Raw genomic sequence first — 144,179 nt, 5'->3', positions numbered from 1 at the left:
TCAGGTGCTATACTGTCTCCCTAAGATTCATAAGAGTCTCACTTGCCCCCCTGGACGTCCCATAGTCAGTGGGATTGATTAGATTACGTCCAGGGTCGGCAAGTATATAGACCATTTCCTCCAACCTCTGGTTCACCAAATGCCATCTTACTTGAAGGACACAAAACAGGTCATCAATATGTTATCACAAATCCAGCCAGATGAAAACATGTGGATGGTGACAGCATATGTTAATTCACTTTACACCATTATCCCACATCACCTGGGTATTTCTGCTGTTAAACATTACCTTGATGCCCTTTCTGATCTATCCCAAATACAGAAGGAATATCTGATAGAGCTCCTGGAGTACACGGCAGGTCACAACTATTTTTGGTTTAACCACAATTACTATCGGCAAGTACGTGGAGTAGCCATGGGTGCTAAATACACACCAAGCTTGGCCAATTTGTTCATGGCCAAGTGGGAGGAGGATGTCGTCTATAACGACCTGAGCCCGCATATCAAAATGTGGGCCAGGTATATTGACGATGTCCTCCTCCTATGGACTGGCAATAAATCACAATTGGATGAATTTATCTCTCTCCTAAATAGGAATGACAGAGGCATTTGTCTTACACACAAAGCCAGCCAGGAAACAATCAATTTCCTTGACCTCACTATCAGGAAAGAGGAGGGCTGTTTCAAAACAAAAACATACTTTAAAAAGACAGACCGAAACTCTTATATACCAGTAGGAAGTTGCCATCATGACAACTGGCTAACATCTGTCCCTAGAAGTCAATTTATAAGGATGAGGAGAAGCTGCACAACTTTGGATGACTATGAAACACAAGCTGGTATTCTTGCAAATAGATTGCTCGAAAAAGGATATGATTCAGAAATGCTTGAAACCACCCTAACAGAAGTAGCAGGAATAGACAGATCACAACTGTTGGATAGTGCTCCTAAGACCAGTCATGTGGGACCAGTAGTCCCGTTTATTACAATGTACTACCCAGCATTATATGATTAAAAAAATCATTAAGAAACATTGGCATTTATTGGGGAATGATAGGGTTATTAAAACTTTTCTACCCATAAATCCACAGGTGATATTCAGAGGTGTACCTTCTTTAAGGGATAAAATAGCACCAAACGTGGTGGATCCTCCGACCAAAAAAGTTTCCTTTTTTTCAAAGAGGCATTACAGGCTACCATCAATGCCGTAGATGCCAGGTTTGTACGTTAAATACAATCAAATCTAAAAAAACGCTAAATTTTTTTTCAACCAGCACTGCTAGGGAACATAAAATTTAGCCTGTTATTACCTGTAGTTCAACTGGAATTGTATATTTACTACAATGTCCTTGTGGAAAACAATATATAGGCAGGACTAAACGATCCATGCTGGTCAGATTGGGCGAACATATCGCCAACATAAAATCAGGCTTTGCCCAACACTCAGTGTCTTATCATTATGATCAACACCACAATCGAAATCCAGAGGGTACAATCTTCTTGGGGATCGATAAATTCGACCCTCATTGGAGAGGTAGTTCTCTGGTAAGAGAGCTCTCTAGGCTTGAAATGTCCTGTATATACCGGGTTTGCACATATCTACCTTATAGGTTAAATGTTGACACTGATGTCAATGCATTTATTGACAATGGCTAATTCATTTAGAGGTCATGTGTTTTCCATATATGTTTTTGACATCAATCATATTGTGAACTGGCTCTGAGGTCCGGGTAGATCTGGATTTACCGGTTTTGGATGTTAGGTTATTTGGTTTTTAACATTAAAATTGTATTTCCCTATAGAGCAGTGGTTCTCAATCTGGGGGCCGGGACCCCCTTGGGGGTCGAATGATAATTTGCCAGGGGTCACCGAATCCTGGGCTGTTCCTCAATCCCGCAGCGCTCTCCCAGCCTTTTCATGGCTACTCAGCAGGGCTGTCCCTGGAGCCCGCGGTGGCCCACTCAGCCTCTTTGCAGCCACCCATTCAGTTCAAAGCATGGCTGGGGGGCAGAAACTAGATGTCAGCTGGCTGGTAAGGAATGTGAAGTGGGAGGGGCTGGAGGAGACCCTATCTCCTGATTTTGGCATAGGTGTCACTGCTGCAGGACACCACAAAGTCGGAGATACAGTGAGTAACTCTACCTGTGATTATAGTTGCCATTAAAAGTCCCCTTTGCAGTTCTCAGATCAGCAGATGACCTTGATCAAGAGCACCTAAGTTGGCTAATCAGAACTCCCCCCAGCACTGCCACTCATCCCATACCCCGTACCCCCACCAAGGAGTAAGAGAAGGAGTAGAAGTAGAGAATACATCCTTCTGTTAAAAAAAAATAGAGAATACATTGAAGATGAAGAAAGGGAAATAAACAAAGAAAAAGGGAGGCTAAGAATAGGAGAAAGAACAAGAAAGACGGCTAGAGAGAGGGAAGGGGAAAAAAACAAGAAATTAAGATAGAGAGAGATGAAAAGGGAAAGAAAGGAGAACAAAGAGTGGTACATCCTAAAATGTACCATAAGGGGTTTTAATACTGTACGAGTAGAAGGGACCCAGGGAGCGCTAAATATCCATGATTTAGGTGCGCAAATTACTTGTCTTGCCTTGGGTGCTGACAACCCACGCTACGAAAATTATTTTACTGTTAGGGGTCCCCACAACCTGGAAAATTTTATCAAGGGGTCATGGCACTAGAAGGTTGAGAACCACTGCTATAGAGATATATTTTATTTATTCAATTGTGCACCATCATGGTTCATATTTTTAAATGTATATGTCCCTATACCATTTACAGTTTACACACCAGATGTTTGATCTCTGTCCTCGCAGTTAGTTTAAACATGGTGTGTTTAATTGTTAATTAATTGGCTCGCATTTTTGATTTTTTTTTCCCTATTCCATTTAGTGTATATACACCTGATGTTTGGACTTTTGTCCCCGCAGTTAGTCCAAACATGGTGTGTTTCTTTCTACTATATGGTGAATTTTTTCCTAACTTATATATATGACATGTGCGTTAGTCATGTAGCAATTTCAGTAACGCACATCAATTATGTAGATAATATTTTTATTTTATATTATTAATTTATTTTAAAAATGTTATCCATTATGTGCAATTATGGTAATTTACTTGGAAGCTATATCCTTATAAGTTTTCCATATTGCTGTATTTTATATATTCGTTATTAGTGGTGGGGGCTCTGTAGACCGAATGTGAGTTGTATTACCCCCGTCCGCTATAGTCTCTTCATCTACAATCTCGATTTATATATTCTCACATTGAGAGTCTATTATGTCACCATATAACTCGTGTAGTGGATAGATACTGATTTCCTATTATGGACTTCAGTATAGTATTGGCAAGTGATCCCATTTTAAAGATGGAGGATCTGAGTCTATGATCCCTGGACGTCAGAGCTGGGCAGTCTTAGAACGCTGTTGACGAATAAAAAGTGGCGAGTCAGCACGCCGCTCGTGCCCCTGGAAGAAGTCTGCTATTGGACGAAACGTCGTAGGGAGGAACGGCGTGCTGACGTCACTATTGTTTATCCTCACGACCATCCGGAAGGACGGGCGGATTGTGAGAGCCGGCCGGCTATCTTATATATTTACACGCTCATTTTATTCCACTTAACTGTAAGTGCAACCGGTATTTTATTACATTTTGTTTTAAAACGGTACTACTCTATGTCGGCATCCTTTTCTCTTTTTGGGCTATCTATTGCGGGGTGACTTGCTTGAGACCCACTAGTGGAGATATAAGAGGAGACTACATACAGGAATTCCCAGTAATCAGCTAGGCTATTGAGCCAAACACGCATGTGATCTCATCAGAGGACAAATTAATCTGGTAAGCAGATTTGAAATAAGAGGTGGAGGCTTTCTTCTGTCCTGCTGATAAACACGGTTTCCTGTGATATTCTTGGCACTTACCTTCAATTGTGATTCACTTTGGAAGTACTTGGGAAATCAACACCTTATGAACTTTTAAAATATCATCACTTAGTTTAGTGGTTTGCACAGGTGTTTTCTTGTGTATATTACATCTTGTTTCTAATTTAATCTGAATTTAATTATTTTTGAATTTTTTTGTGGTTTCACATACATCAATTGGCACATGGTTAATTTGTCATTAACAATCATTGTATTTGATTTATCAGTTCGGCAGGGCAGCACATCTTTCCACTACTTTGACTATGCAAATGCCCTCTATCTCAGACTCCCTAAATACCAAATCACTCGTCTGCAAGTCGTTCAAAATACGGCCACTCGACTCGTGACTGGGAAAAAAACATGGGAATCAATCTCACCTTCACTGAGATCCGTTCATTGGTTGCCAGTAAAAGACGGAATCACTTTCAAGGCACTCTGTCTAACGCATAAGTGTGTTCAAGGAAATGTCCCGAATATCTGTGAGAAAAACTAAAAGCTCACAACCCCAATCGCGTTCTGCGATCCACCAACCAAAATCTACTCCAGATACCAAAAGCCAGATACAAGTCCAAAGGAGATCGAAGATTTGCAGTCCAAGGACCTAGACTATGGAACGCTCTACCAACCAGCATCCGACTGGAGGTGAACTACTTGGCCTTCAGAAGAAAAATCAAAACCCATCTCTTCTGAGGGCAAAAAGTTTACTCAGGGAATGGATACTAAGCGCCCAGAGGCGATTCAGTTCGCATGTTTTTGCGCTATATAAGTTTCTCACTCACTCACTCAGTTGATGGAATGTGGCACAGGTTTGCCCAGCCGTGACGAATGTTGTCCATATTTTATATAACTCAGTGATTTTCCAGTATGTCCGATCAGCCCGTACCCTGTCCGCCTTTAGGAGATCCCTGAAAATTCATTTATTCAGGGAAGCCACACCCACCTAACAACTGTCCCCGAGCCAACCCCATCACATTCTTTGCAGCTGTTACCTTTTGTATCACCACCCCATCCCTTAGAATGTTAGCTCTACGGCCGGGCCCTCATGTACCTTCTGTATTGAACTGTACTGTAATTGTGTTGTCCCCCTATACATTGTAAAGTGCTGCGTAAACTGTTGGTGCTATATAAATCGTGTATAATAATAATAATATATTTTGCCATAAATAATTTCTGCTTGAATCCTTGTCCTGTAGACCAATGAAAAACTCTCCATTTTCTGCAGGGTTCACCGGAGAGAATACAGACATCTCCTGGCTTTTATATTTGCTATTGATGAGATAAACCGCAGTCCAGATATTCTTCCCAACATAACTCTGGGATATCATGTGTATGATTCTTGTGGACATGTGAATAAAGCTATAAAAGACGTTCTACAGATATTGTCTGGACATACAAAGGAAGCTCCAAATTATTCCTGTATGGAGCGGGGTGCCCTGGCTGGTTTCATTGGAGATCTCCATTCTGACACCACTCTCCAAATGGCCCAGCTGCTGAGTCTATATGGTTACACCCAGGTAAGAAAAGCAGAATTTCCTATATTATGTAACGTCAGGACAGCGAGTCGTCTTATGGTGAGGTGGGTCAAAAGGATACAAATAATCCTTGTGGCAAAGTATCATAAAGTATAACATTTTTCTAAATAAAGAAGGCAGTGCTGTGTAGGGATGGGGCAATGGTTCAGTCCAATCTTTGGCTTGTATGGCATTTGGACAAATGCCTGAACTTTTGCCCATTCAGTCCCCTGCAGATCATACCCTATATTACCAAAAGTATTGGGACACCTGCCTTTACAAGCACATGAACTTTAATGGCATCCCAGTAATATTTTGTAGGGATCAATATTGAGTTGGCTCACCCTTTGCAGCTATAACAGCTTCAACTCTTCTGGGAAGGCTGTCCACGAGGTTTAGGACTGTATCTATGGGAATATTTGACCATTCTTCTAGAAAAGCATTTGTGAGATCAGGCACTGATGTTGGACGAGAAGGCCTGGCTCACAGTTTCTGCTCTAATTCATCCCAAAGGTGTTCTATCAGGTTGAGGACAGGACTGACAGTTCCTCCACAGAAAAATCGATTATCCATGTCTTTATGGATCTTGCTTTGTGCACTGGTGTGCAGTCATGTTGGAACAGGAAGAGGTCATCCCCAAATTGTTCCCTCAAAGTTGGGAGCATGAAATTGTCCAAAATGTCTTGGTATGCGGATGCCTTAAGAGTTCCCTTCACCAGAACTAAGGGGCCAAGCCTAATCCCTGAAAAAACAACCCCACACCATAATCCCCCATTCACCAAATGATTTGGATCAGTGCACAAAGCAAGGTCCATAAAGACATGGATGAGTGTGACCTCAACCCAAAAGAACACCTTTGGGGAGAAATAGAGCCGATACTGTGAGCCAGGCCTTCTCATCCAACGTCAGTGCCTGACCTCACAAATGTGCTTCTGGAAGAATGGTCAAACATTCCCATAGACACACTCTTAAACCTTGTGTACGGCCTTCCCAGAAGAGGTGAAGCTATAATAGCTGCAAAGGGTGGGGCCAACTCAATATTGAATACTACAGACTAAGACTGGGATGCTATTAAAGTTCATGGACCGGATCCACAAAGCACTTACGCCGGCGTATCTCGAGATGCACGGCGTAAGTGTATATATGCGCGGGCGTAACTATGCGCCGTATCCACAGAACTAGATACACCTGAAAATAGGCTTCTTCTGACCGACGTAACTTTCCTACGCCGGCGCAGCGTGAGCACATATATACGCTGGACGCATCTGGCGCTCCCATTGATTTCCTATTCAAATATGCAAATGAGGGAGATACGGCGATCCACGAATGTACGTGTGCCCAACACGGGCTATGCACGCCGTGCGTAAGTTGTACGTCCGGCCTAAAGTTACCCCTCATAAAGCAGGGGTAAGTCAGCAGCAGACATGCACAGGTCAGCCGAAGAGCAGCTTCAGCAGCACCGTTACGGACGAGCTGAGCATCCACACTTGCAGGACAACAATCTGTATACCAACATGCCAGGGGCATCCATGGTCATAGCTATACTACTGGCTTCACAGGCGCGTAGGAGGATGGCACTGGAGAGGATATACCGAGCGCGCCTAAACGTCTTTAGCATGGGGGAATCGGAGGTGTATCACATCTTCAGATTCAGCCCTGATCCCATCCTGGAAATAGCCACAACCCTGCAAGATGACATCACCAAGAAAAAGAAAGATCGCTCACAAGCAGTGGAGCCACTGGTCAAGGTACTGGCAACACTGCATTTCCTTGCCAGTGGCTCGTTCCAGCGTACAAGTGGAGTTGTGGCTGGGATGGCACAATCCTCCATTAGCAGATGTGTGCACCAGGTTGTCCCCCCAATCCTCAGACGCATGTCCCACCACATCATCAGACCCATCCAGGAGCATCTACGACAGAAGGCAATGCATGATTTCTACAGTATTGCAAGATTCCCACGCACTGTGGGGGCCATTGATTGCACACATGTGGCACTACGGCCCCCCAAGCCACAGAGCACATATACTGCAATCGTAAGCATTGGCATTCCATCAACGTACAGGTGATAGCCGATGCCCAATGCCTCATATGGCACGTCCGTGCCAAACACCCAGGATCCAGCCACGACAGCTACATATACCGTCAAAGCAACATCCCAACAGAATTTGAACAGAACGTGTACGGGAACAGCTGGCTGGTTGGTGAGTGCAATGGGAGTCAGGCATGACTGTCCGACCCCATGATGCACACATCACAAGGGGCACATGCACGACTAACATCCTCATGTCTTTTCCCTTCCAGGTGACTCTGCATATGCACTTGGGCCCCATCTCATGACTCCATTCCAGAATTCCCAAACCAGAGGAGAGAGAAAATACAATGCTGCACACATACGTACCCGTGCAGTGGTGGAACGCACCTTTGGCCTTCTGAAGTCCCGATTCCGATGCCTGGATAAGTCTGGGGGGATCCTGTTGTATTCCCCAAACTTTGTGTGCCAGATCATCGGTGCATGTTGCATGCTGCACAACTTCGCCGTGAGAAAGGGCCTGGAGATTGACATACGTGATGACCTGACCCCCGAACCAGACATTTCCCCCCTGACCGAGGCTACCCCGTCTGCTGAGGGAAGAGCAGTCAGGAGATGCCTCACAGTAGGCATCTTTGCACGTTAAACACACACATTCATCATGGCACAAGGAGAATGCACGCATGCACACCACTGTGGTCCCTAGCTCACACACACCACATCCACATCACATTGGATTAGCCCAAGTCCACCATGCAGGACTTGGGAGCAGCAACGCCACGCCAAGGCTCCAATTATGTCGCTGTTCATTCATACCACATTCACACAGGTCGTGGGGATCACTTCTCCCCAACGACCGAGGGTGCCACTCCTTTGCCGGCAGGAATGTCACCCCCACATTCACACATCAGTCATACTGTAGCCTGCACTACTGACCGTGTGCTGGGTCTACCAAAAAAAAAAAAACTCATAACCTGAGTATTAAAAAAAAAACACGCAATCATCTGCGCTGTTGTGGCCCACGCTTGGTGCCACGGCCACGGCCCCGGCTCCTCATGGGAGCCTCATGGGGGGGAAATAAGGAGGAGGAGGAGCATCCCCTGGTCTCTCCATGGCTGGCTGCCTGCCCTCCAATGCCAGGGCGATGCGGGTGAGGACCGCATTGGTCTTGGCCTGGATGGCAGCAGTATTTTCACGCACGGCCTCTGCCAGGGTGTGGACCTCTTCCACGAGGCCTGCTGTGGTGGCCTGCAGATCCCCCAGTCAGGTGACCACAGCAGCACAGTTGCCACTGACCTCCTGGACACTGTCAATGATCTGTGCAGAGGAGGCCATGCTGTCTGCCACTCTTTCCATCTGGACGGCAACCTCATCCAGATGGCGGGTCTGGTGGGCCTGTTCCCTCTTGAGGTGTTCCGGGAGTAACTCAGACACCCCCCTAGTCTTCCTGGTAGCCTTCCTGGGGCCAGGAGAGGCTTGGGGCCGTCTTGAAGGGGAGACCCTTGAGGGGGTGACCTGTTGGGGGAGGACCCTGAGGGGCTTCCCCATATGGAGGTAGAGGTCTGAGAGGGCCCAGCCAAAGGGGGAGACTCCTCCAAGTAGAGGCAAACCTCATTATCACTGGTCACCGTCTCCTCAACCACCTCCTGAGTAGAGGTGTGGCCACTCCCCTCCACGGATGACTCATGGCTTCCCAGGGGGTCAGACTCAGACTGATGTTTGGGGGATGGTGTGGAATGGCCACCGGCATCAGATGGTCCCGCTCCCTCCTGCACATCTGAGGATGACACAAAACATTCACATGTTGGTGGACCCAGACACTTGTCACATGTTCCCTTCCACCCCCACACATGCTACACACCAGATAGGAGATAAAACACACTTACCTGTCCTCAAGGCATCTTCAATGGAGTCAAAGCCCTCCACTCCCTCCACTTGATGCCTGTGGAGACACTGGGCAACCACCTGCTCATCAGGAGTGAGCGTGAGAGTAGTTGCTGGTCCCCCTCCAGTGCCCCTGGCATGAGTCCTGATCTTGGCCAGCTTACCTCGGACCAGGCGACGCAGGTCGTTTATTTTTTTTTGGATGTCATAGGAGGTCCTGACCTCGTATCCCAGGGCATTGACATCTGCCGCAATCTGCATCAGGATCTCCGTCTTCCTGGCCTTAGTGGTGTTGCCACTCTCTGCACCATGGAGGTACACATCATACCTCGACATGGCCCTGATGATCACTTCTCCTGGTCAGAAAAGTTTAGCTTCCTCCTCTTCTCAGAATCTGGAGCAGACATGGCTCAAAAAACCAACCAGCAAAAAGTACCTTGCTTCAGGGGGGAAACAAGCGGATGTACTTTTGCGCTCGACGGGCGCATGTCTGGGCATATTTCAGCCCTGGGCATATCTCAGGGGCTACACCGGGCCGAGTTGTGAGCATGCGCAGAGGAGAGCGGGACAGATGTCCTCGTCTCGTCGCATGCGCCGTTCGCTCGGCCCTTCATTTGCATGGGGTCACGGTTCATTTAAATGGAACACGCCCACTTCCTTCCTACTTTGAATTACGCCGGCTTACGCCTGTGAATTTACGTTGCGCCAGCACAAGGTTGGAAGCAAATGCTCTGAGGATACGGTGCTTGCCTCTCTGAGTTGAGCCGGTGTAGCGGAAATGAGATGCGCTACGCCGGCCTATATATGCGCCGATGTATGTGGATGTGGCCCAGTGTGTGTAAAGGCAGGTGTCTTTACACACACTGGGCCAAAGTTACCAATGTCATTGGCTTACATGGCCATTAATCCCTAGCCATGGCCATATTTGGTCAATGATGTCATTGCTATCCCCGTCCCTTCCCTGTCATGTGCACGGCGTCTGTTGGGTTTTTAGTGTTGATAGGTTGGCACTGGCAGGTGGCAGACATAATAAATAATGATGGATTTGCTATGAGGGTCTTTGCTTGTGTTCTTTTAAAAGACTTGTAAAATGTGGGCGCCATTTATCTATAGGTTACTATTTTTGTGAATGAGTAGGAGTACTATGTCCCTCTTACTCATTCACATAGGGGGGCAGTATCTGGAGGCCCCCTTATGTTTAATCACTTCAGCCCCGGAGGATTTGGCTGCCAAATGACCGGGCCACTTTTCGCGATTCGGCACTGCGTTGCTTTAACTAAAGATTGCGCGGTCGTGCGATGTGGCTCCCAAACAAAATTGACATCCTTTTTTCCCACAAATAGAGCTTTCTTTTGGTGGTATTTGATCACCTCTGCGTTTTTTTTTTTTTTGCGCTATAAACAAAAATAGAGCGCCAATTTTTAAAAAAATTCAATATATTTTACTGTTTGCTATAATAAATATCCCCCAAAAATATATAAAAATACATTTTTTCCTCAGTTTAGGCCGATACGTATTCTTCTACATATTTTGGTAATTTTTTACATATTTCTTACAAAGATGTTTCAGAATTTCGGGTTTCATTTTCATTTATTTTGTTTCGTTAAGAAATGCATTTGGACGAAAATCCAAATTAATTAAGGTTGAATCTGTCAATTGAAGGCTTATGGTGTCTGTCGGATGTTTTAAGAAAATTTGATGAAGCAGCTAAACTACTGTATACAATGCCGCAAACGTACATTTCCGGTCGAATGCTCCGCCCTTAAATGTCCGATCGCGGTGATCATATGTTTTTAGCTGCTTCGTCGAATCTTCATGTGGAACGATATTATATATATTTTTGATTGTTTTGAATGATATGATATTTGTTTGTTTCTGTTCATGTTGAACGGTCTACCCCAACAGCTCCTCCTCTTTGGTTACTGTAACGGTATGGCCCGTGGGACCCAGAGGCTCTTGAAGGATTTGGGGTACTCCTGTTTCAGCTTCACCAATGACTCTTGGAGAGGTGGTTAATTCTGAACCCAACAGGTCAATAATAGTGTGATTCATTCAGGGCTTTTTTTCAGGGGGAACTTGGGGGAACTCAGTTCCACCACATTTGGCTCAGACCCTTTGGTGCCTGCTCACCACAATCACTTATAAACACAAAAGTCTGGTTTCTGTGTTTACAAGTGACAGCTCTGCACTCTGTGTGTAACCCCCCTGAACTCTGCACTCTGTGTGTAATGCAATCCTGGTATTAAATGCCCCTTTAAGACCCTTCTACTATTTGTGAAATCTGAACAGGGTCGTGGTTGAGTTCCTGCACCTATTTTCTGAGACAAAAAGCTCTGGATTCATTCAATGTGGGGACACATACTGTTAAGATGTTAATTGATGTTAATCACCTCCAGCTACCTGTGATTGCATTCTATTGTCTATTGTGTTAATTAAGTCTGGCTCCTAAGATATTTCATTGTGCTATGCTAATTGACACGGTCTTGTGTGAAAGTCTATTGATGATAATATGTGATGTGAATTAGCACAATCTAAAGGTCAGATGTCCGACTTGTGTTTACTAAAGGAATGTGGATTGTATAGAAGGTGAGAAAAGCTTATCGCAGTCACAATGTCTGGATAAATGATAGTAATTAACTCATGTAGATTTGGTGCCAGAAAGTCTGACTAAACATGTGTATTGAGTTCCTTGTGTCAAGTTGTGGGTGGAGTTAAGCCATTGTTATTTTATTACTGCAGCATGCTTTCAATTGTATAAAAAGATCCTACGTTTACCATTAAAGTGTCATTTGTTTGAACCAGAGAACAATATAATGGATACGAAAATATATATTTATTTTTATTTTGGATCTTTCGGATTTCGGATTCTGCGCACAAGCATAGAGCTTTCCGATGCCGTGTTTCTGCCAATTCATATGACCCTCAGTCATTATGCAATCTCTACCCTCACAGGTCCAGTGAGGCCATAGATCCTGCAGGCAGTACCTGTAATTATGATTGTATTCAATTCTGTCCTTGGTTAACTACGGAACTTTATTTCAGTCTTATTATGAGACATTATTGTTATTATTATGTCTATGTTTATGTTTATCATTCTGCTAATCAATGTACCATTGTTATCCGTGGCTATACCATGAGACACTTTTTGTTATCATCATGCTTATTGTCATCATCATGCTCATCATTCATTTTGATATCAGCAATTGTATGTTTACACTTTATAACATCAATTAAAGCTATGTTGTTCACCTCAATATTTTCTTGCTGCCATATACTTCATTTAAAGTCCCACCCTCTTCACTCTCCTTCTCTAGACATATACATTCAAAATAAAATGATGTGATAATCACTTATGTACAATCCCAAAAACAAAAAGAAAATGCACAAAAAATCTTACAAAATATTCCACAAAGATGCTGTGAAAAATTCCAATGATTAATACCAGTGTTCTGTCAGTGATAACTTAGGGCATGTACATATCAAAAAATGAAAAGTGCTGTAAAAATATGCAAACTGAAGTCCTTATTCATCTGTGACCATTTCCAAGTCCTTGCACTTTAATGAAATGACTCCAATCCACCGTGTATCTTTATATGATTCCAAGAAAAACGTGCTCCCCCTAATGACCAGGCCATTTTTGCGATACGCCACTGCATGGCTTTAACTGACAATTGTGCGGTTGTGTAATCTTGTACCTAAACAAAATGTTTGCACTATAAACAAAAAAAGACCGCCAATTTTGATTTTTTTTTTTTTTTTTACATTTTGCTATAATAAAAATCCCCATAAAAAATATAAAAATCTTCAGCAGTTTAGGACAATATGTACTCTTCTACATATTTCTGGTAAAAATTGCAATATGTGTATATTGATTGGTTTGCACAAAAGTTGTAGCGTCTACAAAATAGGGGATAGATTTATAGCATTTTTGTGGCATTTTTATTTTTTTACTAGTAATGGCAGTGATCTGTGATTTTTAGCGGGACTGCAACATTGGGGCGGACAGATCAGACACTTTTGACACTTCAAGGGGTTAAATGTGTTCCCTTGTGAGTGTTTCTAATTGTAGGGGGATGGGACTGACTGGAGGAGGAGACATATCGCTGTTCGTAATTACTATGAACAGCAGATCTGTCTCTTCTTTCCTGTCAGAATGAGGATTTGTGTGTTTACATAAACAAATCCCCATTCTGGCTCTCGTGCCCACAATCGTGGATGGCCGGCAGTGATCATTGGCACACGTATGCCTGCTATGGCTCTTAAAAGAGCCAACGTACGAGTATGTCGATTTGCGGGCAAAAATCACATTGCACGTGTATACGTGCGTGAGGTGGTCGGCAAGTGGTTAATTAGCGCATATTTTATTAGCCAGATTCAAGAAGAGTTACGCTGGTGTATCAGTAGATACGCCGTCATAACTCCGAATCTGCGCCGTCCTATATTTAAGTGTATTCTGAAATTGAGATACACTTAAATCTAGCTAAGATACGACCGCCGGCGACGTTGTATCTTAGCTGTCTATTTACCTTGGCCGCTAGGGGTGTGTACGCTGATTTACGCCTAGAATGCGTAAATCAGCGAGATATGCCTATTCACGAACGTACGCTTGCCCGTCACAGTAAAGATACGCCATTTACATAAGGCGTTTTCAGGCTTAAAGATATTCCACCAAAAAGATGGCGCAGCCAATGTTAAGTATGGACGTCGGAACCGCGTCAAATTTTAAAATTTTTACGTCGTTTGCGTAAGTCGTCCGTGAAAGGGGCTGGGCGTAATTTACTTTCACGTCGAAACCAATAAGTCTTTGCGGCGGGATTTGGAGCATGCGCACTGGGATACGTCCACGGACGGCGCATGCGCCGTTCGCTCAAAACGTCAATCACGTCGGGTCACGAATCATTAGCATAAAACACGCCCACCTCTTCACAATTTGAATTAGGCGCGCTTACGCCGACACATTTACGCTACGCTGCCGTAACTTAGGACGCAAGTGCTTTGTGAATACAGCACTTGCCTCTCTAACTTACGGTGGCGTAGCGTATATGAGATACGCTACGCCTGCCTAACGTTAGGCACGGCTACTTGAATCCAGCTATATATTTTTTGTTTGATTTATTAGAGTCATTCACACTTAAAGGGGGATCTGTCACACATATCCACATAGGGTTGGCACCTTTTTATATTTTGAGAACATTTTACAGTATATACAGAATGTCACAGATTTGTTATCTGAAGAAATGAGAGTTCTGGTTGAATAGACGGACCCATAGTGGAAATGTAAACATTGATCTGGTCCATAAAGGATATACAGGTTCAGGAGCTGAGATGGTAATTGTGTTTATACTCGGTTGTCCACCTCCAGCTAAAGCCAAAATCAGTCTTGCGGTGGGAGTGTCTGTCCAGAAAACTGATGATCAGGAGACCCCTAGGTGGGATTACAGGAGGAAGAACTCTTATGCCGCGTACACACGACCGTTATTCATGTCATGCAAAAAAAAAAAACGTTTTTCTCGACGTGATTTTTTTGTGATTCCTCTCAAGCCTGCCTTGCATACACAGGTTCAGGAAAAAAACGCTTGAGCAAAGCGTGGTGACGTAAAACACGTACGACGGCACTATAAAGGGGAAGTTCCATTCGAATGGCACCACCCTTTGGTGAGAGACGATTCGCACTTTTCAGCCTCGTGCTTTTCAGTCCATTACAGCGTGATGAATGTGCTATCTCCATTACAAACGCTAGTTTTAGCAAAACAAGCGCTCCCGTCTCATACTTGATTCTGAGCATGCGTGTTTTTTTAAAACCTGGGTAAAAGCCCACACACGACCGTTTTTCACAACGTTAAATAGAACAACGTGAAAAACGATAAGAAAAAATAGGTTCTATTTTTTTTCTGCCATTTTTCTCGTCGAGCCTACACACGGCCGTTTTTCATGACCCATTTAAAAAGTGGTATTTTTCTCGTCATGAAAAACGGTCGTACGCGGCATTAGAGGGGAATTTATCAAAACTGGAGCAGCCAGAATCTGGGACAGTTGTGTATGACAACCAATCAGCTTCTATCTTTCATCTTCAACATTTAACTAAACAAACTGAAGATAGAGGCTGATTGGTTGCTCCAGATTCTGGCAGATCCAGTTTTGATAAATTCCCCCCTAAATATCATATTATCAGCTTTCACTGATGGCTGTAATCATTTATGAAATAATAAATGTACTCTTGTATCTTTATCTGATTGGTCCGGTGAAAAAAAAAAAGCACCACTAAAATCTGGTTATACATCTATTATAGACAGATGATAGGACATGTGTGATGCTCTTAAAAAAAAAAAAAAAAAAAAATTTAAATAATTTGTAAGGTTTTCTTCTGTAAATTTGGATAGTAAGAGTTCCACATTATTTATACAGACAGTTTTCTTTCTTTCTAGATTAGTTATGGAGCCAGAGATACTTTGCTGAGTGATAGAAAGACGTATCCAAACTTTTTCCGGACAGTTCCGGATGATGAGATGCAATATGTGGCCATAGCAAAGTTACTGGAAAGGTTGAAGTGGAACTGGGTCGGGATCCTTACATCTGATGATGAATACCGAGAGAGGGAGATCCGCCAACTCAGCAAACATTTATCTGATCATGGAATTTGTATTGAATTCAAGATTCTGGTGTCTGTAAATAATCATAATAAAATTCCTCCAGAGCTGCGGAGCTCAACCACGGAAGTTCTTATTATTTGTGGCTCCGTTAGACTGATTTATTACATTTTTTTGTATAAAAATGCCCCTTATTACACAGAGAAAACTTTTATTCTACCAGAATCTTGGTCAATGCCTGAAAGGTGTTTTCTTCTCAGTTACTGCAGCTTGGCGTTTACATTCCCCCTTCTCTACATAATGCATATGCTGAGATATTTTTATAGTATTTATCCATCCAGCCGCCCAAATGACCCCCTGATGGAGGATATTCTCATATCTGAAAGTGGATGCTTTTCAAAAAACAAAATGAAAAATGTACTTTATTCACTCATACATAGAAAAACTCTTAGGAACTGCAGTGTGGAGACACAACGACTTGGTTTACATTATATTGATGAGAAAACATCCTATAGAGTGTATATCTCAGTCTACATTTTGGCTCAAGCATTACATGACATGGATTTCTCATTTAAAATAAATAACAAAAAATCTGAAATAAATCCACACACACTAAAGTATAAGGTGAGAGCGTCCAATGAAAGTTTACTCGTATCTTTTTATACTCAGTGGGGCTGATTTACTATATAAAATGCCCTACACCGGTCCTACACCGGTCCATGGCTCAATTGGTGCGCCGGATAAATCATTAACCACTTAACCCCCGGACCATATTGCTGCCCAAAGACCAGAGCACTTTTTGCGATTCGGGACTGCATCGCTTTAACTGACAATTGCGCGGTCGTGCGACGTGACTTCCAAACAAAATTGGCGTCCTTTTTTCCCCACAAATAGAGCTTTCTTCTACATTTTTGAAAAAAAAATTATATTTTTTACTTTTTGCTGTAATAAATATCCCCCAAAAATATATAAAAACATTTTTTTTCCTCAGTTTAGGCCAATATGTATTCTTCTACATATTTTTCGTAAAAAAAATCACAATAAGCGTTTATTGATTGGTTTGCGCAAAAGTTATATCGTTTACAAAATAGGGGGTATTTTTATGGCATTTGTATTAATATATTTTTTTTTACTAGTAATGGCGGCGATCAGCGATTTTTTTTCAGTACTACGACATTATGGCGGACACTTCGGACACTTTTGACACATTTTTGGGACCATTGACATTTTTATAGCGATCAGTGCTATAAAAATGCATTGGATTACTATAAAAATGCCACTGGCAGGGAAGGGGTTAACACTAGGGGGCAGGGAAGGGGTTAAGTATGTTCCCTGGGTGTGTTCTTACTGTGGGGGGGTGGCCTCACTAGGGGAAATCACTGATCTTCTGTTCATACTTTGTATGAAAAGAGGATCAGCATTTCCCCCCCTGACAGGACCGGGAGCTGTGTGTTTACACACACAGCTCCCGGTCCCCGCTCTGTAACGAGCAATCGTGGGTGCCCGGCGGCGATCGCGCCCGGGATTCGGGGGCGAGCGGCCCTAGTGGCCTGCGAGAGAGCCGACGTAGAGCTATGGGCTCTTGCGCAGGGGAGCCAACCTGCCGTCGTAAAACGACGGCAGCAGGTCAGCAAGTAGTTAATTGAGCGTATGAACCGGCGCAGCACAGGGCGCAATGCAATAAATATGTAAAGCCGCCAAACTCTCTTTATAGGTCTATGGGAGAAATCAAAAGTGTTAATTTTAATGGTTAATATGCTAGTTTTTGTCCTAAAAGTGTTTGGGGACCTGGGTCCTGCCCCAGGGGACATGTATCAATTCATTTTTTTAAAACACTTCAATACAGGGCTTTTATACACCCTTCCTTCCCAGACCAATTTTTAGCTTTCAGTGCTCTCACACTTCGAATGACAATTACTCAGTCATGCTACACTATACCCAAACCAAATTTTTATCATTTTTTTCTCACAAATAGATCTTTATTTTGGTGGTATTTAATCACTGCTATTTTTTTTTTTTTTTTGCAATATAAGCGAAAAAATTTAGAATTTTTTGAAAAAAACAACATTTTTTTTTTAGTTTCTAGTGTAAAAATTTGCGAATAAGTAATTTTTCTTCATACATTTGGGCCAAAATGTATACTGCTACATATCTATAGTAAAAATAACCCAAGAAAAATGTATATTATTTGGTCTCTGTGAAAATTATAGAGTCTACAAGCTATGGTGCAAATCATTGAAAAATTATCACATCTGATCACACCTGATGTACTGAAGGCCTATCTCATTTCGTGAGACCCTAACAAGCCAGGAAAGAACAAATGCCCCCCAAACTACCCCTTTTTTGGAAAGGATACATTCCAAGGTATTTAGTAAGAGGCATGGTGAGTTTTTTGAAGTTGTAATTTTTTCCCACAATTCTTGGGAATTTATTTTTTATTTTTATTGTTTTCATAGCATTGTCAAAATAACAATTTTTTTTCTCTTACACAGCACATGCATACTTGCAATGACACCCCAAAATACATTCTGCTACTCCTCCCGAGTATAGTGATACCACATGTGTGAGACTTTTACACAACCTGGCCACATGCAGAGGTCTAACATCCAAGTAGCACCGTCAGGCATTCTAGGAGCACATCTCTTGTCAAATGTTTTTATTAGGATTTGAATTTCATAAGGGAAACAGAAAGTAAAAAGAAGGGGCGATATACAGAAGTACATAGAACAATAATCATGGGTTACCTTCAAAGCATGCCATACTATGTACCAATACTATATTCATTACAATTCAAATCTTACAGTAGTTGATGTGTACCCTCTGTAAATAATGAGAAAAAGAGTAAGAATAAATAATAATAATAATAATAATAATAATAATAATAATAATAGGGAAAAAAAAAAAGAAAAAATTCCCGGGGTGGTGGTCTGGCCCATAACTAACCATTATATACACTTTGAGTGATATATTATGTATCCTAGTTTGGAGACAATAAAGACTGGTCAAAGTCAGTGGGGAGATAGTGTTTCACCCAGGGCTGCCAAATCTTATGGTACTTATTGATTTTATTGTCCTCAATAGCCGACATCTTTGTGTGAATAAGTGTTCTGTTCATTCTATGTTTTGCTTCAGCTAAGATTAGGGTTTTTGTTTTCCAAGCCTTAGCGATGGTTTGCTTGGCAGCAGTATTAAGATGTATTAACAATTGAAATTGGGTGTGTGTAAGCGTAGTAGGTTTAAGGTTTAGAAAGTGCTATAGCCGGGTCTGGAGTAATAGTAATCTCAAGAGCTTTGGATGCAATTCGAAATATATTCGTCCAGAATTCTTTGACAACCGGACATTGCCACCATATGTGGAAGTGAGTGCCTGATGAGTCACAGCCCCTAAAACAATTTGGTGAATATGTGGGAGCGAATTTCGCTATTCTGGCTGGTACTAAGTACCAGCGTGTAAGTACCTTGTAATTTGTTTCTATAGCAAAACAGTTGGTAGAAGATTTTTTTGTGGCTAACCAGATGTTTGACCAGTCTCTAGAGCTCAACACCTGATTGATGTCCTGTGCCCATTTAGTGGCGTACAAGGGTAAGGCATCTTTGGGATTTGTATTTAGTTGTTGATAAAGAATTGAAATCAGTCCTCTGATGTGTGGGTTGCTGATACAAATCTGCTCAAATTGTGACATTTGAGTGAGTACTGTGCCTGTATTTTGAAGTGGTTCATAAAAAAACTTAATTTGTAAATATCTGAAGACTTTGGACCTAGTGGAAGACCATGCTGAAAAGGATATGGGGTATTTCCAGGCGGGATAGAAGGCTGGGTTCCAAAGGAAGGAAAGCAGGGGATTATGCGAGGATTGGAGCATAAGGGAATTTTTAAATTGATCCCAAATAGTTAGAGAATGTTTTGTTATGGGATTAGAAAGATGAAGCCTATCAACGGGTCTGAGCCATAATAGGTTGACTACCGAAATGGGATCACAATCTACCGACTCGACAGCAACCCACAAAGGTACTTCTTCTGTAGTATGATATTTGGATAATGAAGTGTGCAGCATTATAATAAGAGGAGAAGTTGGGTAGTCAATTTATGAAGGTATAACGTGGACTTAGATATACAAGGCTTAGTTGTGCCCCAAATAAAGGACATAACTCTACGTTGAGTAAGTCTTAGAAAGTAAGATGGTAACGGAACAGGGAGTACCCTAAATAAATATAAAAACTTTGGTAATATGGACATTTTAACCGTGTTGATCCTTCCAATCCAAGACAATGGAAGAGAGGTCCATAGTTTCATTAGGCCAATTAGCAGCGAATATATCTTTCAGGGAGACTGTGAGCTGAATTCCTAAAAAAGAGATCTGTTTCAAAACCCAATTTAAGGGTAAGGAATTTTGAGCTAGTCGGAGATCAGATTGGGACAGGGAGATATTTAGTGCATTTGATTTAGAGGGATTAACATGAAGTCCTGAAATTTGAGCAAAATCATCTAAAATCTTAAGCAAGTTTGGGGCTGTTACATGTGGATGTGACAAAAAAAATAAGGATATCATCTGCGAAAAGGCAAATCTTATGTTGATGTCCACCTAATTCAATACCCTTAATATCGACATTAGATCTAATTAGTTGTGCTAGTGGTTCTACTAACAGGGCAAAAAGTATTGGGGAAAGGGGACATCCCTGCCTAGTTCCTCTCCTAATATCGAACATTGGTGACTTATAGCCAGCATATTTTATATATGCTTGGAGTATTATATAGGGAGGAGACCCAAGTCAGGAAATGATTGCCGGAACCCCATTTTTGAAGTGTGTATTGCATTTAAGGCCAAGTGACAGAGTCAAATGCCTTCTTTATATCTAGAGACACAAGGCAGGATGAAATCTTCCTAGATTTGGCTGCGTGGATAAGTAGAAGCGCTCTTTTAAAATTATCCCCTGCTTGGCGTTTAGGTATACAGCCTGTTTGGTCTCTGTTTATTATACGTTCGATTATGTTACTCAATCTATTTGCCAAGATTTTAGCTATTAATTTGATGTCTAGATTAAGAAGAGATATAGGACGATAATTAGCCCAGGAAGTTGTATCAGAGTGTGGTTTGGGGATCATAGCAATATTAGAAGTCAGGGTTTCTGTTCTAAATTAATGTCTCACCAAGATTGAGTTGAAGGCTCTAGTTAAGATTGGTGATAAAATGTGAATAAACTGTTTATAATAAGCTGCCGAGAATCCATCTGGACCCGGTCTCTTCTGAAGTTTTAGAGTTTTTATGGCATTTGACACTTCAGTATCTGTAATGGGGCCTTCAAGGAGATCATACTGTTCTTGGTTTAAAGTATGGAGTTTGATATTAGAAAACATAGCGTCAGCTTTTGTCTCGTCGAAGCTTTGAGCGGGAGAGTATAATTTGGCTAGGTTAGAGCGGAAGACCTCTAGTATTTTAATTGGGTTACTAAAGTATACTTCACGAGATATTTTAAGTCTAATGGGTGTCTGTGGATATTGAGCAGATTTCAGAGTTCTTGCCAGAGGTGTGTCAGGTTTATTGGCCTTAAGATACTGAATGTGTTGGCGTTTGTGTAAAAGTTTGTCAACCAAGTCAGTCAAAAAGAGATCCAGATCCAGACGGGCTCTTTCCAATTTAGAGTTATTAATAGCACTTGGGGAAGATTGAAAGGCTAAATAACATGCATTAAATGCTGATTTAAGCTTAGTAAATATTGTTTTTCGTTCTTTTTTGAGCATAGATGCTAGTTTTATCAATCTTCCCCTAATGACAGATTTATGGGCTTCCCATAAAGTAAGTGCCGAGATATCACCCGTGTCATTAGATAAAAGGTAGTCATTGAGTGCCTTTTCAATAACAATACAGTGGGATGAATGTGTTAAAATAGTATCGTTAATGTACCAAGTATTATCTTGAGATCTGGGTATTGTTGAAGATATTGTGGTAAAGACTGCGCAATGATCTGTCCATGTGAAAGGGATGATTTTGGAAGAAATCATTTCCAGTAACATACTGGAAGGGGCTAGGATATGGTCTATACGTGAGAAGGACCTGTGTGGGTAGGAGTAGTGTGTATAGCGTCTGCTGGTGGGAATTGTTTCCCTCCAGGTATATACCAGGCTATGAGTAGTAAGTAAATGTTGGAAAGTTATTTTCGATGTACCATTAGTAGGACCTGGTGGAGATTTGTCGAGGAAGGGGAAAACAGTAGCGTTAGAGTCTCCACACAGGATGACTGTACCAAACATATGTGCGTTAACCACTTGGAAGACGTGAGATAAAAAAGCTGTTGGGCGTTTATTGGGGGCATAGTAGGATACAATTGTGGTTGGATTATCGGAGATATGGCCTGTAACAATAATATATCTTCCATCAGGGTCTTTTATTTGAGAAATTAGTTTAAACGGGGTAGAAAGCGATGAAACCCAATTAAAGTTCCACGCTGTTTAACAGTTTTAGAAGCGGAATAAAATTGCGGATAGGAAGTTGATAGAAATTTAGGATGCATTTTTTCTGTAAAATGGGTTTCCTGCAAGCAAGTAATATTGGCTTTCTTGGTCACAAAAGAACGAACGCTTTGGTTTGTTTATGTGGAATATTAAACCCTTGTACATTTAAAGACAGGGGGGTAGATTCACGTACGGGCGCGCAATGATACGGCGGCGCAGCGTATCGTATTTACGCTACACCGCCGTAACTTACAGGAGCAAGTGCTGTATTCACAAAGCACTTGCTCCGTAAGTCGCAGCGGCGTAGCGTAAAAGGGGCGGGCGTAAGCGCGCGTAATTCAAATGTGGAATGGGGGGCGTGTTTTATGTAAATGTGTGATGACCTGACGTGATTGACGTTTTTTACGGACGGCGCATGCTTCGTCCGTGTACATATCACAGTGTGCATTGCTTCCAAGTACGGCGCAACGACGTATTGGTTACGACGTGAACGTAAATTACGTCCAGCCCTAATTGCGAACGACTTACGCAAACGACGTAAATAATTACAATTTCAAAGCGGGAACGACGTCCATACTTAACATTGGCTGCGCCTCCTAATAGCAGGAGCAACCTTATGCAGAAAAAGCCTTTACGCAAACGACGTAAAAAACGAACGCCGGGCGCACATACGTTTGTGAATCGGCATATCTAGAAAATTTGCATATTCTACGCCGACAGCAACGGAAGCGCCTCTAGCGGCCAGCGTCAGAATGCACCTTAAGATACGACGACGTAAGAGACTTATGCCAGTCGTATCTTAGGTTAAAGTCGGCATATCTAGCTTTCTGAATACAGAAAGTAGATACGCCGGCGCAGCTTAGCAATTACGCGGCGTATCTATGGATACGCCGGCGTAATTGTTCTCTGAATCTACCCCAGGATATTTATAGGAGCCATAGGTCAAGTATGAAAAACATTATATCACAATAAACATAGGGCCAGATTCAGGTAGAATCGCGGCGGCGTAAACAATTTTTCATCGCAAGTGCCTGATTCACCAAGCACTTGCGTGAAAAATTACGCCGGCGGCCTCCGGTGTAAGCCCGCGTAATTTAAATGGGCGTGTGCCATTTAAATTAGGCGCGCTCCCGCGCCGGACCTACTGCGCATGCTCCGTTTCGAAATTCCCGCCGTGCTTTGCGCGCAGTGACGTCATTTTTTCAAATGGCGACGCGCGTAGCGTAATTCCATATTCCCGGACGGCTTACGCAAACAACGTGAATTTTTAAATTTCGACGCGGGAACGATGGCCATACTTTATACAGCAATACGTTTGCTGTGTAAAGTTAAGGCACCCAAAACGACGACTAACTTTGCGACGGGAAACTAGACTAGCGGTGACGTAGCGAACGGGAAAAACCGTTGTGGATTGCCGTAACTCCTAATTTGCATACCCGACGCTGGTTTACGACGCAAACTCCCCCCAGCGGCGGCCACGGTACTGCATCCTAAGATCCGACAGTGTAAAACAATTACACAGAAAAAACAAAAGATACAGCGCACAGTGGTTTAGTAGATATCACTTTATAGTCTGAAAATATAAAAAAACGAAAAAATGAACATGAACTGATAAAATAGCAGCAATAATAGCATAAAGTTAAATGAATGAATAAAATCTGATTGCAGTCCACAATGCATACACAGAAGTGGTATATTGATGGTAAAGTTGAAACCCAAAAAATCACTGTGGGGAGATGGCAAAATGTACTTCCAAACAGTGAGCACACTGTGGTTAGGGAGATGGAACAATACCTCAGCAGCGGCTCTCAGGCCTCCAAGCAGGGAGATGGTACAGGCAGTGGAGAAATAATTTCCACGCTGGGAGCAATCGGTGGAACGCAATGCAGGGAAGGGTTTTTCCAAATCACCCGGATGTTAGAGAGGGGCCAATGGGAGCGGGATCCTCCTTACAGCTGCGGTGTAGAGCGGCGGAGGAAGCCTGGATCAGACGCAGCCGAGCGGAGCCGATGACGCCGCCACATCAGTCAGAGCGAGGAGGGGCTGGATCTCCACAGTATCACAAAGAAGGAAGAAGGAAGCGGTGTCCGGATGCTGTCCTTCAAAGATCATGTGACACCAGAGGCCAATCGGGAGAGCAGCAACCAGGCAATGGGGAGACATGCACTGGCGTCACTGTAGGATTCCCAAAGTGTCAGTGTGCGTTGAAAAAGCACCTAGGGACTTCTGTGAGCATAAGAGGACATCAGAGATGGTGGGAATGAGCCGTGACTGACATGTTTCGCGTCCCAGACGCTTTGTCAAAATCACGGAACGGCATCACCACCAGGCTAATAAAGGCATGTAACCTTGTAATTGGACAATGAAAGGCAGGGGGAGGGATTTTTTGTTTTTAACCCTACCATCACTAAAACCTTAAACCTTAACAATAAGCAACGTATAATAAGGAATATATCTGAAAACACCAACAAAACATATATAACAACATTTTGAACATAGTAACACAGAAATAAAGACAGAAAATAAATACTAATAGACTCATAACAAAATACCAAAATACTTTTGTATGCAGACACTAGCTGCCCATGTGTGTGTGCTCACATGTAAGCACATCAACAATAAATGGAACTCCTTAAAGCATAGTAAATAAAACTCCTTGAAGCATAGTGAATGAAACTCCTTGAAGCATAGTAAATGAAACACATAAAATGTGTAAATATATATAGAAAATGTATATAAACAACGAATAAAGATGATTGGTAGTAAATACAGAATTAGTTAGTGATACTAAGGATGTCAAGCTCCTCGTTTAAGCCGCCAGGCGACAGGGATCCGAGCTGAAAAATCCAGAATGTTTCCCTCTTGCACAGGAGGGAAAATCTCTTTTTCTTAGTAAGGGTCCCTGTCGGGATAGACTCTATGGCCAGTACCTCAAGGGCCTTAAAATCTTTCTTGTGATCATACAGAAAATGTCTAGGGACGCTGTGTTTATTGCAGCCCTTTTTGATGAGGCGTCTGTGTTCGCCTACTCGTATACGTAGGGTACGGATCGTCCGTCCTACATATAACAAATTACATGGGCAACGTAATACATTGACAATATATTCAGTAGAAGTAAGAAATTGTTTAATCGGAAACGTACAATCCTTGGTTTTAATAATGTTGGTACCGCCTTTGGGGATAGATTGACATGTTAGACAGCCCTTCTTGCAGCATCTGAAGATGCCGGTTTTATTATTAAAATAGGCCAGAATGTCCAGTGGTCATGTAGAGTTGGTCTTTACTACCTTACTGGGTGCAATGATATTATGAATAGTACGGGACCTTCTAAAAGTAATCTGAGGTTTAAGGGGAAGGGAAGGTGATAAGTATTGGTCTAAACGGAGAATATTAAAATGTTTGTTAATAATATTGATAACATTTTTATGTTTGGTATTAAATGTGGAAGTAAATCTTATAGTATTCTCTACTTTGTCCTTGGTGTCCTTTTTGGGTTTTAAATTGATATTTGAACTAAAGGCATCGTCTATTAACTCATGAGGGTACCCCTTTTCATTAAAATTAGACTTCATGACAAGACCCTGGGTCATGTAGTCCTGTGTTTTGGTACAATTTCTCCGTAGCCTATTGAATTGTCCGTATGGAATGTTGGTTTTCCAAGAGGGGTGATGACAGCTATTGAAGTGCAAATAGGAGTTACCACTAGTGGGTTTGGTATGATTGCTAGTTGTAATGGCCTTCTGGTCATGCGACAAAACCAAATCCAGAAAAATTAAATTGTCATTATCAAAGACATGTGTAAACGTGAGACCCAACTTGTTGTTATTGCAGTGATCTACAAAAGAGGAAAAAAGGTCAGAGCCACCACTCCAGATAAGAACAACATCGTCTATATAGCGCCCATAGAAGACGATGTGCTCCAATAAGGGATTGTTATTCCAAATCTGTAGTGTTTCCCAATAACCCATGGTCAGATTAGCGTATACAGGTGCAAAGTTGGCCCCCATAGCTGTGCCTTTTTTCTGTACGAAGAACTGATCGCAAAATGAAAAATAATTGTGCTTAAGGCAGAATTCGATACCTCTAATGATAAACTCAGATTGAAGAGAGTTCATAGCTTAAAAAGTATTGCACTGCCGCCAGTCCGATGTCGTGGGGTATGGAGGTGTATAAAGAGGCAACATCTAGAGAGGCCCATGCATAGCCCTCTTCCCAAGAGTAGTTTTGGAGGGTCTTGATGATGTCACTAGAGTCTCTAATATAAGATGGTAATTCACAGACAATGGGCTGTAAAACATGGTCTATGTAAGTAGATGGACCACTAATGAAACTGTTAGTACTCGCAACAATCGGTCGACCAGGTGGGTCCACTAGAGATTTATGTACTTTCGGGAGGTGGTAAAAGTTGTTGATCTTGTTGATCACGCCTTTTCTAAAGGCCATGTCCACTAGAGTTCAGGATAAAACCTTCGAGAAGCATACCGCTTGTTGTCGGATGCTGACACTTATCAGAGACTAAATACAGACCCTTTTTCTAATTATCAAGCAGAATTAGCTACTCTAGTGGAGAAGGCCTTTAGAAAAGGCGTGATCAACAAGAGAGAGAAGTCTTTATACACCTCCATACCCCACGACATCGGACTGGCGGCAGTGCAATACTTTTTAAGCAAGAATAACGATATGAACTCTCTTCAATCTGAGTTTATCATTAGAGGTATCGAATTCTGCCTTAAGCACAATTATTTTTCATTTTGCGATCAGTTCTTCGTACAGAAAAAAGGCACAGCTATGGGGGCCAACTTTGCACCTGTATACGCTAATCTGACCATGGGTTATTGGGAAACACTACAGATTTGGAATAACAATCCCTTATTGGAGCACATCGTCTTTGGGCGCTATATAGAAGTTGTTATTATCTGGAGTGGTGGCTCTGACCTTTTTTCCTCTTTTGTAGATCACTGCAATAACAACAAGTTGGGTCTCACATTTACACATGTCTTTGATAATGACAATTAAATTTTTCTGGATTTGGTTTTGTCGCATGACCAGAAGGCCATTACAACTAGCAATCATACCAAACCCACTAGTGGTAACTCCTATTTGCACTTCAATAGCTGTCATCACCCCTCTTGGAAAACCAACATTCCATACGGACAATTCAATAGGCTACGGAGAAATTGTACCAAAACACAGGACTACATGACCCAGGGTCTTGTAATGAAGTCTAAATTTAATGAAAAGGGGTACCCTCATGAGTTAATAGACAATGCCTTTAGTTCAAATATCAATTTAAAACCCAAAAAGGACACCAAGGACAAAGTAGAGAATACTATAAGATTTACTTCCACATTTAATACCAAACATAAAAATATTATCAATATTATTAACAAACATTTTAATATTCTCCGTTTAGACCAATACTTATCACCTTCCCTTCCCCTTAAACCTCAGATTACTTTTAGAAGGTCCCGTACTATTCATAATATCATTGCACCCAGTAAGGTAGTAAAGACCAACTCTACATGACCACTGGACATTCTGGCCTATTTTAATAATAAAACCGGCATCTTCAGATGCTGCAAGAAGGGCTGTCTAACATGTCAATCTATCCCCAAAGGCGGTACCAACATTATTAAAACCAAGGATTGTACATTTCCGATTAAACAATTTCTTACTTTTTCTACTAAATATATTGTCTATGTATTACGTTGCCCATGTAATTTGTTATATGTAGGACGGACGATCCGTACCCTACGTATACGAGTAGGCGAACACAGACGCCTCATCAAAAAGGGCTGCGATAAACACAGCGTCCCTAGACATTTTCTGTATGCTCACAAGAAAGATTTTAAGGCCCTTGAGTTACTGGCCATAGAGTCTATCCCGACAGGGACCCTTACTGAGAATGAGAGATTTTCCCTCCTGTGCAAGAGGGAAACATTCTGGATTTTTCAGCTCGGATCCCTGTCGCCTGGCGGCTTAAACGAGGAGCTTGACATCCTTAGTATCACTAACTAATTCTGTATTTACTACCAATCATCTTTATTTGTTGTTTATATACATTTTTCTATATATATTTACACATTTTATGTGTTTCGTTTACTATGCTTCAAGGAGTTTCATTCACTATGCTTCAAGGAGTTTCATTTACTATGCTTTAAGGAGTTCCATTTATTGTTGATGTGCTTACATGTGAGCACACACACATGGGCAGCTAGTGTCTGCATACAAAAGTATTTTGGTATTTTGTTATGAGTCTATTAGTATTTATCAGCAACCATTTGCTTTTTTCTGTTTTTTTTTCTGTCTTTATTTCTGTGTTACTATGTTCAAAATGTTGTTATATATGTTTTGTTGGTGTTTTCAGATATATTCCTTATTATACATTGCTTATTGTTAAGGTTTTAGTAATGGTAGGGTTAAAAACAAAAAATCCCTCCCCCTGCCTTTCATTGTCCAATTACAAGGTTACCATGCCTTTATTAGCCTGGTGGTGATGCCGTTCCGTGACTTTGTCAAAGCGTCTGGGACGCGAAACATGTCAGTCACGGCTCATTCCCACCATCTCTGATGTCCTCTTATGCTCACAGAAGTCCCTAGGTGCTTTTTCAACGCACACTGACACTTTGGGAATCCTACAGTGACGCCAGTGCATGTCTCCCCATTGCCTGGTTGCTGCTCTCCCGATTGGCCTCTGGTGTCACATGATCTTTGAAGGACGGAGTCCGGACACAGCTTCCTTCTTCCTTCTTTGTGATACTGTGGAGATCCCGCCCCTCCTCGCTCTGACTGACGCGGCGGCATCATCGGCTCGGCTGCGTCTGATCCAGGCTTCCCCCGCCGCTCTACACCGCAGCTGTGAGGAGGATCCCATTGGCCCCTCTCTAACATCCGGGTGATTCGGAAAAACCCCTCCCTACATTCCGTTCCACCGATTGCTCCCAGCGTGGAAATTATTTCTCCACTGCCTGTACCATCTCCCTGCATGGAGGCGTGAGAGCCGCTGCTGAGGTATTGTACCATCTCCCTAACCACAGTGTGCTCACTGTTTGGAAGTACATTTTGCCATCTCCCCACAGTGATTTTTTTTGTTTCAACTTCACCATCAATATACCACTTCTGTGTATGCATTGTGGACTGCAATCAGATTTTATTCATTCATTTAACTTTATGCTATTATTGCTGCTATTTTATCAGTTCATGTTCATTTTTTCGTTTTTTTATATTTTCAGACTATAAAGTGATATCTACTAAACCACTGTGCGCTGTATCTTTTGTTTTTTCTGCTCTATTGCCCATGTCTCCTAGTGGTTGACGGCTGCACGGAAGGTTTTTTATACTTTTCTCTAAACACAGAACATTGTGTGGCACTGTTGCATGATGTAGCGCTATCTAGTGGGATTTTTTGTATAAAACAATTACACCTGTCGGATCATAGGGCTATCTATGCGTAACTGATTCTATGAATCAGTCACATAGATACTCTGAGAGATACGACATCGTATCTCCGCTGTGAATCTGGCCCAAAGTACTTACAAAGACCCAGACCCACCACCCGGGGAAAGAAAGGAAAGGGAAAAAATACTGAAAAATAAAGAATAATGAAAAAATGTAAAAATTGTGTTAACCCATTATATGAACAATGCATCAAAAAGTTTGAAAAAAAAACACAGGGTATGGGAGTGTCTCAGAGGAGTATATAATACTCCCTGAGAGGATCCGGATCCACCAGCAGACTCCTACACCCTAAGAGCAGGAGTCTGCAGGTGGCAAAAGGGGCAACAAGAAATTCCTCGGAGTAAACAATACTGGAGAACAACAGGAACCATCTATAAACTGACAGTATATTATATTGCCGGAAAAATAAGAAGAAAAATTCAGAAAAAAATAAATATAACTGTTCAACATTCTGAGCTTTGTCGTTACTAATATCTTTTAGTAATGAATGTGGTTAACGGTAATAGTTAACCAAAATAGGATGAGAGGTCAAAAACCTGCAAGGAAAAAATATTTTAGGTCAAATAGATTAGTCAGTCCATAGAATTCTCTCGAATGGGTGATGGATTTTCAAAGCGACCTCCTTTGTGAAGGCTCTGATGCGCAGAGGAGTGTGAACCATAACTTGAGTTGGGTGATTGCTGGGGAAGCCGGGTGGTTGAACTTCTGAGATTCTGGACAGTGGGTATGTCTGCATCCGTGATACCCATTTCATTTAAAGCTGATCGTAGGTCTTCTGGGGGAACGGCAGACGTATTTGGTTTCCAGATAAGTAAATCTGAGACAAAAGGGGAATCCCCAATGATAAATGATTTTATTTTTTTTAAGCACTTGTAGTAGGGCCTTGAGCGCACGCCTCTTAGCCACTGTAAGTGGGGACAGATCAGTGAAAAGCTGATAGGTATAGCCCTGGAAGCTGAGAACATCTTTTCCTCTAGCAGCGGTAAGTAGCTGTTCTTTGGTTTTGTAGAACTGTAGTGTGGCTATGATATCTCTAGGGGGGCCGCAGGATTTGCGCGGAGCCAGCGCTCTGTGCACTCTATCCATTTCAAGTCTTTCCACTGGGGTACCAGGAATTAATTCCTGAAATAGTGCCGTTGTGGTTTCATGCAGGTTCATAACAGATTGTGGGATACCTCTGATCCTTATGTTGGACCTGCGATCTCTGTTTTCCTGGTCTTCCAAACGTGTCAGTAATATAGCATTTTCCTCTTTAAGGGCTTATATTTCAACACTGTAGTGCTCTGTATAATTATCAATTATGTCCACTCTTTGTTCCAATTCTGCTGTTCTCTGACCAAGCTCTCTTATTTCTCTAGTCAGCTTGTCAGTTATTTGATCAGAAGTCTGTTTTAAAGCCTTCTGCAGCATTTGTTCAAATTTTATAAAAATATCAGGCTGGGCTTCAGCTGTTATTACATTTCCATCCACATTAGTCTCACCAGCGCTGTGTAGTGCTTTGAGGGAAGAAGCTATAGCTACAGGCAAGGAACGGTGCTGTGAGGAGGAGGAAGAAGCCGCCATCTCTGCCACCAGTCTGCTGACTGCTCCTTTGAGGGTGTTCGTTTTAAATTTAGTTTTAGAGCCTCTCATAGCCATCCTATGTAAGGTAGGTGTCCCCCCACCGATTCCGCAGCTGTTTTGCGGTAATTCCAGCGCTGTTGTGACCCGTAGTTCACCGACTTTTACTGCCGAGGAGCGGAGCTCTAAGGAGACATGACTTTCTCCTCAGGCTGCCGCGCATGCGCCCCCTAAATTGCACATCTCATTTGATGACAACCTATTACACTTTTGAAGGTCCTGGAGCACCAGGTCAATGGAAACACCCACAAAATGACCCCATTCTGGAAAGCTAACACCCCAATTTATAATCTATGAGGCATAATGAGTCTTTTGAACGGTTCATTTTTTTCCAGAAGTTTTTGGAATATGTGTGAAAAAAATTAAAACGCATTTTTTTATACAAAGTTGTCAATTTATAAGATATTTCCAACACATAGCATGTAAATAGCAAAACTGACACCCCAAAATACATTCTGCTACTCCTCCTGAGTATGGAGATACCACATGTGTGAGACTTTTAAACAGCCTGGCCACGTACAGAGGCCCAACATTGAAGTAGCACTGTCAGGAGTTCTACAAGCATAAATTACACATCTCATTTCTCAACCAGGTACTGGTTTCTGGCAGGTACTCTGGTGGCAAGTACTCTGGTGAGGTGGTGGGTACTCTGGTGGCGGGTATTCTGATAGCAGGTACTCTGGTGGCAGGTGGCGGGTACTCTGGTGAGCTGGCACTCTGGTGGCAGGTGGTAGTATCTCTTGAGTAGATACCCTTTTTATTATTTAAGTATTTATTATGTTTCAAAGGAGAAAAGAGAATACAAAAACATCGCCAATTGGGCATACCCTGGCGTTAATTTGTGTACAACCAAGGTAACTGAGAACAAAGACAAATAAGTGCTAACATGTCGCTTCTACTACGTTACATCAGAACTCGAGGACTTAGTAGTGGACAGACGGTATAAAACAGATGTGCAAATAGGCATGATATATCACTATAGTAAACAACTAGAGTACTGTTTCCAGGTGTCTCCAAATTGGTTATAGCCATGGAGTCACAGACAATTAGAGCATACTTGAGTTTCAGAGTGAATCCTTTGCAGGCTAATGGAATGGAAAGGAAGGGAGGTATAGGTTTTGTTCCAGGAAGAGTGGGGCAGCTAACACAAATGGGCACTTCTAGAGTCAGAGATCCAAAGTTTCCAGGCTTTGGCAAATTGGTTTGTTGATATGTTGGCTTTGGCGAAGGAAAATTCCATAAAAAAATGGAGGTTGAGTAGTTGAATGGTATCTTTCAACAGAGGAGGGTGAGTTGATTTCCATTTTTTGCAATCGCCAGTCTTGCTGCTATTAGGATGTGTCACCAGAAGTTGTAAATGTTTAGGCCATGTATGAATAGAGAGACCCAGGACCAGATCCAGTGGGGACATGGGGAAGGATATGCCACACAAAGAAAAGATTAGCGTCTTCACTTTTTCCCAGAACTTCTTGACAGGGGGCATTCCCACCAAATGTGTGAAAGAGAACCGATATTCTCACAGCTCCTCCAACACTTGGGAGAGGTATTTAGGTAAATCTTTGCAAGCCTTTCAGGGGTGAAGTACCACTTGTGAAACAACTTCTGTAGGGATTCTCAATGGGTTATGCAATTAAACAGGCAAAGGGGTGCTATGAGAGCTTTCTGCCAATGTGCAGACAGAGGAGGGTGGTCCTTCAAAGAGGAACAGTACCTACGGAGGAAGAGAGTAGATCTGGAGGAGGATTGGTGAGGAGCTTGTATACTAGGGAAATCCCTTTGGTTTTGGTTCCATCAAGATTATAAAACTTTATCAGGGGGAGCATCAGTGAGTCCAAATTTGACCAGGGAATTTTTGAAAGAGTGGTTCTAATCCGCAAGTAGAGAAAGAATGTTCGGTTGGATAGGCCAAACTGCCTTACCAGGTAGTCAAAGGGATGCAATCCTGATGTAGAGAAAAGCATACCAATGTTGGTGATGCCAGTTTTAATCCAATCCAATAGAGGCAAATCCGGGGAAATAAGATGATTGCTTTAGAAGTATGGGGGTCTAGGCCGAGATTAAGCATAAGTGATTTACTATGGTTTAACTTGTACATGGCTATTGCACTAAATGCTTCTAGGACCCGTTGGACAGCGGGAAGGGACACTAAGGGATTAGTGAGAGCTATTATTACATCATCAGCGTAAAGTCCAATTTTGTGGTCAACAGTACCGATTTTAATACCCGAGATCGATGGATCAGATCTTATGTATTGTGCCAAAGCTTCCATTATTATGGCGAAAATTAACGGGGACAACGGGCATCCCTGTCGGGTACCATTTGTAATTTTAAAGGGGTCGGAAATGACGCCCGAGGTCCATATGCGTGCAGTTGGATGAGTGTACAGACACAGCATGGCAGAGAAAAAGGTCCCCGACAATCCAAATTTACGGAGTACCGCCTCCATGGCCAATACACCCTATCGAACGCCTTCTCTGCATCCAAGGAAAGGAAGAGAGAAGATGTTCGAGTATGCTCCGCCAACTAGATTAGATCAATAAAACGTCTGGTTTCATCTGAGGCCTGTCTGCCGGGCACAAATCTCACTTGGTCAAGGTGTATGATCTGAGGGATGACAGTGGAGAGGCGTTGCGCAAGGAGTTTGGCATAAGTTTTGTGTCCGTATTCAGGAGTGAGATAGGGCGGTAATTGGCAGGATTATCCAGAGCTTTTCCCAGTTTTGGAATGGTGACCACTAAGGCATCTAGGGATTCTTTAGGGATTTTACCAGTGGTAGCAAATTGGTTAAACATGTTACAGAGATGGGGGACTAAGGGTTGAGCAAATCTCTTATAATATTCATTTGGGAATCTGTCTGGGCCCGGTGCTTTATGTAGTGGTAGGTTTTGTATCAGTTTGTTAATTTCAGTGTGGGAAAAAGGAGCTGCAAGGAGGTCAAGTTGATCTCGGGAGATAGAGGGGAGGGGGATGGAGGCTAAGAAAATCTAAATATCTGCTTGGGTAGGTGAAGGTAGGGGATCTTAATTCGAAAGGTTGTAAAGTTTTGTGTAAAAGTAGCTAAGCTCATTGGCAATATCAATCGGGTTAGTTAAGCGTTTACCTTGGGAATTTGTTAGGTGTGCGATTTTCTTATTGGAAAGTTGCTTCTTAAATTGTTTAGCCATAAAGGCCCCTGGTTTATTGGCTGCTGAATAGGTTTGTAAACAAAGTCGTTTGATGTAATAGTCAAAGCTTTTGCGAAGGTGGTCACTGAGTTGGAGTCTATGGTTTTTAAGTTCGGAAGAGATAGCTTGTGAAGGGGATCTTTTGTTCGTAAGTAGAGTTGAGCGGACACCTGGATGTTCGGGTTCGGGTCCGAACCTGAACTTTAAAAACAAAGTTCGGGTTCGGGAACCCGAACCCGAACCTGAACTCCGAACCCCAGTGACGTAGAACAGGGTATGTCAGAGGGTGCGGGGTCACGTGACGGGTGGCTCTGCCTCCTCTATATAAGTAATGTCACAGCTTCAGCGGGTCATTCGCTGGGCTGTGTCCAGGGATGAGAGGAGGTCGGCGATGCTGCGGTCCGGATGGATGGATCTTCTCATCGCTGAAGCGGAGATCACCCGTCGCTGGATCTTCTCATTGCTGGAGATCACCCGCACTCGTCGCTGGATCGGGACAACGTTGGAGCAGGAAGCCGGGAACGAGTGGATTATCACCGCTGGAGTTTTTTTTTTTTTTATTAATAAAGGACTTTATTCTACGGTGTGTGTGTTTTTTTTTACAATTTATTCACTTCCTTCGTGAAATGGTAGGGGTACAGTGTACCCCATTACCATTTCACACAGGGGGGGGGTCAGGATCTGGGGGTCCCCTTTTTTAAAGGGGTCTTCCAGATTCTGATAAGCCTCCCGCCCGCATACCCCCACAACCACCGGGCAAGGGTTGTGGGGATGAGACCCTTGTCCCCATCAACATGGGGACATCCTCCCCATGTTGAGGGCATGTGGCCTGGTGCGGTTCAGGAGAGGGGGGCCGCACTCTGTCCCCCCCTCTTTTCTGCAGCCGGCCAGGTCAACGTTCTTCGGATAACGGGTCTGGTTATGGATATTTAGGGGGAACCGCACATATTTTTTTTTAAATTTCCGGCGGGGTTCCCCTTAATATCCATACCAGACCTGAAGGGTTTAATCTGAGTCAGGAGGGAGTCTGTGATAGAGAAGTGATGTTTTTTGGAGACCTCGTAGGCAAGCTTTGTGAGCTTTTCAAGTTATGGCATGATCATTTACACTTTACAATTCACATTTTGATGAAAGTAGGTCTCAATCTCTGATTGTATTTGAGTCTGAAAAGCGGGGGTGTTCAATCTCCAAATTGTGTGACTGGGAGATCGGGATGGGGACTCTAGTTTGATTGTCACTGGAGTGTGGTCAGACCAGGATATTGTTCCTATGTGGGAAGCTGTGATAGATTGGAGCAGATGTTTGTCTGTTTTAAATAGATCAATCCAAGAATAAGACTGGTGAAGAGGGGAGAAAAAGGTGTAGTCTCTCTCCGTATTATGCATGCACCTCCAGGAATCATATAAATCCTCCCGATTAAGGAGGGTGGCTAGTGCTGAGGGCCTACATCTGGAAGCATTAGAGGAGTCTAGAGTGGGGTCGATCACCTCATTGAAGTCTCCACAGATTATCAGAGAAGATGATCTATAAGGAGTCAGTTTGGAGAAGAGGGTAGCATAAAATTCATTTTGGGCTGTGTTGGGGGCGTAAATATTGACCAAGGTGAGGGGACGATTATTAAAGCGGAGGTTCACCCTCAAAATTAACTTTTTCGCTAACCTATCTCTAGCCTTAATAAAGGCTTGTAGCGTTGTCATTTTTTTTTAATGTGTACACTTACCTGTCTTCAGCTGCACTTCCAGGTCTTCTTCCTTGCGGGGAGTGGGCGTGTCACTCCTTTTCCCTGATGGGGAGCTCTGCATAGATGATTGACGTGCGTGTCATCGCCTTCTGAAAATATCCAACGGGGTCTCGGCTCTTTACGGCGATATACGGCGCATGCGCATGCCGTGTAGAGCTGACTGCGCATGCGCCGTAAAGTGCCGAGTCCCCCTCGGATATTTTCGGAAGGCGATGACGCGCACGTCAATCACTATGCATCGTCTTAGGAACGCCTACTCCCCGGGGGAGCGAGAACCCGGAAGCCGGGTGAAAACGCCGGAAAAACGTAAGTACAGACCAAAAAAAAAAATCCAGCATACTGTTGATGTCAGCAGTATGCTGGATATAACAGTCTATAGATATTTTAGGGTGAACCCCCGATTTAAGAGTGGCTGAAAGGATTAGAAATATACCATCCTTGTCATATTTACAGTGGTGTAGGGTGAAATTGACCGCTGCGCTTATGGCGATCATCACGCCTCTTTTCTTTTTTGGGGCATCCGCAAAGAAGCAGTGAGGGTAACGTTTGTGAGTGCACTGAGATTTTTTAAGTTTATAAACGTGGGTCTCTTGGACGCAGAGAACATCTGCATGCTGTTTCAGTGCTTCTTTCCAGAGGAGATTGCATTTAAAAGGTGAATTTAGACCTTTCACTTTCAAGGAGGTGATCGAGAGGGACATGGTGCAAAGGTGGCTGTGGAGGCACTAGCAGAGGGAGAGAGACTACACCCTCTGGCGATATCCAAAAAAAAATAAAAAACAATGATATAATAGACCAGACTGACTTTGCCGTACTTGCTTCAGGTAAATAAATAGAAACTATACAACTACTAACACTCAGAATAAATGCAATTATATAGGATCAATAGAGGAAAAAACAACAATATTGAAATAACATGTATTGACAACAAATGTCACACCAACGTGTGCCTAGCACACTTTTAACCTGAGGGGTGAAGAGGAAAACGGAAAGGTAAGTCGTGCAGGCTGGATTGGAGCAGGCTGGGGACTAGGGCTGTGACTAAGGTCATATGTTTTCATCCATTTTATTTGTCACATTCCTGGAAGCAGATGGCATACGAGAGGAAATATTTTGTCCCGTGTCTCCAGGAGTGACGTGGAGGAGACCCCAGTTGGTCAGCTTTTTGTAACCATCCTTTGGCAGGAGGATAGGAATGATCTTTTGTTGGTGAGAGACCAGCAACTTTGTTGGGAAACCCCATGTGTACGTTATGTCTTTCTCCCGGAGAATAGAGGTGATGGGGGAAAAAGCTCTGCGCATCACTATTGTGGCAGGAGAGAGATCCGTGTACAGCTTGATATTTGCATATGGGGCTGGCAAGGGTTTAGATGCTCTGGCACCGGAGAGAAATTGTTCCTTGATGTGGAAGAAATATATGCGGGCCAAAATATCCCTGGGGATGTCGTCAGGGAGGTGCGATGGCTTTGCAATTCTATGTGCATTAAGGCATGGGAGAAGGGATGAGATTAGTTTTTGCAAGTATGGTGTTATTTCATTCGATTTGATCGAGTCTGGCATGCCTCTGAATTTAATGTTGTTTCGCCTAGAGCGATCCTCTAAATCCGCTAACTTCACTTTAATGTGGCGGATTTCTTCTGAGTGATGTTCATGTGCATCTAACAACTGATTACAGCTGTATGTGCTTTGGAGTAATCTTGTAAATTATCCTCCAGAGCATCTGTACACTCTTCTAAGCAGTAAACCCTATAATGCATCTGGGATATGGATATCTGAAGCTCCCTGTGTAAATCTTGTTGCGGCGTGAGGAGCATAGATTTTAGCATTGCCTCTGAAACAGTGTTGTCAGTGACAGGAATTGCAGCCAGGGATGGAGCATTTTGGGATCCTTGTGTCCCTGCCACAACAGAGGACCAAAGTTATTTTTTTGCATGTGGCTCCTTGTTTGGAGAATTTACAGGGGAGGAAGCCAGCCTCTTACCTCTGTCAGCGTGTTGTCCTCCTAGGGAGATGTCTGGAGGAGGGAGAGCATCCATGAAGTCTCTCATGGGAGCAGAGGCTGTGTCCCCTGATGAATTTCATGCAGCGATACAGAGCTGGCAAGCAGATACGCTGAGACAGCGTTGGTATAAGGTGGGTAATAATCAGTCATACGGCGGGGGAATCGGTGGGGAATCAGCCAGCGGGTTATCACACCGCCTCAACATGGCCCGGAGTGTTCCTACTTCTCCTCTGCTCTGGCAGTGTGGGCTGCGGGGAGAATAGTTGTGGCGGGTTGCTGTTATCCAGGCCGTGGGACGGAGCTCGGACTTCAGACAGCCATCCCCGTCCACAGCAGGCCACGCCCCTGAGTAGATACCCTTTTTAATGTATGCTAACAGTCGGTTGACCTTGATTTCTGCACCTTGGCATTGCATGCTATTGCTGAGCCTGTGGTCTACAAGAATCTTCAGATACTTTTCCATTCTCAATTCCTCCTGGGGTTCTCTCACTGATTAGTAACTTGTGTTCATATTCTTAGCCCCCAAGTGTAATACTTTACATTTTTCAATAACAAACCTCAAGCAAAACATATAAAAACTTGCAACTATACTTTTGCTCTTTAGAGGATAATATTTGTTCTCCTTATTTTTACAGAGTCTTCAAGAGCCACATAAGTCCCCACCACAGACCCCCAAACCTACTGTTCCATGTTCATGAGCAGGTGGTCCCCCTGGGAAGGTACCCCCATGTTTAGGGCATGTGGCCTGGCATGGTTAAGAATGGGGCAGACAACTGCCCATCCCCCCTTATCCTAGCTACCCAGGGTGCATGCTTGGCTAAGAGTCCAGTGTAAAATTTTGAGGAGACCGCATTCTTTTTTTGTGGGGGTTCCACTTAAGATTTATACCAGGACTCTGGTATTTTTATAGCACTGGTCGCTGTAAAAATGACAATGGTCCCAAAAATGTGTCAAAAGTGTTTGATGCGTCCGCCATAAAGTCGCAGTCATGATAAAAATCGCCACCATTACTAGTAAAAAAATATATATTAATAAAAATGCCATAAAACTATCCCCTATTTTAAAAAGGTAGGGTGAACCCGCGCTTAGGATAAGTTGGAAAGGAAGGAATAAAGGTGTATGATAATATCGGACTGCAGCCCCCCTAATTAGTATTCCCCAAGGGGAATATAATAAGGAATAGATATGGATGGTGGGGGTAGTGGCGCTGTCTCTGCACTCCCTGTGTATGGCCCAGGGGGGTAAGTGAAAAGCTGTCCAAAATTATGGCAGCTATGTGCAAATTTTATGTCTTATTTACTGAATAGGGGATAATGAAATCTCACAAATAGCATCAGTGATGTGTAAGCAATAGACAAAAAATATATAATTAAAAAAATATAATAAATATATATATGTGTCACCCAACAGTGAAATATATAAATTGAACTGCACCTTAATTATCAGGTATAAGTCCACTGGACAAGAGTGCCTCTCCCAGCTTAACCAACTCAGTGTGCATACAAACATATAATTATAATTAAAATAAAACAATTATCTCATACGGTAATCCATGTGCTTTCAATTGAAGAAAATAATGAATAAACATATAAAGCAAAAGTCCATTCAAAAAACTGTGGTTAGTGAGTTCATTCAGTGATGAATCTTGACTCGTGAGCAATCACACTATGCCAGGTGAAATCGCTGTGATTCCGGTTCTCCCCCTCCTGTGTCACTCACCAGAGACACTCACCCCTGCAGGGGTTTTGACCCGCTTCAGAAGACGTAATCTAACGAAACGTGCGTAAAGCGGCTACACGCACACCCCCACGCACTTCGGGAAGACTAGCTGAGACGCAAGTGGAGCGCACGCCGTTCCTTAGCTCACGCTGTCACTACGACGGACTCTCAGTGCCATAGTGGGATTACTGCCATCTAGCAGGCATATGCCTACAGCACTCGAGCATAGACTTTTTGCTATTGCTCAGCTGTAGCTGGACATTTTAATACATTTTATTTTTATTTTTATTTTATTTTCTTTATTTTCCTGTTTTTAAAAAATCTTTGTACTTCCTGTATTTGATGGTGTGCACGCCACATTGTTGGTAGTGCCAATAAATTTTACTACTATTTTTCAAAACATACTACACTACGGGAGTCTGTTTTCCTTTTCTTCTTTTTTGGAGGGATTCGGATCAGCAAAAAGTACCCCCTTTTCCACCTATGTTAGTGTGACAGCCTGAAAATCCTAAAGACGGGAGAACCGTGCTGCAGAGCGCTTGGAGATCACTAAATTACATGCACTTTACCACTGCAGAGGTGAGTGTCTCTGGTGAGTGGGGACACAGGAGGGGGAGCACAGGAATCACAGTGATTTCACCTGGCATAGTGTGATTGCTCACGAGTCAAGATTCATCACTGAATGAACTCACTAACCACAGTTTTTTTAATGGACTTTTGCTTTATATGTTTATTCATTATTTTCTTCAATTGAAAGCACATGGATTACCGTATGAGATAATTGTTTTATTTTAATTATAATTATATGTTTGTATGCACACTGAGTTGAGGATTTTACTCCAGTGTGACTACTATTGTGGAGAAATGTGTGCTCATTTATTTGAGTACACCTCAGCATGGGGCATTATTTATGCACAAATTATTGATATCACGACCCAGTTGGTTAAGCTGGGAGAGGCACTCTTGTCCAGTGTACTTATACCTGATAATTAAGGTGCAGTTCAATTTATATATTTCACTGTTGGGTGACACATATATATATTTATTATATTTTTTTAATTATATATTTTTTGTCTATTGCTTACACATCACTGATGCTATTTGTGAGATTTCATTATCCCCTATTCAGTAAATAAGACATAAAATTTGCACATAGCTGCCATAATTTTGGACAGCTTTTCACTTACCCCCCTGGGCCATACACAGGGAGTGCAGAGACAGCGCCACTACCCCCACCATCCATATCTATCCCCTATTTTGTAGATGCTGTAACTTTTGTGCAAACCAACCGATAAACGCTTATTGATATTTTTTTTTACCAAAAATATGTAGAAGAATATGTATCGGCCTAAACTGAGGGAAAAATATTTTTAATATATATTTTTGGGGGATTTTTATTATAGCAAAAAGTAAAAATATTTTTGTTTATAGCACAAAAAATAAAAACTGCAGAGGTGATCAAATACCACCAAAAGAAAGCTCTATTTGTGGGGAAAAAAAATACGTAAATTTTGTTTGGGAGACACGTCGCACGACCTTGCAATTGTCAGTTAAAGCGATGCAGTGCCGAATCGCAAAAAGTGGCCTGGTCTTTGACCAGCAAAATGATTCGGGGCTTAGTAAAAAGCTTACAGGCTATGTACATTTGGAGAATTAAAACAAGCATTGCAGGAACACAAAAAGTCATTGGTTAACATTTGTTTCCAACCAACAAAATGACCGCAGTCAGCACATGTAATGTCGTGATGTCACATCTCCGGGCTCCACCCTACACAGCGGTTCATCCAATAAGAAACGTCGTCAGGGGCATGGTTAGGAAATTGTCACTTCCTTGTTTGTTACCTATAATAATTTCTGTCATTTTTAAGCTGTCCCGCTATGTAAAAGAAGTCCAGTACAAGGATCAGAATGGCGAGGTCATGATTTTTAATGATAAAGGAGAATTGCCCAGCCCAATGGAAGTTGTAAATTTCGTTGCATGTATTGAAGATACAAATATGACTGATGGGAGGATTGTGGGTCACTTTGATGGGTCCCTTTCAGAGGGTCAGCAACTTACACTAGAACCGGAGCGAATATCATGGAAAGGAGACAAGGTGAGTTACACTGGGGAAGCTGATCCAGAACTTATACAAGAAACATTCTAGTTTTGACCCTAAACCCATCTCCAGATAAATCCTAACCCCCTCCCCCCATCCTGTTCATAGACCACCAACATCTGCCCTGACCCATTCCATGGTGATTAGATGAAGGTGTCAGCTCTAGATGTGTGGATATAAATTCCGGGATATGTTCCCATCGGAGGCGGTGCATCCATAGAGGGTGCAGGAGCACCGCCCCCTCTCGTTCCTGCACCGCCACTAAATAACGGCAGCTGGTTGGCTTTGGAAGTGTCTATCAGGGCCAGTGGCTCTGATAGGCTTTCTTATTACAGCCTGAGGGCTGTAATCGGCTTCCAAACGGTTAACCAGGGGACGCACAGGGTGTGCGTTCTCTGGTTAACACTGCCAGGCATCTCAGCCAATCAGGTTCACTGGTTCTGGTTACCGGTAACCTGATTGGCTGAAGTGTCATAGAGGGTGGGAGAAGACATCGAGGGACGGTGGAAGGAGGATGGCTGACCACAGAAAGGTAAGTGCCGGGCGGGGGGGAGAGGGCAATCTGGCAGCATTTTACAGGGCTGTATTTGATGGCACAGTGGCTGCATTTGATGGACACAGTGGCTGCCTTTGATGGGCACAGTGGCTGCAATTGATGGGCACAGTGAGGCTGCAATTGTTTTGTTTTGTTTTTAGCACCAGCCGCCACTGGTTCCTATCACTCATTATACCTGACGAAGTGGATGAACTGCAAAACATCTTCTACATTACAGAACAGGTCCAGCTGAACGTGACTGACTACTAATACTACCTCCCCCCTCCTCATCACACAGACTGGGACATAGACACTCATAGAAGGACCCCGACTCCTGTGTACAGAAGAAGATAAAAGACTTTGGAGTGGAACAACCACCATTATCCATGGTCAGATTCTACCCAGACTTTCTGAATTCATCAGACTGTAAAAAATAAGAAAAAAAACTGTTTAGAGTAGTAATTCCCCTGATCAGAAATTTGCAGTTACTGTATATACATGTAGCACTGACCCCCGAAGGAGCTGCTGGTTTAATTTGGGCCTGCACTCTACCAATAAACCCCACTAACTTGGCTCAATCCCCTTGGCACAGCTGTGATGCAATGCAATACAATACAATGTAAGACAATACAAAATACCTGTATTATAACTCCAGGATCCACTGACTGCACTTGGAGTGAAAAAAACAGTACAACACAACAACTGGATACTTAACCAGAGATATATTTTACTGTGAAATATGCAAAGAAGTGATTACAGTAATTGTGCTGTCATCCCAACGTAAGACGACAGCACAATTGATTTAAACATAAGCTATTTGAAAACAGTATACATAAACATAGGTTTATACCTGGGAGCTCCCCCTACTTTATAAGCTATGCGTGAGATCTCACTTAAAGTACTTAGTCCTGATCTTCTTTTCTTCGCTAGCTAAAGTAATAACTTGTGATTTGTAATCCACAGTTTTGATGAGTCAAATTGAAGTGAAAATGCTCCTGGTGTAACTGCAACAACTATTTTAAAATCGCTTGAAACGTCAAATTAGATAGGCCTCAAGCCTTCAAAGTGTCAGTTTCTCTGCTCCTCTGTGGAACTATAAATCCCAGTGAGGCCTGTATATGAGTCTAACTGCGTGTAAACTTAGCAAACTGTGGGTCGTGACCCGCTCACCCACTGGATCGGAGCTCCGGGTAGTAACTTTTGTTCAGAGTCCTGTGACTGCAACTTGCTTCTCCGTCAGCTCCGTTCAGCTCCACTGGATGGATCCGGTTCTCCGATGCTCGGATGAGTGTCTCTGGGTCTCTGCAAAACGGCCACTGTCCCCCAGGCACCCTCAGATCACTTGCCCCAACAACCGGGATTGTTTTCCCCTGTGTCTCCTCGTCTCCAAGGCAACCAAAAAACTAAACAAAACATCTCTCTGCATTACCAGTATTTGGTCACTAGATGGCTCCAAATACTTAAACATAGCAAAGTCCATAGACATTGTATTAAAGTATGCAAACACACATCAATATACAAGAATGTCAGTGCTACACACATTTTAAAAAAATGGAGCTACCTGGATTTCTGTGACTCCTAAAATGTGGTTGATTTTTACATATGGTTACATAGTAGACAAGGTTGAAAAAAAGTTCATCAATCCAACCTATGTGTGTGATTTTATGTCAGTATTGCATTGTATATCCCTGTATGTTGTGGTCATTCAGGTGCTTATTTAATAGTTGTTTTTAAATTATAGATGCTCCCCGCTGAGACCACCGCCTGTGGAGGGGAATTCCACACCCTTACCACTCTAACAGTAAAGAACCCTCTACGTCAGTGGTTCTCAACCTGGGGGTCGGGACCCCCTCGGGGGTCAAATGATGATTTGCCAGGGGTCACCAGATCCTGGGCTGTTACCGAAGCCTGCACCACTCTCTCTCCCAGCCTTTTTGAGGCTGCCCACTCACTGTTTTTGAGGCCGCCCATTCAGTTCATGGCATGGCTGGGGGGCAGAGACTAGAGGTCAGCTGACTGGTGAGGAATGTGAAGTGGCAGGGGCTGGAGGAGACCCTAGCTCCTGATTTAGACATAGGTGTCACTGCTACGAGACACCACAAAGTTGGAGACACAGTGAAGCCGGAGACAGTGAGTGACACTACTAGTGATTATAGTTGCCATTAAAAGTCCCCACTACAGTTCTCAGATCAGCAGATATACCATGATCAGGAGCACCTAAGTTGGCCAATCATAACTCCCTGCAGCACTGCCACTCATCCCAAGCCCCCCCGCCCCCACCAGCACTGCCACTCATCCCAAACACCCCCCACCAGCACTGCCGCTCATCCCATACTACCCACCAAGGAGTAAGAGAAGGAAATAAAATAGAGAATACATGAAAGGGAGAGCAAAAGAGGGGGAGGAACAAATAAAAAGGGAAAGAAAGAGCAAGAAGGCTAGAGAGGGATGGGGGGTAAAAAAACAAGAACTTAGGATAAAGAGAGATAAAAGGGAGAGAAAGGAGAACAAAGAGAGTGGTACAGCCTAAAATGTACCATAAGGGTTTTAACTACTTGCCGACCTGCCACCGTCGTTTTACGGCGGCAGGTTGGCTCCCCTGCGCGAGAGCCCAAAGCTCTACGTCGGCTCTCTCGCAGGATACTAGGGGCGCGTGCCCCCCGCTCGCCCCCGAGTTCCGTGCTCATGCCTGGCGGGCGCGAACGCCGCCGGGCACCCGAGATTGCTCGTTACAGAGCGGGGACCGGGAGCTGTGTGTGTAAACACACAGCTCCCGGTCCTGTCAGGGGGGAAATGCTGATTCTCTGTTCATACAATGTATGAACAGAAGATCAGTGATTTCCCCTAGTGAGGCCACCCCCCACAGTAAGAACACACCCAGGGAACATACTTAACCCCTTCCCCACCCCCTAGTGTTAACCCCTTCACTGCCAGTGGCATTTTTATAGTAATCCAATGCATTTTTATAGCACTGATCACTATAAAAATGCCAATGGTCCCAAAAATGTGTCAAAAGTGTCTGAAGTGTCCGCCATAATGTCGCAGTACCGAAAAAAAAAATCGCTGATCGCCGCCATTACTAGTAATAAAAAATATTAATAAAAATGCCATAAAAATACCCCCTATTTTGTAAACGCTATAACTTTTGCGCAAACTAATCAATAAACGCTTATTGCGATTTTTTTTCCCGAAAAATATGTAGAAGAATACGTATCGGCCTAAACTGAGGAAAAAAAATAGTTTTTTTGATATATTTTTGGGGGATATTTATTACAGCAAAAAGTAAAAAATATTATTTTTTTTCAAAATTGTCGCTCTATTTTTGTTTATAGCGCAAAAAATAAAAACCACAGAGGTGATCAAATACCACCAAAAGAACGCTCTATTTGTGGGAAAAAAAGGATGCCAATTTTGTTTGGGTGCCACGTCGCACGACTGCGCAATTGTCAGTTAAAGCGACGTAGTCCCGAATCGCAAAAAGTGCTCTGGTCTTTGGGCAGCAATATGGTCCGGGGGTTAAGTGGTTAATACTGTACGAGTGGAAGGGTCTCGGGAAGCGCTAAATGCTCGTGGGTTAGGGGCGCAAACTACTTGTCTTGACTTGGGCGCTGACAACCCACACTACGAAAATAATTTTACTGTTAGGGGACCCCACAACTTGGCAAATGTTATCAAGGGGTCACGGCACTAGAAGGGTTGAGAACCACTGCTCTACGTAGTTTAAAAAGGTTCTCCACCCTAAAGTGGAGTCCCGCTGATCGGAACCCTCCCCCCTTCCGGCCACACGCTACGGGCAAAAGACGGGTTTTTCTGACTTCCCGTCTGTCGCCCGTTGTGTGCTGGGAACACTCGGCTCCCAGCACACAGCGTGTGAGCCAATCGGCGGGCGCAGCGCGACTCGCGCATGCGCCGTAGGAAACCGGGCAGTGAAGCCGCAGCGCTTCACTTCCTGGTTCCCTCAGCGTGGATGGCGGGGGGAGCAGCAGAGAGACGAGCGATCGCTCGTGCTCTGCTGCGATCAGCGCTGGACTCCAGGACAGGTAAGTGTCCTAATATTAAAAGTCAGCAGCTGCAGTATTTGTATCTGCTGGCTTTTAATATTTTTTCCCCATGGCACATCCGCTTTAAACTACTTTTCTTCTAATTTTAGTGAAAGGCCGTGTGTGTTATTAAATTCCCTTTTGTGGAAAAGTTTTCTCCCTATCGTGGGGTCACCAGTACGGTATTTGTAAATTTAAATCATATCCCCCTCTCAAGCGTCTCTTCTCTAGGGATGAGCCGCACACACCCCCGTTCGGTTCGCACCAGAACCTTCGAACGGACCTAACGTTCGCGCGAACATTTAGAACCCCATTGACGTCAATGGGACACGAACTTTCGAACTCAAAAGTGCTCATTTTAAAGCCTAATATGCAAGTTATTGTCAGAAAACGGGTTTGAGAACCCGGGTCTTGCCCCAGGGAACATGTATCAATGGAAAAAAAAGTTTTAAAAACGGTTGTTTTTTCTGGAGCAGCGATTTTAATGATGCTTAAAGTAAAAAAAAAATGAAAAATTCCTTTAAATATCGTACCTGCTGGGTGTCTATAGTATGCCTGTGAGGTAGCACGTGTTTAGAACTGTCCCTGCACAAAATGAGATTACTATAAGAAAAAAGTCATTTAAAACTGTTTGCGGCTTTAATGTAATGTCTGGTCCCTGCAATATGGATGAAAATCACTGAAAAAAATAGCATGGGTTTCCCCGCCCCCCCCATATCATTACAAGCCCCTTTGGCCCTATATACTTTGAACTGCATTATACAGGCGGTGCAAACAAGACAGGGACTGTAGGTTTGTTGTTAAGTAGAATCTGTTTGTAATTTTGAACTGGTACTTCTTTAAAGTGTAGCTTCAACCATAAAATCTATTTTTAAGCTTTTTTGAAAACATAGAGAAGGGATATCACCCCTGTAACATTTGTTTTGCTGTCTGTGTGCATCTGTTCAGAAGATTGCAATTCACTTTCTGTCCCAATGACAAATGATTTTTTGAAAATTTATATATATAACCATCTTTTGAAATTCGAAATTCATATAGAATGAACTCAAAATCGAATAGAAAAATATTAGAATAGAGCAGAATAAAATATATTTTTATATATATATATATATATATATATATATATATATATATATATATATATATATATATATATATATATATATATATATTATTACTCTACTCTTCTAATATTTTTCTATTCGAATTTGAGTTCATTCTCTATGAATTTCGAATTTCAGAAAATGGAAGATAGATAGAAGAAGCCAGGTCATATTCTATTGTATTTGATTACATTCTATTAAATTCCATTCTGTTCTTTACTATTCTTTGATTTTCATTCTATTGTTTTATTATTTTATATTCTATTTTATTGTATTCTTTTTTAAAAATCGATTTATATTTTTTAGATTTTGATTCAAATTTGCTTTCAATTTTCATTTGAATTTGTTTTTGAATCAAATTGTTTTCGAATTAGATTAGAATAAAATTTGTTTTCGAATTCGATTCGAATAGAATTTGTTTTCGAATTCGATCGAATTTCGTCCGCGGGTTTTCGATTCGAAAACGTTCGTTCGGATTCAGTTAAATTCATTAATATTACAATTTGGGAATTCATATGCATCCGAATGTCCGAATAATGAAAAAGTTGTCCGAATTTCGATTCGGAACGAAACAAAATGCACATGTCTAGTACACACCACGTAGCTTTAGGTGCAAACTTCAGAGGACACAGGCAGTACACACCAAGTAGCTTTAGGTGCACACCACATAGACGCGTGCAGTACACACCAAGTAGCTTTGGTGCAAACCACAGAGGACACGTGCAGTACACACCACGTAGCTTTAGGTGCAAACTGCAGAGGACACGGGCAGTACACACCAAGTAGCTTTAGGTGCAAACTGCAGAGGACATGCATACAATGTTCGACTCGAACACGAAGCTCATCCCTACTCTTCTCCAGAGAGCATAAGTTCAGTGCTCGCAACCTTTCCTCATAACTAATATCCTCCAGTCCCTTTATTCGTTTTGCTGCCATTTTCTCGACTCTTTCCAGTTCCAGCACATCCTTGCTGAGGACTGGTGCTCAGAACTTGACGGCATACTCCAGGTGCGGCTGGACAAACATTTTGTAGAGGGAAGAATTATCGTTTTTATCTCTGGAGTGAATCCCATTTTAATGCCAACATTCATGCCATTGCTGAGCCTGTCAACTAATAGGACCTCCAGGCCATTTCCACCCTAGATTCCCCCAGAGGTTCTCCCCCTGTGTATAGATTGTATTTATATTTTTGCCACCCAAATGCAAAAATGTTTCTACTTTAAATCTCATTTGCCATGTAATTGCCCCCCATTCATTTGTTCTGATCTTCTTGCAGAGTTACCACATCCTGCAAAGTTATTGCCCTGCTTTGCTAAGTATCATTTGCAAATACAGAGATTGAACTGTTTATCCAATCCTCCAGGTTGTTTATGAAAAAAATTAAATAGGATTGGTCCCAGGACAGAACCTTGAGGGATCCCACTTTCCACCCATTTATCACTACCCTCTAAACTCGCCCCTGTAGCCAGTTTTCAATCCATGTGCTCGCCCTATGGTCCATACCAATGGACCTTACTTTGTACAGTAAATGTTTATGGGGAATTGTATCAAATGCTTGTGAAAAAAACAGATACACCACATTTACGGGCCTTCCTTTATCTAGATGGCATCTGACCTTCTAGTAGAAGGTTAATAGATTGACCTGGCAGGAACGATTCTTCATGAATCCATGCTGATTACTGCTAATGATATTGTTCTCATTACTAAAATCTTGTATACAGTCCCTTATCATCCCCTCCAAGAGCTTACATACAATTGATGTTAGGCTAACTGGTCTGTAATTCCAAGGGATGGATCTTGGCCCTTTTTTAAATATTGGTGCTACAATGGCTTTTCTCCAATCAGCTGATACCATTCCAGTCAGTAGACTGTTTGTAAAAAATAGAAACTATGGTCTGGCAATTACTTGACCTTCAGATGCTAGCCACTTGATCTGTCGACTTGTTATGTTATGTTTTTCAAGTCTATTTCTAATTCTGTCCTCTGTTAGTCATGAAGGGGGCTTCCTGTGATGTGTAAAGAGGATTGTAACAGGAGTCACTTTTGGGCACAGATTGAGCCAGGAAATAAAGAGACATATATTGGATTGTTTTAACATGGACAGTAATCTACCATATATTCTTTAAATGTCTGTAAAGAATATTGTGACCCAACCAGTCAATAGTGACTAATTTCTATGATTAGCCCTGGCTAGTGACATGTTAAATGAGCCTGGCTCTTGAAAGGCCTTCCATTGTGTGAGGCTGTTGAGATGCTAACTAAGATGGCTTCTGTGGATTGAAACTGAGAGTCAGCCTGGCTACTAGACCTTTCATTATGTATACTGTTTACGTGTGGAATGTACTTGTCGGAGACGCAACGTCTGGGGGATAATTAACTCTGAATATCATTATGTAAAAGTATGTGATTGAAGCCCCATGGTGTGAAGGGGGGTGGAGATTTCATTGTCCCTTTGATTACGGTCACCTAATTGTAACTGCATAAAAAGCTGAGAAGAAACCATTAAAGCATTCTTGCATTGGAAACCAGAAAGCACAGAGCTGTGTCTCGTCTTATTCTGGGAATGGGATGGATCGGGTCCTGTTGGTTGGAGTGTCGATAAGCTGTCTTGGATGGAATGGAATATCGTGAACGGATTTAACCCCTGTCACATTTGGGGTTCCGTTACAAGGATAAACACTGCAGTTTTGGTTACTGAAGTCCCCCGATTCCCTTGTGAAGACCAAGGAGAATAAATTCAATACCCTTGCCATCTCTCAATCCTTGGTAACCAGATTCCCTTCATCATTCTTCATGGGACCAATATGATCTGACCTCCATTTCTTACTATTTATGTACTTAAAGTGGAGGTTCCATCAAAAAAAACAATTTTACTTTAAACTGTAGCTTACGACTAAAAAAGAAAAAAAAAAGATTTTTTTTTTTACTCATCTGGAAATGCCTGTTGCTATGCGGTCCCACGAAATCTGCCTTTGAAACCACCTAGGATTCTGACATCATCTCCCGCTAATGCTCCTGGGAAATGTGTGTCATCATTTCCCAGGATGCAGTGCGCTGCCAAATTATCACTCCCCATCCAAGACTTCCAGGAAGTAAGGGCCAGATTCACATAGAATTACGTTGCTCCTGGGCAGCGTAACGTATGTGATTTACGTTACACCGCCGCAGGTTTACAGCGTAAGTGCCTGATTCTCAGAACTCTTACCTGTAAACTTGCGGCAGTGTATCGTAAATGCGCTCGGCGCAAGCAGGGCGGGCACCATTTAAATTAGGCACGTTCCCGCGCCGAACGTACTGCGCATGCTCCGTCGGGTAAATTACCCGACGTGCATTGCGCTAAATGAAGTCGCACGGACGTCATTTGTTTTGACGTTAACGTAAATGGCGTCCAGCGCCATTCACGGACGACTTACGCAAACGACGTTGTTTTTTAAATTTCGACGCGGGAACGACGGCCATACTTAACATGGCTTAGGACAACTAGGGCTCAGCCCTAATTTTACGCGGCGTAACTCGACGCAAACGACGTAAAGTTAGATCGCCGGGCAGCGCGGACGTTCGGGGATCGCCGTAACTAGTCATTTTGCATATTCTACACCGACCGCAATGGCCTCGCCACCTAGCGGCAGGCCTAGAATTGCATCCTTAAGATCCAACAGTGTAATTCAATTACCCCTTTCGGATCTTAGGGCTAGCTATGCGTAACTGATTCTATGAATCAGTCGCATAGTTAGGACGGCTGTAACACAGACATACGACGGCGTATCAGGAGATACGCCGTCGTATCTCTTTTGTGATTCTGGCCCTAAGTGCCTGTAGGCTTCACAATGCCCACAAGCAAAATGGCAACGGTGTAGATATAGTTTTATAAACAATCTTTTTTGAATATCTATGCGGATCGGCGGCGGATTGTAAAATAGTAAGTGACCGGATTTATATTATAAAAACGCAGGATGAAAGGACATAAATTTAAAAAATGCCAATTGTGGTTGGAACTCTGCTTTAAAGAATTTCTTGGGATTTTTTTTACTCTTTTTTTTTTTTACTCTCCTCCGCTATGTTGCTTTCGTGTTCTATCTTAGCCACCCTGGAATGCTGATGATGATCCCTCAGCCTTGTATTTTTTGAAGGTCTTCTCCTTAGCTTTTATATGCATTCTTACGTTGGAGTTCAGCCACCCAGTACTTTTATTAGCTCTTTTAAATGTATTTTTTCATTAGGATGCACTGGCTAATACCTTATTTAATATGCCCTTAAAGCATGCCCATTTTTCTTCTGTGTTCTTTGTTCCTAAGATTTTATCCCATTTAGTATTTTCTAGTAAGGATCATAGGGCCTGATTCCCAAAAACCTGTGTAAATTTAGGATTATCTAACTTATGTCATTTAAGTTACGGCGCCCTAAGTTGGTGTCTTAAGTACCGTATCCACAGCGCATTTCCGCACAAAATTGCGCCATCCTTAACCTAAGTTCCAATGCGTAAGGCGTGGTTATGGCAAGTGGGAATGAAGTGGGCGTGCTTCACTGTAATGAGCCGTGACCCCATGCAAATGAAGGGCCGGCCGTACTGCGCATGCGCGCACGAATCTGGACCTCACTGCGCATGTGCAGAACTTTGGTCATCGCAATCAGTGAGATAGGTAAAAGGCCAAGCGTACTTAGTTTGAGGATCGCCCTGTGTCTAAATAGCCCCAGTCAAACACACTTATATTGCAAAAGTATTTCCCTGTGTTCCCTTCCTAAAGCAAGTTGCTTCTGCTTTGAACGTTTGTCAGTGTTTGTTGGTAAGATTTGTTTGTGAGAAAAGTGTTTGTGGAGTTGGAGGGTATAGTTGGTGTTTGTTTTTGCTAATTTGTTCTTTGTTTTGATTGTTTGCCTGTTTGTTTTTGATAAGTGTGTCTTTTTTGGTGTGTGATTGTTTTTTGTTTCCCTTTTTTGCCTGATTGTTTTTGAATTTATAGTAGCTGTCTGTATATTTTGTTTTTTTGCTTGTTTTTATTTTCTTTGTTGTGTGTGTGTATTGTTGTTTGTTTTTTGGGTGAGTTCCCTGTTGCTGGGTGTTGTCTGTCATGGCTCCCAAGCGCAGGAAGCTAAATTTTACACTGGCAGAGAAGCATATACTTGCTCAGGGCGTCATTAAATATGGGCGATTTCTCCATGGCCCTGAGAGCCACAACACCACCCCGGCCAGGAGGAAGGAGATCCTTAAAAATATTACCGATTGGATCAATGCGGCGGGGGGGGGGGAGACCAGGACCATTGCTGGAGTTCAAAAAAAGATCAATGACTTGAGGAGCGTGTCCCAGAACAAGCTGGCAACGCTGCATGCCCATACCAGGGGCACTGGAGGAGGGGGACCCTGCCCAGTCAGGATGAGTGAGGAGGAATGGGCAGTGGCCCAGTGTTTCCACCCACAGCAGGTGGTGGGCCTGCCTGGCTTTGACAATGATCCTCTTATGAGGACAGGTAATTTTTTGGAATTTCTATCTGGTGATTAGCATGTGTGGGTGGGGGAAGGGAAGATGTGCCAAGTGTGTGGATCCACCAACCTGTGATTGTTTTGTGTCCTCCCCAGATGGCCAGGAGGTTGCAGCCCCATAAGCCCAAGAGTTTGCTGGGTCATCAGCCCAGGAGGTTGCTGGGTCATCAGCCCAGGAGGTGGCAGCCCCATCAGCCGAGGAGGTGGCAGCCCCATCAGCCCAGGAGGTGGCAGCGCCATCAGCCCAGGAGGTGGCAGCCCCATCAGGTCAGGAGGTGGCAGCCCCATCAGGTCAGGAGGTGGCAGCCCCATCAGGTCAGGAGGTGGCAGCCCCATCAGGGCAGGGGGTTGCTGGCCCATCAGGGCAGGAGGTTGCTGGCCCATCAGGGCAGGCTGCCGCACCACCCCCAAGACAGGCTGATGCAGAGTCCCAAGAAGGGCAGGATTCACCATGGGAGGGGAGTGCCTACAACTCCCCTAATTTGGATGTTGAGTGGGAGGAGGATGAGGGGGAGGAAGATGACAATATTGAGATTGGGCAGCAAATCATGATGGGCCAAGATATGACCTTTGAGTCATCCCCTGAGGGAACCCCACAGGCGCCCAGCAGTCAGGCCACCATCATGGGTGGCCCCTTCCAACCCTCCTCCAACATGCAGCAGCACCCATGGCTCACTCCAACTCCTCCTCCAAGGCCACAAGCCTCAGGGGCAAGTAGGAGGCCGACCCCGGAAACCAGGGGGGGTTTGTGCGTCTGCCGGTCAGTCTGTTGAGGGACAATGTCCGGCAGACCCGCAGTCTGTCTGAAATCAAAAAATATATGACCAAGGTGGAGCACAGCCTGGGTGCAATGAGGGAGTCACTGGGTGAGGTGGCCACCAACTCAGTGGGGGTCATCACGTGTTTGTGGGACCTGAAAAACGCAACAACAGGCGTGGCCCAGGAGGTGACTGCCCTCACCCAGGCTGTGCAGGCCAATACCCGGGCTGTGCAGGCCAATACCCGGGCTGGCCAGGCTAATACGGCTGACATTACTTCCTGTCTGACAAAGGATAGGCGTTGCCTTGGAGGGAAGGCCAGCAGGAGGACAGACACCAGGGGAGGCTCCTTCTTCCCCTGCACAGACCCCCCCATGAAAATACTCCCTCCCCTGCACAGACCCCCCCCCATGAAAATACTCCCTCCCCTGCACAGACCCCCCCATGAAAATACTCCCTCCCCTGCACAGACCCCCCCCCCCCCGTGAAGATCCCCCAGTCAGCCGTGGCCGTCCCCGTGGCCGTGCCCGTGCCCGTGGGCAGCCCAGAAGGAGCACTTGGCAACATCCTTAAGTTGCAGGGGTACTTTTGATTTTTTTTTTTTTTTTGCTACTGTACTTATGATTTGGTTTATGTGTGTGAATGATGTGTGAATGTGGGGGGGTGGCATTCCTGAAAACATAAGGGTGTCACCCTCAGTTTTGGTGGAGTATGGATCCCCAGGACCAGGGAGAAATCATCCTAGGTTCCTGAATGGTGTATGAATGCACAGTGACATAATTGGAGCCGTGGCGGGGCGTTACTGCTCCCAAGTACCAAAGGGGGGGGGGGGTACTTGGATCTAATCCAATTCGATGTGCATGTGATGTGTCTGTGCTAGGGACCACAGTGACGTGCATTCATGCATTCTCATTGTGAGATAATTAATGTGAGTTTTGTACCAAAAAAAAAACATTCTCATTGTCATATAAGTAATGTGCATTTTATGTGCAAAGAAAATGTTTAAAGGTCACATAATCTCTGTGATTTTTTCTGGGGAAAGCAAAAAAATAAAGATAATTAGGGTCCATTTACTGGGCAAAGATGCCTTCAGACAGTTGTCTCCTTATTGCCTGGCCCTCAGCAGACCGGGTAGAGGGGTTTGGGGGGGGGGGATTGCCTGGGTGGGGGGTTAGGTCAGGACATATCTCAACATGCAGGCCCCTTCTCACAGCAAAATTATGGAGGATGCAACATGCCCCAATAATTTGGCAGACAAAGTCTGGGGAATACAAGAGTGTACCCCCAGTCTTGTCAAGGCATCTGAATCTGGACTTGAGAAGGCCAAATGTCCGCTCTACTATTGCCCGGGTCTGGATGTGCACCTCATTGAATTTGCGTTCTCCGGGTGTTTGGGGGTTCCTAAAGGGGGTCATCAGGTGGGGTCCCAACGCATATCCAGAGTCACCTGTAAGGGAAAAGACAGGAGGATATTAGTCATGCATGTGCCCCTTGTGATGTCTGCATCATGGGGGGGCATACCTGACACCAATGTCACTCACCAATCAGCCAGCTGTCTCCATACACATTCTGCTCCAAGTCTTGGTAGATCTTGGTCTGCCGTAGGATGTAACTGTCGTGGCACGACCCTGGAAACTTGGCACAAACGTGCCAGATGAGGCCATGGGCATCTACGATCACCTGGACGTTGATCGAATGCCAGCCTTTCCTGTTTCTGAACAGGTGTTCAGTTTCATGGGGGGGCTGTAGTGCCACATGGGTGCAGTCTATCGCCCCGATGGTCCTTGGGAAGCCAGCAATGCTGTAGAAGTCTGTCATGGCTTGCAGACGCTGCTCCTCCTGGGTGGGCATCACAAACTGGTTGGTCATGCGCCGCAGTATGGCAGGGACCACCTGATGGACACATCTGCTCATTGTCGACTGCACCATCCCAGCCAGACCTCCAGATGCACGCTGGAATGAGCCACTGGATAAAAAATGGAGGGTTGCCATCACTTTATGAAGAGGTGTCAGGGCATGGGAGCGTCTGGTTGGGGTGATAAGATCCTCATGAAGAAGTTGGGTGATCTCCAGGATGGCCTCCCTATCGAACCTGTAGTTGCCATACACTTCATAATCTGGCATTTGCAAAAGATCACGCCGTGGACGATAAACTCTCACCTGTGCCCTCATCCTCCTCCTCTGTGCCCTCCTCCTCCTTTGTGCCTGTAAGGCAGCAAGTGCCGTCAGAATCATAGCTGGCCCTGGCATTTTTCAACAAAGATCCTTCTCAACTATAGCTCTAAGCTCTAGTCACTACCTACAGCAAACCCTTCCACAGCATGTGTAAAATTAGGGCTGGTTTTATAATGTGGAAATTTAGTCAGGAAAACTAACAGGTGCGCACAGGGCGGAAAATACGCCGCACACACTTAATTTTGAGAATCGCCCTAACTCCCTCATTTGCATCTTTGCCTATCAAAAACAGCGGCGAGACTAGCGTAATTTGCGCCCGGGGATGCGCAGGTGTAACTAATTTAAGTACGGCTGAAAATACGGAAATCTTTGCTTAACTCGTTTTGAAGATCGTGCGCAAATATACGCGCCGTGTAAATTTAGAAAACTTGAGTTAAGTCTGCGTATCTCTTTTGGGAATCAGGCCCTGTGTTTAGGAAAGTTGGCTCTTTTGAAATTCAGTGTGTTTGTATTCCCCTTATGTTTTCTATTTGTATGATTTATACTGAAACTAATTGACTTGTGATCGCTGTTTTCTAAATTGCCCCGTATTTCCGCATCTGTAATCAGGTCTGTATTGTTGGTAATCAGCAGGTATAGTAATGCTTTGTTTCTAGTTATTGCATCTACCATCTGACCCATTAAATTATGCTGCCTAAAAATTAGGAACTGGCGAGCCTTATGCCTAGTACACACGAGAGGATCGATCTGCGTAAACGGTCCGGAGGTCCGTTTCCGCGGATAAATCCTCTGGCGGATTTTGATCTAATGGTTGTACTAACCATGAGATCAAAATCCGCGTGGAATTCCCTCCGCGGTGACGTGTCGCGCCGTCGCCGCGATGATAACGCGGTGACGTGCGCGACGCTGTGATATAAGGACTTCCACGCATGCGTCGAATCATTACGACGCATGCGAGGGAGGGAATCGGAGGGATTGATCCGCTGAGTCTGTACAGACCAGCAGATAAATCCGCTGGACTGGATTCCAGCGGATAGATTTCTTAGCAGGTCAAGAAATTTTGATCCGCTGGAAATCCATCGGCCCGAAAAATATCCGCGGAAAAATATCCGCTGGATCGTACACACCAGGGGATCTATCCGCTGAAACCGGTTCGTGGAGAAATTCCAGCGGATCGATCCTCTCGTGTGTACGGGGCCTAAGAAATTTTGATCCGCTGGAAATCCATCGCCCGGAAAAAAATCCGCGGATAAATATCCGCTGGATCGTACACACCAGCGGATCTATCCGCTGAAACCGGTCCGCGGAAAAAAGGCCCCGTACACACGAGAGGATCGATCCGCTGGAATTTCTCCGCGGACCGGTTTCAGCGGATAGATCCCCTGGTGTGTACGATCCAGCGGATATTTTTCCGCGGATATTTTTCAGGCCGATGGATTTCCAGCGGATCAAAATTTCTTGACCTGCTAAGAAATCTATCCGCTGGAATCCAGTCCAGCGGATTGATCCGCTGGTCTGTACAGACTCAGCGGATCAATCCGTCCGATTCCCTCCCTCGCATGCGTCGTAATGATTTGACGCATGCGTGGAAGTCCTTATATTTCTGCGTCGCGCATGTCGCCGCGTCATCATCGCGGCGACGGCGCGACACGTCACCGCGGAGGGAATTACGCGGGGATTTTGATCTTATGGTTAGTACAACCATCAGATCAAAATCCCCCAGAGGATTTATCCGCGGAAACGGACCTCCGGACCGTTTCCGCGGATCGATCCTCTCGTGTGTACTAGGCATTAGATGAATGTGTGGTTCCTTGCACCCAGTCTTTGTCTGGATAATTAAAATCCCCCTTTATAATTACACTATCTATCCTTGCCGCTAATCCAAATTGAGATTAGAGGTCTACCTCTGCCTCCTCCCTCTAGTTAGGGGCCTGTAGCATACTCCCAGTATTGCTTTCCCATTAGTTCCCTTAGTTTCCATAAGGATTCCACCTCCACCCTTGCTCCTTTAGTGATGTCATCTCTCACATTCACTTGCACATAATTTTTGATATACAGACATACCCCTCCCCCTTTTTTACCCTCTCTATCCCTGCGATATAGGGAATACCCTTGAATGGTTGCCAGCCAATAATAAGAGCTGTTGAACCAAGTCTCTGAAATTCCTACATAATCTAAATCCTCCTCGTACAACAATAGCTCTAGTTCTCCCATCTTGTCCACCAGACTCCTGGTATTGGTGAATATGCCACGTAGTTTAGAATGGTTGCATACTATCTCCTTATTGGGTGTTCTGAGGTTGAAAATAGGACTTGTTACTGTACTTACCTCGGGATGAGGAGCTTTAGTCAACCTACCACTAATGCCCCCAATACTACCCTCTGGAATTTGTTACACACTGACTATCTCTACCTCTGGACCCTCACCCCCATTGCCTAGTTTAAAAGCCCCTCTAAAGTTTGTCCATCTTCACTCCCAGCAGATCTGCACCCTCCTCATTTAGGTGCAATCTGCTCCTTCTATAGAGCTTGTAACTGACTGAGAAGTTGTCCCAGTTCTCCAGGAACCCAAACCCCTCCTTTCTACACCAGCTCCTCAGCCACTTGTTTACTTCTCTAATCTCCCTCTGCCTTTCTAGCGTGGCTTGAAGTACCAGCAGTATTTCTGAGAATGCTTCCTTGGAGGTCCTTTTCCACAATTTAGCTCCTAAGTCCCTAAAATATTTTTTTTTAGGAAACTCCATCTTCCTCTGACTTTGTCATTGGTGCCAACTTGCACCATGACAGCCGGGTCTTCCCCAGTTCCTCCCAGTAATCTGTCCACCAGATCCGTGATGTCCCAAATTCGAGCGCCCGGTAGACAACATACAGTCCGGCACTTCATGTCTTTTTGACAGATTGTCCTCTCTGTCCTAAGAATTTTCTCTTTGGATTTTTTTTAGAAGCTTGTTCAGCATAGTTTGTAGAGATGTAAAGTAGGATAGGGTATAGGTATGGGTATGGTTCTGAATTTGTAAAGCAGTTGTGGTCAGTGTAACATTTTAAAAGATGCCAATCTGCCTGACAATTTCATTCATGCAAGCTGCTGTGTATCAGATTGTAGCTTGGCAAGTAATGGTTTGAAGTTGGCGCTAACAAGATTTTTGTTGATCTTGTTAATTTTACCCCATGATAAGTTATGACTGTTTCTTCCCAGACATAGGAATATTGGGCTTGAAGCACGTTTCTAGCTGTGGCATCTATACCTAAGTCTAGGATATACGATTTGGTAATATTTACTTTATAATAGGAGGCATTGCTAAATCTTTGGAGGGTTTGCTGAACCTCTGCCAATGAAGGATCTGGGTTGGTAATCATGAGGATTATGTCATCCATAAAAATATATATTTTGTGTGATGTTTGGCCTATAGTGAATCCAGATATCAGGGGTTCTGTCTAATGTGTTCTGCCAGGGGTTCCATCAACAGATTAAAGATTAAAGGAGACAATGGGTGAAGGGAGTAGTGGTAAGTCCCCCCTCCAGTGATCTCATCTGGGAGATCTGTGTTTGCCTCGTGGGGCCATTTTGAGTCTGACTGACCTTAGGCTGAGGCTTGTTGAAGAAGGCCATCAGTTTCTTTAGGCCAAATTCATTGGCGGGACATAGCGGCTGGAGTGTAATGCCGCGTACACACCATCACTTTATGTGATGAAAAAAAATGACGTTTTTAAAAACGTCACTTTAATTGACTGTGTGTGGGGGAAAACGTCGTTTTATGTCTTGTAAAAAACGACCAAAAAAAATTGAAGCATGCTTCAATTTTATGTGTCGTTTTTCAAAAGTGCACTTTTTACTTCACAGAAATTGACCGTGTGTAGCAAAAAACGTCGTTTTCTAAGACGTTTTTTCATCCACGCATGCCCAGAAGCTACTTATGAAGCAAGCTTCAATGGTAAAACGTGGTGGAACGTAACCTCACTTTGCAAGATCATTGTGAGAAAATGATGGTGTGTAGGCAACTTCGTCTTTGAAAATTGAAGTTTCAAAAACGTCATTTTTTACTTCACAGAAAGTGTCGTTTTTTTTCATCACATAAAGTGATGGTGTGTACGGGGCATAAGGGTGATTACTGATTAGGGTTTTGGATGGCTGTTTTTTGTTTTCCGATGTGGATCGCTGTAGCTCTGGTGTTCTCCCCTGGCTTACGAGTTTCGTTATCAGGCAGCCATCACGGACCCTGGCAGACCATGCCCCCTCTTTGGATCATTAAAGCAGTGTTTATGCTTGTACTGATAGTTTTGTTGCTGTAACCTTTCTAATGAAAAGATTCTGCTAGTACTCCTAGATGTCTATTTCCATCTTCTGGATCAGAACATATTCTGTGGTATCCAGACAAATGAAGGGCCACCTTCTGGAATGATCCATGTGTTTCCACCAAGGTATACTGTACATGCTGCATCATTGTAAACATCAGAAGCTTGGCTTCCCTACACTATTATATCTGTACTGTTGCTCTTGAATAGATCATATAGCTCTATATTATCTCAGGTCCCAAGAGGTCAATGCTCCGAAGAATGTCTTCCGGGGTTCCGAAAATCTGTAAGAGAAGGATATCACCCATGTTGTTATAATTGTGCTCCATGTTCAGAAGGAGAAATATCAAACCAATCTGGTAAGCTTTATGTTTCTATAAGTATAAATTCTGATATTGAATTAGAAAATGAAAACATTTAAAGTCCTTTAACCACTTGACACCCGCCCGCCGTCAAATGACGGTGGGCAGAATGCTCTATTGTTCTGACAGGACGTCATATGACGTCCTGTCATTTAAAGCCTCTAGGGCGCGCGCGCGCCGCCGGCGGCACGTGCGCGCACCCGTCGCGTCACTGGGAACACAGTGCGCGTGCCCGGTGGCCGCGATGGCCGCCGGGCACCCGTGATTGCCCAGTAACTGAGCAGGGACGTGGAGCTCTGTGTGTAAAGGAGCTCCACGTCCTGTCAGTGAGAGAGGAGACCGATCTGTGTCCCTTGTACATAGGGACAAAGATCGGTCACCTCCCCTAGTTACCCCCCTCCACACACAGTTAGAACACACCCAGGATACACATTTAACCCCTTCCCCGCCCCCTAGTGGTTAACCCCTTCCCTGCCAGACATTTATACAGTAATCAATGCATATTTATAGCACTGTTCACTGTATAAATGTGAATGGTCCCAAAAATGTGTCAAAAGTGTCCAATGTGTCCGCTATAATGTCGCAGTCCCGAAAAAAAAGACAGATCGCCGCCATTCCTAGTAAAAAAAAAAATCATTATGTCCCCTATTTTGTAGGCAATATAACTTTTGCGCAAACCAGGTTATTGCGATTTTTTTTTTTTACCAAAAATATGTTGAATAATACGTATCGGCCTAAACTGAGAAAAAAAAATATATATATTTTTTTAATTGGATATTTATTATAGCAAAAAGTAAAATTGACGCTCTATTTTTGTTTATAGCCCAAAAAATAAAAACCGCAGAGGTGATCAAATACCACCAAAAGAAAGCTTGTGGGGAAAAAAAAGTACGTCAATTTTGTTTGGGAGCCACATCGCACGACCGCGCAATTGTCAGTTAAACCGACGCAGTGGCGGAAGCTAAAATCTCGTCTGGGCAGGAAGGGGGTGTATGTGCCCAGTAGGCAAGGGGTTAAAGTGATTCTGTACACACTTTACACTTTGCAGGCTGAACATCGCCCTAAATTGTATGAAATTAATGATTACTGATGCGGCCTTTCTGCACTTTTCTTCTACCTCTGACCCTTCTGGGAGTGTTGGAGGCTTTCTCAAGCAAGCAACTGGAAGCTCCTTCCTCCTCCCGTCTGTCTGACAAAGCCTCCGACACATTTACATTTATCTAAAAGAAATGATCTGGAAAATGATTTCACTGAAGAGACCAAAAGTGGTAAAATAAGGGAATTTCATTGTTACATACATATTAAAGTTACAGATAGGCTGTGTCATGGCCGTCACTGAGGCTGATAGCTGTATTCAGAGAGAGCACCGCAACTTTAAGGCGGCGTAGCATATCGTATTTACGCTACGCCGCCTTAAGTCAGAGAGGCAAGTACTGTATTCACAAATGCCCATATTCTTAAACAAGTTCCGCCGGTGTATATAGAGATGAGCGGCGGAAGTGTAAAGATGCGCCGTCCTATCTATGCGCCGCAGTCACAGAACCAGATCCGCCAGAAACAAGGCTGCTCTCGTCTGTCTTAACTCGTTTAAGTGTACGCGGCGTAGGCGCATATTTCCGCTGAAGGCATCCTACGCGGCCATAGAATTAGTATTCAAATATGCAAATGATGTACATAAGCAGATTCCCAAACCTACGCGCGATCGGCGTAGGCTACGCGCTGTGCTCGGTTAACTTTGCTCCAGACCTGAGTAAGTCAGCTTGAAAGCAAATACAGCAGCACCATCCCGGACGAGCTGAGCAACCACACTTAGGACAACACATTCGTATGCCAACATGCCAGGGGCAGGCAAGGTCTTAGCACTACTAGTGTATGCAGAGGAAGAGGAAGAGGCGCGTAGAAGGAGGAGGGCACGTAGGAGGGCACGTGAGAGGGTATACCCACAGCGCATTAGCCTCTTTGGCATGGCTGATGTGGAGGTGTATCGGCGTTTCAGATTCAGCCCTGATGCCATCCTGGAAATTACCAGAGCCCTGCAGGATGACATCACCAGCCCAACACAACGCTCACATGCAGTGCAGCCACTGGTGAAGGTCCTGGCAACATTGCATTTCCTGGCCACTGGTTCTTTTCAAAGAACAAGTGGAGACGTGATTGGGATATCACAAACCAGCATGAGCAGATGTGTGCACCAGGTTGTCCCCGCAATCCTCAGACGCATGTCCCACCACATCATCAGACCCACCCAGGAGGTCCAGCGGCTGATGGTAATGTGTGAGTTCTGCCAAATTGCTGGATTCCCACGCACCATCGGGGCCATTGATTGCACCCATGTGGCAATACAGGCCCCCCATGAGACACAGCACATTTATGTGAATAGGAAGCACTGGCATTCCATCAATGTCCAGGTGATCGTGGATGCCCATGGCCTCATATGGCACGTCCGTGCCAAACACCCAGGATCCAGCCATGACAGCTTCATCTACCGTCAAAGCGACATCCCAAGACAATTTGAAGAGAACGTGTATGGGGACAGCTGGCTGGTTGGTGAGTGACATGGGTGTCAGGTATGACTGTCCCCCCATGATGCAGACATCACGAGGGGCACATGCATGACTAACATCCTCCTGTCTTTTCCCTTCCAGGTGACTCTGCATATGCCCTGGGACCTCACATGATGACCCCATTCCGGAACCCCCAAACCCCAGGAGAGGAAAACTACAATGCTGCACACATACGCACCCGTGCAGTGGTGGAGCGCACATTTGGCCTCCTCAAGTCACGTTTCCGATGCCTGGATAAGACTGGGGGTACCCTGCTGTATTCCCCAAATTTCGTGTGCCAGATCATCGCTGCATGTTGCGTGCTGCACAACTTTGCAGTGAGAAAGGGCCTGGAGATTGATCTACGTGATGACCTGACCCCCCAACCAGACATTACCCCCCTAACCGAGGGTACCCTGTCTTCTGAGGGATCAGCAATCAGGAGATGTCTAGTGGAACGAATCTTTGAACGTTAAAAATACACATTAAACATTACACAATAAGAATGCACGCATGCACACCACTGTGGTCCCTAGCACACACACCCCACATGCACATCCCATTGGATTAGACCGAAGTACACCGCACGGTACTAAGGAGCAGCAACGCCGCGTCAAGGCTCCAATGATGTTGCTGTCCATTCATACACCTTTCACACGGACCTGGGGAGAACTTATCCCCAGCGACCGAGGGTGACACCCCTTACTGGCAGGAGTGTCAACCCCCCCACATTCACACACCATTCACACTGTGCTATGCACTACTTTGTGCAGCACAAAAAATACAACAGCTCTTACTTAGAGCATAAATAAAAAAATACAACAGCTCTTACTTAGAGCATAAAGAAGCCCAAATAAATCACTGGCCCCGGCGCGGACTCCGCCTGGTGCCCAGGTTCCTGGCCCTCACTTGTATGGGGGGAGCCTCATTTGGGGGTGGTGGGGCATCAGGTGGAGGAGCCTCCCTCGGTGGATTAACATCCCCAGGTGCCTCCCTGGCTGGCTGTCTGCCCTCTAGAGCCACTGCTATACGGCTGAGCAGGGCCTCCTGACATGCAGTCTGGGCCTGCACAGCCATCCGCAGGCCCCTGACCTCCCCCACAAGTTCGGCTGTGGTGGTTTGCAGCTCACCCAGACTTGTAATGGTGGCTGCAGAGTTTCCTGCCACATCCTGCAGAGCGTCGGGCACTGCTCCAGAGGAGGACAGGCTATTATTGAGCCGCCTCAACTCCTCCAAAATGTCCCCCATTTGGCGGCTTTGCTGGTACTGCTGCCTGGCCAGCTTTTCATGCAGGACTCCTTACACACCCTTGTTTTTTTGAGTGGCCTTCCTTGGGCCAGGAGTGCCTGGGGCCCTGGAAGAGGGGGAGGGCCGTGAGGGGCTGGTGGTGAGGGGCATGGGATGGGAGGGGCTGGTGGTGAGGGGCATGGGACGGGAGGGACTGGAGAGGGTGATGGAAGACCCTGAGGGGCTGGAGATTTGGTGGTGGTGTGATGTTCCGGGCATCTCATGTGAGTCGTCAAGAAATAAAATGACCTCCTGCACACTCTGGCCCACCTCCTATTCATTGCCCACCACCTCCTCATGGGCAATATCCTCCTCAACCACCTCCTGTGCGGAGGACTGGCCACTCCCCTCCAAAAAAGCCTGTAGGCTTCCCAGGGGGTCAGCCACTGTAGCAGGCTGCTGGGGGGACGGTGTTGGACAGACAGCAGAAGACGGCCCAGCTCCCTCCTGCACACCTGTGGATGACACAAAAAAATCCCATGTTGGTGGACCCACACACTTGTCACATGTCCCTCCCCCCCAAACATGCTACATACCATATAGAAGATAAAACACACTTACCTGTCCTCATGGGTGGGTCACTGGAGTCATGGCCCTCCAGGCCCTCCACCTGCTCCCTCCGCAGGCATCTGGCAATAATTTCCTCCTCCTCTGACAGCCGGATCGGACAGGGTGGCCCACCTCCAGTGCCCCTGGCATGTTTGGCAATGGTGGCCATTTTATTTCTGACCACCCCCCGCAGGTCATTCATTTTTTTCATGATGTCCCGGGGGGTCCTCACCTCATGGCCAAGGGCATTGACCTGTGCCGTCACTTTGCGGTAGATTTCTTCCTTTTTTAATTTGCTGGTATTGCCACTCTCAGCACCATGGAGCCTGGCATCAAAGCGCTCCATTGCTGAGATAATAACTTCCCTCTCAGCAGGGCTGAAGTTTTTTTTCCTGCGGTCTTTCCTTGGCATAGCAGCAGCAGCAAAGTGAAAACTCCAATAGGGAAATACAAGGGAGTCACTTTGCACTAGCTGGGCGGATGCTTGAAGCTTTTATACACTGGGCCGGCCCAACTCAGCATGGATTTACGCCTATTGTCATTGTGCGCATGCGCAGAGGGCGGAGCACGTCCGGCGCATGTGCCGTTCGGTCTGGACATCATTTGCATGGGGTCACGGATCATTATAATGCTTCACGCCCATAACCCTCCTACCGTCACTTGCGCCTACTTACGCCAACACATTTAAGTTACGCGAGCGCAGCGTAAGACGCAGGTGGTTCGGGAATATGGTTCGGCTCTCGCCAAGTTAAGCCGGCGATGCGCATCGGAGATCCGCTCCGCCTCACTAAATATGCGCCGATCTACAAGAATATGGGCCAAAGTACTTGCCTCCTAACTTACGGCGGTGTAGCGTAAATGTAGCTGGCGTAAGCGGGCCTAATTCAAATTAGGATGAGGGGGCGTGTTTTATGTTAATGGAGGGTGACCCGACGTGATTGATGTTTTTTACGAACGGCGCATGCGCCGTCCGTGTACATATCCCAGTGTGCTTTGCTCCAAAGTACGCCGCAAGGACGTATTGGTTTCGACGTGAACGTAAATTACATCCAGCCCTATTCACGGACGACTTCTGGAAACAACGTAACATTTTCAAATTTCGACGCGGGAACGACGGCCATACTTAACATTGACTAGTCCAGCTATTTGATGGAATAACTTTACGCCGGAAAACTCCTCATGTAAACGTTGTATCTTTACTGCGACAGGCGCACGTAGGTTCGTGAATAGGCGTATATCGTGTCATTTACATATTCTATGGCGAACTCAACTGAAGCGCCACCTAGCGGCCAGCCTAAATATTGCACCCTAAGATACGACGGAGCAGGCTGTCGTAGCTTAGCTAGGTTGTAGGCCCCATACACACGATAGAATCCATCCGCTGAAAAATCCCAGCGAATGGGTTTCAGCGGATAGATCCTATGGTGTGTACACTCCAGCGGATCTGTTTCCGCGGATATTTATCCCCTGGGATGGATTTCCAGCGGATAAATATTTGATGACATGCTATCAAATCTATCCACTGGAATCCATCCCAACGGACCGTACCCACGGATAAATCCTCTCGTGTGTATGGGGCCTAAGTGTATCTCAGTTTGAGAATACACTTAAACTTACGACGGCGCATATTCAGGGTTCCGTCGGCGTAAATCTTTCTGAATCTAGCTATGAATGTTCTTTCATTTTCATTATTGCGTTATCACACTTTATTTATGACTAAAACTTTCTTGAGATATTCAACATTTACTGTATATTGTTCCAAATTTTTTTGGGTTTTGTATGGCTTTTAATTCATATTTAATATTACCATCTTAACAATTTTTTTTTTTAAGGCAAACCACTTCCAGACCGCACTTTAGCAGATTTACTGTCACAGGGCGGCCCTCCTGTGCAGGATCACGTATACATATATATATATATACATGATTTCTGCACTTTCACCTGCAGGAGGTGCACATGCCCCACCAGTGGGCTACTTCTGCTGTGATTAATCGGGTGATGGGTACTGGATGTCTGCTGGCACTTGTTGATCATCAGTAAAACACACAGAACTGAGATCTGCCTATGTAAAAAAGGCAGATCTCTGTTCTGACATGGGGAAAGGGATGGATTATGTGTCCCTGCAAAGCGCAGAATAAAATTCATATCTTCCCCTAGTAAAAGCAGCACACACAGTACACAAAAACACTGGCTAGGCACACAGATTACCCTTTTATGGCCCATGATGTTCATCCCCTTCCCAGCCAGTGGCGTTGACAGTGCATTTTTTGCACTGATTACTGTATTAGTGTCACTGGTTCCCGCAAAGTGTCAAAAGTGCCAGTTAGTGTCAGATTGTCCACCACAATATCACAGTGCCTCTATAAGTCGCTGATCACCGTCATTACTAGTATATATATATAAAACAATCATAAAGATATACCCTAGCTCACAGAAACCAATCAATATTCTCTCATTGGGATATTTTTTTTTTTACCAAAAACATGTAGCAGAATATATATTTGCTTATTTTTTTTTTAATGAATGTGTTTGATAAAAGTAAAAAATATGGGCTAGATTCAGATAGAATTGCCTATCTTTAGGCAGGCGTAACGTATCTCAGATACACTACGCCGCCGTAACTTAGTGAGGCAGGTACCGTATTCACAACGAACTTGCGTCCTAAGTTATGGCAGCGTAGTGTAAATGGGCCGGCATAAGCCCGTCTAATTCAAATTGTCCAGGCAGTGGGCGTGTTGTATTATAATGAGCCTTGACCCCACGTAATTGACGCTCCTAACGAACGGCGCATGCGCCATCCGTGAACGTATCCCAGTGCGCATGCTTGAAACCACGTCGCAAATAGTCAATGCTTTCGACATGAACGTAACTTACGCACAGCCCTATTTGTGTATGACTTACGCAAACGACGTAAACAACGGAAAATTTTACGCTGTCCCGACGTCCATACTTAACATTGGCTACGCCTCATATAGCAGGGGTTGACGTACGTTTCTGAATCGGCGTATCTAGCTCATTTGCATATTCTATGCATAAATCTACGGAAGTGCCCCTAGCAGCCAGCCTAAATATGCACTCTAAGACACGACGGCGTAGGAGACTTACGCCGCTCGTATCTAGGCCAAATCTATGCGTAACTGATTCTATGAATCAGGCGCATAGATACGACCGCGCTCATTCAGACATACGGCGGCGTATCTGAAGATACACCGTCGTATGTTCTTTATGAATCTAGTCCTATATATATATATATATATATATATATATATATATATATATATATATACAGTACAGACCAAAAGTTTGGACACACCTTCTCATTCAAAGAGTTTTCTTTATTTTCATGAAAATTGTAGATTCACACTGAAGGCATCAAAACGAAATATAAAAATAAATAAAATATATTTCATATTCTAGGTTCTTCAAAAACCACCTTTTGCTTTGATTACTGCTTGGCAGACTCTTGGTATTCTCTTGATGAGCTTCAAGAGGTAGTCATCTGGCGCAGCACCCCATCACTCTCCTTCTTGGTCAAATAGCCCTTCCCCCGCCTGGAGGTGTGTTTGGGGTCATTGTCCTGATGGATGGAATAGCATGCCGCTGCAAGATGCTGTGGTAGCCATGCTGGTTCAGTCTGCCTTCAATTTTGATTAAATGCCCAACAGTGTCGCCAGCAAAGCACCCCCTCACCATCACACCTCCTCCTCCATGCTTCACAGTGGGAACCAGGCATGTGGAGTCCATCCATTCACCTTTTCTGCGTCGCACAAAGACACGGGGGTTGGAACCAAAGATCTCAAGTTTGGACTCATAAGACCAAAGCACAGATTTCCACTGGTCTAATGTCCATTCCTTGTGTTCTTTATCCCAAACAAGTCTCTTCTGCTTGTTGCCTTTCTTTAGCAGTGGTTTCATAGCAGATATTCTACCATGAAGGCCTGATTCACACAGTCTCCTCTTACCAGTTCTAGAGATGTGTCTGCTGCAAAAGGTGGAAGAACCTAGAATATGAAATATATTTTCAGTTGTTTCACACTTTTTGTTATGTATAATTCCACATGTGTTGATTCATAGTTTTGATGCCTTCAGTGTGAATCTACAATTTTCATAGTCATGAAAATAAAGAAAACTCTTTGAATGAGAAGGTGTTTCCAAACTTTTGGTCTGTACTGTATATATATATATATATATATGTATGTATATATATATATATATATATATATATATATATATATATATATATATATATATATATATATAGTAATATATATATATATATTACTATATAAAGGAAGAAACTTGGTGGGACTTTAAATGAGGCAAGAACTAAGGGCCAGATTCACGTAGAGCGGCGCAAATTTAGTTTGTCCTAACGTATGTCAGTTAAGTTAAGGCGGCTGAATTTTGTGACGTAAGTGCCGTATCCACAGCGCATTTGCGCCCAAATTTGTGCCTGTGTAACGTAAATACCGAGGCGTAAGGGGGGGTAATTGCAAATGGGAAGGAAGTGGGCGTGCTCCATTGAAATGAGCCGTGACCCCATGCAAATGAAGGTCCGGCCGTACTGCGCATGCGCGCACGAATCTGCACCTCACTGGGCATGTGCAGAACTAGGCTTGGCGCAATCAGTGAGATAGGAAAAAGGCCAAGCATACTTAGTGTTGCAAATCGCCCTGTGCTTAAATAGCCCCAGACAAACGCACTTCCATTGCAAAAGTACATCCCTGTGTTTCCCTTCCTAAAGTAAGGTGCTTTTGTTCTGTTGTTTGTGGCTGTTTGTTGGTTAGTGTAGTATTGTTGGATTAAAGATTTATTGTAGTAGGAGGTTGTAGTAGGTGTGTGTTTTTTCTGAGTGTTTTTTGTGTCTGTTTCTTCTGTGTTTTTTGTCTGAATTTGTATTAGCTGTCTGCTTGTGTTTTTTTTTTTGGTGTCTGGTTTTTGCTGTCTGATTTTTGTGTGTGTTTGTTCTGTGTCTTTTTGTGTTTGTTCTGTGTCTTTTTGTCGGTTTGTTCTGTGTGTTTTTGTGTTTGTTTGTTCTGTTTGAATTTTGTGTGTGTTTGGTGTTGAGTGTTGGGTGTTATGGCACCTAAGAGAAGGAAGTTAAACTTCTCTGTGCGTGAGAAGCACTTACTGGCCAGGGCTATCACCCAATTTGGGTGATATTTGCATGGCCCTGACAGCCGGGATGTCACCCCGACCAGGAAGAGGGCAATAATCCAAGAGATTACGGATCGGATAAATGTGGAGGGGGGTGAGACAAGGACCCCAAGTGGGATTTCCAAGAAGATCAACGATCTTAGGAGCCTGGTCCGTGAGAAGCTGGCCAAGAAAACAGCCCATGCCAGGGGCACTGGAGGAGGCCCACCCTGCACCGTAAGGTGGACTGAGGAGGAACTTGCGGTGGCCCGGTGCTTCCACAGCCAGCAAGTGGTGGGCCTGCCTGGCTTTGAATCTGATGATCCTGTGAGGACAGGAAAGTTTTTTTTATTTCCATCTGGTGAGTAGCATGTGTGGGTGGGGGAAGGGAATATGTGCCAAGTGTGTGGATCCTCCAACCTGTGCATGTTTTGTGTCCTCCACAGATGGCCAGGAGATTGCTGGGCCATCAGGCCAGGCTGCACCAGCCCCAGGACAACAGGCTGCTGAGGAGCCACCAGAAAGGCTGTAGTCCCCAGGGCAGGGGAGTGGCCACAACTCCCCTCATGAGGAGGTTCAGGGGGAGGAGGTTCAGGGGGAGGAGGTTGAGGATGATCGGATGGACATTGCCAGAGAAGTGATGTTGTGTTGGGATCAGGATTCCCTTGTGGCTGACAGCAGTCAGGCCACCATCAGGGGTAGTCCCTCCCACTCCTCCCCCAACATGGCTGCCCCCCCCAGGGGGATCCCCTTCTCCCAGGCCACAAGCCTCATCTGGAGGCAGTCAGGCCACCATCAGGGGTAGTCCCTACCACTCCTCCCCTAACAGCCCCCCCCAGGGGGCTCCCCTGCTCCCAGGCCACAAGACTCAACTGCAGGCAGGAAGGCCACCCAGAAGACCAGGGGGTGGCCGAGTTCCTGCCTGCAAATCTGCAGAGGGACCAGGCCCGTCAGACACAACATCTGGGTCAGGTCAGCCGGACTTTGGCCCAGATGGAGGAGAGCCTGGCCTCCATCAAGGAGTCAGTCAGTGACGTGGGCACAAATACTGTCACACTTATAAATTGTTTTTGTGAGCTGCAGGCCGCCACAACAGGCGTGGCCCTTGAGGTGACTGCCCTGACCCAGGCTGTCCAGGACAACACCCAGGCTCTCCAGGCCAATACGGCAGCCCTCACTCTGGGCCTGACCAGGATCGCCGTGGCCTTGGAGGGCAGGCCAGCAGGTGGGCAGCCAACCGGGGAGGCTCCTCCTTCCCCTGCTTCCCCCCCATGAGGCTCCTCCTTCCCCTGCTTTGCCCCCATGAGTCTTCCCTGAGGGCCCGTGGCCGTGGCCGTGCCCGTGGCCGGCCTAGGCGTAGCTCACGCCAACATTGATATGTTGGGATGTTCTTTTGGTATTTTTTTTTTTAATATGATTTTTTAGTGTGATTATGATTTGTTTTATGTGTGTGAATGATGTGTGAATGTGGGGGTGACATTCCTGGTGAAAAAGGGTGTCACTCTCAGTTTTGGTGGAGTAGGGATCCCCAGGACCAGGGAGAAGTGATCCCAGGTCCATGTGAAAGGTGTATGAATGCACAGTGACATAATTGGAGCCGTGGCGTGGCGTTGCTGCTCCCTAATACCATTTGGTTTACTTGGGTCTAATCCAATTCGATGTGCATGTGGGGTGTGTGTGCTAGGGACCACAGTGGGTGTGCATGCATGCATTCTCATTGTGCCATGTTTAATGTGTGTGTTTAACGTGCAAAGATGCCTTCTGCGAGGTGTCTCCTGGCTGCTCTTCCCTCAGAAGAGGGGGTACCCTGGGTTAGGGGGGGAATGTCTGGTTCGGGGGTCAGGTCATCACGTATGTCAATCTGCAGGCCCCTTCTCACTGTGAAGTTGTACAGCATGCAACATGCCCCGATGATCTGGCACACAAAGTTTGGGGAGTACAACAGGGTACCCCCAGACTTATCCAGGCATCGGAAACGTGACTTCAGGAGGCCAAAGGTGCGTTCCACCACTGCATGGGTAAGTATGTGTGCAGCATTGTATCTTTCCTCTCCTGGGGTTTGGGGGTTCCTGAATGGAGTCATGAGATGGGGTCCCAGTGCATATGCAGAGTCACCTGGAAGGGAAAAGACAGGAGGATGTTAGTCATGCATGTGCCCCTCGTGATGTCTGCATCATGGGGGGGGCAGTCATACCTGACACCCATGTCACTCACCAACCAGCCAGCTGTCCCCATACACGTTCTGTTCAAATTCTCTGGAGATGTTGCTCTGACGGTATATGAAGCTGTTATGGCTGGATCCAGGGTGTTTGGCATGGACATGCCATATGAGGCATTGGACATCCACTATCACCTGGACATTGATGGAATGCCAATGCTTCCTATTGCGGTACATGTGCTCTGTCTCATGGGGGGGCTGTAGTGCTACATGTGTGCAATCAATGGCCCCGATGGTGCATGGGAATCTGGCAATTTTGTAAAAATCTGTCATTGTGTTCATTCGCTGGACCTCCTGGGTGGGTTTGATGATTTGGTTGGTCATGCGTCTCAGGATTGCAGGGACAACCTGGTGCACACATCTGCTAATGGAGGATTGTGACATCAGAGCCACACCTCCACTTGTGCGCTGAAAAGAGCCAGTGGCCAGGAAATGGAGTGTTGCCAGGACCTTGATCAGTGGCTCCACTGCATGTGAGCGGTGTGTTGGGCTGGTGAGGTCATCCTGCAGGATTGTGGTTAATTACATGATGGCTTCGCGGCTGAATCTGAAGGTGCGATACACCTCAGAAGCAGTCTTGGCAAACACATCTAGGCGTCTGTGGTAGATCCTCTCCTGTGCCCTCCTCCTCCTCCTCCTCTGTTCGCTCCTCCTTCTTTGCGCCTCTAAAGTCACTAGTATAGCTATGAGCATGGATGCCCCTGGCATGTTGGCAGACAGATTGTAGTCCGGCAAGTGTGTGTGCTCAGCTCTTCCTTAATGGTGTTGCTTTAGCTGACCTTTACACGGCTGGAGAAAAGTTAAGGCACCTTTTATAAAGTGTAACTTCCTGCTGGGAAACTAACAGATGCGCACAGGACGTAGCCTACGCCGCACACACTTAATTTTGTGGATCGCCTTATCTCCCTCATTTGCATCATTGCCTATCAAATCAATGGTGTGTCTAGCGTATTTTGCGCTCTAAGATGCGCCGGTGTAATCGTTTTAGGTAGGACGGAAAAAAATGTTTTTCAGGTGTATTTCGTTTTGAGAATCAGGCGCAAAAATATGCACGGCGCATTTTTCAATTACGCCGTGCATCTCTAGATACGTCGGCGTAAGTGCTTTGTGAATCTGGCTCTAAAGGAGTAGCCGCCTCCATCCCTAATCTTGATAAAAAAAAAGGGGAGGGACTTTAAATGAAGCACACAGCAGCAAAAAAGATATCAAGTGTTCGTGAAATAATATTTATTTATGTTGTACAGTTTCATATAAAACATTTTGGGGATATAACCTCTAAAAAACATTTGAACATTTTCAACATGCAGTTGCAATAAAAAAGTATGTGAACCCTTTTGGAATGATATGGATTTCTGCACAAATTTGTCATAAAATGATACGCCTTCTGGAGTGGCCCAGTCAGAGTCCTGACCTCAACCCGATTGAGATGCTGTGGCATGACCTCAAGAAAGTCATTTACACCAGACATCATAAGAATATTGCTGAACTGAAACAGTTCTGTAAAGAGGAATGGTGAAGAATTACTCCTGACCGCTGTGCATGTCTGATCTGCAACTACAGGAAACGTTTGGTTGAAGTTATTGCTGCCAAAGGAGGTTCAACCAGTTATTAAATCCAAGGGTGCACATACTTTTTACACATACACTGTGAATGTTCAATCCATATCATTCCAAAGGGGTTCACATACTTTTTATTGCAACTGTAAGTGGCATAGTAATTCACAATCCAATGGACATACATAGTAAATAAAACAAACCATAAATACATTCATGAGCATGGCCAAGATGAAATTGGCCTAGGTGGCCTCGGTAATCTGTCTAGATTCATCTCAAAATACAGGAAACAAAGAGGGAAGAAACAAAAAGTTGAACATTTTCGAATGGCAAAAAGCATAGATTAAACCATGTGAAGGTTAGTGTTATTGATCCAGGGTAAAATAAGAATTGATGGCTCAAAAAATAGGAGTTGCTAGCTCGATGCCTTTCGCGTCTTATCAGGAGAATAAAACATGGGAATTGTCTAGAAACAAAGAATAAAGATTCCAGATAATCTCAAAAATAGAATTTAGGAAAACAAAAGTAAAACACAAAAAGGACAAATTAGAAAATGAAAAAAAAAGGAAGTATAATAGGATATTTAAAACATGGTGGTACGTTCAACTTATATCTGCATCCACACAGTGACAGCAAGGCAGCGGGAGTCACCGGTATAAAGTATCATCTCCGGGCGCCAAGGTGACATGCAGGGGCGATGACAACTGGTACAGGCAGATCCCAGGCTGCGAGTGTGGGTATATGACCCTGGTGAAAAATTAGGGTGATGACCCCCTAAGGGGGGACCTAAATGAAAATATATGTATTGTTAAGTGAAGATGATTGAAAATGTGTATTGTAAAGGTATGGGTGAGGATGATTGGTGTAGAAAATGTGAATGTATAGGTGAGGTGTATAAAGAGTGATAGAGAAGGTAGGAATAAGGGAAGAGATAAGTCCCACTACTTGTTATCCCCTTTTTATGTATTTTTTTCAAGATTGTTGGTCTTTTTTTGTTTATGCACAAAAAAAACAGAGAGGTGATCAAAACATGACTGTGTTATGTACCACGTACCTGGTAGCCAGAGCCTGGTCGCAGGAGGAGGCCTCTCTTACGGCTCCGGCTCACAAGCTGCTGGAGTGGGGAGCACGGAGGGGTAGGAGTGCCGGAGTAGCAAGTAGTAGATGTGGGTGCTGATCCCTTCTGGAGCGGTGGGACTGGAGACCACTGAAGCGGAAGAAGTGGGTAAGCGACCCTAGCTGAAGGTGCAGGTACAACGGCAACAAGCTGGTAAGATAAGTTGGTTAGCAGGTAATAGCAGAGTCAGGGTCACAACGGATAATCAGGTAATTAGGTACGGAAGACTGAAGCGTAGTCGTGATACAGGCAGGAGTGGATCAATCAGAGGAGCAGGGTCAACGGAAGCCAAGGTCAGAGGTTGGAGAGGGTCAACAAGCCGGGTCAGAAGGTTTAAACAGACAATCAGGTTCAGATGCAGATTAACACTCAAAAGCTTCAGATCAGACAGCAATGTGCTGGGAAAACTATTGAGCTTTTAAAGGAGATTTGGCGTCAAGCCGAATTAACGTGCACACACGCGCTCCCGACACACGCCTTCCCGTTGTGCACGAGTGCGTGCCGTTGGCACATGCGTGCATTGGATGCGCGAAAGCGCGCAGTTACAGGTGAGCGCTGCTGTCTCAACCGAATGGTGGTCCGCTGGGATTGAGAGGTAAGTCCCTACCAGCCTGGTCATGAAGGGGGTAAATCCTCTGGAGATCAAGTGGTTAAGGAAAAATACAGAAAAAAATATTTAATACTGTCAAATAGCTACCATGCCTAATGTTATTTTCACTTCTTTTTACTCTACAGACAGTGATCTCTGCAAGAAGTGTCCTGAAAATGAATGGCCTAACAAAGATAAAACCATTTGTATTGACAAGGTCAATGAGTATTTATCATACGAGGAGGACATTCTAGTTTTATTTTTTTCTATAACTTCAGTCATATTTGCTACAACATCTCTCCTTATACTTGGACTATTTGTTTGGTTTCGGAGCACTCCCATAGTCAGAGCCAATAACCGGAACCTCAGCTTCATTCTGCTCCTCTCCCTCATACTGAGCTTCCTTTCTGTATTCCTGTTCCTTGGCCGTCCTTTGGATATTACCTGTATGCTGCAACAAGTCACTTTTGGAATTCCCTTCACCATCTCAGCATCTTCTATCCTCGCCAAAACCATCATGGTCTTCATTGCTTTTAAAGCCACCAGACCTGGAAGCTCTTGTAGAAAATGGGTGGGAGTCAAACTTCCCAATACAGTCATGTTATTCTGCTCATCCATTCAGGTTATGAATTGCATTCTCTGGTTGTCCATCTCTCCACCATTTCAGGAGTATGACATGGACTCCTATCCTGGGAAGATCATCATTCAGTGTAATGAAGGGTCAGTTATCGGCTTCTACTCTATGTTGGGTTATATGGGGTTTCTGGCAGCTGCGAGTTTTCTTCTGGCTTTCATGGTGAGGACATTACCGGACAGTTTTAATGAGGCCAAGTACATCACCTTCAGCATGCTGGTGTTCTGCAGTGTCTGGATTGCCATGATCCCGGCCTATCTGAGCACCAGAGGGAAATACATGGTGGCTGTGGAGATATTCGCCATACTGACCTCCAGTGCTGGAATATTATTGTGTATGTTTTCTCCAAAACTCTACATTTTACTTTTCAAACCTGAACTGAACACAAGAGGGACAATGCTGGGCAAGAGAATGATGTAAATGTAACACATTGATTCAATGTATAATGCTGTAGATCAGATTAAACAAATTCAGTCATATTGTTACCATCATCATCATTATGAATGACATCATCATCAGAATTATCATTTTTGGGGACATTGACTGCCTTCTGTCTGCCTATTGTACATAAGTGGATGGAAGGTGGATGTCACAGGATTGGATGATATTTTAGAGCTTCATTTTTTCTTGCTCTTACAACAAAAATATTGATTTAGGAAAATATGTATTCTGTTACATATTTTTGATAAATAAAATCCCAATATGCGCATATTGATTGGTTTGCGCAAAAGTTAACTATGGGTTAGATTTATGATTGTTTTTTCACTAGTTAGCAGGACTGCAACAATGACAAATCTGACATTTAGCCCAGGTTCACACTGGGTACGTTTTGCTACGATTTGAGATGCGATTTCACATGTGAAATCGCATCTCAAATCGGCGGCAATTGTCGGCAATGACACTGTCCTAATCGGTGCGACGCCGCATCTGCAGCGCTGCACCGATTTCAAAAAGTAGTTCCTGTACTACTTTTTGCGATTTCTGGCCGCGATTTACATTGACATCTGTGCAGAAACCTGCACAGATGTCTCTTAAATCGCGGCCGAAATCGGGACTGCCGGCGGGAGTGAAATCGTGCGAGTTCAGCTGAACTTGCATGGCTTCACTCCCGCAGCCCAGTGTGAACCAGGGCTCATTGACACTTTTTGGGTACCAGTGACACCAATACAGTGATCAGTGCTAAAAAAATGCACTGTCACTGTACTAATGACACTGGCAGGAAAGGAGTTAACATCAGGGGTGAGCAAGGGGTTAAATGTGTTCTCTGGGAGTGTTTTTTTTACTGTGTGGGGGATGGTTTAACTGTACAAAAACAGAGATCTGTGTCTCTCACAAAATCGACGTCTTCCTTACTAGCAGAACGTCAGTCTGCCTTGTTTACATAGGCAGACTGTCGTTCTGCCTCTCTCAGAATTGTTGCCAGACCCGCTGATTGGCTCCCACTGTGTCCAATCACAGGGGAGCAGGTCTATGGCACTCTGTGCGCACCCGGGAATCTAAAGACAAAATTAATGTACAGGTATGTGGTTTTGCATTTAAGGGCCACCCTGGGTCCTTATGCAGTTATATATATTTGTTGAATGTAATTTCCTGATGAATTTGCATTTCTGAATATTACATTTCTCATTGTGCTGCTGGATTCCTTTTTTGTCTCTTTCACAAAGTTAGATTCATAATTTTTCAGTGTTGATCAGTATGTCGGGGGGCCCATACCCACTTAATTCTACTGAATGGACTCAGGATGTTCAGATAAGCTCCTAGTCATCTCTGTAGGTACAGACACTGTGGAGTAATTAATCATCAATGTTTCCAGCAGAAGTCGACACACCATTGATTTGCTAGTTAAATATGCAAATGAAGGAGATACAGCGATCCACAAAAGTACGCTTGTGCGGCGTAGGCTACGCCCTGTGCGCATCTGCTAGTTTCACGGCGGAAAGTTACACCATATAAAAGCTGCCCTAACTTTACACCAGCCGTGTAAATGTCCGCTAAAGCAACACCGTTAGGGAAGAGCTGAGCACACACACTTGCAGGACAACAATCTGTATGCCAACATGCCAGGGGCATCCATGCGCATAGCTATACTAGTGACTTTAGTAACCGAGGGTACCCCCTCTTCTGAGGGAACAGCAGCCAGGAGACGCCTCACAGAATGCATCTTTGCACAGTAAACACACACATTAATCATGGCACAATTAGAATGCATGCATGCACACCACTGTGGTCCCTAGCACAGACACATCACATCCTCATCGAATTGGATCAGACCAAAGTACCCCGCATGGTACTAGGGAGCAGCAACGCCACACCAAGGCTCCAATTATGTCACTGTGCATTCATACACCATTCACATGGTCCTAGGATCACTTCTCCCTGGTCCTGGGGAACCTACTCCACCAAAAATGAGGGTGACACCCTTTTTTCATCAGGAATGTCACCCCCACATTCATACACATAAAACAAATCATAATCACAATAGAATAAAAAATAAATAAAAAAAAGTACACCCAAAATTAACGGCGGCGGCATGAGCTATGCCTGGGCCGGCCACGGCCAACCAGGGGAGACTCATGGGGGGGAGCAGGGGAAGGAGGAGCCTCCCCTGGTGTCTGTCCAACTGCTGGCCTGCCCTCCAAGGCCACGGCTATCCTGTTCAGGCACACAGTGAGGGCAGCCGTATTGGCCTGGACAGCCTGGGTATTTGCGTGGACAGCCTGGGTCAGGGCACTCACCACCAGGGCCACGCCTGCTGTGGCGGTCTGCAGGTCACAAGAACAAGTTATGACCGCCAACGAGTTTGTGCTCAATTCACTGACTGAGTCCTTAATGGAGCCCAGGCTGTCCTCCATCTGGGCCAAAGTCCGGGTGACCTGACCCAGATGGTGTGTCTGTCGGGCCTGGTCCCTCCGCAGATTTGCTGGCAGAAACTTGGCCACCCCCCTGTTCTTCTGGGTAGCCTTCCTGCCTGCAGCTGAGGCTTGTGGCCTGGGAGGAGGGGAGAGAGAGACCCTTGGGGGGAGCCCTGTTGGGGGAGGAGTGGGAGGGGCTACCCCTGATGGAGGCCTGACTGCTGCCAGCCTCAGGGGGAGCCACATCCAAAGACAAAAGGATTTCCCTGGCAAGGTCCATCCGATCATCCACAACCTCCCCCTTCATCCTCCTCCCCCTCAACCTCCTCATGATGTGAGGTGTGGCCACTCCCCTCCCCTGGGGATGCCTGCCCTTCTTGGGGCTCTTCTGCAGCCTGTTGTCCGGGGGATGGAGCAGACTGGCCTGATGGCCCAGCAACCTCCTGGCCATCTGTGGATGACACAAAACATACACAGTTTGGAGGATCCACACACTTGGCACATATTCCCTTCCCCCACCCACACATGCTACTCACCAGATAAAAGAAAAAACATACCTGTCCTCACGTCCTCCTCGGAATCAAAGCCAGGCAGGCCCACCACTTGCTGCCTTCTTCCTGGCCGGGGGGGTGTCCCGGCTCTCAGGGCCATGTAAAAATCGCCCAAATCGGGTGATGGCCCTAGCGAGGATTTGCTTCTCACGCACCGAGAAGTTCAGCTTTCTCCTCTTTTTTTGCCATAACACCACACAACAATCAGCACCAAACAGACACAACAATCAGACAGAACAAACAGACACAAAAAGACACAGAACAAACAAACACAAAAATACACAGAACAAACAGAGACAAAAATACACAGAACAAACAAACACAAAAATCAGACAGCAAAAAAAAATAATAATAACTGACAGCTAATACAGACTCCAAAAAACACACAGAAAAAAACAGACACAAAAAACACTCAGAACAAAAAAACACCTAATACAAACTCCTCTAACACTCTCCAATAACTCTTACCTACTACACTCCTGCACAAACCAACACACAGCCACAGACAACAGAGCAAAATCACCTCGCTTTAGGAAGGGAAACACAGGGATGTACTTTTGCAATGGAAGGGCGTTTGTCTGGGCCTATTTATACACAGGGCGTATCTCACTAAGTACGCCGGGACTAGTTCCTATCTCACTGACTGCGGCCGAGTTCTGAGCATGCCCAGTGAGGTGCATAACCATGCGCGCATGCGCAGTACGGCCGGCCCTTCATTTGCATGGGGTCACGGCTCATTTCAATGGAGCACGCCCACTTCCTTCCCACTTTCAATTACCCCGCCTTACACCTCGGAATTTACGTTACGCTGTCGCAAATTTGGGCGCAAATACTCTGTGGATACGGCACTTATGTCACAAATTTAAGCCGCCAAAACGTAATAAACATGCGTTACGCCTATCTAAATATGCGCCGCTCTACGTGAATCTGGCCCCTAATCTCTAATGTAAACACAGATCAGGTACACAGGAGGAGGGGAGAGCAGAGTGCTGAGCACTGATTAATGTCTACATTGTTTATATTAGGAAATTAAGAATGAATTGCTCCATGATGCTAGGTTATATTGGGACAAAAACAGAGCCCCCTCACCCCAAAGCACCCCCATGTTGAAGACGTGTGGTCTGGTATGGTTCAGGAGGTGTGGCACTTGCTCGGCCCCCTCTTTCCTGACCTGCTGGGCTGTATGCTCGGATAAGGGCCTGGTATGTTTTTTTTGGGGACCCCACGCCATTTATTTTAAGCATTATTGTTTTTCTGCCATTTTGTTGTCTACATGTCAGTGGGGAAGGTAAGTGGGTGATCGGTTATTAAGGACGTGGTGGACGGCCTCCCGGCCCACTTCTTAACAACAAGGTATTCTTCTCACTAAATTTGAATCGGTCGATCATTTTTCAACTGTTCCGAATTGTAATTGTTCTGAAAAGTTGGAATTCATTACAAAATGAATAAACAAAATTAAATTGTATGAATTTCAACAAAATGTGTTACTATTTGTCACAATTTTATTCAGAGATTCAGATACAACCGAATCTCTGAATAACCAAAATCTTGTCGGAATTTGTATTCACACCGAAACAAATCACACATGTGTAATGAGCACGGCTTGGTTTCCTCCAGACATAACATTTAGAATTGAGGCCAAACATTTCCATTTGGGTTTCATCAGATGAGAGAATCTCGGTCCTCACAGTCTGAGATTTCTTCAGGGGATTGTTTTGTGATCTCCAAGAGAACCTTTATGTGTTTTGCACTGAGGAGAGTCTTCCATGTAGACACTAGACATGTGCAATTCATTTATTTACACAACAAAATTTTCATCAATTGGAGATTCGAATTTCTGAAACACAATCATAACAAATGTCAGCTAATCTGAAATAAATTATAATAAAATGAATTATACAAATTTGCAAATGAATTTGAATTTGAAATAGAAACATATTACAATAACATTGGACTACAAAGAGTAGAAAGGAAAGGACATTAAAGTAGAAAAATGTTACCAGAATTGTGTCACTAATAAAGGAAAACAAAGTCCTGAGTATTCATTGGCTCCAGTTTCCAAGATGCAACTTCAGGTCAAAATTGCATCAAAATAATTCAAAATTATGAGGGGGATGTGCGATTATACACCATGGGGTAAAAGACGCAGTGCAGAGGGAATGTTTGGATATTTTTTTTAGATCCCTTTTACAATTGGGGGAACCATGAAAAAATATCAGTCACTTCTATGATTGGTGGGTTCCTCCACACCATTGGGACTGGGAAAGGCATGGAATTTTTCTTCTTGTTTAGCCAATGACTCAGATAAGTTGCACATGTAATGCAACAACAATGAGGGGCCCAACTCTTGTCCTGATCCCCTGATTTACCACTGCTGTCACTTTTGGGGTGCAAATGTAACATTGTCACAAATGTATCAGAAGTTATCTGTGTTGTTTACACAGTTTGGAGGCGTCTTGTCTAGACATGTGCTCTGCCGGAAAATGTTTTGTTTTATTTTTTTCTATCGGGCCGTTCATTATGATCACAAATCATAAATTTGTGAATTTCAAAATTTGTAAATACATACATTTCAAATTTCATAAATTCAAAAATTTGAAAATCTGAAAATAAGAAAGGAAATCCAAAAATTTGAAAGAATAACTAACTATCTAACTATTTAACTAACTAACTAACTAATAATATCTAACTATTAAATGATAGGTATTGGAATTTCCTTTCAAATTTGGCTGTTAGTGAACGGGGCGAATACAAATTTATCCGAAGTTATGAATTAACCAACTGAAATCTAAACAAATGGAACAGAACAAATAATTAATAAATATTAATAATATCATTATCATTATTATTTATTATTATTAATTTGTCCTGTTACTTTTGTTTAGATGTGGCATTCATTGTTTTGGATAATTTGTAACTTCGGATAAATTCGTATTTGTTACGTTCACTAGCTGCCAAATTTGAAAGGAAATTCCAATACCTATAATTTAATAGTTAGTAATAGTTAAGTTATTATTAATTCGTTATTATTTCATAATTTCAAATTTTCGGGTTTTCGGATTTTTAAATTTCATACTTCCGAAATCTTCAAATTTACCAATTTATTAATTTTCAAATTTCCGAATTTAGGAATTTTCAAATATTCAAATTTACGAATATTCAGAAAAAAAATCTTAAATTTGCTATGATTCATTTGGATATTTCCGGATTAACAAATTTCTCAAAATTTGTTAAAAAACTAATTTGGATCAAAACAAATTGCACAAGTCTAATTTTGTCTTCTGAGGGAAAATATCACACAACTGTCCCTTGGAAATGTTCGGCAATGACACTTTCACAAGTCACCAGATGTAACTGTATGAGGTGTAGATCTGACCAAGACAAATGTACCTTGTAATAAAAGAAGAATAAATTACAGTCAGGTAATAATCTTTAGTGTCACAGTGAAGATACATTTATACTTCCATGTGGTGCCATTTTCATTGTTCTCCGTACTTTGTGGAGAAGTTACGAGACATCATGACCATCAGACTCCTCCCCCCCTTGTAGGGAAATATACTCCTCTGTGTATAAATATTTATTGTGAAATATCTGGAAAACTTTATCCAACCAGCACCTTTATCACTTGTTTTCTAATTCATCTAATCAAAATATGTAAGAATTATCACATTTTATCTCAGAGGGTGATAATTTCCCAAAATGTGTAGACCAGTGGTCTCAAAGTACCGGCCTGCGGGCCATTTGCGGCCCGCGGACCAGTTATAAATGGCCCGCAGGCAGGGCAGAAGTGAGCTGGCGCCATCTGGTGGTGGCCGTTGGTATTACAAGTTAAGCATTACAAGTTAAACAGCAATTCTAATGTCATTTTACACTATTTTCACTGCCATCTTCTTCCCTCTAATTAGAACCCCCAAAAATTATATATATTTTTTATCCTAACACCCTAGAGAATAAAATGGCGATCGTTGCAATACTTTCTGTTACGCCGTATTTGCGCAGCGGTCTTACAAGCGCACTTTTTTGGGAAAAAATTACACTTTTTTTTATTAAAAAATAAGACAACAGTAAAGTTATCCCCATTTTTTAAAATATTATGAAAGATAATGTTACGCCGAGTAAATTCATACCCAACATGTCACGCTTCAAAATTGCGTCCGCTCGTGGAATGCCGACAAACTTTTTTACCCTTTAAAATCTTCATAGGCGACGTTAAAAAAAATCTACAGGTTGCATGTTTTAAGTTACAGAGGAGGTCTAGTGCTAGAATTATTGCTCTCGCTCTACCAATCGCGGCGATACCTCACATGTTTGTTTTGAACACCGTTTACATATGCGGGCGCTGCTCGCGTATGTGTTCGCTTCTGCGCGCAAGCTCGTCGGGACGGGGTGCGTTTTCTGGCTCCTAACTTTTTTATCTGGCTCCTAGATTCCAAGCAAATTTGTCAAACCCTGACTTACACCAGTGCTGGTGGTAATAATGCGCTCGCTGACACCAGTGCTGGGGGTTAATAATGTGTTCGCTGACACCAGTACTGTTGTTTTTGAAGTTTGAAAGTTTGCATGCGGCCCCCCATGGCATATGAAAACTTGTCTTGTGGCCCTCAGGTAATTTGAGTTTGAGACCCCTGGTGTAGACCAATGTAATAACACTAAGGTTTAGAAGAAAAAACAATGATGATTCCTACTTGGGCTGCTTTAAAGAATAAAATATAACAGAATATTAAAATAATAGAACATAATAGAGTAAAACCAAATAAAATATAATATAATAGAAAAAAAAATAGTATATAGAGTAGAGTAGAATAAAACTGAATGAAATAGAATCAATTGTAAAATAAAACAGAATAGAAAAGAAGAAAACAGAATGAAATGGAAAATAAAACAATAGAATATGATATGATATGATATGATATGATAGGATATAGTAGAATAAAAAGTATATACATAATAGAATAGAATATAAAATAATAGAATAAAACTGAATATAATAGAAAATAAAACAATAGAAAAGTATAGAAAAAAGAATAGATTAGAATAGAAAATAATAGAATAGACAATGGATTATAATAAAATAGAATAAAATGAAACAATATAACTGTCTTCCAATATTTGAATTTCAAATTTAGAATATAATTAAATTATATAGAAAGAATATAGCCGTATTCCAAAAATCTAAATTTGAATAGATTAAAATAGAATGGAGTAGAACAAAATAGAAAGAATATAGGCCCAGATTCACAAAAGAGATACTCCGTCGTATCTCTCAAAGTATCTATGCGACTGATTCATAGAATCAGTTACGCATAGATATCCCTAAGATCCGACAGGTGTAATTTTTTTACACTGTCGGATCTTAGGATGCAATACCGCGGCCGCCGCTGGGGGGAGTTTGCGTCGTAAACCAGCGTCGGGTATGCAAATTAGGAGTTACGGCGATCCACAACGGTTTTTCGCGTTCGCTACGTCGCTGCTAGTCTAGTTTCCCGTCGCAAAGTTAGTCGTCGTTTTTGGTGCCCTAACTTTACACAGCACACGTATGTGCTGTATAAAGTATGGCCGTCGTTCCCGCATCAAAATTTAACATTTTTTCCTTCTTGCGTAAGACATCCGGGAATACGGAAGTACGCTACGCACGTCGCCGTTCGAAAAAATGACGTCACTTCGCGCAAAGCACGGTGGGAAATTCAAAAGTAGGTCCGGCGCGGGAGCGCGCCTAATTTAAATGACACTCGCCCCTTTGAATTATGCAGGCTTACGCCGGAGGCCGCCGGCGTAGGTTTTCATTGCAAGTGCTATGTGAATCAGGCACTTGCGATGAAAACCTGCAGCGGTGTAACGTATCTACGATGGCTGTATGGCTGTCATTCCAGCGTCGAATTTAGAATTTTTTACATCGTTTGCGTAAGTCGTTCGAGAATAGGGATTTGCGTAGAATGACGTCACCGTCGTAAGCATTGGCTTGTTCCAGTTTAATTTCGAGCATGCGCACTGGGATACCCCCCACGGACGGCGCATGCGCCGTTCAAAAAAACCTTTGTTTACGTCGGGTCACGACGTATTTACATAAAACACGCCCCCATCACATCGTTTTGAATTCCGCGCCCTTACGCCGCCAAAGATACACTACGCCGCCGTAACTTACGGCGCGCATTCTTTGTGGATTTGAAAAAAAAAATAAGTTACGGCCGCGTAGTGTATCTTAGATACGCTACGCCCGGCGTGAAGATGCACCGCGCTACATGGATCTGCCCCAATATATAAATGTTCAGAAATTTGTATTTCAATTATAAAATAATAAAAAATTCACATTTTGAAATAGGAATTTTGAATAGAAAATAACAGAATTGAATGAAATAGAAAGAATATAACCATCTTCCAAAATTTGAATTAAATAGAATAGCGTACAAAGAAGGAAATAGCCATCTTCTTAAATTTATGTTTTGAAATAGAATAAAATAAAATAGAAAAAATCCATAACTAACCTTCAAAATGTGAATTTTAAAGTAAAATGTTTAAATAGAAAAAATGAAGTAGAAAGAATGTAGCCGGTTTCCAAAATTTGTATTTCAAATAGAATAAAAAAAAAGAAAAAATATATCTGTCTTCTAACATTCAAATTTTTTATTTCAGAATTTGAATTTTGAATACCAAATAATGGAATATAATAAAATAGAAAGCCATCATTCGAAATGTAATCTTTAAATTTTGAATGTAATACAACACAGTTAAATAGATAGAATATAGCTGTCTTGAGAAACTAAAAATGTAAAATTTGAATTTTGAACGATAGCAGCCATATTTCAAAATTCTAATTTTGAATAGAAAATGATAGAATAGAACAGAATAAAATATAAAGGGGTGGATTCAAGAAGCAATTGCGCCTGTGTAACCATAGTTACACAGCACAATTGCTTACTTGCCCTGGCGTAACAAGTGCTCCTGATTCTGGAACCTCATTACGCCGACTGCAGCCTAAGATATGACTGGCATAAGGCTCGTATGCCCGCATATCTTAGGCTGCATTCTTGCGATGGCCGCTAGGTGGCGTTCCCGTTGTGCTCAGCGTATAGTATGCAAATTGCATACTAACGCCGATTCACAACGTTGCGCGAGCCCTGCGTACGCAGTTTACGTCGTTTCCGTACGGCGGTTTTCGCGTAAGGCTGCCCCTGCTATTAGCAGGGGCAGCCATTGCTATGTATACCCGTCGTTCCCGCGTCGCGAAATTTGAAATTTACATAGTTTGCGTAAGTGATTCGTGAATGGCGCTGGACGCCATTCACGTTCACTTTGAAGCAAATGACGTCCTTGCGACGTCATTTGCCGCAATGCACGTCAGGAAAGTTTCCCGACGGAGCATGCGCTCTACGATCGGTGCGGGAACGCGCCTAATTTAAATGATTCCCGCCCCCTACGGGATCATTTAAATTGCGTGCGCTTGCGCCGGCCATTTTGCCGGCGCGCCCACGCAATTTACGGAGCTACTGCTCCGTGAATCAAGGGCAGCGCAGTAAATTTGCGGGGCGCAGGGCAAAAACGTTGCCCTGCGCCTCCGCAAAAAAAAGCACAATTGTACCTGAATCTACCCCAAAGACTATAGTAACCTTCTAAAATTAAATTGTTGAAATGTGAGTTTCAAATTTTGAATACAATAGAATAAAAACTATACATTACATAAAGACATTAGAGCCTTTCTATTTTATTTTATTCAAGATTCAACATTCAACATTTAAATTCCAAACAACAACTAGATTATTTTCTTTGTCATTCAAATTCTATTCTAAAGTTGAAATTTGAATTTCAAAATTAAATTTTCGAAAGTTGTCTATATGTTTTTTTTTTCTTTTCTATTCTATGTAAAATTATATTTTTGAAAACAGCTATATTCTTTCTCTTTTATTCTATTCTATTCTATTAAAATTCAAAATTCTATTTTCAAAATTCTATTTTCAAAATTCTATTTTCAAAATTCTATTTTCGAAATTCTATTTTCAAAGCCAGCTACATATCATTTCTATTTTATTATTTTCTATTTGAATTCTAAATTTCAGAAGATGTCAATATTCTATTCTATTTTATGTTTTGAATAGTGTTGAGCGAACCCGTACTGTAAAGTTCGGGTTCGTACCGAACTTTAGTTTTTTTTTTTTACCCAGACCCGAACCTGAACCCGAACCATTTTCTGAAAGTTCGGGTTCGGGTTCGGTGTTCGGCTATGTAACGGCGCGCTGCAAGGCAGCCAATCAGCATTTCTTTTACTTGTGTGACTTGGAAGCCATCACAGCCATGCCTCCTAATGGCATGGCTGTGATTGGCCAGTGCAGCATGTGACCGAGCATGTGACCCGCCTCTATATCAGCTAGAGGCACACAGCTCGTCACTCTGCTTTAGCTAGTGTAGGGAAAGGCTGCCGCTGCTCTCAGGGACAGATTTAGATAGGACTGTCCTGCTTCAGAAATCGAATTACAATACTCAGCCATCAATCTACATTGCATTAGCTACATTAGGGAACGGTTCCTGATTGTGCTTATAGGGAGAGAATTAGTTAGGAGTCAGTCCTACTTCACAAATCGAATTGCACCAGAATAGTGTCCCACCATTGGTATCAGTGGGAGGAATAGTGTCCATCATTGGTATCATTGGCAGGAATAGTGCCCCATCATTGGTATCATTGGGAGGAATAGTGTCCCATCATTGGTGTCAGTGGGAGGAATAGTGTCCAATCATTGGTATCAGTGGGAGGAATAGTGTCCCATCATTTGTGTCAGTGGGAGAAATAGTGTCCCATCATTGGTGTCAGTGGGAGGAATAGTGTCCCATCATTGGTATCAGTGGGAGGAATAGTGTCCCATCATTTGTGTCAGTGGGAGAAATAGTGCTGCATCATTGGTATCAGTGGGAGGAATAGTCTCCCATCATTGGTATCAGTGGGAGGAATAGTGTCCATCATTGGTATCAGTGGGAGGAATAGTGTCCCATCATTGGTATCAGTGGGAGGAATAGTGTCCCATCATTTGTGTCAGTGGGAGAAATAGTGCCCCACCATTGGTATCATTGGGAGGAATAGTCTCCCATCATTGGTATCATTGGGAGGAATAGTGTCCCATTATTGGTGTCAGTGGGAGAAATAGTGTCCCATCATTGGTGTCAGTGGGAGAAATAGTGTCCCATCATTGGTGTCAGTGGGAGGAATAGTGTCCATCATTGGTATCAGTGGGAGAAATAGTGCCGCATCATTGGTATCATAGGGAGGAATAGTGTCCCATCATTGGTGTCAGTGGGAGGAATAGTGTCCCATCATTGGTGTCAGTGGGAGAAATAGTGCCGCATCATTGGTATCATAGGGAGGAATAGTGTCCCATCATTGGTATCAGTGGGAGGAATAGTGTCCCATCATTGGTGTCAGTGGGAGAAATAGTGTCCCATCATTGGTATCATTGGGAGGAATAGTGTCCCATCATTGGTGTCAGTGGGAGGAATAGTGTCCCTTCATTTGTGTCAGTGGGAGAAATAGTGTCCCATCATTGGTATCATTGGGAGGAATAGTGTCCCATCATTGGTGTCAGTGGGAGGAATAGTGTCCCTTCATTTGTGTCAGTGGGAGGAATAGTGTCCCATCATTGGGGAAGGTTCCTGCTTGTCAAGATTTTTTTTTTTTATGTATTTTATGTCATTTTAAGTTACCATATTTATCGGCGTATATCGTGCACTTTTTTGCCCTGAAATTCAGGGCAAAATCGTGGGTGCGTGATATACGCCGATACCCGCTTTCCCGCGCCGAGTTTAAACACTGCGCCGGCAGATACCGAGCGCAGTACACTCGGGTATAGTCAGGCAGGCTCCGCTCCCGCTCATGTCCTGGACATCCAGGACATCAGCGTGAGAGTAGCCGAGCCTGCCCGATTATACCCGAGTGTACTGCGCTCGATATATATGCCGGCGCAGTGTTCCAACTCGACGCGGGAAAGCGGGGATCGAGCGAGGAGGACACCGCAGAAGGACGCCAGACCCGACGAAGAGGACACCCGAAGTCGCAGACAGACGCCGGACCCAACGAGGCCGCCGATGGACGCCGCGCAAGACACCAAAACTGTAAGTACTAAAATGTTTTTTTTTACAGGAATGCGGGTCCATTTTAGGGGTGCATGCTATTCCCTGATAAATACGGTATTTCCCTATCCACATTTATTTTCAGAGTACTTGCCATGCTCTTACCAACATTTTGCTGCCATTTGCAGCCCTCTAGCCCTTTCCCTTAGTTTTTTAGAGACATTTTAGTAGTCAAAAATTCGGGTCCCCATTGACTTCAATGGGGTTCAGGTTCGGGTCAAGTTCGGGTCCTGAACCCGGACTTTTTTCCGAAGTTTAGCCGAACCCGAACATCCAGGTCTTCGCTCAACTCTAGTTTTGAATTTAAAGTATTATTTTTTAAATTTTTGTGTCTATTTTATTCAAAATTCGAAAATTTGGAATTTAAAATTAAACATTTTGGATGGCAGTTATGTTCTTTCTATTTCATTATTTTTTACTCTTAATCTTGTTTTCTATTCTATTCTATTTTGTTTGAAATGATGGAATTTAGAAGATTACTAAATAGTTTTTATTCTATTGTATTCAACATTTGAAACTCAAATTTCAACATTTAAATTTAAGAAGGTTGCTATATTCTTTCTATTTAACTTTGTTTTATTATATTCAAATTTCGAAGATTACATTTCAAAAGATGGCTTTCTATTTTATTCTATTCCATTCTTTTGTATTCAAAAATCTAATTCTGAAATTTAAAATGTAAATGTTAAAAGACAGATATATTTTTTCTATTCTATTTGAAATACTAATTTTGGAAACCGGCTACATTCTTTCTACTTTATTCTTTTCTATTCACAATTTTAACTTCAAAATTCAAATTTTGAAAGTTAGTTATGTATTTTTTCAATTTAATTTTATTCTATTTAAAATATGAATTTAAGATGAACTGCGCATGCGTCGTCACAAAATTTCCCGCCGTGCATTGCGCTAAATGACGTCGCTAGGACGTCATTTTTGTAACTTAGACGTGAGTTACGTCCATCCCGATTCACGGACGACTTACGCAAAAAAAAAAATTCACATTTCGATGCGGGAACGACGGCCATACTTAACATGGCAAGTCTATCTATACGCCGCAAAATACCAGCTTTAACTATACGCCGGAAAAAGCCGACTACAGACGACGTTAGAAAATGCGACGGCCGCGCGTACGTTTGTGGATCGTCGTAAATCGCTAATTTGCATACCCGACGCGGAAAACTACGCAAACTCCACCCAGCGGGCGCCAAAGTATTGCATCTGAGATCCGAAGCCGTACACCTGTCGGATCGAACCCAGATGCCGCTGTATCTTGGTTTGAGGATTCAAACTAAAGATACAACGCGGGAAATTTGAAAGTATGCCGGCGTATCAGGAGATACACCGGCGTACTTGCTCTGTGAATCTGGCCCTATATTCTTTCTATTTTATTTTATTCTATTGTTTTCAAATTTCAAATTTGGGAAGGCAGCAATATTCTTTCTATTTTATTCAACTCCCTCCTGTTTTAATCTATTCAACTTTAGATTGTTAGTCTATTTTATTCAAAATTAAAATTTTGATATTTCAAATTGTATTTTGAATGACAGCTATATTTTTTCTATTCTTTCTGTTTTATTTTTATATAAATTTTGAAATTCAAATTTTGGAATTTGGCTATAGATTTTATTATTTTCTATTGTATTTGAAATTATGGATTTTAGAAGGTGACTTTCTATTCTATTGTATTCAACATTTGAAATTCATAGTTCAAACTTTGAATTTCATAAGAATGCTATATTCTTTTTATTTTATTAAATTATATTATATTCTTTTCTATTCTAGTAATTTGTGTGCAAAATTAGAATTTCAGAAGAGGGCTATATGCTTTCTATTTTATTCTGTTCTATTTTATTCAAAATTTGAAATTCAAATTTCAGAAGACAGCTACATTCTTTCTATTTTATTCTATTCTATTATTTTCTTTTTAAAATTAAATGTTTAAAAATTTAAATTAGAATTTTGGAAGACAGATGTATTTTTTCAATTTTTTTACTTATATTTGAAATGCTGATTTTGTATACCATCTACATGCTTTCTATTTTATTCTATTCTATTATATTCAAAATTTGAAATTTGAATTTCTAAATTAAAATTGTGAAAGTCACGTATACATTTTTATATTTTATTCTATTCTATTTGAAATTAGAATTTCGGAAGAAGGCTTTTTATTATTATTATTTATTAATTATGTGTTGTGTTCCATCTGTTTTGCTGAGATGCGGCGTTCATTATTCGGATAATTCGTAACTTCGGATAAATTCACATTTGTTCCGTTCACTAACAGACAAATTTGAAAGGAAATTCCAATACCTATAATTTAATAGTTAGATATTATTAGTTAGTTAGATAGTTAGGCCGGGTACTCACGAGCAAACATGTACGGTGAAACCGGTCCGTCGGACCGTTTTCACCGTACATGCCTGCCAGAGGGCTTCTGTACGATGGTTGTACTAACCATCATACAGAAGTCCGCGCGTAAACACTACGCGGGGCGTGTCCGCGTCACCGTCGCGACGATGACGCGGCGATGACACAGCGACGTGGGCGGGCCTGCCATTTAAAGGCTTCCACGCATGCGTCGAAGTAATTCGACGCATGCGAGGGACGGCGGGCGCTCGGACATGTGGGGTAGGTCTGTACTGACGACCGTACATGTCCGAGCGGGCAGAATTCCAGCGGACGGTTTTAAAACACGTCCAGGAATATTTGCCCGCTGGGAAAAGGCCCGGCGGGCAAATGTTTGCTGGAATTCGGCCCGCTCGCGCCTACACACGACCGAACATGTATGCTGAAACTGGCCCACGGACCAGTTTCAGCATACATGTTTGGTCGTGTGTACGGGGCCTTAGAGAGTAAGTTATTCATTCAAATTTTCAGATTTTCAAATTTACAAATGTTCAAACTTATGAATTTACAAATTGCGATCCTAATGAATGACCCAGGAAAAAAAATGAATAAAATAAAAAGAATATATAATTATTTTCAGCAGTGCACATGTCTAAACAAGACGCCTCCAAACTGTGTAACAACACAGATAACTTCTGATACATTTGTGACAATGTTACATTTTCACCCCAAAAGTGACAGCAGTGGTAAATCAGGAGATCAGGACAAGAGTCGGGCCCCTCATTGTTGTTGAATTACATGTGCAACTTATCTGAGTCATTGGCTAAAAGAAAAAAAAATCCATGTCTTTCCCAGTCCCAATGGTGCGGAGGAACCCACCAATCATAGTAGTGATTGATATTTTTTCATGGTTCCCCCAATTGTAAAAGGGATCTAAAAAGAATATCCAAACATTCTCTCCGCACTGCGTCTTTTACCCCATGGTGTATAATCGCACATCCTCCTTGTAATTTAGAATTATTTTGATGCAATTTTGACCTGAAGTTGTATCTTGGAAACTGGAGCCAATGAATACTCAGGACTTTGTTTTCCTTTATTAGTGACACAATTCTGGTAACATTTTGCTACTTTCATTTAATTTCCTTTCTACTCTTTGTAGTCCAGTGTTATTGTAATATGTTTATATTTCAAATTCAAATTCATTTGCAAATTTGTATAATTAATTTTGTTATAATTTATTAGTTGACATTTGTTACGATTGTGTTTCAGAAATTCGAATCTCCAATTGATGAAAATGTTGTCTGAATTTTGATGTGTAAATAAATGAATTGCACATGTCTAGGGCCAGATTCACAAAGAGATACAACGGTGTATCTCCTAATACGCCGTCGTATCTCTGACTTACACTGGTCTTATCTATGCGCCTGATTCATAGAATCAGTTACGCATAGATATGGCTAAGATCCAACAGGTGTAACTGTGTTACACCGTCGGATCTTATTTGTAATTTAAAAATGAAAAAAAAAAAAAAAAATGAATAAAAATATTCAACGTAAATCAGCGGGGCGTTCTCGCTGATTTACATTGAATAATATGTAAATCAGCGAGATACGCAAATTCACGAACGTACACGGACCCGACGCAGTCTTCTTACGACGTTTCCGTATCGGCTTTCCCGTCGTATACTTACCCCTGCTTTTATCAGGCGCAGCCAATGTTAAGTATAGCCGGCGTTCCTGCGTCGATTTTGAATTTTTTTACGTCATTTGCGTAAATCGTTCTGTAATACGGGTGGATGTCGTTTACGTAAGCGTCGAAACCACTGACGTCCTAGTGACGTCAGTGGGAGCAATGCACGCTGGGAAAATTCACGGACTGCGCATGCTCATTTAAATCGGCGCGGGACGCGCCTGATTTAAATAGTACACTCCCCCTAGCCGCGGAATTTGAATTCCACCGGGGGCTTTGCGATACACCGCAGCAAGTTTGGAGGTAAGTGGTTTGTGAATTACCCACTTGCCTCTCAAACTTGCGGCAGGGTATCTTAAATCAGATAGATCACGCGGATCTAAAGATCTGTTGATCTACCTGAATCTGGCCCCTTGTGTCTACATGGAAGACTGTCAAGCATGGAAGGTGGATCAGAATGAAACTACTTCTGCTGGAAACATTGATGATTAATTACTCCACAGTGTCTGCACCTACAGAGATGACTAGGAACTTATCTGAACATCCTGAGCCCATTCACTAGATTTAAGTGGGTATGGGCCCCCCGACATACTCATCAACACTGAAAAATTATGAATGTAACTTTGTGAAAGAGACAAGGAAGGAATCCAGCAGCACAATGAGATATAAGTAGAAATGTTCACAGAAATAATATTCAGAAATGTAAATTCATCAGGAAATTACATTCAGCAGATATGTGTACTTGTCTAAGGACGTCCCCTCATACATATACTGTGGCAGGGCGGCCTTTAAATGCAAAACCACATAACTGTACAAGATTTTTCTCTTCAGGTCTCGGGTGTGTGTGCGCCAGACCTGCTCTCCCTGTGATTGGACACAGCAGGAGCCAATCAGCGGTTCTGGCAATAATTCCAAGAGAGGCAGAACAGCAGTCTGCCTATATAAACAAGGCAGACTGTCGTTCTGCTAGTAAGGAAGACATAGATGACTGTGAGAGACAGTTAAACCATCCCCCACACAGTAAAAAAACACTACCAGGGAACACGTTTAACCCTTTGATTGCCCCTGATGTTAACTCCTTCCCTGCCAGTGTCATTAGTACAGTGGCAGTGCATTTTTTTTTTTTAGCCCTGATCACTGTATTGGTGTCACTGGTCCCCAAAAAGTGTCAATTAATGTCAGATTTTTTCTGCCACTATGTCGCAGTCCTGCTAATAATCGCTGTTTAAAAAAAAAGATTGCATAAATCTATCCCATAGTTTGTAGATGCTATAAAGTTTGTGCTAACCAATCAATATATGGTTATTGGGATTTTTTTTTACCAAAAACAAAATACATGTTAAATTGAAGAAGAAATTTGATTTTTATAATTTATTTAACCTATATGGGCTGATTTGGCATCCCATTTCAAAATGGTGGTCATTATTATGGAGTCACCCCCCCACATCTGTGCCTATAACTATCTCCACTTCTCTGGGAAGATTTTTCACAAGATTTTGGAATGTATCTGTGGGGATTTTTGGCCATTAAACCAAGAGAACCTTAGTGAGGTCAGGTACTGATGTTGGATGAGACCTGACTCACAATCAGGACTGTATTCATGACATTTGAGTTCCTCCACACCAAACTTATCAATCCATGTCTTTATGGAGCTGGATTGATTGGTGCCCAGGGGGACAGTCATGCTGGAACAGAAAAGGTTAAAAAAAAACAATCGCCTACATATACTGTAGAGCAGGGATGTCAAACTCAATTTCATTGTGGGCCGCATCAGCAGTATGGTTGCCTTTAGAGGACCAGTTGTATCTGGCGTGTGTTATGTACAGAGTTCAGGGGTAAAGAGTGTGTTACATAGAGAATGCAGAGTTCAGGATTACACTATGTACAGAGTGTAGAATTCAGGAATGCACTATGTACAGAGCGCAGGGTTCAGGGGAACACTATGTACAGAGCGCAGGGTTCAGGGGAACACTATGCACAGTGTACAACCTCGCCCCCTCTCCAAAGCTTCCTCACATCTCTCTCTCCTACCTGACTCTAGTACCTCCCTGTGTAGGTGGCTCTGCCTCACCCTGCAGGGAGATTGTTTTCTCTCTCAGATTCTGGAGATCTGTCCCCGCTGGGCCCCACTGTGAGTGTGTACAGGGATCTGTTATTTCCAGGAACCACTGAGAGCAAATATGTCCCTTGTAAACATAGAAGGCTTCTGTGTTTACATGTGACAGTGAGGAGTGGAGGGTGAGAACTAGAATGGAGTTCCACATTCCGGCTGCAAAACTGGGTTGGAGGATCACATGTCAAGGCCTGGCGAGCCGTATTCAGCCCGTGGGCCTTGTGTTTGATATCTGTGCTGTAGAGGGATGAATGATAATAGAAGGAAGACTGAAGCTGTTTCTGGCACTGCTGGTACTGGATTGCACTTGTACTGGCTGGTGATCTGGAATCTTTCTTTTCTATCACTCTCCAATCAGTGTGTGAGGGCAAAGTGGGGGCAAGCTGCTATCTTCAGGTGTTGGTTACATTGTGTGAGGCTTTGATTGGTCACAGGATTTTATTTCTGATCAACACTGTCCAATGGACAATGCAGCGACAGTACTTTGCTTGTGCATGCTGGGGGACGTGTAAGAGCAAGAAAAAAATGAAGCTCTAAAATATCATCCAATCCTGTGACATCCACCTTCCACCCACTTATGTACAATAGGCAGACAGAAGGCAGTCAATGTCCCCAAAAATCATAATTCTGATGATGATGTCATTCATAATGATGATGATGGAAACAATATGACTGAATTTGTTTAATCTGATCTACAGCATTATACATTGAATCAATGTGTTACATTTACACCATTCTCTTCCCCAGCATTGTCCCTCTTGTGTTCAGTTCAGGTTTTAAAAGTAAAATGTAGAGTTTTGGAGAAAACATACACAATAATATTCCAGAACTGGAGGTCAGTATGGCGAATATCTCCACAGCCGCCATGTATTTCCCTCTGGTGCTCAGATAGGCCGGGATCATGGCAATCCAGACACTGCAGAACACCAGCATGCTGAAGGTGATGTACTTGGCCTCATTAAAACTGTCCGGTAATGTCCTCACCATGAAAGCCAGAAGAAAACTCACAGCTGCCAGAAACCCCATATAACCCAACATAGAGTAGAAGCCGATAACTGACCCTTCATTACACTGAATGATGATCTTCCCAGGATAGGAGTCCATGTCATACTCCTGAAATGGTGGAGAGATGGACAACCAGAGAATGCAATTCATAACCTGAATGGATGAGCAGAATAACATGACTGTATTGGGAAGTTTGACTCCCACCCATTTTCTACATGAGCTTCCAGGTCTGGTGGCTTTAAAAGCAATGAAGACCATGATGGTTTTGGCGAGGATAGAAGATGCTGAGATGGTGAAGGGAACTCCAAAAGTGACTTGTTGCAGCATACAGGTAATATCCACAGGACGGCCAAGGAACATGAATACAGAAAGGAAGCTCAGTATGAGGGAGAGGAGCAGAATGAAGCTGAGGTTCCGGTTATTGGCTCTGACTATGGGAGTGCTCCGAAACCAAACAAATAGTCCAAGTATAAGGAGAGATGTTGTAGCAAATATGACTGAAGTTATAGAAAAAAATAAAACTAGAATGTCCTCCTCGTATGATAAATACTCATTGCCCTTGTCACTACAAATAGTTTTAGCTTTGTTAGGCCATTCATTGTCAGGACACTTCTTGCAGAGTTCACTGTCTGTAGAGTAAAAAGAAGTGAAAATAACATTAGGCACGGTAGCTATTTCACAGTATTAATATGTTTGTTCTGTATCTTTCCTTAACCACTTGACCTCCAAAAGATTTACCCCCTTCATGACCAGGCCATTTTTTAATCACCTCTGCATTTATTTATTTTTTGCGCTATAAAAAAAAACTTTCTGCTATAAAACACATTCAATAAACAAAGTAAAAAAAAAAATAACAAATGTCTTTATAAATTTAAAGCGGTAGTTCACCCTCACTTACATCATTTTTCCATCGAGACAGGCATTGTAGCGCGAGCTACAGTATGCCTGTCCCGATTTTTTTACCCCCGTACTCACTGTGTACCTGTACGATAAAGATTTCGGCTCCCGCGGGGAATGGGCGTGCCTATGGAGAGGGAGGATGATTGACGGCCGGCCCTGGCACGTCACTCTCCCCGAAGACAGTCGGAGTAGGTCTCGGCTCTTCACGGCGCCTGCGCACAGGCTATGCGCAGGCGCCGTGAAGAGCCAAGCCTATTTCGGCTATTTCCGGAGAAGCGTGACGCGCCAGAGCCGGCCGTCAATCATCCTCCGTCTCCATAGGCACGCCCATTCCCCGGTATCTTTGATGTACGAGTACAAGGTGAGTACGGGGGTAAAAAAATCGGGACAGGCATACTGTAGCTCGCGCTACAATGCCTGATTTTATGGTAGAAGAATTTTTTTTTTTTTTTTTTGCGTTCATAGGGTGAACCCCCGCTTTAAGCCAATATGTATTCTGCTTCATGTTTTTGGTAAATAGATATATCCAAATAAGTGTACATTGATTTGTTGATGTGAACTGTGGTATATATTTATGAAATTTTTATTTTATTTAAATTTTTTATACTAGTAATGGTGGTGATCAGCGACTTATAGAGGGACACTAACTGACACATTTGACACTTTGCGGGAACCAGTGACACTAATACAGTAATCTGTGCTAAAAATATGCACTGTCACTGTACTAATGACACTGGCTGGGAAGGCGTTAAACATCAGAGACAATAAAAGAGTTACCTGTGTGCCTAGCCAGTATTTTTGTGTACTGTGTGTGTTGCTTTTACTAGGGTCAGAGGTAGAAGAAAAGTGCAGAAAGGCCTCATCAGTAATCATTCATTTCATACAATTTAGGGAGATGTTCGGCCTGCAAAGTGTAAAGTGTGTACAGAATCACTTTAAAGGACTTTAAATGTTTTCATTTTTTAATTCAATATCAGAATTTATACTTATAGAAACATAAATCTTACCAGGTTGGTTTGATATTTCTCCTTCTGAACACGGAGCACAATTATAACAACATGGGTGATATCCTTCTCTTACAGATTTTCTGAACCCCGGAAGACATTCCTCGGAGCATTGACCTCTTGGGACCTGAGATAATATAGAGCTATATGATCTATTCAAGAGTAAAAGTACAGATATAATAGTGTAGGGAAGTCGAGCTTCTGATGTTTACAATGATGTAGAATGCACAGTATACCTTGGTGGAAACACATGGACCATTCCAGAAGGTGGCCCTTCATTAGTCTGGATACCACAGAATATGTTCTGATCCAGAAGACGGAAATAGACATCTAGGAGTACTAGCAGAATCCCTTCATTAGAAAAGTTACAGCAACAAAACTATCAGTATGAACATAAACACTCAAAAATGTGTATATGTGCTAAACATATATGGCCAGATTCACGTACGGCGGCTCAAAGTTGTGCGGGCATAGCGTATGTAATTTACGTTACGCCGCCGCAAGTTAGAGAGGCAAGTGCTGTATTCACAAAGCACTTGCATCCTAAGTTACGGCGGCGTAGCGTAAATGTGCCGGCGTAAGCGCACCTAATTCAAATTGTGAAGAGGTGGGCGTGTTTTATGTAAATAAAGCATGACCCCACGTAAATGACGTTTTGAACGAACAACGCATGCGCCGTCTGCGGTCGTATCCCAGTGCGCATGCTCCAAATCACTTCGTAAATAGTCAATGCTTTCGACGTGAACGTAACCTACGCCCAGCCCTATTCTGAATTGACTCACGCAAACGACGTGAAATTCGACGGCGGTTCCGACATCCATACTTAACATTGGCTGCGCCATATTTTTGGTGGTTTATCTTTACGCCTGAAAACGCCTTACGTAAATGGCGTATCTTTATTGCGATGGGCGAGCGTACGTTCGTGAATAGGCGTATCTCCCTGATTTACATATTCTAGGAGTAAATCAGCGTACACGCCCCTAGCGGCCAGCGTAAATAGACAGCTAAGATACGACGGCGTAGGAAGACTTACGCCGCTCGTATCTTAGCAACATTTAAGCATATCTCAGTTTGAGCATACGCTTAAATGTAGGACGGCGCGGATTCAGAGTTACGACAGAGTATCTACTGATACGCCGGCGTAACTATATCTGAATCTGGCTAATAGTTCCCGCGCCTCGATTACTAAAAATAGTTAAATTATAAATGTTAAACGCAGCTTCTGTAACAACTAATAGTAGTGCAATCTGTGATATCTACAAGAAACTAAATATATATGAAGTGACAAATAATTAGTGGTTATGTGAAATCACTGTGAAAACAATGTTAGAAGTAGGGATGAGCTTCGAGTTCGAGACAAACTCATGTTCAACTCGAACATTGCCTGTTCGGCGAACAATTTGGGATGTTTGTGGCAAATATGAAGAGCCGTGGAACACCCTGTAAAAGTCTATGGGAGAAATCTAAAGTGCTAATTTTAAAGGCTAATATGCAAGTAAGGCCTCGTACACACGGACGGACTGTCCGCTGAAAACGGTCCGCCGGACCATTTTCAGCGGACATGTCCGCTCGGAGATTTCTGTCTGATGGTTGTACACACCATCTGACAGTAATCCGCGCGTACACGATACGCGGTGACGTGGCCGCGACGATGACGCGGCGACATGTGCGGCCCTGGAATGTCAATGCTACCACGCATGCATCTAATCACTTCGACGCATGCGAGGGCTTTCGGCCGAGCGGACATGTAAGGTGAGTCTGTACAGATGACCGAACATGTCCGACGGACAGGCTTCCAGCGGACATGTTTCTTAGCATGCTAAGAAACATTTTCTGCCGGAAAACGGTCGGCTGGACAAATGTCCACTGGAAACCTGTCTGGTCGGCCGTACACACGACCAAACATGTCTGCTGAAACTGGTCTGCGGACCATTTTCAGCGGACACGTTCGGTCGTGTGTACGGGGCCTTATTGTCCTAAAAAGTGTTTGGGGACCTGGGTCCTGCCCCAGGGGACATGTATCAATGCAAAAAAAGTTTTAAAAACTGCCATTTTTTTCGGGAGCAGGGTGAGCAACCACCGGTAAAGGGTTGTGGGGATGAGGCCCTTGTCCCCATCAACATGGGGACATGGTGCTTTGAGGGGTCACAGACCCCCACAGCATCCTCCCAATGTTGAGAGCATATGGCCTGGTACAGTTCAGGAGGGGGGGCTCTCTCATTCCCTCACTTTTCCTGCAGCCCGCCAGGTTACGTGCTCGGATAAAGGGTCTGGTGTGGGTTTTTGGGGGAACTCCATGCCTTTTTCTTTTTAATTTGTGGTGGAGTTCCCCTAAAAATCCATTCCAGACCTGAAGGGTCTGGAATAGATATTTGGGGGGAACCCCACGTCATTTTTTTTTAAATTTGACGCAGGGTTCCCCTTAATATCCATACCAGACCTGAAGGGCCTGGTAATTGAATTTGGGGGGACCTCCACACATTTTTTTTTATGAATGACTTTTCTCTGTATTGCCGGGAGCCGACAATTTATTATAGCCGCAAGTGATTTTAAATTACCTTTTTCCTTCAGAAATTACACTTTGTGCAGGGACAGTTCTAAGCACGGGAAACATGTGCTGCTTTACAGGCATACTATACACCCCACCTAGGTACGAAATTTAAAGGAATATTCCAATTTTTTTGTTTCACTTTAAGCACTTTAAGTTCACTACTCCTGAAAATGTTTTAATTTTTAAAACTTTTTTTGCATTGATACATGTCCCCTGGGGCAGGACCCGGGTCCCCAAACACTTTTTAGGACAATAACTTGCATATTAGCCTTTAAAATTAACACTTTAGATTTCAAATGTTCGAGTCCCATAGACTTTAACAGGGTTCTAAAGTTCACACAAACTTTTGGTCTGTTCGCAGGTTCTGGTGCGAACCAATCGGGTGGTGTTCGCCTCATCCCTAGTTAAAAGGCAATATCCCGATTACCCTTCATTTTACCTGTGGAAAGAAATGTGCCAGACGGCCTGTGATCACAGAGGGTTGCATGCAATCAAAGCCTCAGGCCCCGTACACACGACCAAGTTTCTCGGCAGAATTTAGCCAGAAACTCGATCGGAGCTGAATTCTGCCGAGAAACCCGGCGTGTGTACACTTTCGGCCGACGAAGCCGACGTTGTTCAATGAGGAAAGTTGGCTCGCCGAGATCCTCGGCGGCTTCACACAGAACTCGACGAGCAAAACGATGAGTTTTGCCCATCGAGTTCCTCGGACGTGTGTACGGGGCCTCACAGTCGCAATTCTTGGATGGGAACGCGATTTGTATTTATTTTGGACTTTTAGATTTGAGTTCACATTGAGAATTTTGATGTTGACACTATTGTTTCCACCACATGAAGTTTGTCATCCAATTTGCCTTTAACGTTGTTTTCTCAGTGATTTCACGCAACCTCTAATAATTTGTCCCAAGCATAAACGCTGCTTTATAAATCCAAAGAGAAAATCAACAGCATTTGACGGCATTTTAGGAGTCAATCGTACAGAAATCCAGGTAGCTCCATTTTTTTTTGTTTTTTTCAATGTATGTACAGTAACTGAAAATTTCTGATCAAGGGAATTACTACTCTAAACTTTTTTTTTGTTCTGTTTACAGCCTGATGAATTCAGAAGGTCTGGGTAGAATCTGGCCATGGATAATACTGGTGGTCATTCCACTCCAAAGGCTAGAAGATGTTTTGTAGTTCATCCACTTCTTCAGTTTTATAGATTGATGGGAACATATCCCGGCATTTATATCCACACATCTAGACCTGACACCTTCATCTAATCACCATGAAATGGGTCAGGGCAGATGTTGGTGGTTTATGAACAGGAAGGGGGAGGGGGTTAGGTTTTGTCTGGAGATGGGTTTAGGGTCAAAACTAGAATGTTTCTTGTATAAGTTGTGGATCAGCTTCCCCAGTGTAACTCACCTTGTCTCCTTTCCATGATATTAGCTCTGGTTCTAGTGTAAGTTGTTGACCCTCTGAAAGGGACCCATCAAAGCGACCCACAATCATCAAATCAGTGATATTTCCACCTTTAATTCTTGTAATCCAATTTACAATTTCCATTGGGCTGGGCAGTTCTCCTTTATTATTAAAAATTGTGACCTTGCCATTCTGATCCTTGCACTGGACTTCTTTTACATAGCGGGACAGCTTAAATAATGACAGAAATTATTATAGGTAACAAGAATATAGAACATGTAGAATTTTTTTGACTATAGATTTTTTATCTAGTTACTAGACATGTGCATTCGTTTTCGTTAGAATGCATTTTCGTCTGAAAATCTGTTATTTTCGTTATTGTTTTAACAAACGATAACGAAAGTGCAAGAAACGAAAACCGAAAGATCCGACATAAAAAATGCTTTGTTTTCGTTGCGGTAAAAATTCGATATAGAGAGATTCGACATTATAGGGAAAAGATTCGACATCATGGAGAAAAGATTCGACATTATAGAGAAAAGATTTGACACTATAGAAATAATAGATTCGACATTACAGAGAATAGATTTCGATTTATGAGAAAATAGATTCGACATTATAGAGAATAGATTCGACATTATTACTAGTCATACAACATTAGAATTCTTGTAGGCGGAATATTCAAACGGAAATGTACGATTCGGTATAAAGATTCGACGCTCCGTCGAATATTCGTTTGGCCATTCGACATCAACCAAAAAGATTTGACGTTCCGGCGAATATTCTTTTGACCATTCGACAGAAACCAAGTATTATTGGATTTTCGGACAAAAGCTATTCCCCAACGAAAAACAAAATAAATCAAAACGATTTTTGGGAGTAACTAAATACATTTATTTTCCAAACGAAAACGAAAAACGAAACAAAATATTCCAGTCTGCACATGTCTACTAGTTACATCTCAATTAGGGATGAGCTTTAGGCCACGTACACACGACCGAACATGTCAGCAGACATGTTTGGTCGTGTGTACGGCCGACCAGACAGGTTTCCAGTGGACATTTGTCCAGCCGACCGTTTTCCGGCAGAAAATGTTTCTTAGCATGCTGAGAAACATGTCCGCTGGAAGCCTATCCGTCGGACATGTTCGGTCGTCTGTACAGACTCACCATACATGTCCGATCGGCCGCCATCCCTCGCATGCGTCAAAGTGATTCGACGCATGCGTGGAAGCATTGACCTTCCAGGGCCGCGCACGTCACCGCATAATCGTCGCGGCGACGGCGCGGCCACATCACCGCGGATCGTGTGCGCACGGATTTCTGTTTGATGGTGTGTACAACCATCAGACAGAAATCTCCGGGTGGACATGTCCGCTGAAAACGGTCCGGCGGACCGTTTTCAGCGGACAGTCGGTCCGTCTGTACGAGGCCTTATGTTTGAGTCAAACATGAGTTCAACTCGAACATTGGCTGTTCGCCCGTTCGGCGAACAGCAAACAATTTGGGGTGTTCGCTGTAAATTCGAAAAGCCGCAGAACACCATTTAAAATTCTATGAGAGAAATCAAAAGTGTTAATTTCAACGGTTAATATGTGAGTTATTGTCATAAAAAGTGTTTGGGGACCCGAGTCCTGCCCCAGGGGACATGTATCAATGCAACAAAAGTTCTAAAAACTGCATTTTTTTTCAGGAGCAGTGATTTAAATAATGCTTGAAAGTGAAACAATAAAAGTGAAATATTCCTTAAAATTTTGTACCTGGGGGGTGTCTATAGTATGCCTGTAGCGCATGTTTCCCGTGTTTAGAACTGTCCCTGCACAAAATGACATTTCTAGAGGAAAAAAGTCATTTAAAACTACTTGCGGCTATAAATAAATTGTCGGTCCCAGCAATACAGATCAAAGTCATTGAAAAAAACATCACCAAAATAAAAAATTAATGGTGTGGGGTCCCCCAAAAAATCCATACCAGACCCTTATCCGAGCACACAACCTGGCAGGCCACAGGAAAAGAGGGGGGATGAGAGAGCGCCCCCCTCCTGAACTGTACCAGGCCACATGCCCTCAACATGAGGAGGTTGTTCCCATGTTGATGGGGACAAGGACCCTTATCACCACAGGGACAGTTCTAAGCACGGGAAACATGTGCTTCTTTACAGGCATACTATACACACCCATAGGTATGAAATTTAAAGGAAGATTTCACTTTTCACTTCTCCCAAAAAATAACAGCTGTTTTTAAAACTTTTTTTGCATTGATACACATCCCCTGTGGCAGGACCCGGGTCCTCAAACACTTTTTATGACAATAACTTGCATATTAAACTTTAAAATGAGCACTTTTGATTTTTCATGTTCATGTTCCATAGACTTTAATGATGTTCATGTGTTAGAACAAACATATTTTGCCTGTTCGCATGTTCTGGAGCGAACTGGCTGATCCCTAATCTCAATCAGAGAATGTCATCGGGATCAGATGACCTATTTGCTGAGCATTTATAATCAGATATATTGTAATGGGACTATTTATAAACAGGTGTGGCCCAGGAGGTGAGTGCCCTGACCCAGGCTGTCCACGACAACACCCGGGCTGTCCAGGCCAATACGGCAGCCCTCACACTGAGTCTGAACAGGATAGCAGTGGCCTTGGAGGGCAGGCCTGCAGGAGGACAGTCACCAGGGGAGGCTCCTCCTTCCCCTGCTTCCCCCCCCAGGAGTCTCCCCTGGTTGGCCATGGCCGTGCCCGTGGCCGGCCCAGGCGTAGCTCACGCCGCCGCCGTTAAGTTTGGGGGTACTTTTGTTTTTTTATTATTTTTTAAATTATACTGTGCTTATGATTTGTTTTATGTGTGTGAATGATGTATGAATGTGGGGGTGGCATTCCTGATTAAATAAGGGTGTCACCCTCAGTTTTGGTGGAGTAGGGATCCCCAGGACCAGGGAGAAGTGATCCCAGGTCCATGTGAATGGTGTATGAATGCACAGTGACATAATTGGAGCCGTGGCGTGGCGTTGTTGCTCCCAAGTACCATTGGGGGTACTTGGATCTAATCCAATTAGATGTGCATGTGATGTGTCTGTGCTAGGGACCACAGTGGGTGTGCATGCATGCATTCTCATTGTGACATGATTAATGTGTGTGTTTACTGTGCAAAGATGCATTCTGCAAGGCGTCTCCTGACTGCTGTTCCCTCAGAAGAGGGGGTACCTTGGGTTACTAAAGTCACTAGTATAGCTCTGAGCATGGATGCCCCTGGCATGTTGGCATACAGATTGTTGTCCTGCAAGTGTGTGTGCTCAGCTCTTCCTTAATGGTGTTGCTTTAGCTGACATTTACACGGCTGGAGCAAAGTTAAGGCACCTTTTATAAAGTGTAAATTTACTCCTGGAAACTAACAGATGCGCACAGGGCGTAACCTACGCCGCACATACTTAATTTTGTGGATCGCCGTATCTTCCTCATTTGCATCTTTGCCTATCAAAACAGTGGTGTGTCTAGCGTATTTTGCGCTCGAAGAAGCGCCAGTGTAATTTTTTTAGGTAGGACAGAAAAAAAATGGATTTCAGGCGTATCTTGTTTTGAGGATATGGCGCAAAGATACGCGCGGCACATTTTTTAATTACGCCGCGCATCTCGAGATACGTTGGCGCAAGTGCTTTGAATCTGGCCCTATATGCTTGATCAACTCTGTATGCCCATGTGGTGACATGGGCATACACCTGCAGATAAGCTTGCCTCATTGGGAACTGTGTTCATTGGTTGTTGTATTATTCATGTTGCTGTACTGTATGTATTTAAATAACCCTGTTGGAGGGGTTATCCTGTATTGTTTTATATTGTACATCCTGTTAAAAGGATGTCTTTATATGGTCAGATCCTTATATGGTCATCTTCCTGTGTGAAGATCACATGCTGTGACATCACTTTCCGGTTGGTAACTTCTTTACTGATGGTGACATCACTTCCTGTGGGTGTGATAATAAAAACCCAAGCTGGGTAGTCTGGAGCAGAGATGCTGACGGCACAGAGAACATAGCAGTGCAGTGATGTTTAGTTATTGAATGAATGGGAAATCGAATGGTTGGTGAGTGGAATTTTAGCTGAGATGCATTATAGCATTAAGAGGAAATGTGTGCTTATTTAGCACAAGGAGATGTGGCTGTGTGCTCTGCATACAGCCTTATTTCGCTAACATTACTTAGTGATGAAGAAAGTCAAGTACATTTGATGTAAAAAATGTTGAGTCTATTCAATGTTGAATGGAAAAGGTTTGGTACATTCGATGTTAAGTGGGAAAGGTTAGGTATTTATGAGTACCTGTCTATACATATATATATAGGGGGGATAGATTATAACTAGGGTTGAGCGAACCCGAACTGTAAAGTTCGGGTTCGGTACGGACTTTGGGTTTTTCCCGAACCCGAATAGTTGGAAAAAGTCCGGGTTCGGGTTCGGAGTTCGGGTATGTTTTGGTGTGCTGCACGGCAGCCAATCGCCATTCGTTTTACTACTGTGACTGGAAACTGATCACAGCCATGCCTACTTATGGCATGGCTGTGATTGGCCAGTGCAGCATGTGACCCATCATGTGACCAGCCTCTATATTAGATATAGGCACACAGCACAGATCGTCACTCTGCTTCACTAATGATAGGGAGAGGCTGCTGAATCTGCTGCATAGGGACAGTGTTAGGTGTATCCTGCTCCAGAAATCTCAAGAAGCACACTTTATTTCTTTGATATCTGCATCATCTTATGGTATCTGGCTCGTTGTCACTGTACTTCACTTATGATAGGGAAAGGCTTCTGAATCTGCTGCATAGGGACAGTGTTAGGTGTATCCTGATCCAGAAATCTCAAGAAGCACACTTTATTTCTTTGATATCTGCATCATCTTATGGTATCTGGCTCGTTGTCACTGTGCTTCACTTATGATAGGGAAAGGCTGCTGTTGCTGCTTAGGGACAGTGTTAGGTGTATTATGCTCCAGAAATCTCAACAAGCACTCTTTAGGAATTTTGTTTAGCTATAGGGGCAGTCAGCAATCTATAGGTGACTCTAAATATTTCAACAGCACTGCACCTGCCACCACCTGTTCACCTGTGATATACTGTGTTTTTTTGTCAAGTACAAAGGGCCAGATCCACAACCAGCGGGCGCAACTTAAATGTTCCCATTTAAGTTACACCGCCGCAAAATTTCTACCTAAGTGCCCGATCCACAAAGCACTTACCTAGAAATTTGCAGCGGTGTAACTTAAATCCGTCTGGCGCAAGGATTCATTGGGTTTCCTTCCGTTTTGCCAATCAATGGGAAAACGGACTACTCTAGAGAATGGTTGCCTAGTATCCTGCTGTGTGCAATTGTTGAATTCTAATTGACAATACAAACTCCATTTTGATTATACAGGTCATTCTCAAAAAATTAGCATATTGTGATAAAGTTCATTATTTTCTGTAATTTACTGATAAACATTAGACTTTCATATATTTTAGATTCATTACACACAACTGAAGTAGTTCAAGCCTTTTTATTGTTTTAATATTGATGATTTTGGCATACAGCTCATGAAAACCCAAAATTCCTATCTCAAAAAATTTGCATATTTCATCCGACCAATAAAAGAAAAGTGTTTTTAATAAAAAAAAAAGTCAACCTTCAAATAATTATGTTCAGTTATGCACTCAATACTTGGTCGGGAATCCTTTTGCAGAAATGACTGCTTTAATGCGGCGTGGCATGGAGGCAATCAGCCTGTGACACTGCTGAGGTGTTATGGAGCCCCAGGATGCTTCGGTAGCGGCCTTAAGCTCATCCAGAGTGTTGGGTCTTGCGTCTCTCAACTTTCTCTTCCCAATATCCCACAGATTCTCTATGGGGTTCAGGTCAGGAGAGTTGGTAGGCCAATTGAGCACAGTAATACCATGGTCAGTAAACCATTTACCAGTGGTTTTGGCACTGTGAGCAGGTGCCAGGCCGTGCTGAAAAATGAAATCTTCATCTCCATAAAGCTTTTCAGCAGATGGAAGCATGAAGTGCTCCAAAATCTCCTGATAGCTAGCTACATTCACCCTGCCCTTGATAAAACACAGTGGAACAACACCAGCAGCTGACATGGCACCCCAGACCATCACTGACTGTGGGTACTTGACACTGGACTTCAGGCATTTTGGCATTTCCCTCTCCCCAGTCTTCCTCCAGACTCTGGCACCTTGATTACCGAATGACATGCAAAATTTGCTTTCATCCGAAAAAAGTACTTTGGACCACTGAGCAACAGTCCAGTGTTGCTTCTCTGTAGCCCAGGTCAGGCGCTTCTGCCGCTGTTTCTGGTTTAAAAGTGGCTTGACCTGGGGAATGCGGCACCTGTAGCCCATTTCCTGCACACGCCTGTACACGGTGGCTCTGGATGTTTCTACACCAGACTCAGTCCACTGCTTCCGCAGGTCCCCCAAGGTCTGGAATCGGTCCTTCTCCACAATCTTCCTCAGGGTCCGGTCACCTCTTCTTGTTGTGCAGCGTTTTCTGCCACACTTTTTCCTTCCCACAGACTTCCCACAGAGGTGCCTTGATACAGCACTCTGGGAACAGCCTATTCGTTCAGAAATGTCTTTCTGTGTCTTACCCTCTTGCTTGAGGGTGTCAATGATGGCCTTCTGGACAGCAGTCAGGTCGGCAGTCTTACCCATGATTGCGGTTTGGAGTAATGAACCAGGCTGGGAGTTTTTAAAAGCCTCAGGAATCTTTTGCAGGTGTTTAGAGTTAATTAGTTGATTCAGATGATTAGGTTAAGAGCTCGTTTAGAGAACCTTTCCATGATATGCTAATTTTTTGAGATAGGAATTTTGGGTTTTCATGAGCTGTATGCCAAAATCATCAATATTAAAACAATAAAAAGGCTTGAACTACTTCAGTTGTGTGTAATGAATCTAAAATATATGAAAGTCTAATGTTTATCAGTACATTACAGAAAATAATGAACTTTATCACAATATGCTAATTTTTTTAGAATGACCTGTACAGCATCCATCTTAGAAATTATAGAAATAATCTGTTTAGAGGAAAGGATTCAGAGAGATATTTAGAAGGGACATCAAGCAGCCAAGGGGACCCTCGATATGGCCTACCTAACAAACTTGGGGCCAGATTCAGAGACATTTACGTTACTCCGCGGCGGCGTAACGTATCCCATTTACGTTACACCGCCGCAGGTTTACAGCGTAAGTGCCTGATTCACAAAGCTCTTACCTGTAAACTTGCGGTGGTGTAACGTAAATCCGCTCAGCGCAAGCCCGCCTAATTCAAATGGGGCGGGCACCATTTAAATTAGGCGCGTTCCCGCGCCGAACGTTCTGCGCATGCTCCGTGTTAAAATGTCCCGACGTGCTTTGCGCGAAATTACGGCGCTCAACGTTTTTTTTGAACGGCGACGTGCGTTACGGCGTTTCGTATTCCCGGACGTCTTATGCAAAAAAATTCAAAATTTGACGCGGGAACGACGGCCATACTTTAACATGGCTGTTCTAAAGATAAGCCATGTTAAAGCAGGTGTAGCAAATGAAAGGACGAAAACTGGACAGCCACACTCCGAAATCACTTAAAATAAGTTGTCTTTTACTGCAACCAGTCACTGCAACCAACAAAACACAGTATGGCCGACTGTGTTTTGTTGGTTGCAGTGACTGTATGTACAGTTGAAAAATAAAAGACAACTTATTTTAAGTGATTTCGGAGTGCGGCTGTCCAGTTTTCGTCCTTTCATTTGCTATCATCAGCATTGCCAGCACCTTGGTGGTTCAACAACCCTTGATTACTCACGAGGCTCACCTGGAGCGGTGAGAAATGTTTCTGTTAAAGCAGGTGTAACTTTGCGACGGGAAAAACCGACTAGCGACGACGTACGAGATTGTGACGAACGCGCGGATCTTCGTGGATCGCCGTAACTAGTCATTTGCATATTCTACGCCGACTGCTATGGAATCGCCACCTAGCGGCCGGCCTAGAATTGCATCCTAAGATCCGACGGTGTAAGTCAATTACACCTGTCGGATCTTAGGGCTATCTATGCGTAACTGATTCTATGAATCAGCCGCATAGTTAGGACGGGCGGATCACAGAGATACGACGGCGTATCAGGAGATACGCCATCGTATCTCTTCTGTGAATCTGGCCCTTGGTGTTCAGAAGCGGGTTGTCTTACAGCGGTGGGAGATTGGACTTTGGTAAAGTATAAAACATATTTTTCTTAGATCCATCTCTCGCTGCTGTGGGATATAGGCTTGGTTGCTTGTAAGTAGGCGTGGCAGGTGGTCTTGCTGAGGGAGCAAGAGTGGCTGTGGAAGCAGGTTCTGCTAAGAGTTAGCAGGTTGGTAATTCTAAAAGAGGCCTCAGGCTTTCCAAGAGAAAGCCGCATAAGAATACATTACATTTTTTCTCATTTTTGTTTTTTACTTTTTTTTCTGAAGTATTTTTCTGTCAATCGCCCTGTTATCTGACCTCTAAATGTTTGTCTGGGTTGTTTGTTAAATGTTATATGTACTTCATGATTTAAAGTAATCTGCTAAGGTGCTTAAAGTGATTAAGTTTGTGTTTTCTGCTGCAAACCGTTAGAAAAATATAGGTGTATGGGTGGAAGTGTAATATGGTGCACGTTGTGGTATTGTATATGATTGTGTGGTAATCTGTTTAAAGAGAGATAAGGCAGCCCAGAAGGTTCAAAAGGTTAACTCAGCCTTTGATATAGCTCTCTGAAATATTAGGGTTGTCTGCCAAAGGCTTGCTGGGTGAAGTGGTGCCATAGAAAAAAAGAAAAAGAAAAAAGGGGAGGAGGTTTAAATTGATTTTGAAAATACTTTACTTTTAAGTGCACTATATTTCCACGTTGACTATAGGCATATTTATACTGTGAATTATAGAAGTTTGTTAAGTATATATTTGCATAATGGGTAATGTGGAAATGCAGAAATACAGAAATCAGGGAGGGTGTTCTCTTAGGCCCCATTCACACCTCCGCGACAAAACGCCCGACGCCGGACGCTCGTGCCGCTGGAGGGGAGAATTCCCATTGCTGTCTATGAGATGGTTCACATCTCATAGACGCCGTACGCCTGCCGCCTGAAAAAAAGTCCCGGACCCTTTTTTTCAGGCGGTATTGGCATTCGGCCATACAAAGCAATGGGAAGGATTTGTAAAAAAAATTAAATAAATAAAGTTACACTATTCGTGGCAAAATACGCCGCGTACACTGCATTACTTGTCGCGGTGGTGTGAATGCAGCCTAAGAGGTGGTATGAATGAGCAACGAAGGAATTGTTGTTTCGAGTATGGGCAGATTGGTCATTGAAAAAAAAAAAAAATGATCCTAAGAATAGACAGAGATACATGCCCACTCAACAGCGGTGACTTTGACTGACAGACCTGAAACATCTGAGACAACAATAAGTCCACGCAGGGACTTCAAGCAGCCAAGGGGACACGCAATACGGCCTACCTAACACTTTCCTTAGTATTTTTTGGCAGGAGGCTGATGGTCTGGCGGCGGTATTCATTAGGCTATGCAGGGTGTCCGCTGAATATTTAATGTTGATCATGGTGGAAAGGTGCAGAAGGCGGTGTGATCAATGCGATTGATGTGTGATACCAGTATGCTGCTGGTGCGATGGTGGTGGTGACGATAGTGGAGCTCCAATCTATCCTGCACTACCCAGAATCTAAACCCCCTAGTTGATCCAGAGGAAGGCAAAAAAAAACTGCCGAGCACCGGCCAATCAGCTCCCGCAGTGGCAAAAAATTCCTTCCTGACCCCTCAAAGAGGCGATCTGGCTGGATCAGCTTCCTATGGTTGTGATTAGAGTTGAGCGGACACCTGGATGTTCGGGTTCGGACCCGAACCCGGACTTTGAAAAAAAAGTTCGGGTTTGGGAGCGAACCCGAACCCGGACTTTGATCCGGACCCGAACCCCATTGAAGTCAATGGGGACCCGGACTTTTGACTACAAAAATGTCTCTAAAAAACGAAAGGGAAAGGGCCAGAGGGCCTACAAATGGCAGCAACATGTCGGAAAGAGCATGGCAGGTCCTCTTAAAATAAATGTGGATAGGGAAATAACTAAAAATAACATAAAAAAAAATCATTTTGCAAAATGTCGGAAACAGCATGGCAAGTACTCTTAAAATAAATGTGGATAGGGAAATAACTCAAAATAACATAAAATAAAACATACAAAAAAAATAAAAAAATAAAATAAAATCACTTTGACCTAGGAGGACGAGGTCCATATGTATTAGGAGGTTGAGGTGGATGTGGCGGTGTAGGTGGAAGCGGCGGTGGAGGAGGAGGAGGTAGCCAACACAGCAGGTTTTGATTTTTAATATATGTATTTTTTAAATTAGGGTAAACCCCAAAATAGTGAGACAGATCTAGGGTTGCTACCTCATCCCTTTAAACCAGAACACAGAGTAATTACACAGGTTCTGGGGCTAATTTACTGTCGATAAGGCACCAAGTGAGTTTAATTAGCAGCAACTTAATCAGCCAGAGAACCTGTGTAATTAATATGTTTTTGCTTTTAAAGGGATGAGATGACAACAAAAGCTGTCCTCTGTGGGAGGTGTATCATATGTGTCCTCTGTATCCCCCCAGCCATGCACCAGTAATGGCCATGAGCTGGTCTGGATGCCATCCTGCTGTGAACATGGTTCCTCCTCCTACTCCATGTCTTCCTCCTCCTCATCCTCCACCGCGTCATCCTCCAGAACTGTGCCCTTGCTGGACAATTGTGTACCTGGCCTTTGTTGGTGCACGAACCCACCCTCGGAGGCACTTGTGAATGACTGCCCTGAAAGCCTTGCAAATGATCCTGATTCCTCCTCCTCCTCCTGTGCCACATCCTCTTCCATCATCGTTTTTTCAAGGAGGCATAGAACTGGGATAGTCACGCTGAGAGCGGCGTCATTGGCACTGGCCATGTTGGTGGAGTACTCAAAACAGCGCAACAAGGCACAGCACACAGGTCTCGCATGGAGGCCCAGTTATTGGTGGTAAAGTGGTTCTGTTCCGCAGAGCGACTCACGCGTGCATGCTGCAGCTGGAACTCCACCATCGCCTGCTGCTGCTCGCACTGTCTGGCCAGCATGTGCAAGGTGGAGTTCCACCTTGTGGGCACATCACATATGAGGCGGTGAGCTGGAAGTCCGAAGTTACGCTGCAGCGCTGCCAGGCGAGCAGCAGCAGGGTGAGAACGCCGAAAGTGCGCACAGACGGCCCGCACTTTCTACAGCAGCTGTGGCGTATCGGGGTAAGTTTTCAGGAAACTCTGCACCACCAAATTCAGCACATGCGCCAGGCAAGGGATGTGCGTCAAACCGGCTAGGCCCAGAGCTGCTACGAGATTTCGCCCATTATCGCACACCACCAGGCCCGGCTTGAGGCTCACTGACGCCAACCACTCATCGGTCTGTTGTTCCATGTCCCTCCACAACTCCTGCGCGGTGTGTGGTTTTTCCCCCAAACCAGAAAGTTTTAAAACTGCCTGCTGGCGTTTTCCCGTGGCTGTGCTGAAGTTGGTGGTGAATTTGTTACGCTGACTGGATGAGGAGGCGGTAGATGATGAGGAAGCGGAGTAGAAGGAGTTAGGAACAGGAGGCAAACTTAAGCGCCCTGTAATCCTCAGTGGTGGAAGGACATGCGCCAAACTGCTATCCGCCTCAGGCCCAGCCACCACTACATTTACCCAGTGCGCTGTTAGGGAGATATAACGTCCCTGACCGTGCTTACTGGTCCACGTATCCGTAGTTAGGTGGACCTTGGCACAGATGGCGTTGCGCAGTGCACACCTGATTTTGTCCCCCACTTGGTTGTGCAGGGAAGGGATGGCTCACCTGGAAAAGTAGTGGCGGCTGGGCACGACTTACTGTGGGACAGCCAATGCCATCAGGCTTTTAAAACTCTGCGTCTCCACCAGACGGAATGACAGCATTTCAAAGGCCAGTAATTTTGAAATGCTGGCATTCAGGGTCAGGGATCGCGGGTGGGTAGAGGGGTTCTTCCTCTTATGCTCCAGTGTTTGGATGATGGAGAGCTGAATGCTTCCATGGGACATTGTGGAGATGTTTGGTGACCCAGGTGGTAGTGTTGCTTGCCGGTCCTCTAATTGAGGGGTGGCAGGTGGCACTGTCACTACGGAGGTGGATGAAGAGGCAGAGAGGCCAGAGACTGATGCAGAAGAGGAAGCAGGAGGAGCCAGAGACCTTTCTTGGTTTTTGAGGTGTCTACTCCACTGCAGCTCGTGCTTTGCACTTAGATGCCTGGTCATGCAGGTTGTGCTCAGGTTGAGAACAATTATGCCTCTCTTCAGGCTCTGATTGCACAACGTGCAAACCACGCGTGTCTTGTCATCAGCACATTGTGTGAAGAACTGCCACGCTAGGGAACTCCTTGGACCTGGCTTTGGTGTGCTTGGTCCCTTGCTGCGTTGGGCAGTAGCAGGCGTACTGTCTAGGGGACGGACGCTCTGCTTTGGCACCCTGCTCCCTCTTGTGCTGTGCTGGTGGCTCTGTGCGACCACCGCCTCTTCCTCCGAACTACATGGGTCACCTGCATGAGGTTGATTCCATGTTGGGTTGAGGACCTCATCGTCCTGCACATCATCTTCCACCCAGTCTTCACCACTGCCCTCCTTGTCGGTCTGCACAATTGCAAAAGCACCAGCAGTTGGCAACTGTGTTTCATTATCATCATGCAAGACGTGCTGTGATGGTCCCCCCATGAACTCATCCTGAAATATAAGTGGTTGGGCATCGGTGCACTCAATCTATTCCCCTTCTGGGGCTGGGCTAGGTTGATGTCCCTGGGAACACATGCTAACAGACTCATCAAAAAGAAGAAGAGACTGCTGCATGCTTTGGGGCTCAGACTGCTTGGCTGATTTGCAAGTGGGTGAGGTGAAAGACTGATGGTGGACATCGGCTGCAGGCACCAACTCTGAACTTTCAGCACAAGACTGGTTGGAAAACAATGTGAAGGAACTGGAGGCACTGTCAGCAACCCAATCTACTACCGCCTGTTCTGCTCCTGGCCTCAACATTCGTAGAGCTGGGTTAGGCCCAACCAAAAACCACTGCAGGCTCTGTCGGCTACTCGCACCTGAGAAAGGTGTTTCACTTGTGCTTGTAGCTGGCACAGATCGACCATGTCCTCTCCCTGTAACAGGAACTCCACCAGCAGCACCACGACCGCGGCCACGTCCCTTATTTGACGTTTTCCTCATATTTCTCAAATTTAGGGTCTTGCCCTAATTTTGAGAAATTTTAAATACAAAAATAGTGTAATATGGTGAAATAGGCAGAGATTCACCTATATATTTCTCTACCTATAGCAAGAAGCAGGAACCCAGCCCTAAACAATGTACTGGCGGAGTGCTGGTGAAATGGGCAGAGATTCACCTATATATTTCTCAAATTTAGGGTCTTGCCCTAATTTTGAGAAATTTAAATACAAAAATAGTGTAAGCTGGTGAAATAGGCAGAGATTCACCCATATATTTCTCTACCTATAGCAATAAGCAGGAAGCCAGCACTAAACAATGTACTGCACAGACAGTATATCACAGGGGACAGGCGGAGTTCTGGTGAAATGGGCAGCGATTCACCTATATATTTCTCTACCTATAGCAATAAGCAGGAAGCCAGCCCTAAACAATGTACTGCACAGACAGTATATCACAGGGGACAGGCGGAGTTCTGGTGAAATGGGCAGCGATTCACCTATATATTTCTCAAATTTAGGGTCTTGCCCTAATTTTGAGAAATTTTAAATAAAAAAATAGTGTAATCTGGTGAAATAGGCAGAGATTCACCTATATATTTCTCTACCTATAGCAATAAGCAGGAAGCCAGCCCTAAACAATGTACTGCACAGACAGTATATCACATGGGACAGGTGGAGTGCTGGTGAAATGGGCAGAGATTCACCTATATATTTCTCTACCTATAGCAATAAGCAGGAAGCCAGCCCTAAACAATGTACTGCACAGACAGTATATCACATGGGACAGGTGGAGTGCTGGTGAAATGGGCAGAGATTCACCTATATATTTCCCCACCTATAGCAAGAAACAGGAACCCAGCCATAAACAATTTACTGCACAGACAGTATATCACAGGGGACAGGTACAGTGCTGTTGAAATATTCAGAGTCACCTATAGATTGCTGACTGCCCTTATAGGAACATTTCTGGAACCTGTCCCTGAACTATGTACTTGACAGAAAAACACAGTATATCACAGCAAAAAGGATTTTTGTGAACAAATACCAATTGTCAATAGCACCTCACCCCGATAAGGAATGAAAAGTAAAAACGGACAAAAAAGGGTACCATATGGACCCAGGGGCTATTGAAGTGGTGCAGAATAGAGATTTCAGACAATCAAGATTTTATAAAAATAGAAAAAACAATTTATTACACAGAATTATATGACATAAATATGATAAATAGAAATAAATCTTGATTAAATACATGATGTGGAATCAAGATGTAACGGACACAGGCATGCTGCCGAGACAGTTATAATCTTCGTGCAGGGGGACTACAAGGAACTGCATGGCTTGTCACAAGTGAAGGTACCACATTGTATTCTGAGCTCAAAGGGTTAACTGGACAAGTCTCTTTCATTGCTGGAATGCTAATGAACTCTTCTTTTGTGTGCAGGTAAACAGCCCCCCTGTGAGGTGTATGCTGATGGGGATTATGTGTGAGTGATAATTGTTTTAAAGGTTAATTGAATTCTATGTGCCTGGCCAGGAAATGTTAAGTGGGGTGAGGTGCCGAAGTGTCTAGAAACTGGCCAAGTGATTAATTCAAGGAGATGTCATTGTTTCAGGGGGTCTGTGTTGAAGCCCCCTACTGGGAAAAGGGGAGGGCGGAAACTGTCATTGTTCTTGTAACAGTTGTAACCAGATATAAGCAGGTGAAATATGCCAAATAAAGTCAGTCTGCTTGACCCTTCAAACGTAGCACGTCTCGTTTCTTGGAAGGGCGTTCGATGGGATATACCGGCGGTACCTGCATATCGCAGCTTGCCAGGGAAAAGGACGTCTCCAACGGCCGATACCCCTCACTACCAGTGGGTAGCCGTTACATTTGGTTGGTAGCAGTGGGATGGTCCTTTTATCCAAAGAGCAAGTGCTGAATGGAGTCGCAGTACGCCAGGCTGAAAAGATCCACACTGAAAGATCTATTGGAGATTCGTGGTAGGAGCGCCAGCAACAGACCACGGAGGGAGCTGATAGCTGACCTGCTGGAGCTGGACGAAATGGATGGATCCATGGAAGGAACGGAGCCCCTTGCACCGGTCAGCGAGGAAGATGTAATTACTGGGATTGTACAGCGGAGATTATCCTTGTATCCAGAAACGTCCGTGGAACTAATAAACCAGCTGTTCCGGGAAGCAAGGGAAGAGATACAAACGAAGAGGGGACAAGAACTGGAACTGGTAAGAGCGAGACAGCCCATTACACCTGCAGTTCCTACCCCCCCACCTGCTGCTACAGGAAAGAAAATACCGTTCACTGCATTCAAAGCTTTTGTAGAAAGTGAGGAGGAAATCGATGGATATTTGGCGGACTTTGAGAGGCAGTGCTCACTACACCAGGTCCCACCAGACCAATGGGTCACTATTTTGTCGGGGAAATTGTCGGGCAAAGCCAATGAAGCCTTTCGGGCTCTCACTCCAGAGGATATTTTACAATACCAGCAAGTTAAAAAGGCGCTGCTAACCCGATATGCCGTAACGCCAGAAGCCTACCGCCGGCGCTTCCGGGAGTCCAAGAAGATGGCTGTGGACTCCCACATGGAATGGGCCAACCAGTTACAAAGGGTGGCATCGCTTTGGGTCCAAGGGTGCAAGGCCAACACCGGGGAGGAAGTATTGCAGCTGTTCCTAATGGAACATTTCTTCCAAGACCTGGCCGCAGACATACAAGACTGGGTACGAGATCGCCGGCCCGCTAACTTAAACGAGGCGGCTCGGCTAGCAGATGAGTACGCGGAAACAAGGAAAGTAAGCCAGGGTACTACACGGCTGGCTCATAAGGTAGAACCGCGTACTCCAACCGTCACCCCACGCCCAGAGTTTCGGGATCCAGTCCCACCACGTCCTCAGGGGCCTAGCAACTACCCCCGGGATTCGCCTAGGGTGACGTGCCATCACTGCAGCGACACGGGACATATTGCTCGTTATTGCCCTTTGAGAGCTACAAATAACAATTGGAGACGCACAGAACCTAACACAGAGGTCACTCCATCACGTCCCTCTGCGGCCCACTGCCTGGAGACCGAGGGGGGCCCGGAGGAATGTCTGGGAATTTGGTATGAGGCAGACCCAATACAAGCGGCCTCTCCGGATAACCGTCAGCATCACCGTCAGGAGGTACGAGTGAATGGACAAGTAGCACAAGGCTTAAGAGATTCCGGGACTACTATCACTCTGATTCAAAAACATCTGGTAAAGCCAGAGAACGTGTCCACTCGCACAGTTGCCGTCCGGGTCGCAGGGGGTGCTGTATTTCACGTACCCACCACCCGGGTGCACTTAGACTGGGGAGCCGGGTCAGGAAAGACCACAGTTGGTATCATGGACAACCTACCTGCCGAGGTGGTGCTGGGCAACGACATTGGCCCTCTGACTTCGGCTTATTTACCTACACCTGCTGCTGCTTGTCCCGTGACCACCCGCGTTGCTGGAATCAACCCGCTTGCTGCTGAGAACCGGGTAAGACTACCTTCCCCGACATGTACTGTAGATCCGGCACAATATCACAGTCTAAAATGGGAATGTGACAAGTTGGCCAGTGAGAAATCAGAGATGCAACGACACTATGTCACGTATTATGAGATGTCCCGTGGCTTGAACATTGAAATGCACAAACAGGCGGAAATTGTCAAAAGATTAAATGGGATTTGCATCCAGGTGGTGCCGTATCTGTCCCAAGAGCATCAGCAACAGGTTTTGGGAGCCATTGAGAGAGCAAAGCAAGTGACTGTTCCAGAATTGAATTCTATTCTTCACCGTCACCATCAGCTACCGACATGGTAAGCCAATGGGAAGGCCGACGGACTGTCCAGGCAAACGGAACTTTTACCCTAACAGCAGACCGGACATCCCCAAGTTGATCCGAAAAGGATCAATCCGGGTCTGCCGGAGTGTTCCACAAAGGGGGAGTAGTGTAACGGACACAGGCATGCTGCCGAGACAGTTATAATCTTCGTGCAGGGGGACTACAAGGAACTGCATGGCTTGTCACAAGTGAAGGTACCACATTGTATTCTGAGCTCAAAGGGTTAACTGGACAAGTCTCTTTCATTGCTGGAATGCTAATGAACTCTTCTTTTGTGTGCAGGTAAACAGCCCCCCTGTGAGGTGTATGCTGATGGGGATTATGTGTGAGTGATAATTGTTTTAAAGGTTAATTGAATTCTATGTGCCTGGCCAGGAAATGTTAAGTGGGGTGAGGTGCCGAAGTGTCTAGAAACTGGCCAAGTGATTAATTCAAGGAGATGTCATTGTTTCAGGGGGTCTGTGTTGAAGCCCCCTACTGGGAAAAGGGGAGGGCGGAAACTGTCATTGTTCTTGTAACAGTTGTAACCAGATATAAGCAGGTGAAATATGCCAAATAAAGTCAGTCTGCTTGACCCTTCAAACGTAGCACGTCTCGTTTCTTGGAAGGGCGTTCGATGGGATATACCGGCGGTACCTGCATATCGCAGCTTGCCAGGGAAAAGGACGTCTCCAACGGCCGATACCCCTCACTACCAGTGGGTAGCCGTTTCACAAGACAAAGCATTGTTTTGGTCAGCTCTACATGTTTCACTCTTTTGAGTTTCCTCAGGAGCTTTTAGACAGACAATGCTGGATATCAGAGAGAAAATCAACAAAAAACATATAATTAAATAACTGTAAAGAAATGTTTACACATCAAATGCATACTGATGAATATACAAATTATAATTAATAATATAAAGGGGAAGAATAATTAATAAAGATTACATACATTTTAGCAGAATATGCATGTTCACGGGTCTCAATCATAAATAAATAAACAGGGGCGCCAAGATAAAATTAATAGAAATAGATTTTCAAATAACTTACCAAAAGGTAAAGAATATATATCAAGAGACAACAGCATGAAAGAACAGCAGATCACGCAGGAGTAGCTAATGCTTCAAAAAGCAGAACCCGAAGACACCTCGAGAGAACCACAGCAGAATATTAAGCCACTATTATGGAATAAATATCTGAAAGATAAAGGATACATATGTACATACATATGTCCATTAATCTTTCCAAATTGATACAAAAATGATGTAAAATCAAAAAGTATATATATAGAAAAATATAATAAAAAGTACCTGTCTGTTTAAGACTAAGGAGCTTATATTAATAGAACCAATCCATATGTTCTACAATTGTGAATCAAATCACGAAAAGGAATTATTACAGCCAGTTGATGGAGAATTGATTGCAGTGGGCAATCACTGTGTAGAAAAAGATATATATATATATATATACTATATGTATGATAATAAAAAGGAATAAATGTGTGCCAATGGAGCACACATAGATAATCCTTAGTAGCCAAAAAATCAAAACACAAGTCAAAACAGACTTGCGAGTAAATACCTGGTTTGAAAAGGTCCAAGGGAAAGGATGCATAGCCACCTGGATGACTGTGAGGGATACAACCGTTCCTCACAGAGCGTGTGTCTGGTCTGACAGCTAGAACGCCAAGACACGGCGCTAGGCTTTAAATTCGCCACCGCGGCGGTGATTGACAAATCAGCACGCCGCGATGCGGACACGTGACCGGAACGTCAGCATAAACATCTTCCAGCTGACGCTCAGCTGTTCCCAATGTGGCGAATCAGGAGGCCGCACAAAACGAGGCCTGATGACAGAGCCTCAATGGGCGGCCCCCACGCGATCGGCGCCATTTTGGAAGCTGGAAAGTTTCCAGTACTAAAGTCACTGAAAAGCAATTGGAGTGAAAGGCGCGAGTGATAGAGAGACAAGGGCGCTGGAAAAATAAATAAACTAGAGTGCATATACTAACATAATAGGTCGAAAGAAAAGGACCTGCAGGGAAAATAAGAAAGGGGACTGGTTAACCCTATTAACCCTTACAGGTCCCTACGTGTCCGTATGGTTCTCATAGAGGGATCCGGGCCCGGAAGCAAGATCAAAGCACCCCTGGAGGTCACTGTCCTTAAGCAAAGAATTTTGCCAAACAATGCTGAAACAAATAAAATAAATTTAATAGTATATACTATAATTGTAAATTTGTATGTTTGTTAGAGAGTTAGTATATAATTTAATAAAGCGCCCGGTAATGATGAGATCCATAAGCAGGCAGATCCTCCATACATATATATAGAAAATTGGTAAATATCCATACATGATTGCACAAAGGGTTCCTGTATATAAATATAATGATTCTAGGATTAAGAAATCCTCATGAAGGTTTCTAAAGTGAGAAATGCAGAATTAGTAATAGAGAATTTGGTGGGGATACAAAATAGATAAATAACCATTGAAAAAATTGAAAATACCCAAATAGATAAAATAAAAATAAACATAAATTATAAAAAAGGTTTGAAGCTCAAAGCTTCATTGAGCCCCGGGAAGGTTAAAGCGGACAAGGAGTATATCCATTTGGTCTCTTTCTGAAGCAGTATCTTGTCGTAGTTACCCCCTCTCTCACCAGGGGTAATGTATTCCAGAGCAGAAAATTTCATCTTATGACTATTGAATTGGTGATGGATACCTGAGTGGCGGCTTATGGGAGTTTACATTTTTTTCTTTGAAATAAGAGAGATGTGGTCCCTTATTCTATGAAAAAATGGACGCTTAGTTTTTCCCACGTAGAAGGCCCCACATTCACATTGCATCAAGTATACTATACCGATGGACTGGCATGTCACAGAGAAAGTGGGTTTTAGTGTCAGTCCGTTTGGAAGTTTCACGATGGTGGAAGCGTGAATGTAGCAACAAAACGGACATTTATGACAGGGTCTGGATCCCCTTGGTCCACATAGACGTGTATTCCCAACGGAATAATGGCTGCGGACCAGACGGTCCCGCAACGATCTAGATTTCTTAAAAGTGATCTGTGGATGATCCTGTATATGTTTAGACACAGCTTCATCACTGAGTAACAGACACCAGTATTTTTGAAGGATAGAACGCACCTTCTGGTGGTGGCCAGAAAAGCGCGTAATTACCCGTATGCAAGGGTCAGTTTTAGGTATTTTAAGATCATGGAGCAAGGAGCTTCGTTTGTTCTGTTTTGCTCTTAAATAGGCTTTTTTTAGGCCCTTTTTGCTGTACCCTCTTTCTTGGAATCTGGTTTGTAATAACTTTGCCTCGTGTTCAAAGTTAGAGTCTGTACTACAGTTGCGACGTAGTCGCAAATATTGTCCATACGGGATATTGGAAATGAGGGATCTCGGATGTGAACTAGATGCATGCAGGAGTGAGTTACCTGCCGATGGTTTGCGAAATAGGGATGTCTCAATCATTCCTGCATCGTCAATTGAAATTTGAATGTCTAGAAAGGTTATCGACGATTGACTCATCTCTGAGGTGAATTTAAGATTGTATTTGTTACTCTCCAAGCTTTTCAAAAAATACAAAAGGTCGATCTTGGGGCCCGTCCAAATAAAGAAAATGTCATCTATAAAACGACGCCAGAGAGGGATGTGCTCAAAATATGAATGCACATCGTCTGTACGTAACAGATTTTGCTCCCACCCCCCCAAGTACAAGTTCGCATAGGAGGGGGCACATTTGGTCCCCATTGCTACACCTTGTACTTGGAGGTAGTGGGAGCTATCAAAAAGAAAAATGTTATTGGAAAGGATGAAATCCAAGAGTTCCAAAACAAATTTATTGTATGCCGGTGAGGCCTCAGAGTTTTCTGATATGAAGCCCTCTACAACCCTCAACCCCAGGGAATGGGGGATGGAGTTGTAGAGGGCCTCTACGTCCAGGGCCACCAACCAAGAGTCCTTGGGGATGTTGATCCTGTCTAAGGTCTTTAAGAGATCTGTGGTGTCTTGAATATGCAAAGCTAAATTTTCAACCCAAGGGCAAAGATATTCGTCAATTAATTGACTGGCTTTTTCAGTTAAAGAACCATTGCCCGAAACAATGGGTCTACCCGGTGGGTCAATGGGATTTTTGTGAATTTTGGGCAACGCATATAGCGTCGGTGTCCGAGGATTCGTCACATTTAAAAATTCCCATGTAGATTTGACGATTAAGCCCTGATGATAAGCCAAGTTGATCAAATTTTGGTAGCGCAAGGTAGTATTTCTGAGATGAGTCTCAGATACCTTTTTGTACCACTCTTTATTGTTTAGAATCTTATAAACCATTGATTCATAACTTGATTTATCTTGAATGACAATGTTGCCACCTTTATCAGATGGTTTTATGATAATTGTGTCATTAGTCTGTAAAGACACAAGGGCAGATTTTTGTGTCTCCGATAAATTAGAGTGGGGCATATGGGACCAATTGGTCCTGCCTATTTCTTTTGTTACCTGATTGGTAAAGGCCCATATGCTAGGGTTCCCTTGCAAAGTGGGAAACATCTTTGACTTTAGTTTATAATCCCTAGGTTTGGAAATCATAACTGATTTTGTTTCAGTAACATTAGACTGAAGGTCAGGGGGGGTGGCCACATCAAGGAGATCCGCCTCCAATAGGTCGGTCTCGTCGATGCCTCCCTCCTCCCAGAGTTCTGTCAGCTCCTCAAGAGCCTTGATATCTTTTAGGGTCATTTGTTGCCAAAGTGGGTTGTCGAAATTTGTGGATGTAACTGATGGCTTTGGCTTGTCAAAAAGGACTTTTAGCATCAATCTACGAGAAAATAAATGTAAATCTTTAATTAAATCAAAACTGTCAGTATTTTGTACAGGACAAAATGTCAGACCTAGATTCAAAACGTCAATTTGTTCAGCTGATAGTTGAGCCGAGGATAAATTGACTATTTGGAATCCCCCTGGGGTAGTATGAGAAATATCAATTAACTTGGTAGTTGTTTTTTGTCGTCCGTCACTGGTTGTTTCCCACTTTGCAAGGGAACCCTAGCATATGGGCCTTTACCAATCAGGTAACAAAAGAAATAGGCAGGACCAATTGGTCCCATATGCCCCACTCTAATTTATCGGAGACACAAAAATCTGCCCTTGTGTCTTTACAGACTAATGACACAATTATCATAAAACCATCTGATAAAGGTGGCAACATTGTCATTCAAGATAAATCAAGTTATGAATCAATGGTTTATAAGATTCTAAACAATAAAGAGTGGTACAAAAAGGTATCTGAGACTCATCTCAGAAATACTACCTTGCGCTACCAAAATTTGATCAACTTGGCTTATCATCAGGGCTTAATCGTCAAATCTACATGGGAATTTTTAAATGTGACGAATCCTCGGACACCGACGCTATATGCGTTGCCCAAAATTCACAAAAATCCCATTGACCCACCGGGTAGACCCATTGTTTCGGGCAATGGTTCTTTAACTGAAAAAGCCAGTCAATTAATTGACGAATATCTTCGCCCTTGGGTTGAAAATTTAGCTTCGCATATTCAAGACACCACAGATCTCTTAAAGACCTTAGACGGGATCAACATCCCCAAGGACTCTTGGTTGGTGGCCCTGGACGTAGAGGCCCTCTACAACTCCATCCCCCATTCCCTGGGGTTGAGGGTTGTAGAGGGCTTCATATCAGAAAACTCTGAGGCCTCACCGGCATACAATAAATTTGTTTTGGAACTCTTGGATTTCATCCTTTCCAATAACATTTTTCTTTTTGATAGCTCCCACTACCTCCAAGTACAAGGCGTAGCAATGGGGACCAAATGTGCCCCCTCCTATGCGAACTTGTACTTGGGGGGGTGGGAGCAAAATCTGTTACGTACAGACGATGTGCATTCATATTTTGAGCACATCCCTCTCTGGCGTCGTTTTATAGATGACATTTTCTTTATTTGGACGGGCCCTAAGATCGACCTTTTGTCTTTTTTGAAAAGCTTGGAGAGTAACAAATACAATCTTAAATTCACCTCAGAGATGAGTCAATCGTCGATAACCTTTCTAGACATTCAAATTTCAATTGACGATGCAGGAATGATTGAGACATCCCTATTTCGCAAACCATCGGCAGGTAACTCACTCCTGCATGCATCTAGTTCACATCCGAGATCCCTCATTTCCAATATCCCGTATGGACAATATTTGCGACTACGTCGCAACTGTAGTACAGACTCTAACTTTGAACACGAGGCAAAGTTATTACAAACCAGATTCCAAGAAAGAGGGTACAGCAAAAAGGGCCTAAAAAAAGCCTATTTAAGAGCAAAACAGAACAAACGAAGCTCCTTGCTCCATGATCTTAAAATACCTAAAACTGACCCTTGCATACGGGTAATTACGCGCTTTTCTGGCCACCACCAGAAGGTGCGTTCTATCCTTCAAAAATACTGGTGTCTGTTACTCAGTGATGAAGCTGTGTCTAAACATATACAGGATCATCCACAGATCACTTTTAAGAAATCTAGATCGTTGCGGGACCGTCTGGTCCGCAGCCATTATTCCGTTGGGAATACATGTCTATGTGGACCAAGGGGATCCAGACCCTGTCATAAATGTCCGTTTTGTTGCTACATTCACGCTTCCACCATCGTGAAACTTCCAAACGGACTGACACTAAAACCCACTTTCTCTGTGACATGCCAGTCCATCGGTATAGTATACTTGATGCAATGTGAATGTGGGGCCTTCTACGTGGGAAAAACTAAGCGTCCATTTTTTCATAGAATAAGGAACCACATCTCTCTTATTTCAAAGAAAAAAATGTAAACTCCCATAAGCCGCCACTCAGGTATCCATCACCAATTCAATAGTCATAAGATGAAATTTTCTGCTCTGGAATACATTACCCCTGGTGAGAGAGGGGGTAACTACGACAAGATACTGCTTCAGAAAGAGACCAAATGGATATACTCCTTGTCCGCTTTAACCTTCCCGGGGCTCAATGAAGCTTTGAGCTTCAAACCTTTTTTATAATTTATGTTTATTTTTATTTTATCTATTTGGGTATTTTCAATTTTTTCAATGGTTATTTATCTATTTTGTATCCCCACCAAATTCTCTATTACTAATTCTGCATTTCTCACTTTAGAAACCTTCATGAGGATTTCTTAATCCTAGAATCATTATATTTATATACAGGAACCCTTTGTGCAATCATGTATGGATATTTACCAATTTTCTATATATATGTATGGAGGATCTGCCTGCTTATGGATCTCATCATTACAGGGCGCTTTATTAAATTATATACTACTTCTCTAACAAACATACAAATTTACAATTATAGTATATACTATTAAATTTATTTTATTTGTTTCAGCATTGTTTGGCAAAATTCTTTGCTTAAGGACAGTGACCTCCAGGGGTGCTTTGATCTTGCTTCCGGGCCCGGATCCCTCTATGAGAACCATACGGACACGTAGGGACCTGTAAGGGTTAATAGGGTTAACCAGTCCCCTTTCTTATTTTCCCTGCAGGTCCTTTTCTTTCGACCTATTATGTTAGTATATGCACTCTAGTTTATTTATTTTTCCAGCGCCCTTGTCTCTCTATCACTCGCGCCTTTCACTCCAATTGCTTTTCAGTGACTTTAGTACTGGAAACTTTCCAGCTTCCAAAATGGCGCCGATCGCGTGGGGGCCGCCCATTGAGGCTCTGTCATCAGGCCTCGTTTTGTGCCACCTCCTGATTCGCCACATTGGGAACAGCTGAGCGTCAGCTGGAAGATGTTTATGCTGACGTTCCGGTCACGTGTCCGCATCGCGGCGTGCTGATTTGTCAATCACCGCCGCGGTGGCGAATTTAAAGCCTAGCGCCGTGTCTTGGCGTTCTAGCTGTCAGACCAGACACACGCTCTGTGAGGAACGGTTGTATCCCTCACAGTCATCCAGGTGGCTATGCATCCTTTCCCTTGGACCTTTTCAAACCAGGTATTTACTCGCAAGTCTGTTTTGAATTGTGTTTTGATTTTTTGGCTACTAAGGATTATCTATGTGTGCTCCTTTGGCACACATTTATTCCTTTTTATTATCATACATATAATATATATATATATATATATATATATATATATATATATCTTTTTCTACACAGTGATTGCCCACTGCAATCAATTCTCCATCAACTGGCTGTAATAATGCCTTTTCGTGATTTGATTCACAATTGTGGAACATATGGATTGGTTCTATTAATATAAGCTCCTTAGTCTTAAACAGACAGGTACTTTTTATTATATTTTTCTATATATATACTTTTTGATTTTACATCATTTTTGTATCAATTTGGAAAGATTAATGGACATATGTATGTACATATGTATCCTTTATCTTTCAGATATTTATTCCATAATAGTGGCTTAATATTCTGCTGTGGTTCTCTCGAGGTGTCTTCGGGTTTTGCTTTTTGAAGCATTAGCTACTCCTGCGTGATCTTCTGTTCTTTCATGCTGTTGTCTCTTGATATATATTCTTTACCTTTTGGTAAGTTATTTGAAAATCTATTTCTATTAATTTTATCTTGGCGCCCCTGTTTATTTATTTATGATTGAGACCCGTGAACATGCATATTCTGCTAAAATTTATGTAATCTTTATTAATTATTCTTCCCCTTTATATTATTAATTATAATTTGTATATTCATCAGTATGCATTTGATGTGTAAAAATTTCTTTACAGTTATTTAATTATATGTTTTTTGTTGATTTTCTCTCTGATATCCAGCATTGTCTGTCTAAAAGCTCCTGAGGAAACTCAAAAGAGTGAAACATGTAGAGCTGACCAAAACAATGCTTCGTCTTGATTCCACATCATGTATTTAATCAAGATTTATTTCTATTTATCATATTTATGTCATATAATTCTGTGTAATAAATTGTTTTTTCTATTTTTATAAAATCTTGATTGTCTGAAATCTCTATTCTGCACCACTTCAATAGCCCCTGGGTCCATATGGTACCCTTTTTTGTCCGTTTTTACTTTTCACAGTATATGACAGGTGCATAGGTGGTGGCAGGTGCAGTGCTGTTGAAATATTTAGAGTCACCTAGGGATTGCTGACTGCCCCTATAGGAACATTTCTGGAACCTGTCCCTCAACTATGTACTTGACAGAAAAACACAGTATATCACAGGTGGACAGGTGGTGGCAGGTGCAGTGCTGTTGAAATATTCAGAGTCACCTATAGATTGCTGACTGCCCCTATAGGACAATTTCTGGAACCTGTCCCTGAACTATGTACTTGACAGAAAAACACAGTATATCACAGGTGCACAGGTGCAGTGCTGTTGAAATATTCAGAGTCACCTATAGATTGCTGACTGCCCCTATAGGAAAATTTCTGGAACCTGTCCCTGAACTATGTACTTGACAGAAAAACACAGTATATCACAGGTGCACAGGTGCAGTGCTGTTGAAATATTCAGAGTCACCTATAGATTGCTGACTGCCCCTATAGCTGAACAAAATTCCTAAACTATATGAAGCACAGCAGATGTCACAGGAATAAAGAGTGCTTGTTGAGAATTCTGGAGCAGGATATACCTAAGGCCTCGTACAGACGAGAGGATTTCCACTGGAAACTGTCCGACGGACCGTTTCCAGCGGGTAAATCCTCTGGCGGATTTTGATCTGATGGCTGTACACACCATCAGATCAAAATCCCAGCGGAATACATCCGCGGTGACGTGGCCGCGCCGTCGCCGCGACGATGACGCGGCGACGTGTGCGACCCTGGAAGGTAAATACTTCCACGCATGCGTCAAATCAATACGACGCATGCGAGGGATGGGATCGGATGGACTTATCCGGTGAGTCTGTACAGACGACCGGATAAGTCCGGCGGACAGGATTCCAGCGGATAGATTTCTTAGCATGCTAAGAAATTTTTATCCGCTGAAAATCCGTCGGCTGGATTTTTATCCGCTGAAAAATGTCTGCTAGCCCGTACACACGACCGGATCTATCTGCTGGAACTGATCCGCGGACAAATCCCAGCGGACAGATCCGGTTGTGTGTATGGGGCCTAACACTGTCCCTAAGCAGCAACAGCAGCCTTTCCCTATCATAAGTGAAGCACAGTGACAACGAGCCAGATACCATAAGATGATGCAGATATCAAAGAAATAAGTGTGCTTCTTGAGATTTATGGAGCAGGATACACCTAACACTGTCCCTAAGCAGCAGATTCAGCAGCCTTTCCCTATCATTTGTGAAGCACAGTGACAACGAGCCAGATACCATAAGATGATGCAGATATCAAAGAAATAAGTGTGCTTCTTGAGATTTATGGAGCAGGATACACCTAACACTGTCCCTAAGCAGCAGATTCAGCAGCCTTTCCCTATCATTAGTGAAGCACAGTGACAACGAGCCAGATACCATAAGATGATGCAGATATCAAAGAAATAAAGTGTGCTTCTTGAGATATCTGGAGCAGGATACACCTAACACTGTCCCTAAGCAGCAGATTCAGCAGCCTTTCCCTATCATTAGTGAAGCAGAGTGACGATCTGTGCTGTGTGCCTCTTTCTAATATAGAGGCTGGTCACATGATGGGTCACATGCTGCACTGGCCAATCACAGCCATGCCATAAGTAGGCATGGCTGTGATCAGTTCTCAGTCACAGTAGTAAAACAAATGGCGATTGGCTGCCGTGCAGCGCGCCAAAACATACCCGAACTCCGAACCCGAACCCGGACTTTTTCCAATTATTCGGGTTCGGGTCCGGGTTCGGGAAAAACCCAAAGTCCGTACCGAACCCGCACTTTACAGTTCGGGTTCGCTCAACCCTAGTTGTGATCCCTGAGCAATAATGTCAGGTTACCAGGTCACCAATCCGGGAAGAGGAGCTGATAGTGACGTTGGGATGCTGAGAGTGTAGAGGCGGATGGCGATGCAGGATGAGGAGAAGAAAAAAAGAGATGGCAGGGGCTGAACAGGGCGCTGATGGTGAGAGGCCCCGAGTATAGCAAGATGGGCTACTTACCAGGCCCGGCTCTCTTGTATGACCTTTCAGGTATCACCTGAGAATGGTCTTAAGGAGGGTTAAGGGCAACTGGCTAGTAGTAGGCAGTACCAGTGGTGAGTGCCCGGTAAAAAGTGTCTAGGGGGGGCCGGGGGACGAGACTCCTTGCTGCTGTGGGTGGACCAAGATGGCCACCGTGACCGGAGCTAGGCCGGATCCCTGGACTATCCTGCGGGCCCTGGTTAGTATCCCTGCGGCTCCGGGCGGCCCTCCAGTGTCAGGACGGCGCTTAGGGGTGAGAGGGGGCCAGCGGTCCACTTGGGTAGGCGGATGGCGTGGAGGACAAAGAAGAGAGGAGGAAACCTTGGTGGCCGGGGGTAGGCCGTAGCCGAGGTCTGTCCTGTGAGTATGCCCGGCATCCGCACGGGGTGGAGCGGGCGCCCGAGGGCGGCAGGAAAGAGGCGGCGGCTGCGGGGCGGAGGAAATCGCTCTATAGGTAGGCTGCCTACAGGGGGGAAATAGGCATGGATGGGCTACCCAGCCGGGGGAGAGCAGGGGAAGAAAACAGGGGGGAGTGAAGAGTGGGTGGCTCGAATGGCTGCGATGGATGTCGGCGCTGGATGGCTGCACTGGAAGTCTGCGCTGGAGGTCAGAGTCCTGCTGGATGTCTGGCTGAATGTTGGAGGCTGGGATGCCTGGGTGACTAAGGTGGGTCAGAGAGTCAGAGCTCCTACGACACACGTCCGTCTACTAGACCGTATGTCTGCACTGAGCTATACTGACACTGACACTGATTTTCTGGTGTCAAAAATCCTTGCACCAGCTCTGAACATGAACCTAAACTGGGTGTCATTTTTGTCTGGGCACATTGTGTTCCAGTACTGAACTGACCGAGTATAAAAAGATACGAGTAAACTTTCAAGTAACACTTTTTTTTATTACCAAGTAATTACAGACAAAGTAACAAAAAATACAACACAATAAGCTTCTTTGTTTCAAAGAGCTGTTACTCTATCAATACAGTTCAAGTTGAATTGTTCTCAATTCCAACAGCAAATCCTGGGCGCATTGTGTTTCAGTACTGAACTGACCGAGTATAAAATAATACGAATAAACTTTCATTGGACACTCTCACCTTATACTTTAGTGTGTGTGGATTTATTTCAGATTTTTTGTTATTTATTTTTAAAGAGAAATCCATGTCATGTAATGCTTGAGCCAAAATGTAGACTGCGATATACACGTTAAAGGATGTTTTCTCATCAGGATAATATAAATCAAGTCGTTGTGTCACCACACCGCAGTCCCTAAGAGGTTCTTTAGTTATGAGTGGAATAAGGAAATTTTTCATTTGGTTTTTTGAAAAACATCCACATTGAGCTATGAGAATATCCTCCATCAGGGGGTCATTTGGGCGTCTGGATGGATAAATATTATCAAAATATTCCAGCAATCCCTTTATGTAGAAATAGGGGAACGTAAACGCCAAGCTGCAGTTACTGAGATCAAAAAATATTTCACTCATTGGCCAAGAATCTGGTATAATAAATGTTTTCTCCATGTAATAAGGGGCATTATTATACAAAAACTTGTAATAAATCAGACTAACTGAGCCACAAATAATAAGAACTTCTGTGGTTGAGCTCCGCAGCTCTTGAGGAATTTTATCATAATTCTTTATAGACACCAGAATCGTGAATTCAATACAAATTCCATGATTAGATAAATGTTTGCTGAGATGTCGGATCTCCCTCTCTCCGTATTCATCATCAGATGTAAGGATCCCGACCCAGTTCCACTTCAACCTTTCCAGTAACTTTGCTATGGCCACATATTGCATCTCATCATCCGGAACTGTCCGGAAAAAGTTTGGATACATCTTTCTATCACTCAGCAAAGTATCTCTGGCTCCATAACTAATCTAGAAAGAAAGAAAACCTTCTGTATAAATAATGTGGAACTCTTAATATCCAAATGGAAAGAACAACATCTTAACAGCTTCAACTCTTCTGGGAAGGCTGTCATCAAGATTTAGGAGTGTGTCCAAGGAGAATGTTTGACAATTCTTCCAGAAGCCCATTTGAGACGTCAGGCACTGGTTTAGGTTGAGAAGGCCTGAATCACAGTCTCAGCTCCAATTCAATTCAAAGGTGTTCTTTTGGGTTTAGGCCGGGGCTCTGTGCAGGCCAGTCAAGTTCCTCCACCCCAAATACACTCATCCATGTCTTTATGGACCTTACTTTGTGAACTGGTCCAAATAATTCTGTGGAGGGGGGATTAATGGGTGGGGTTCGTTTTTCAGGGGTTGGGCTTATGCCCTTAGTTCCAGTGAAGGGAACACTTAAGGTGTCAGCATACCAAGACATTTTGGACAATTTTGTGCTCCCAACTTTGTGGGAACAGTTTGGGGATGGTCCCTTCCTGTTTCAACATGATTCCCCCCCCCAGTGCACAAAGCAAAGTCCATAAAGACATGGATGAGCAAGCTTGAGGTGGAGGAACTTGACTGGCCTGCACAGAGTTCTAACCTCAACCCAATAGAACACCTTTAGGATGAATTAGAGTGCAGACTGTGAGCCAGGCCTTATCGTCCAACATCATGATCTGACCTCACAAATGCGCTTCTGGAAGAATGGTCCCATAGACAAACTCCTAAACCTTGTGGACAGCCTTCCCAGAAGAGGTGAAGCTTTTATAACTGCAAAGGGTGGACCAATTCAATATTGAACCCTACAGACTAAGACTGGGATGCTATTAAAGTTGATGTGTGTGTAAAGTTAGGTGTCCCAATACTTTTGGTAATATAGGGTATGATCATCAGGAGACTGAATGAGCAAAAGTTCAGGCATTTGTTCAAATGCCATAAGAGCCAAAGATTAGACTGAACCATTGGCCTATCCCTACACAGCACTGCCTTCTGTTTTTTTTAATAATCTTATACTTTACAATGGTTTGCCACAAGGATTATTTGCACCCTTTTGACCCACCTCACCATAAGACGACTCGCTGTCCTGACGTTACATAATATAGGAAATTCTTCTTTTTACCTGGGTGTAACCATATAGATTCAGCAGCTGGGCCATTTGGAGAGTGGTGTCAGAATGGAGATCTCCAATGAAACCAGCCAGGGCACCCCGCTCCATACAGGAATAATTTGGAGCTTCCTTTGTATGTCCAGACAATATCTGTAGAACGTCTTTTATAGCTTTATTCACATGTCCACAAGAATCATACATATGATATCCCAGAGTTATGTTGGGCAGAAAATCTGGACTGCGGTTTATCTCATCAATAGCAAATATAAAAGCCAGGAGATGTCTGTATTCTCTCCGGTAAGCCCTGCAGAAAATGGAGAGTATTGGATTGGTCTACAGGACAAGGATTCAAGCGGAAATTCTTTATGGCAAAATGTAGAACACATTTCAACTAGAGATCTATGGTGGGATTGGTGGCCGTGTATATTGCTCCATAGGACCAGCAACTTGAAAAAATGTAAACATGTTTATTATCATCAGAACATGACATGGCACGTAGCAATTGATACATAACTAGATAGTAAAACATTCACATATATATATACACATTACAAAATGACATAAAAACAATTCATATATGTACACACGGGTCATATAGTGGCACATAAATGTAGTTCTAGTGTAATCATATATGGGCATAGATCATATGGTGACATATTGCAGTACCGTTAATGTAAACCATAAATACCGGATATCATAAGATCAATTGGGGACGTGTTTTATGTAAATGGGTGGTGACCCGACGTGATTGATGTTTTTTACGAACGGCGCATGCGCCGTCCATGTACATATCCCAGTGTGCATTGCTCCAAAGTACACCGCAAGGACGTATTGGTTTCTACGTGAACGTAAATGACGTCCAGCCCCATTCATGGACGACTTACGCAAACGACGTAAAAATTTCAAATTTCGACGCGAGAACGACGGCCATACTTAACATTGACTAGGCCAGCTATTTGTTCGACTAACTTTACGCCGGAAAAAGCCGTACATAAACAACGTTAAAAAAATGCGCCGGGCGCACGTACGTTTCTGAATCGGCATATCTACTCATTTGCATATTCTACACCAAACTCAACGGAAGCACCACCTAGCGGCCAGCGTAAATATTGCACCCTAAGATACGACGGTGTAGGAGACTTACGCTGCTCGTATCTTAGCCTAATTTAATCGTATCTGGTTTCCAGAAAAACATTAAATTTAGGACGGCGTAGATTCAGAGTTACGTGGGCGTATCTACTGATACGCCGGCGTAAAGCTACCTAAATCTAGCTATATATGTTTTCTTGTTACACTCTGAAGTAATGTGTATTGATGTCACTAATGCAGGATTGGGTTTTTATTTTGATAAGCGCAGCCAACACTTTTCAGTTGTGGGGACACAGTATTTTGGTTGTTCAGCTGTCACACAAATATATTTTGACATTGAAGGAGACAGCGCGGGATAACACATACTGTCAGGCAAACAGCGCGGGATAACACATACTGTCAGAAACAGAGTTTCTCGGCAAAAAACAGCAAGAAACTTGCTGCGATTTTTTTTTGCCGAGGAAACCGGTCGTGTGTACATTTTTCGACAAGGAAAATGTCGAGGATCCCGTCGAGCCAAAAAGAGAGCATGTCTTCTTTTTCCTCGATGGAGAAACTTGCCTTGTCAAGTTCCTCGACAGCCTAACAAGGAACTCAACAAGGAAAACGAGGCGTTTCGCCCGTCGAGTTCCTCGGTCGTGTGTACGAGGCTTTATTCTTTAGTTTGATGAAAGAAACTTGGCAGAGCTGACACCATTCCTTGTTATTTCATTTAACAAATAGAACAGAGTTGTCTGTCCACAACAAGAACAGATCGATGGGAATTGTTCTGTGACTGTGTTGTCTTTAACCCTTTCACTGCCAGAGCAGCTTTTGTGTAAAATATTAAAATGGCTGACAATTAGTTAAATCCCCCAAACATTATATATTTTCTGAAAACAAAGACCCTGCAGAATGGTGGTAGTTCAAAACTGTTATGATATAAGAGGAGCTGCTTATCAAATACATATTTTCAGAAAAATACAATAAAAGTAATGTTACTGCACACAAATGAGATGCATTACCCAACGTTCCGAGTAAATAGAAACCCAACATGTAAAGCCTTAAAATGGTTCATCCCGGTGAAAAGGTAAATGTAATTCCGGAAACAGAAATACTATATAATGTTATTGTGGTGCCTTAAAATGCATGTCCAACCAAAACCTTTTTTTTCTTTGGGCAGACACTGTCCAGGGCTCCATTAGAGAGATTTCCCCTCACTTCCTGTCCTGCAGATAACATTCTACCAGACAGGAAGAGAGGAAAAATCTGCAATAGGGACAGAAATACAAGACTGACAGGGATTCCAGCCTTCCAGTACTTTATTAAAAATTGTGTTTATTTCTGTGCTGCTATTGGAGAGATTCCCTCACTTTCTATAGTAGAATGTTATCAGCAGGACAGGAAGTGAGGGGAAATCTGTTTTTGGAGCCCCGGATAGCAGTAAAAAACTTGACAAAAGACATGGAGTCATTAAGGGCCAATCACATTAAAGGTCCCATTCACACTTGTACATTGTGGTAACACATAACAATGCATGGCAAAGCCCCTTCTCTATGGGCAGTGCAATGTGATGTCATTCATTGTGAATTGCCCCTCAATGCATTGTACAGTAGATCCCAACACACAACACACCTCTAGGCTCCATAATACACATATAATGCTCTGTGCTGTGCTGCCGTATTAAAAAAAGGTATTGTGTGTTTTTTCATCCATTGTGGTACATTGGCAGCTATTCAAAATGAATGAATGTGACCATTAACACCCGGCAATCGAACACCTAAATGTGAAGCTAACATATTCAAGGATATACTTTGATTTTATAGAAATGCCGTGTAACAGACTGAATGAGTCCTGCACATTATCACACATCTCTCCTAAAGACACAGCTCTGTAGATCAGATTGGAAGCTTTACACTTCAAATTTCACTTACGCTGAACACATGAGATTATCAATAAGACTTCCTTCCTCACCCCACTGTATCACTACAGAATGTACAGAGAATATCCCTCCTAAAATGATGTCTCCATCCTGAGAATACTTGTACTCAAATGTATAATTCCTCATAGTCATATCACAGCGGTGAGCAGAGTTCTGGGTGTCAGATGTGCAGGGGGTCACACACAAAGACAACAAGCACAATATTCTAAATGGATATCTGAAGACAACATGGCCGAGTCTCTGATAGACTCCAATGAGTTCTTCCTCTTCTTCCGACCTCATCATCATCACTGACAGCAGCCCAGGATCCTGACACTGACTTCATGGATCAGCTGAAGGCTGTGAGAGTGTCAGGTTTATAAAGAATAATTCTGTTATTTATTGCTATAGACTGGAATATGAATCAACTTATAGAGCAGGAAAAAAAAAGCCCAAACCTAAAATACACATAATCCATCTTTGTCAGCACTGTAGAAAGTGAAGGTTATAAAATTACCATTATGATATATTGTACATGAAACAGAAAAAATTAGAAGTTGTATGGCCAAGAATGCCGAGTGTATTATTATTAATATTCCTAATATTATTATTGTTATATGAATACAGGTGCAGGGATAAGGTTTGGCAGCTACCATAGATTTGTAGTGAATACCTGGGATTCGTAAGGTTTGTGAATCATAAACTTTTTGCAGGTTTACCACTAAAAAGAGAACAACATATAATGCTTTACACAAGGAAAGGATGAAGGAATGGATAACTTATTGATGAAAGGGTGGGGTCACACAGCTACAGTATATTATCCAATGTGGAGAACAGCGACGCTCATCTGAGTATATTATATTAAAATGATTAATGATGAATTTATTAAGATAGAAAATTTAAATACGAATTAACTGACAGGGTAAACGTTAAAAGGGCTAGTCACAAGGGGAGGTTCGCTGTGTAGTCCTGATCCAGATAGCCGGTGGTGTGGGGTGCTGTTGCTGTCTCGGTATCTGCAGGGGTTTCCAAGGCTCTGAGTCAAGCTGGCAGTCGTCTCCCCGTCGGCTGTGACATCACTGAAGACATAGCCTGAAGAAGAAGCATGCATGCTCCAAACGTTTGCCTGGTGGCCCTGTGTCCCACATCCAGTGATGTCACAGCTGACGGGGAGACAACTGCCAGCTTGACTCTGAGCCTTGGAAACCCATGCAGCTAGCGAGATACCCCTAACCACTGGATTTATTACCACCATTACCTATAGTTTTCTTCCCCACCCATCTGTCTCTCTCCAAGCGTCACTATACCCCCCTCTCCTTTACAGTATATTATCTGTGTTCTTAGGGACAGATGACACTTTTGCGTAGAGAGAGATTATTATTTAAAAAAAATATATATTATTTCATAGGTACATGTCCCCCATGGCAGTGCATATTTCAGAATATTAGCATGTTACTGCCAATCTGCTCTTTAAGATGACTTTTGTTTGAAGTTGCAACTGGATCATTTAATAGACTAAGTGCAAGAACAGTGTGCACCTAAGCCACTGCCTTCCATTCACCAAACCCCCTATCCCAACTGAAAATATAAAAGTTAGGCATACACCATTTAGGCCTATTATCTCCGATTAAAAACTATCCTGCTGCTGGACAATTTTACATTGCTGTATCCTAATTCCTAATGGGAATTTGACAATTTGAAATCAGTATAGAAACCTTTCCATGTGAAGAGCTCCAAGATCTCTATATTGATGTCTGACTGTTTGCGCCTTCTACTTTGACAATAAATCTGTGATCCAGCAAATGATATTAAAGATTTAGAGGTTTTAATTTTTCACTTACATCTTTCAGATTTTGTTAAAGTCCCCACAAACCATATATTTTCTGATAGCACATGACCTGTAGAATAAAAAAAGAAGATGCTACTGATTTTCACGCCTTGCAATATTTGCACAAATGTTTATCAAAACAATATATTCACCTAAAAATTCTCTAAAATCCGTATTACCAGATATAAACACAGCAAATTTTACTAAATTCCTCTAAATATAAAAGCTTAACCTGTATTGAGTTAATAAATAACAAATATTTGTAAATGTAAAACTTTGCCTTTTTGAGAAATAGTGAAAATTGGACTTACGCAAAACATTCTCCAAAAATCTGGGGGTTTTCCTTTTTCAGTAACAGCTTTCATCGTTTTTAAAAGACCCCCCGGATCATATATTTTCTAAAAGAACATGGCCAGTAGAATAAAAATAAGGTGATACTGATTTTTAAGGCACCACAATATTTGTGAAAATGTTTATCAAACAATATTTTCACAAAAAATACACTAAAATTATTATTGGTGGATTCATACATGGTAAAATTTACCAAAATTCAGGAAATGATGTGTGTTTTACATCACTCATGACATGAAATGCATTTACACACCCATATTCTAGGGGGGATATAGAGGGGGTTACACATGACACTGGGAGGGGAAGGTATCTTGAGAAAAATTGGATGGATCTTGAGGGGGACTGGAGGACATCTTAAGACGGAGAAAAACAAAGTGCAGAGATGTAGAAATGAGGGTCAAGGATATCCTTTGGGACACCCAACTAATACTTATCAAAACAAAAGTTTTTTTTTTTTTTTTTTAAAGAGAAGTTTATTGAAAAGCAGTGCAATACAGCATTTCACTCTGGGGCACACTGCAATATCAACAAAGAAGTGCAATTAGGTAACCACAATAAAACCAACATTTTCTTGCATTTACTAAAAAGTCACATAGCAACTTCCTCCATGTTCATGGAACAACTTATAATCCAACAAAAATAAACATCTCGGTGGAGTACAGAACAAATGATCGCCGGACCAGGCGCCCCATTTGAGTGCGCACAATGCCTGGGTCCGACTGAGTTGAACCTAACACAAAACTCTCCACTCTTAATGGGGTCGATCCCAGGGCTCCGGAATACCAGTGACCTCCAGAGCCGTACGAGCGACCTGAATAGAAAGCTAGTAATTGTCTAACGTCGAAACGCCTCTCCAAAAACATAGAGTAATACACTACCACTGTCTGAAAGCTCTCCAAAGGGAATTATTAAAGTAGGAGTGGCTCTCAGCCAGTAACAAATGAGTTAAATTCTATCATTGGTCGTCAACTTCACAGATCAACCAGAATGAAAGGGAATGGAAAAAGCAGTATAGATGAAGAAAAAGAAAAAGACGGAGAATATAGTGTCAGCTTGCAAACTAGAGAGAATTAACTTGTCCCATTAACTCCCGGAATCAAGGAGATTCCCATGTGTTTGGCCCAGGGTTCCCACGTCGCCTCAAATGCTTTGGTGGTCTTTATTAAGGAGCTACCTAGTTTCTCCTGTGTCATTATCCAAGAGATCTTTCTTTTGGCAGCCGCTATAGAGACTTTTGGAAGTTTCCATGCTTTGGCTATAACAACTTTTGCCCCCAGCAGCATAAAAGCTATACATTTTTGAGTATATTTAGTAAGCTTAGGAATGTACGCATTCAGTAGAGCTATTTGGGGAGACTGTACTACAGGGGTACCCGTAACTTTCCGAATAAGGCAGAACGCCTTATTCCAGTAACTTCTAATTTTTGGACATTCCCACCAAATGTGCAACATGGAACCCTGGGCCTGACAACCTCTGAAACATAACGATGAGGTGGAGGAATACATCAATGCCAGTCTGGTGGGGACCAAGTACCATCTCATCATAACCGTCAGATTAGCTTCTATTAATGCAACATTCACAATACCTTTATACGCTCTTGTTCCCGCTCTGTGCCAATCTTCCAGGTCCCAGGAATCCTGCAAGTCTCTCTCCCATGCTTCCATATAAGGAAATTTAGAGGTAGGATCCAATAGTCACAGGTATATTATAGTGATACCCCCTTTATGTTCCATACCCTGACCACACCAGCATTCATAACTTGTGAACTCTGGGGGCTTCAATTTATTTTTCCATAGAGATGTTAGAAAGTGGTGAATTTGGAGGTGTCTAAATTTCTCAGATTCAGGAAGGTCCAATTTTTCCAAGCATTGCTTAAGAGAAATAGGGCCAGAAGAGGTAAAAAAGTGTCCAATTCTATACATCCCCTTGTCTAGCCACCATTGGAATGCTTGTATGTCCATTCCTGGACTAAACAGTGGATTGTGAAATATGTGGGATAGTGGTCTAATGTCCGATGTCATATGAGGAAAGATGTTTCATATCGTCCCAAAGTTTCAGAGATTGTGACAGCGTAGGTGATAATATCGATGGTCTGGATTTGCGGGGGCACCAAAGTAGGAAGTCTAGGGTGTGTGAAGGAACCGCCTGCCTTTCTATATTGATCCAGTCAGGTTTTTTACATCTAGAATAGATTATTGAAAGTTGGGCAAGCCTAGCTGCCTGGTAATATCTGAATAGATTGGGTAGACCCAAACCCCCCGTGTTTTAGGACTAAAAAGGACGCTTTGAGAGAGCCTATATGCCCTTTTCCCCCAAACAAATTTAACTATTTTCCCCTGGAAAGATTTGAGGTGTTCTCTGCTGATCGCTATTGGGAGGGATCTAAACAGGTAAAGGAGTCTCAGGAGTAGAGTCATTTTTATTGAGTGGATTTTACCCAACCATGAGATATTATAGTGTGACCATGACCGAAGATCATTCTCCAGTTTACGGTACATGGGGGGAAAATTTGCCTTATATAATTGTTCAATCTTGGGGGTTAAGTTGATCCCTAAATATCTGATCGAGGAGTTACTCCAATTGGGTTTGAAAGAGGGTTTCAGTTGATCAACTATAGTGGATTGTAGGGACACATTCAGCGCTTGGGATTTAGACATGTTGACCCATAGCCCAGATATTTTACCGAAGGACTCTAGGAGTCTATTTATATTGGGTAGAGATGTGATCGAAGACGTCATCAGCAAAAAGGGCACATTTGTGGACTGCTTGACCACAGCTGACACCTTAAATGTTGTGGTCTGATCTTATTGCTATTGCTAATGTCTCAATCGCTATAGCAAAGATCAGAGGGGACAGAGGACAACCTTGCCTCGTCCCTCTGGCAATATGAATGGGTTCAGAGTAGTACCCCTGTAGCTTGATTCTAGCTTTCGGTTCGGAATAAAGAGCTTTTAACAGCCCCAAAAAAGATTTGCCAAATCCCCAACGTCTTAAAACTGTAAATAAGTATGACCAGGAGAGGGAGTTGAAGGCCTTCTGGAGATCTAATGAAAGCAGAAGGTCTTCCTGCCTAGGACCCCCGTCCCAACCTGATTGAAGGATAGATATGATATCCACCGCTCTCCTTACTTGGTCTGGGCCTTGTCTCCCAGGAATAAATCCCAATTGGTCCTTGTGGATATAAAGATAAATAAATGAGCTCACTCTCTAAGCTAAAATTTTGGTAAGAATTTTCAAATCATTGTTGATTAGGGAAATAGGCCTATAATTTTCTACTCGTTTGGGATCTTTATCGGGTTTGGGAATCACGGATATGTAGGCCGCATTGAGAAGAGTATCGATCGGGTCTCCCTTACGTTTTGAATTAAAGAATTTGGTGAGGTGAGGGGACAGTATGTTCAAAAAGGATTTATAATATTGGGTGGAGAACCCATCAGGACCGGGGGCCGACCCCCCTTTTAAATCATTAATTACTCCTATAGTTTCTTCTGTTTTAATTGGAGCATCCAGTAAATCAATATGTTCCTTACGGAGGGAAGGTATAGGGAGATTATCCAAAAATTTGTTTATGATGGGAACCTTAGCCATATAGTTTTTCTGGTACAGTTTAGTGTAAAATTCCTGAAATGATCATAGAATACGTTGGGGATTGAGAGTTGTGGAGCCGTCCTGTTGTCTAATTTTAGGGAGAGTGTATGTGCGGAGTTTAGGGGAAAGTCTGTTGGCTAGCATCATGCTCATCCTGTCTGACTGTGAATACAATTTAGTACCTGACCATCGGATGGATCTCTCAACTTTGACCGTGAGTGCTAGGTTTAAAGCTAGTCTTGCATTGTCGAGTTGTGCGATTTGGACCTTTAATGGGTCCTTTTTATGTTGTTTGCTGAGAGATGCAAACTCCCTCTCAAGTTTCTCGACTTTCAAGGCCTTTTCTTTTTTCAGTTTAGTAGCTATTTGAATGATCTTTCCCCGGATCGAGGCCTTGTGAGCAGCCCAAAGGGTCTCGGCCGAGATTCCATCTGTGTCATTAATAAGAAAATATTCCTTTAGTGCTTTTTCTATTTCAATCACTATTATTGGGTCATCAAGTAAGGATTCATTAAGTCTCCAATGGGATACAGGAGGTCTATTAAAGTGTCCCCGTAAGGTCATTACCACCATAGAATGATAGGACAGGGTTGTGTCTTTTATAAAACCTTTGTGCACTGTAGGGATGTGTATAGAAGAAATAAAGATGTGGTCAATTTTGGAGTAACATAAATGGGGATTCGAGAAGTGTGTATAGTCTTGTGTTGTGGGATTCAGTTCCCTCCAAATGTCGAAAGACCATGTTGGTAGATCAATTTCGCTATCTTAGAGATAATCCTAGAGGGGCGGGTTAGTTGTTTAGACGGAAAAAAAAAATGGGGGAGGTTGGGACTTTATATGAGATGCAATTTTAGCAATATGCAATTAAATATAAACATGGAAAAAAAATGTTACCATGTGGCCAGGCTCAAAGTTGTCAACCAAAAAGCACTAAACCAAATAAATCTGTCTAACTGATGTAAGTAAAAACAGAGGTTTCGTTGCAAGCATTTGCAAATACCTGGGAAGCTGCAGCGCCTGCGACACGGCACTCTGTATAGCTGCAGTCCTAACTATGAATTTAAGGTCTCCTGAAAGGGAGCCCAAGGTGTGCTTAATCAATAGGCAGAGGACAGGTGATACCCTAAAGCCTGCCCCTACATATAGTTGGTGTGGCAAAAGAGAGCACTGG

At 43.4% G+C, this 144,179-nt stretch overlaps 2 protein-coding genes across 2 annotated transcripts; one reads left to right on the top strand and one right to left on the bottom strand.

Annotated features, from left to right (window-relative positions):
- Positions 1 to 27,589: 27,589 nt before the first annotated feature.
- LOC120931879 (vomeronasal type-2 receptor 26-like) lies at positions 27,590 to 76,983 on the top strand. Its single transcript, XM_040344202.1, has 5 exons — positions 27,590 to 27,709; positions 41,963 to 42,190; positions 60,559 to 60,701; positions 60,786 to 60,934; positions 76,076 to 76,983. Exons 1-5 carry the CDS (start codon positions 27,590 to 27,592, stop codon positions 76,981 to 76,983), a joined length of 1,548 nt encoding a protein of 515 aa, XP_040200136.1.
- A 19,737-nt stretch (positions 76,984 to 96,720) lies between these two features.
- Positions 96,721 to 143,572, bottom strand: LOC120931259 (vomeronasal type-2 receptor 26-like). The gene is made up of 5 exons (XM_040342944.1): positions 143,191 to 143,572; positions 140,954 to 141,077; positions 134,265 to 134,556; positions 99,137 to 99,260; positions 96,721 to 97,858 (listed from the first exon to the last, which is right to left on the bottom strand). The coding sequence occupies exons 1-5, from the start codon at positions 143,570 to 143,572 to the stop codon at positions 96,951 to 96,953; spliced, it is 1,830 nt and encodes a 609-aa protein (XP_040198878.1). The 3' UTR covers positions 96,721 to 96,950.
- Between the last annotated feature and the right edge of the window lie 607 nt (positions 143,573 to 144,179).

Source organism: Rana temporaria, chromosome 1 (assembly GCF_905171775.1).
Source record: "Rana temporaria chromosome 1, aRanTem1.1, whole genome shotgun sequence".
In the NCBI taxonomy this organism is placed as follows: Eukaryota; Metazoa; Chordata; class Amphibia; order Anura; family Ranidae; genus Rana; species Rana temporaria.
The sequence above is the reverse complement of the archived record's forward strand: the minus strand, read 5'-3'. Positions and strand labels throughout refer to the sequence as shown.

What these genes read in the sequence shown, in the direction of transcription:
- LOC120931259 (XM_040342944.1), bottom strand. Translation starts at nt 143,572, where the DNA reads ATGACCTTACGGGGACACTTTAATAGACCTCCTGTATCCCATTGGAGA. An exon ending in CTGACGGTTATGATGAGATG is followed by an intron (nt 134,557 to 140,953) that starts GTACTTGGTCCC and finishes CATTTTCTGCAG; the next exon opens with GGCTTACCGGAGAGAATACA. An exon ending in AGAAATATCAAACCAACCTG is followed by an intron (nt 97,859 to 99,136) that starts GTAAGATTTATG and finishes TTTACTCTACAG; the next exon opens with ACAGTGAACTCTGCAAGAAG.
- LOC120931879 (XM_040344202.1), top strand. Translation starts at nt 27,590, where the DNA reads ATGACCCAGGGTCTTGTAATGAAGTCTAAATTTAATGAAAAGGGGTAC. An exon ending in AAAAGGACACCAAGGACAAA is followed by an intron (nt 27,710 to 41,962) that starts GTAGAGAATACT and finishes GTCATTTTTAAG; the next exon opens with CTGTCCCGCTATGTAAAAGA. An exon ending in ATCCATGTGTTTCCACCAAG is followed by an intron (nt 60,702 to 60,785) that starts GTATACTGTACA and finishes GCTCTTGAATAG; the next exon opens with ATCATATAGCTCTATATTAT.